At 44.6% G+C, this 144,179-nt stretch overlaps 1 protein-coding gene across 1 annotated transcript; it reads right to left on the minus strand.

Annotated features, from left to right (window-relative positions):
* Nucleotides 1-16,110: 16,110 nt before the first annotated feature.
* Nucleotides 16,111-84,767, minus strand: LMCD1 (LIM and cysteine rich domains 1). The gene is made up of 6 exons (XM_066351484.1): nt 84,612-84,767; nt 52,721-52,809; nt 40,798-41,053; nt 32,226-32,555; nt 17,650-17,865; nt 16,111-16,785 (listed from the first exon to the last, which is right to left on the minus strand). The coding sequence occupies exons 1-6, from the start codon at nt 84,651-84,653 to the stop codon at nt 16,627-16,629; spliced, it is 1,092 nt and encodes a 363-aa protein (XP_066207581.1). The 5' UTR covers nt 84,654-84,767; the 3' UTR covers nt 16,111-16,626.
* Between the last annotated feature and the right edge of the window lie 59,412 nt (nt 84,768-144,179).

Raw genomic sequence — 144,179 nt, forward strand, 5'->3', positions numbered from 1 at the left:
AACCAGAGACAGAAAAATCTATCCTTGGAGCATCTGGGAGTTCCACACACTGAAGACAAAGGAGCTGCTTTCACTTGGAACTGAGAGTCGGGAGGGAGCTGAGGGTGTGGAAGAAGCTAACTGCAGCACGGACGTTTGTTCAAGCCGAGGAGAGAGTGTACCTGTGGGCTATCAACAAGATCACCCTCAGATGCCATTAAGAAAAAGGAAATCGAATATCATGGGTACAAAAGATAGAGAAGTAACACAGATAGATGTGGAAAAATCTATGGAGAAAAAATTTAATATATTGGAAACCTTGGAGCTAAATGACAGAGAATTTAAAATAGAAATCCTAAAAATACTCAGAGATATACAAGAATACACAGAAAGGCAATTTAGGGAGCTCAGAAAACAACTCAACGAACACAAAGAATATATTACCAAAGAAATTGAAACTATAAAAACAAATCAAACAGAGATGAAAAACTCAATTCACGAGCTGAAAAATGAGGTAACAAACTTAGCTAATAGAACAGGCCAGATAGAAGGTAGGATTAGTGAAATAGAAGACAAGCAACTTGAGGCACAGCAGAGAGAAGAAGAAAGAGACTCAAAAAAAAAAAAAAAAAAAAGCGAAAGCCCTATAGGAATTGTCTGACTCCATCAAAAAGAATAACATAAGAATAATAGGTATATCAGAGGGAGAAAAGAGAGAAAATGGAATGGAGAATATATTCAAACAAATAATAGATGAGAACTTCCAGAGACTGTGGAAAGAACTAAAGCCTCAAACTCAAGAAGCAAACAGAACATTGAACTTTCTTAACCACAACAAACCTACTCCAAGGCACATTATAATGAAGATGGCACAAACCAACGGCAAAGAAAAAATTCTCAAGGCAGCCAGGGAAAAGAAGAATACAACATATAAAGGAAGGCCTATTAGATTATCATCAGATTTCCCAGCAGAAACTCTACAAGCTAGAAGAGAGTGGACCCCAATATTTAAAGCCCTGAAAGAGAGGAACTTTCAGCCAAGAATACTATACCCATCAAAGCTATCCTTCAAGTATGAAGGAGAAATAAAAACATTCACAAATACAGAAAAGATGAGGGAATTTATCATCAGAAAGCCCCCACTCCAGGAAATACTAAAGGGGGTTTTCCAACCAGATTCAAAGAACAAAACAAAACCAAACCACAAGTAACAGCTCCACCAAGAACACAATAAAACCAAATTTAAACTGTGACAACAAAAACAAAAAAAAGGGGAGAGGATGGAGATTAATAGTAGCAAAGGACAATGAAGCGCAGAAACACTCATAAGATATGGTACTACAATGAATATGGTAGGTACCCTTCTCATTACTTAATGGTAACCACACTTAGAAAAAAACCACCACAGAAGCACATAAATTTAAAAAGGTAGCAACAGAAGAAACAAGTATGGAATACAAACAAACAAAAACAAATGATAGAAAAACAAAAGAGAAGAATCAAACAAGATACAAAACTAACAGAAAGCAATTTATAAAATGGCAATAGGGAACCCACAAGTGTCAATAATTACACTAAATGTAAATGGATTAAACTTACCAATAAAAAGACACAGAGTAGCAGAATGGATTAAAAAAAAATCCAACTGTATGCTGCCTAAAAGAAACACATCTAAGCAACAAGGATAAAAACAAATTCAAAGTGAAAGGCTGGAAAACAATATTCAAAGCAAATACCATCCAAAAAAAAAGCAGGCGTAGCAATACTCATATCTAATAATGCTGACTACAAGACAGAAAAAGTACTCAGAGATAAAAATGGTCATTTCATAATGATTAAGGGGACACTGTATCAAGAAGACATAACAATCCTTAATATATATGCACCAAACCAAGGAGCACCAAAATATATAAGACAGCTACTTGTTGACCTAAAAACAAAAACTGACAAAAATACAATCATACTTGGAGACCTCAATACATTGCTGACGGCTCTAGATCGGTCATCCAAACAGAGAATCACTAAAGATATATTGGCCTTAAACGAAACACTGGAGCACCTGGATATGATAGACATTTACAGGACACTTCATCCCAAAGTGACAGAGTATACATTTTTCTCTAGTATACATGGAACATTTTCAAGAACTGACCATATGTTAGGCCACAAAGATAACATCAGCAAATTCAGAAAAATTGAAATTATACCAAGCATATTTTCTGATCATAAAGCCTTGAAACTAGAATTCAACTGCAAAATAAAGGAAAAAACCCCCACATAAATGTGGAAACTAAACAACAGACTTTTAAAAAATGAATGGGTCAAAGAAGAAATAAGCACAGAGATCAAAAGATATATAAAGACAAATGAAAATGACAATACGATATATCAGAATCTCTGGGATGCAGCAAAAGCAGTAATAAGAGGGAAATTCATATCACTACAGGCCTATATGAACAAACAAGAGAGAGCCCAAGTGAACCACTTAACTTCACACCTTAAGGAACTAGAAAAAGAAGAACAAAGACAACCCAAAACCAGCCGAAGAAAGGAAATAATAAAAATCAGAGCAGAAATAAATGAAATAGAGAACAGAAAAACTACAGAAAAAATTAATAAAACAAGGAGCTGGTTCTTTGAAAAGATCAACAAAATTGACAAACCCTTGGCAAGACTCACCAAGGAAAAAAGAGAAAGGACTCATATAAACAAAATCCAAAATAAAAGAGGAGAAATCACCACGGATATCATAGATATACAAAGAACTATTGTAGAATACTATAAAAAAACTATATGCCACCAAATTCAACAATCTAGAAGAAATGGATAAATTCCTAGAACAATACTAACTTCCTAGAATGAGTCATGAAGAAGCAGAAAGCCTAAACAGACCAATTAGCAGGGAGGAAATAGAAAAAACTATTAAAAACCTCCCCAAAAATAAAAGTCCAGGCCCAGACAGTTATACTAGTGAATTCTATCAAACATTCAAAGAAGACATGGTTCTTATTCTACTCAAAGTCTTCCTAAAAATTGAAGAAGAACTAATACTTCCAAACATATTTTATGAGGCCAACATAACCCTCATACCGAAACCTGGCAAGGACAGCACAAAAAAAAAGAAAACTACAGACTAATATCTCTAATGAATACAGATGCTAAAATACTAAACAAAATACTGGCAAATCAAATACAACAACATATTAAAAAAATAATACATCATGATCAAGTGGGATTCATCCCAGACTCTCAAGGATGGTTCAACATACACAAAATGGTTAACGTAATACACCATATCAACAAAACAAAGAACAAAAATCACATGATCTTATCAATAGATGCAGAAAAGGCATTCGATAAAATACAACACAACTTTATGTTTAAGACACTCAACAAAATGGGTATATAAGGAAAATATCTCAACATGATAAAGGCCATATATGATAAACCATTAGCCAACATCATATTAAATGGCATAAAACTGAGGACTTGCCTGACCTGTGGTGGCACAGTGGATAACGAATTGACCTGGAAATGCTGAGGTCGCCGGTTCGAAACCCTGGGCTTGCCTGGTCAAGGCACATATGGGAGTTGATGCTTCCAGCTCCCCCCCCCCCCTTCTCTCTCTCTGTCTCTCCCTCTCCTCTCTAAAATGAATAACAATAAAAAAAAATGAATAAAGAATAAAAGAAAAAAAAAAGATTAAAAAAAACCCCCAAAAAACCCTGAGGACTTTCCACCTTAAATCAGGAGCAAAACAGGGTTGTCCACTCTCTCCACTCTTATTTAACATGGTGCTAGAAGTTCTGGCCAGAGCAATCAGACAAGAGAAAGAAATAGAAGGCATCCATATCAGAAAAGAAGAAGTAAAGGTACCACTTTTTGCAGATGATATGATCCTATACATCGAAAACCCCAAAGACTCCACAAAAAGATTACTAGAAACAATAAGCCAATACAGTAAGGTCGCAGGATACAAAATTAACATACAAAAGTCCATAGCCTTTCTATATGCCAACAATGAAATATTAGAAAACAAACTCAAAAAAATAATCCCCTTCACAATTGCAACAAAAATAAAATAAAATACCTAGGAATAAACATAACAAAGAATGTAAAGGACCTATATAACGAAAACTACAAAGCATTGTTAAGAGAAATCGAAAAAGACACAATGAGATGGAAAAATATTTCTTGTTCTTGGATAGAAAGAATAAATATAATCAAAATGGCCATATTACCCAAAGCAATTTATAAATTTAATGCAATTCCCATCAAAATCCTATGACATTTCTTAAAGAAATGGAACAAAAAATCATCAGATTTATATGGAACTATAAAAAACCCTGAATAGCCAAAGCAATCCTAAGGAAAAAGAATGAAGCTGGGGGCATTACAATACCTGACTTCAAACTATATTATAGGGCCATGACAATCAAAACAGCATGGTATTGGCAGAAAATAGACACTCAGACCAATGGAACAGAATAGAAAGTCCAGAAATAAAACCACATATATATGGTCAAATAATTTTTGATAAAGGGGCCAACAACACACAACGGAGAAAAGAAAGCCTCTTCAACAAATGGTGCTGGGAAAACTGGAAAGCCACATGCAAAAGAATGAAACTCGACTACAGCTTGTCCCCGTGTACTAAAATTAATTCAAAATGGATCAAAGACCTAAATATAAGACCTGAAACAATTAAGTACATAGAAGAAGACATAGGTACTAAACTCATGGACCTGGGTTTTAAAGAGCATTTTATGCATTTGACTCCAAAGGCAAGAGAAGTGAAGGCAAAGATAAATGAATGGGACTACATCAGACTAAGAAGCTTTTGCTCAGCAAGAGAAACTGACAACAAAATAAACAGACAGCCAACTAAATGGGAAATGTTATTTTCAAACAACAGCTCAGATAAGGGCCTAATATCCAAAATTTACAAAGAACTCATAAAACTCAACAACAAACAAACAAACAATCCAATAAAAAGATGGGAAGAGGACATGAACAGACACTTCTCCCAGGAAGAAATACAAATGTCCAACAGATATATGAAAAGATGCTTATCTTCATTAGTTATTAGAGAAATGCAAATCAAAACTACAATGAGATACCACCTCACACCTGTTAGATTAGCTATTATCAACAAGACAGGTAATAGCAAGTGTTGGAGAGGCTGTGGAGAAAAAGGAACCCTCATTCACTGTTGGTGGGAATGTAAAGTAGTACAACTATTATGGAAGAAAGTATGGTGGTTCCTCAAAAAACTGAAAATAGAACTACCTTATGACCCTGCAATCCCTCTACTGGGTATATACCCCCAAACTCAGATACATTGATACGTAAAGACACATGTAGCCCCATGTTCATTGCAGCATTTTTCACAGTGGCCAAGACATGGAAACAACCAAAAAGCCCTTCAATAGAAGACTGGATAAAGAAGACGTGGCACATATACACTATGGAATACTACTCAGCCATAAGAAATGATGACATTGGATCATTTACAACAAAATGGTGGGATCTTGATAACATTATACGGAGTGAAATATGTAAATCAGAAAAAACCAAGAACTACATGATTCCATACATTGGTGGGACATAAAAATGAGACTAAGAGACATGGACAAGAGTGTGGTGGTTAAGGGGGGGGAAGAGGGGGGGGAGAGCATGGGAGGGAAGGAGGGAGAGGGGAAGGGGAGGGGGAGTGACACAAAGAAAACTAGATAGAGGGTTACGGAGGACAATCTGACTCTGGACGACGGATATGCAACATAATTGAATGACAAGATAACATGGACATGTTTTCCTTGAATATATGTACCCTGATTTATTGATGTCACCCCATTAACATTAATAAAAATTTATTTAAAAAAAAATAAAGATGTCTCCCTGACTGGTAGTAGGAAGAAGAGGACTCAATAACACTGATCTGTGAAGAAAGCTCAAACTTGAACTTACATAACAAATCTACTAAACAACCCTTGTTTACTTTACTTTTCCTGGTCAGCTTTCCATAACTTTGCCTCCAGGTCCAGAAGCCCCCAAACCCATTTTCCTGTGTTTAGACTAAGATGGTCTATAAGCCTCATTCACCTAGCTACCTCCTGGAGGTGAACTGCTTTGTGAACTGCCAATCACACAATAGGCATAAAATTACAACTGTTTTTCTCCCTCTTTTTAAATCCATCTTTTATCAGCAGGTGGGTGCAGTGTGCAGAACGTGATGCTGGTGTCCCGGTCTTCAGGACCTTCCAAAAGTGCTTCTCTCTAAGTGGTACCTGGGGTTGCCTCCTTTGATGGATCCCTGGTGCTGTCCTCCATTTCTAGAAACTCATAGACAGCATTACTGACCCAGAAAGACACAGTGGCAGTCTTAAAATATTATTTTATAAGTCACAGTTTGTACAAATAGAGACAATTTCTCCCCTCACACCCTGTAGTTTGTCTAATTAGCTAAGGCAAGAGTTGGCAAACTATGGCCCACTGGCTGGACCAGACCCATTTTCTAATTTTGTTAATAAAGTTTTATTGGAACCCAGGCATGCTTGTCTCTTTCTGTATTTTCTGTGGCTGCTTTCCCTCTACAACAGCAGAGCTGAGTAGTTGCAACCGAGGCATGTGGCCTGCAAAGCCTAAAATAGTTACTATCTGGCTCTTTACAGAAAATGTTTGCTGAATCCTAGTCTAGGCTATTAGAGATGCAGTCTGGCCACTGCAGACCATCAGAACTATAGGTACAGTTTGCTGATGTAGAAAGTGAAGAACAAGCAGACATACAGTCGGCTTGGCCCCTGCAGTTGGCACCTGGCTAGCTTCATCCATTGATCTCACTGCCTGGATCTTGGCAATGGAATTCCATCCCTGGTTAGCAGATCAGGAGGGATGTTGGCTTAGAAGTTGGGAGAGCTGGGTTGTGGTCTGGCTCTACCTTGAACTTGCTGTATGACCTTGATTAAGCTACTCTACTCTGACCTCAGTTTCCCTACTTCTCAGGCAAGGGGTTGAATGCCTGGGAAAGAGAGAGAGAAGGGAAGGGGGGTGGAGAAGCAGATGGTTATTTCTCCTGTGTGCTCTGACCAGTAATCAAACCTGGGACATTAACCTGCTGGGCTGACGCTCTACCACTGAGCCAGCTGACCAGGGCCACATGAGCTAGATGAACAGGACAAAATGACCAAATTTTTTATATATGTAGATATGGCGGTTCCCCAAGAATATGGGACCTGAGGATATGTTGAGCAGTTGAATCTTATATGTCATTGTGGACTTCAGGAGTTTGGGAATTCAAAGAGGAAGCAGGCAGTTCACAGGTAGGTGAGAAAAAGCAAACATGATGAATTAATTCTTGCTTGGCAACCCAGAAACAATGGGACACAGAGGGGAGTCTAACAGATGGACTTGCTTGGATCCTCCCTGTCTGTCACACTTAAACCACATATGCTAAGCTGAATATGTTAAGATTTCCTTCCTGAAGCAGGTTTTTCTATCGGAATTCCATTAGGCAGGTAAAGGTGAAGGTTAAAAAAAACAAAACAAAACAAACAAAAATACCTGTTTTGAATTTGTTAAATCTTGAAATAATCTGCATGCCAGTGGTTGCACATTTACAACTGTGTGTGTGAGAGAGAGTGTGTGTGTCTGTATCATATCAGAAAGTTGAAATGTCTCTCAGTGGGCAGGTCATATCTGAGCGTTTGTAAGAAAGTCTCAGAGATTAGAAATAAGGAAAGGAAATTCGCTGATGGACTTAAAAAAACACACAAATATTTTAAAACCACTGTTTCTAAGAGTAAAGAATATCGTGCCTGACCAGTGGTGGCACAGTGGATAGAGCAGTAACCTAGTACACTGAGGTCCCAGGTCTGAAACTCTAAGGTCACTGGCTTGAGCTTGGGCAAATCCAGTTTGAGTGCAAGCTCACCAGCTTGGCTTGAGCCCAAGGGGTCACTGGCTTGAGAAAGAGGTCACTGGCTTAGTTGTAGTATCCCCCCCCCCCCAGGTCAAGGCACATATAAGAAGCAATCAATGAACAACTAAAGTGATGCAACAATGAGTTGATGCTTCTTATCTCTCTCTCTCTCTCTTAAAAAAAAAGAGTAGAGGATATTGCAGTTGAGCCTTCTCCTTCCGTTGTCTACTGTTGGGTAATACAAACAACAACAATAATAATAAAGGCTGGTACTATTGAATGTTTACTATGTGCCAGGAGCTGTTCTAAATCTTCAAACATGCATAAACCCATTTAATCCTCAGAACAACCCTGTAAGGGAAATAGTATTACTATCCCCATTTTATAATGGAGAAACCTGGGGACGAAGTTAAAAGGCTCATCTGAGGTGACATAGTAGAGTCAGGATTAGAGTTGAGGCGTCTGGCTCCAAAGCCCACACTGTCCGTGGCAGGGCTGCACTGCTGGGCACGTGGATCTGTCTGGTGAGTGAGTGGGAAAGATCAGGACTGCTGGGAGCCTGACATGGAAGCACAGTCTTGTCTTCCATGAGACGTTCTCAGATTTGGAGGAGGCTGGGGGTGTCTTGGGAAGGAGCACAAGCTGTGATTCTGCTGGGATTCAGGCGGGTCTGAGTAGGTAGTCATCTGTTGTTTCTTGCTTTTCTCTGATAGGCTGTAACTCCTCTAGGACAGGGACCATGTTTCCTTTGTCCACTGTTGTATTTCCAATGCCCTGTACAGTACTTGAGCATCATATGTCCTGAGTAAATGCATGGTGAATGAATGAATAAAAGAATGAACTAGTGTGTGAGTGAGTTGCCTGTTGGTCAAAAAACAAACTACAGAGTCTGACATGGTACAGTCTGGTCAAGGACAAGTCAGTCATATAGTAAGTTGCAATTGAGCATCTGAAGAAATCAGCAGGGCTTCCTGGAGGAGGTGGCAGAAGAATGGACTTTTAGGTGGGAACATGTGCCAAAGGCTCATTGTTTGCAGCTCTGGCCCAAGTAATCACAGACACCTCCCCTGCAGAGGGGGACCACACAGGCAATGCACTGAGCTGACAAACACCTTCCTACTTGGCCTGGGACTTTGGCTGGAGCATGTTCTTCCATCCAGCTTTGGCACCACATGGTCCCTCGTGTCGGCCAAGGATGCCTGCCCGTCTGCTCCTGCTTCCTCTCCCCTTATCAGCTGAAGATGAACTCCACAGAGCTCCCTGTCAACCGAAGCACAAGCCATTCCCTTGTAGGGCAAAGGCTGGTGATCTTTTGCAACAATATTTCATAATTTATATATTTGATTAAAATGCAGAACCTGTGCCAGCAGCCTGCATAATCTAACATATTGGGATCATTTGCTGCTTGTGTCACTCTTCTATTTTAAAACTTTCCATATTTGAACTGGTGGAAGTACATACTTCACATTTATTAAACTTTTCCCATCAAAACAGTTTAGTAAGTCTCCATCATCTTCCATAGAATTAAACAGAAAAGGCCACAGTAGAACCTCTGAGACATTTCCTTTAGGGAATACCATTTTATTTAGGCCTTTGAAAACATTTGTGTTTTCATGCCAGTAATTAAAAAAATATCAAGACAAATGAGATATTTAGTGGCATGGTAATTACTTCAAGATGAGCTTTGCAACTTGGCTTCTAGCCTTGCTCTTCACAGCAGCTCTTTCCCGGCCTCTCAGGAGCCTCCAGCCCTCAGTCCTGGGATGGTCTTAGTCCCTTAGGCTCCCTGGTTAACTCTCTTCCAGTTTCTCTGATGCTGCCTTCTGTGCTTTGGTCCCATGTTTTATCCATTCCCCTCTTTGGAGAACTGAGCCAGCTCATCTTTGCCTTTCTTTGCCACCTCCAGCTCTAACCAGCCTCTCCTTTTCACAAGGGGCCTGTTTCATGTGAACTGGGGGTGGCTGTTTTTTGAATCCTTCCTCCATTGGCTGACTGGCATGGTGATCAAGGCCAATCACAGTACCCCAGCTGTCTATGCATAGTAATTGGTCCAAAGAGAGGCACATAATCCACATTGGGCCAATCAGAGTCATTTCCAGAAAGCCCAGATGGAGATCCTTCCTTTTCATTGTGTTCATTGGCTCCAAGGGCAAAAGTGACCCTAGCTGCTGCTGGCAGCATGTCTGCTACCACTTGGGTGAATCTGCCTAAGGGTGAGGCTGACATGGAGAAAAAGGCAAGAGATGGAGAAAGGAAATAGGTCCTTCCTTCCTTCCTTCCTTCCTTCCTTCCTTCCTTCCTTCCTTCCTTCCTTCCTTCCTTCCTTCCTCCCTCCCTCCCTCTCTCCCTTTCTTCCTTCCTTCCTTTTTCTTTTCTTTTTCTTTTTTTTTTTTTGACAGAGACAGAGAAAGAAACAGATAGGGACAGACAGAAAGGGAGAGAGACGAGAAGCATCAATTCTTCGTGCGGCTTCTTAGTTTCCTTAGTTGTTCATTGATTTCTTTCTCATATGTGCCTTGACTCCAGCTGAGCCCAGTGACCCCTTGCTCATGCCAGCAACCTTGAGCTTCAAGCCAGTGACCTTTGGGCTTAGGCCTATGATTTTGCACTCAAGCCAGCAACCTCGTGCTCAAACTGGATGAGCCAGCGCTCTAGCCAGTGACCCTGGGGTTTTGAACCTGAATCCTCTGTGTCCCAGTCTGACACTCTATCCACCGTGCCACCTCTTGGTCAGGCAGGAAACAGGTTCTTAACATCATAATTTAAACTACTGGATCTAGTTGTTCCTGAAGTTGGCCCTTCCTTTGAATTTTCTGACTAGAAACTAAATTCTAGAATGTAGATTCCCTCTAATTTGGAGGGGGTGTTGGGGAGTTTAAATAGTTTGAATTGGATTTCCCTCACTTGCAACAAGAGAGGCCTAGATAATATTTCTTCTGTCTGCAAGTCTACATCCTTTCTTTTATAAGAAAACAAAATTGTCCCAGGCTCAGAACAAAGAAACACTTTATGCTGAGGGCCTGCAGGTGTTGCTATCCTAGAATGGATGGACTCAAACAAGGAGCTCATTTTCCTGGATAGAACTTGACTGAATGCAAACCACAGGTGTAATGAAAGAGCAGGCACACAACTTCCTTCCACAGAACGTCTCCAGTCTGGGCTTTTCAAAGGCAGAGGCGTGGAATGGTACCCATGCCAATGCACAGTCTTGTCTTTCAATATTTGTCTTTTGCATATTTGAAGCCAAACATTTGGAGCCAAAGTCTGATAACCCAGTGAGTCAAGTACTCTTGTCACTATCATTCGAGTCCCCATGGGACAGATTCGATTAAAAACCCAAATGAACTAGGGAGAGTAAATGGCTTCAGAAATGTGTGAGTCACTCAAGCTGAAATGTGAAACTTCTGGGTATCAGTCACATAGGTTTTGACTACCATTAACAAGGTCCCCACTAAGGAGAAACCATCTGATGAGGATATATATTCTAGTTTGTGCAAATGCATCACCCTGCTTAAAGAATAAGGAAATAGTTGTCATTGTAACAACAAGCCGAGTGGTGACATAACCAAGGATTCAAGCTCTGTTTAACTCTCAGCTCCATAATCCTCAGTTATTGGCTTGGTTCACGCATCTCCTCAAGGTTCTAAGATGGCACCAGGAGTTTCAACTCAACAGCACCCAGCTTAAGAAGAGGCTGATTCCAAAATATAAAATTATATTTGTGAATCATAGGGGCATGTCAAAGGAACATAGCCAGTTTGAAGGGCTTTCTTTGGCCAAATCGGGAATAATTTTAGCATCAAAATAAATAATGATAGTAATAGATAATAAACAATTTGATAAAATAGAAATCTATAACTCCAAACTGATTAAGTAAATAGGGAGAAAATAGAGCTTTTCCTTATATTAGAATGCTAAGTAATAAACTTGAAGGAACGATTGAATTAAATAAATCAACATTTGGCAATTATCATGGTAATCATTAATTCAGTCAAAAAACACCAATGTATGTTTAAGAACCAATGGGTGGAATTTTCACGAGGAGTGAGGTATTTACATAGTCTCAAAGTACCTTCCCCAAAATGCTTATTAAATACAAAGAGAAAAAGAGTAACTTGACACTGGAAAAATCTAGCACAATCAGGTATTTAAAACTAATATCGATACTAATAAAATAAAAATAATCTTATTTTCTGATAGGGTGTAATGAAAACAGCACCACTTTTATGGCATTCCTGCCAAAAATGTATAACCTGAATCTAATTATGAGAGACTATCAGACAAACCCAATTTGATGGACATTCTACTCAATAAGTGTGGCCTTTAATATTCTAAGATGTCAAGATCATAAATGTCAAAGAAAGAATGAGGAGCAACTCCAAATTACAGGAGACTAAAGAGACAAGATAACTAAATGAAACATATAATCCTGGACTGGATCTTTTGGTTATAAAAACCTTATTGGACAATTGGTAAAACTTGAGTTATATCTGAGGACTAGATGATAGAATGTTAATTTTTTATTTTGTGTGTGGTATGTGGGAGAATGTTCTTGTTTGTAGGAATTGCACACTAAACTATTCAGGAGTGACTGGGCATTGTGTCAGACACACCCTCAAATGGTTCAAGAGGAAAAGTTCTTTGTTCTCGTAAGGTTTGGTAAGTTTAAAATATCAAAAGAAAAGGAAAGCAGAGCTGTTTCCTCCAGAGCATCTCTTTTCATTAAGGAAGAAAACTTTTTTAAGCAACTGCTGATGGAGAAGCCCCCATGGCCAGGATTGGGTTACATGTCCTTTCTCCAGCTGAAAAGGAGTCTGGGAAAGTGACTTTATATAATGGGAAGCAGACTCTTCCCACTGGGACAGGAAGTGGGGGTGGAGAATAGCAACATGTCAGCGGCCAACAGTGTCTGGCTTACTTTGAAGTTTTTATATTTGGTGAAGGCCACTTTGGAATACAGGGCGACACTGACTCATCCAAGAGCCCTAGGCTATTTGTTCTTTCATTTCGTTGCTAGGTGTTGTACTAAGGGCTGGAGAGGCAAAGATGTGCCTATATATTCTCAAGAAGTTCATAAGGGAGCCTTCCACGATCTAATAATTATAGCACAGTAGAATCAGCACAATGATCAGGGTAAGCCTGGGGTATTGTGACAGCACAGGTGAACCTAAAATACCTAGAGGGGAGGGTAAGGCCAGGGAAATGTTACTCGAGATGCAAGTGATGGGAATGATGACTGCTCCTCTTGCTGACAAAGAGGATGAATCAGGTACCAGTTAACACTGTAATGTTTTAAAGCACTTGTCTTCCCAACTCTAGTACAGAGTCCCACTCAGCTGTGGTGCAAGAGGCAGCAATTGAGCACAGTGTGGGGAGCTCCTAAGGAAACTGTGTGAGTGATGGTGCAGACAGGGAAGGCCTGGGGTGCATTCAGGGACCTGCAGGCTGTTCATTTACTTCCTAAGAGGGGAGCAGGAAGCAAGGTGGGTGGAGGCAGGAAATTTAAGAAACTTGATTACAAGGCTAAGAAATTTCATCTTGTGTGTGTGCGGTAGGGAGCCACTGAGTGTTCTGCAAATAAGTGGATGATTAGGCTGTTTCTGAGCAGTTCACCGGAGAGGTATGTGCGGAGGGTGAGTTTGTGGCAGGAAGACTCACTAGGAAACTGTTGTCAGGCTGGAAAGAAGATGTTCAAGGTGAAATATGACTTGGGGATGGAGGCAAAGAGATAGTGGGAAACAGAGGACTGTACCAAGTGGCCCATCAGGGGAGCAGAGGGTAGTGTGAGGACTCAGGTGTTCCAAATGCAAGGATGGGGTGTCATTAGTAGACATGGGAAGGCAGGACCATGCTCTGGGTGGGGTCCATGGGGTCTGTTGAGGGTCATCACTCCCACCCATAATGGTGTGACAAAATCAAGTAGGCATCATGCTGGGGTTTCAGCAGAGGAGAGATCATGTATTTGATAAACTTGTCTAGCTGTCACCAACCCCTGCTTAAAACTCTTAAGACTCCCCATTGCTTCTAGAACAGAGACCAGTCCTTTCTGTCCCTCACAAAACTGGAGTACTGCTAAGGCCTCAGTGCGAATCTAATGCCCACCACTATTTGTGCTCTTGCTATACCAGTCTTCTCTCAGTCCCATGCACAGGCCATGGTCACCATTGTATCTCTAACACCAGTATCAAATGAACTGGTGCTGCTTTAGCCCCAAGGCCTTGGCACATGCCATTCTCATATCTGTCTTTAACCACTGTCCTTTTCCTCTTTGCCTACTTAGGTATACTTACTCTTTTATATCAGTTCTAAATGTCACTTTCTTAGGAGCACAGCTTTGACATCCCCGACTAGGTCCAATATCTTTTGTGTGTGTGTGTGTGTGTGTGTGTGTGTGTGTGTGACAGAGACATAAAGACAGATAGAGACAGACAGGCTGGAAGGGAGAGAGATGAGAAGCATCAATTCTTCAATGTGGCTCTTTAGTCTCCTTGGTTGTTCATTGACTGCTTTCTCATATGTGCCTTGACTGGGAGGCTATAGCAGAGTGAGTGACCCCTTGCTCAAGACATTGACCTTGGGCTCAAGCCAGTGACCATGGGGTCATGTCTATGATCCCATGCTCAAGCCAGCAACCTCATGCTCAAGCTGGTGAGTCCCCACTCAAGCTGGATGAGCCCGCACTCAAGCCAGTGACTTTGGGGCTTTGAACCTGGGTCCTTTGTGCCCCAGTCCAATGCTCTATCCACTGTGCCACTGCCTGGTCAGGCTCTAATATCTTTTATATACTGTATTTTATAGCAACATGTGCCTCTATAGCATCCACAGTAGCTGTAACTTTATATTGACTATGGGAATATTTACCTAAGGCTCATCTCCCTCGGATTGTAAAATCTAGGGGGAAGTGTTCTTTTTTTGAGTGATATACTTCTGTAGTCAGCATGGGAATTTGAACTCCGTAGTATTCAGTGAAGATTTGCAGAATGAATGAATGAATGAGTGAATGAATGACTATTCCATTGATGTTTCTGGGAAGGGACCGAGAAGCAGTTTATGCTCGAGAAGCACTTTCTAGGACAGATAGAATTTTAACAGAAGAAGTTGGTCTTCAAGTAACTGGCTCAGAACTAGCAAAAGCATGGTGGAGTGTGCTTGATCAAAGGGAGTTTCTGAATATCTAGGAGAAATAGGCAAATAGAAATCGAGAGAAACTAGGGGTCATAAGACCAGAAAGGCAGTTAAGCCATTTTAGATGGATTTAAACATCAGGGTTAGAGCTTGGTTCTTAGCTAGAGAGACAATGGGGAGCCATGGAGGGTGGGTGAGGAGATGACACACTCACAGCTTCGCTTTGAGAAGGCAGACAGTACAGAGAATCTAAGTGTGGCTGCAGAGGAGGTGGAAGCAGAAAGCCACCCTAGAAGGGTACTGCAGTAGCTTTGGTCAAACTTGCAAAGCACATGGATGAGTCTATTGCAGATAAAAGATTTTGAGAGTGAAATTTGGGTGATAAAATTCAAGAGAGTTGGCAACAGAGAGTAAGTTTAAGAAAGAAACGAGACTGTGAGTCCCTAGGACTCATGTCTTTTTATTTTTATTTTTTTGGTCTTTATAGCTACAGTAGAAAAAGATGTCTTTCTTAGAAATTGTGAAAAGGAAATGAACTTGGGGCTGCAAATGCTCAGAGAGGCCGTAGAAAGAGAAAAAATCTTGCCCTAAGACCTATTCTAGTTGGCTCATTTGATGTTCAGTTGGCAACATTTAAAAATGGAGAGATATCTCATAAAAATTTAGTATTTTTTAAGGTCTGTTCAACCAAATCACCATGGCTCATGTGGCCCTGTTTGGCAGCTCCCCAACACTACCTGGAGAGGGGCTCACTTATTACCTGTTACCTGCTTGGGCTCTGAGGGCCGCTGAGTCCGGTCCCTTCTCTTTAAGTGGCACATCGGTTTCCAGGAGGCTGCTTTTTGGTATACCATAAAATACAACATGCACGTTTCCATCAGTGATTGGGGGGATCCTGAACTGGGGATGAGGATTCTGCTCCAAGCCCCTACATTCTCCAAAGAAATCTGACGAGATACATTGATGAAGGGGTGCACCAGCATTTACAGTGCCTTTTGCCAGTATCAGCATTCAGGGTGAAGGGGCCAAATGGATACTACAACATCACTTCATCAGTGTAAATATCAATAATTAGATGAGGGTGTACATGGACTGCATAAAATGTTTATTGATACTTATCATGCCAAAAAAAGAGTTTTTATTTAACATTCAAATTCCATTTGAAAGGAGGCAAGGCAACAAACGATCGTTAGGATCCCAGCCGGTTCCTGGAGGAGCTCCCAGGCTCACAAAAAAGCACGCACATTCTACAGCTATGTGATTAGATCACTCAGAACTGCATTCTGGGAAACTCCTCCTAGAGAGCCCTTGCAGGATGCCCACTGTGTCTTTAGTTGGTAGATGGGAAACAACAGCAACAAAAACAAAGTAACTCCATCCTCAGACTTCTTGGAACATTTCTGGCTTTGCAACTATTGACCCTCAAGGATCCACCACCACCCAACCTAGAATATATGTGCATATATATTCTCACTGAAAAAAAAAATCACTGATTTTGTTGCTTGCTGGCTGTCACATCAGACAGAGCCTTAGGATGGCCTCAGCGCACCTGGCTTTTCTTCTCAGTGGGCGCCTGTGGATTCTGGCCAAGGACAGGCAGCCCTTCAGGAGCGTTTGGACTTGCTGCAGGTTGGGCACAGAAGCTGACCCTTGGTGACAATGTACGCCCGGCCACTCAGCTGCTGCTCGCAGCCCTCACACACAAAGTGCTTCCGGTGCCACGCCAGGTCCTCCACACGCTGGTAGTCCTCCGAGAATATTATCTGGGGAGGAGAGCAGGAGACATGAGTGTAGTAGAGACTGTATAGAGGGCAACTTGCAGGATGCTGGTTTATCCTTTCCTATTCTTGTTTTGACCTTTAAGTGCCTCAGTGAAGAAATCTTACATCAATCTGTGGTATTTGGTGAAGATCACGGTTGCATCTTAGCTTCTTGATGGAAAGAAAAGTTCTTCACCATCAGGAGGCTTTACTTACCTAGGCTCTGGGATACTCTCTGGGTTCACTCCAAAGCCCAGCTGTGTTCAGAGACAATATTAAATACCTTGGTGAGTTTAACAATAGAGGTCAGTCTTAAGAGCAAGAGCACACAGGTTCACTAGAGCTCAGGATAAAGTAACACTTTGGAATACATCTATGGTGAGGAACCCTGAGGCTCAGAAAGAGCAAATAACATCCTGGTTAAATGTGCCTTTGGATGTTGGGGTCAAACAGGAACCAGGTGTAAAGTTTCACTTAAAACACTTCACTCTGTGATTTGAGGAAAATTCCCCGTGTCTCAGTTTCCACATCTGTAGAATGGGGATTTTATGAGAGCTGCATGGGCACACGAAGTGCCTGGAATCCTGAGGGTACAAAGTCAGTGCTGCGACGGTCACTGAGCTCTGTGAGCTGCACTTTTCTCACATGTAAAATGGAGATGAGATGAGAACTGTCTCTCCCTAAAGGTTGTAGCCACACATAAAGTATGTAGCCAATTACTGAGCCACTGTAAGCCCTTAACGAACGGTAGTGTTGTTACAGTGAATATACTATTGTCCCCACAAAAATGAGGCTGTGGTGTAGGTCTGCAGACAATCCTCTTCCCTTTTTAGGGTCGCCCCACTGCCCAGCCCCCCTGGCCCTCACCTCGTCGCAGCCGGAGCACCGGGGCCGGACGCTCTCGCAGTAATGACGGCCGCACCAGGGCGCCCCGTTCTTCCAGAAGTAGATGAGGTCCACCAGCGGCTCAGAGCACTTGACGCACACAAAGCAGGCAGGATGCCACTGCTTGCTGTAGCCGGCTCTGTCCGAGTAGACCACGGGGCTGTCGCCAGGGGCCACTCCCTTGCAGAGCTCACAGACCTAGAAGGGACAAGGCAATCAGGAGAGTGAGACACAGGCTAGAATTTCAACTCCGGTCTCTTTACTTCCTGGGTGACTTTGAGCAAGCTACTATATCTCTCTGTTCCTCAGTTTTCTCATCTGAGAAGTGGGATAACATTGCCTACCTATTGAAGACTAAAGTACTTGTTTAAAACAGTGATTCTCAAACTTTTTTTCTCAGGATGCTTTATACTCTAAAACACAATATAAAGACTTTTTTTTTTCATATGGGTAATCAAAATTTACCAGGAAAAAAATTAAAACTGAAAAAAAATTATATAATAATTCATTAAAAAAATAAACCAATATGTTACTATAAATATTTATAATTAAAAAATAATTCTATTTTCCCAAACAGAAAAATTTAGTGAGCAGAGTGGCACTGTTTTACATTTTTGCAAATCTCTTTAATGGCCGGCTCAACTGAGGACTTCTGGGTTCTTGTAACTGTTTTCACTTTTCATCTTTTGCATAATGTTGTTTTCTTTGAAATATATGAAGAAAATCTGGCCTCACACTGATATAAAGCTGGAAAAGGGAGGAGTATTTTCATTGACTCTCCAGAAAAATGTGTCTAGTTTTCTTTGATTCTATATCAAATTTCAAGTGGCAGTTTTCCAAAAGTTAGTTAATTTGAAATTTGAGACCACATCAATCAACCTTTCATCCTTGTTACTTGAAAACCCACTGGTCCACCTTGCACTTTGAATAGATTTTTTACCCATGTATGATTATTTTGAAATAAACTTTAAATTTTAGACCAGTTTAGACTTACAGAAAAATTGTGAAGATGGTAGAGAAAGCTATCATATACCCACACTCAGTTTTCTTTGTTCTTAACATCTTACGTTAATATGGTCACGTATATTGGTCACAGTAATAATGGTATATTATTATTAACTAAAGTCCAAACTTTATTCATATAATCTTAGTTTTTGCCTAATGCCCTTTTATTGTCCCAAGGCCCCATCCAGGAGCCATATTACATTTAGTTGTCATGTCTCCTTACGCTCTTCCTGGCTGTGACAGTTCGCTGACTTTCCTTGTTTGTAATGACCTCGACAGGTTAGAGGAGTACTTCTCAGACATTTTATAGAGTAAACCTCAACTGGGTTTTGTCTGAGGTTGTCATCATTAAATTTGGAGGAAAAGCACAGAGGTAAATAGTCAACCTCATCACATCCTACCCGGGTAATGGGTTCATTAAATCCTTTGAGTCATTTTGGAGTTATCACCTGCTCCTCAGAACTCTGATGATGGTGATGATGGCTATCATTTCCTTAGGGCAGGTCTGTATCCAGCACTGTGCTCAGAATCTTGCAGTCATTACTAATACCCCTTAGAGAAACCCAAGAGAGTTATTTCCCTTTCTAGAGTTCTCTCCCTTTTAGGGAGGTTATTATTTCCCCCCAGATATGGCAAAACTGAGGTTCAGAGAGACTCGGCCACTGTTTAGTAACATACAACTGATAGGAGGCGAAGCTGGGATTTGAACACTGCCCCCAAAGCTAAGGTTTATTCTGCTACCCTATATTGATCAGGTGTTGGCAAACCATGGCTGTGGCTAACCTGACCATGGCCTGTTCTTATAGGACCCACCAGAGAAGAATGGCTTTTATGTTTGAACGCCAATTCAGTGAAATGTTTTTTTGAAAACTAAGTGCATTTTTCTCATTAGCAGACCTGTGTTATGCACTAAATTATGTCTCCGCCAAATTTCCATGTTGAATTCATCTATTGAAGCCCTAACTCCAATGTGACTACATTTGGAAAAAGGACCTTTCAGGAAGTAACTAAGGTTAAATGAGGTCATAAACCTGAGACCCTAATCAGGACTGGTGTCCTTACAAGAGGAGAAACCAGAGATCAAGCTACTTCTCTCTTTTTCTTTCTCTTCCTGGATATTCACAGGAAAGGCGGAGTGAGGACACAATGAGAAGGCAGCCATCTGAAATCCAGGAAAAGAGGTCTCACCAGAAACCAACCCTGCCAGCATCTTGATCTTGAACTTTCAGCCTTCAGAACTGTGAGAAAATACATTTCTGTTGTTTAATGGTCCATGGGCCATTTGGTACCGGTCCGCAAAGAATAAATAACTTACATTATTTCCATTTTATTTATATTTAAGTCTGAACGATGTTTTATTTTTAAAAAATGACCAGATTCTCTCTGTTACATCTGTCTAAGACTCACTCTTGACGCTTGTCTCGGTCACGTGATACATTTATTCATCCCACCTTAAAGGCCGGTCCGTGAAAATATTTTCGGACATTAAACTGGTCTGTGGCCCAAAAAAGGTTGGGGGCCACAGCTTTAAGGTACCTGGTCTGTGGTATTCCCAGTTCCCAGTAATAATGCCCAAACTTACTAATACAACATGCACTACATAGACAAACTTGGGCTCAATTATATTATACAGTTGACCCTTGAATGACATGGGGGTTGAGGGCACCAATCCTCTGTGAAATAGAAAACTGGCATATAACTGAAAATGAGTCTCTGCATATTCAGATTCCCAACTGAGGACTGAAAATACAGTTGATCCTTGAATAACACAGGTTCAACTGCATGGTACCCAAATATTACACCTGTGTTGTTGAAGAGGCACCTGTATTTTAAATTTTAAAAAAACTGTGGAAATTTGTTTTCTCCCTTTTACATAAAGTACCTACATGATATCATAGATTTGGAGCTGGGCCAACAAGTCCTGAAATGTTTACTACTAGGCCTTTACAGAAGATATTTGCTGATCTTGGCTTTGGATGCAAACTGTGTGTTACTAAGCAGGAATTACATGTCAGCCCCCATCAAAGTAGTGATTGTTTTGCCATGTAATGATGAGTAGGCATATGTTCAGAGCCTAAACAGTTACTATGCTTAACTTAAATATTTTAATTATAGACTTAATATATTCCTGTATATGAAGAGGAAATAAAAATTGAAATGGCGAAAGCTGGGGAAAGAAAACCAAATGACCAGGAATGTCCATGTGCCTGCAGAGAGCGGTCCCTAGGCACAGTGCTTGTTGAATGAATGTCTGGAGAAGGAATATGTCTGGTTAACTGATCCTGCCTGCCTGCTGATGTTCCTTAGAACATGCTAGATTTGTGGTGTCAGTTGTGCCCACAAGAATGAACGGTGTGAAACCCTGTGCCTCTGCACACGACTGAGTCCTAGCCTGCCTGGAGCTCATCAGAGGGTTCAAACCAAAAGCAAGCGATGAATCAACATTCACTTATTATCACCATCTCTTCAGCATAGCGGGGAAATGTAAACTATTTGGCAAGGCTGCTTGAGTACCCAGTGAGTTTTCTGTCGACCTGGCTTTCTAAATTTCATGTAATGAAATTTACAGCCCTTCCCTCCCACACAGAGGGACTTACTGTCCGTCCACAACACTGTTTTGGGTATTACCGTGAAACATCAGTGGGGCTCCCAACTGCACATTTCCAGAAGTGGGGGAGGGGAGAGGGTCACAGATGCCCCTATGGGTCTAGGGGCATCAGCAGGCACCCGTGACCCAAAGCAGGAAGTGGGGACTATGAGGTCAAAGGCAGTGTGGAGGTGACCATGGTTGGTTATGAACCGAGCTTATGGGTTGGGATTCACTCTGGAGGCAACAGGGAGCCATTACTGGTTTGAGGAGAGGAGTGCTGGGTTCTGGTTTGTAGTAGAAGGAGGTAATTCTGGCAGCAGCATGGAGGCAGGAAGAGAGGTCTGTGTTCGTGAACTGGGCTCAGCTCCTCAGCATCTGAACTCCTTTGTCAAGGGCCCCTCAGGGGCGTGCCTCTCGCCCCATTGTTTCCCCAGCGTCCCTGGCTCTTGGCCTCATTACTACCAGCCCTTCTAAGTAAACAGCGGCACTGCCATTTTATGAAAGTAAGATGTCTGGATAATGAGCCCTGTCAACATGAGTCAGGAACCAATTTTCTCCTCCTGCCTGTGAGCTGTTTCCTATGCCCCTTTCCTTGTCATCTCAAAGAATGATAGATCTGACATTGTCCTGGCTCTATCACCAGGGGCAGACTAGCAATCAAGAGTCAGAATGCCTAGCTAGCTTGGGTCCTATGATCCCGACCCCACCTTTCTCTGTACAAACTTATGCTTCTACAATCTTTGGTACCAAGATTTACAATTTCTAAATGGCAGGAAATGGTTGAGAGAGAGACTAACTGTGTGACCTTGAACAAGTTACCCACCCTCTCTGTGCCTGAGTTTTTTCACTTGTCAAATGGGAATACTTATAATAATACTAACAACACCACAGGGTTGTTGCAATATATATATATTTTTGTATTTTTCTGAAGTGAAAAGTGGGAAGGCAGAGAGACAGACTCCCGCATGCACCCAACCAGGATCCACCCAGCAAGCCCACTAGGGGGCAATGCTATGCCCATCTGGGGCATTGTTCCATTGCAACAGAGACATTCTACCACCTGAGGCAGAGGCCATGGAGCCATCCTCAGCATCCGAGCCAACTTTGCTCCAATGGAGCCTTGGCTGTGGGAGGGGAAGAGAGAGACAGAGAGAAAGGAGAAGGGGAAGGGTGGAGAAGCAGATGGGTGCTTCTCCTGTGAGCCCTGGCCAGGAATAAAACCTGGGACTTCCACACGCCGGGCTGATGCTCTGCTGCTGAGCCAGATGGCCAGGGCTGGTTGTTGCAATTTTAATGAGATAAGAGAGATAATGGACTTTATAAGGGTTCAATAATAAGTAGCTAAAATCTCCAATTATTCTCTATCCCAGCCCTCTTTATAGATAAGAAAGCCGAGGCTCAGAGAGTTAAATCACTTTCCCAAGATGACAAAATCTGAAAAAGGCGGGATCTGCGTTTGGTTTGGAGGCGTGGGGCTCCTTCCCATAATGCTGCTAGCATGAGTTGCATGAGTTTCATTGTCTGGTCACTACTCCAGATTCCACTACAATCAGTGCCTGGCTTGGCAGGCTTGTTCTGATCCTTCTCCAACCTCTAAGATAGTAATTCTCAGACTGGAGTCTGCCCCAGCATCCCCCAGAGGGCTTGTTAAAACAGACTGCTGGGCCCCACCCCTGGGGTGTCTGATTCAGTAGGTCTGAGATGGGGCATAGGAATTTCCAAGTTCCCAGGGGACTCTAATGTGGTCAAGAGAGCTTACTTTGAGAACCACTGTCGTAGAGTGCTTAAAAATGACCTTATAAATAAACTCAGCAAAAATGACATCACCAATTCGATTCGGTTACAGCAAAAGCCAATTCAAATTCCTGGCATGCTTAAATTTTAGCTTATTTTAAAGAAAGCCCAATGCGGTCATTCTTAGGCTGCTTAGCTGGTGAAGGGGGTAGTGCAGTCAAGCAGAAGTCCTTTGGGACGATGTTAAAAGGCACAGAGAAGAATATTTGTCATTAGCACATCAGTTGGTTCTTACTCATACTCCCAACTATCTAAAATCAGAGCTCGCTCATGAGAATCTTTCCAACATCGCTTATTTTGCAGACTACCCTCCCCCACGCCATGACCCGGAGGGGATGTCGAGTGGCACAAACCTGTCACAGGTAGAATCAATATGACGTATCTCCCTGTGCCATTGAAGGTTTGCCTTGTCCCAGTTCAAGTGGCGAGATTCTTAACGAAAAGGGTCTACATGAAAGAATTCTCTGGGACTTTGTAATCTGTTAAGATACCTGCTTTGAGAAAGACGGGAACCTTTCGGATTTGGCTGCCTCAGATGGCAAGACTTGGCAGGGCTGAGGTACCCTCAGTGTGTGAAAATGAGGTTGCAAATTCTTGGACCCCCCTTCAACCAGTGGGCTAAGTCCCTTCCTTTGAATGTGGTCCTGCCTTCTTGGCTTGCTCCTGTCGAATGGAAGGGATGCTATAGATCCCAGAGGAAGGTCATAAAAGGCAACACCGCTTCCACAGGGCTCCCTCTCTCACTACACATACTCTGGCCCTGGGCAGGCAGAAAAGAAGTCTGGAGGCCTCCATGCTAGGGCGACCATGAGGAGAAGACACTGAAGTGACTGCTGGCCCAGCCCCAGCTATTTGGGTCTTCCCAGCATCCAGGCCAGACGTGTGAGTGAAGGAGCCCAGAAGACTCTGGCCCCCAGCCTGCGAGCTGCTCCAGATGACACCACATGGACAGAGACAAGACCCCCACTGAACCCTGTCCAAATTGCTGATTTGTGAGCAAGACTGAGGTTACTGTTTTAAGCCTCTATATCTTGGGGTGGTTTGATAGGCAGCATTAGGTGATGGGGACATCAAATGCGGGTACTTGGAATTTTTAAGACTTCGGCAATAGAAGTAATCAAGACACAAAGTGTTCTAGACAACAGCAGATTAAGAAAGACAGTGGCCAAGGGTTTCATGGCCAAAGAACTGTCTCCAAGGACTGAGCCATGTGGGCCTTCAGGAGGAATCAGTAGATACGGAGAACCCTCTAAACCAGCAATAATCTCTCTGTCATGGTTGCCAGAAGGTCTGTCCCGATCCTGCCGTCTCTTCTGGAAGGCGCTTATCCAAAGGCCTAACCAGTCTAAACCCAGAGTGCCTTGTGAAAATCTCACCATCACAATATAGTAAATATTAACACAAGGGCCTTGAATTCAGGCGCTGGGTCCTCTCCAATACAAACACTCAACAATTTATTTATAAACAGCATCTCTTCATTTCCTCTTATGGTGATTATTCACCATCTTTGTCTTGCAGCCTTACATACCCCAGAGTCGTTTTTTTCTTTTCTTTCTTTTCTGACTCAGGGACATTTCTGGCATCCTCAGCCTGTTGTGTTCTGTTCACCCAAAACTGTCATCTTCCTGAGGCTCTTGCGGTGCAGGCTGGGCAGGCTGGGGTGCCATGCTTAGGGTCATGGCTTTTGGAAGGAGGCTTCATCACTGGTCAGCCCTTGGACAAGTCACCCACCTTGCTGGGCCTCACTTGCCTCATCTGAAACATGTAGCAGCCCTGGCTTGTCGGAAATACTCTACACGTGGAGGTCACTGTGGCTGCCAACCGCTTTGCCTCCTGCCTCCCCGTGGAGCACGGTACCGAATACGGGGCTCTCTGTCACACAAGGTAAAACGTTAGGCCTGTCTATGTGAATCTCCCCCACTGGGGATCTGGAGAAGAGGGAAGGTGGAGCCAGGAAGGCTTCGAAATGCTACACTTGTAAAGGAGCCCGGGGGTTCTCGAACCCAGCTTCGTGTAGCGTGTGGACAACGGACACTGCCACGGGGCTGCCGGGTAGGGAAAAGCTTTCAACGCACACATCACAGGGCCACAGCCTCGCACGGTGCCTGCGGCTCAGGGCTCTGGCCACAGGCGTTCCTAGACTTTGGAGTCTGTGTTGGGCTTGGGGTGAGGCAGGCCCGAGCTCCAGCTCTGGTTGAACCGCTCACTAGCTAGGTGACTAGACGATTTCCTCAACCCTATGTTCTCTCCAGGGCCGGAAATATATTTTATGGCCTCGGGTAGTACAGAAACACAAGTACATGTATACACCCCTGAGACAAAAGGTTCCCAGAAAATTATTTGCTACTCAAAGCACTTAAAAAATAATTTAAAAAATATTCTGATTGAATTCACTGAACTGATTTACTGTCCACTGATAGGTTGTGATCTGAAGTTTAAAAGCACTGATGTAGCCTGACCTGTGGTGGTGCAGTGGATAAAGCGTCGACCTGGAAATGCTGAGGTTGCCGGTTCGAAATCCTGGGCTTGCCTGGTCAAGGCACATGTGGGAGTTGATGCTTCCAGCTCCTCCCCCCCTTCTCTTTCTCTGTCTCTCCTCTCTCTCTCTCTGTCTCTCCCTCTCTGCTCTAAAATGAATAAAAAAAAAAAAACCTAAAAAAACAAAACAAAAAACAAACAAATCTTAAAAAAAAATAAATAAAAACACTGATGAACTTGATGATAAACTTGTCTTAATGGTTTAGTCTTTGAAAGGGGGGGTAATATATCTTGTAGGATCATTCTTAGGGTTAAATATAGTGAGTGACACTGTGAAGCCTCTGGCTCAGTGCCTGGCACAACCTAGGTGGTCACTGAGTGTTAATCATCATCATTGCCATCATCCATTAACCCAGTGGTCCCCAACCTTTTTTGGGCCACGGACCGCTTTAATGTCAGAAAATATTTTCACAGACCAGCCTTTAGGGTGGGACGGATAAATGTATCACGTGACTGAGACAAGCGTCAAGAGTGAGTCTTAGACGGATGTAATAGAGGGAATCTGGTCATTTTAAAAAATAAAACATCGTTCAGACTTAAATATAAGTAAAATGGAAATAATGTAAGTTATTTATTCTTTCTCTGCGGACTGGTACCAAATGGCCCATGGAGTGGTACTGGTCCACAGTCCGGGGGTTGGGGACCACTGCATTAACCCATAATAACAAAATAAAATTGGATCAAACCAAAGTAATTCATAAAAACCTAAAAGTATTTTTTATGGTTCTTCTGGTTCCAGGGTCAGCAAACTACCTCCTCGGGCCAAATCCTGCCCACTGCCTGTGTCTGCAAATAAAGCTTTACTGGAACACAGCCACGGTCATCTGTTTAGATATTATCTATGGCTGCACGAGTGCTACAAGGACAGAGGCGAGCAACTGTGACCAAGACTGTGTGGCTGCAAAGTCTTAAAATATCCACTTTCTTCCTTTGACAGGAAAAGTTTGCCAACCCCTGCTTTAGTCAATGGAATATTATGTGGTCCACTTCAGGGAAAAAAAAAAAAGATGCCTGTGAGGCCTATGTGGCAACATGGAAAAGTATTTATAAGTATAAAAAGTGGGATAAAGGAACTTTCTGTGAAACAAACCTCCTTCAATGTTACTGAGACATTTCTGCCATAAAGGAGGGAGGCAGATGTGGAGAAGCCTGGTAACCATGGTGATTTTTAGGGGCTGCTTTTCTGGGCCCCTTACCCTCCTGTCCTCCAGCCCAGACGGGCACGGGATGGGGGGTGGGGTGGTGGTTTCAAATTCCCAGAGAGGGGCTGGCAGGCAAGCCAGCCAGCCAAGCCCACAAGCCAAACATCTGCTTGGACAAAGATTTGGAAGTCCCTTTGCCACAAATATGTCCCTTGTTGGGGCTGGAGTCTGCCAGCTTCTGAGTTCCTGTCTGAGAGGCAGACCTCGGTGGAAGGGCGGGGACCCGGGCCCCTAGTCCCTCCTCTGTGCATTCTTGTGAGAAGATTGGGGCGGGGCCACCCTGTCATTTGGACCAAATTAATAAATCTTCACAAGTTCAAGGATGGTCTTTACTTCTCTCAACCTATTCCTCACCCCTTAGTCACTTTCTCTGGCATGGCTTGGCCTGCAAGAGGGGTGGTGTCGGGGAGGGCGGGGGGCAGGGACAGTAAGAGCTAGAGGGTGGGGACTGCATTAATGTTATGTTCTGGCTTCCTTGCCCTTCTTCAGTTACATGTTTGAGGTGTAGGAAGGGCGGAAATGCCTGGGCAGAATGACCGTGCCCAGGAAATCTGTATATTCAATTTCTGAGAGGACATCCAGTAAGCATTCTGAACGCAGGGAAATGGTTGGGTGGAGATGCTGACAATCAGAGCAGTAAGGTCATTGCCTGCTGGGTGTGCAGGCACCCATAGGCTCCATCCAGGTGGGAGAGGTGGGGGGCGGGCAGGGAAGTGAGTCTGGGGCTTCACTGTTCTGGTATGAAAGGGTCCAGGTTGCTGGAATTGGCAGCTCTGTGGCCACGGAACCCTTTGAAGCCCCCATGACCCATGGTGGGTGGTAGTAGGATGGGGCAGGCAAGTCCTTCTGTTGTTCTTGGCATGCAGACAAGAGGCCCCCAAATTCTCCACTGGGCAGCTGTGAGTTACTCCAAACATGGCCATTCACCCCAGCAAACCTCAATGCATACTCCTCGTGTTGTACCCACACTGCTGGGCCCCGCCCAGTACTTCCCAGACTACACTGGTCTGTGATGCAGCAAGACTAAGGATGAAATCCCAGCCCCACCTCTTATCAGCAGGCTGGTATGCCTCAGGCTCCACATCTGTGAAATGGGTATAACAATCCCAACCTCTCTCGCTGGTTATTAAGGGATGCAAATCGTTTACTACACTGTGTAGTAAACGATTCCCTCCTGTCCACACACACACAGTGGGGCCAGTGAAGGCAAGAGAGGGAGGCTAAATATGATATTTCTGGGTTTTTAATTGGCCTCACTGATGTAAAGGGCATGCTTTGGGAGGGACAGGGGATGAGTTAGTATCTGGCATATTTCTGCCTTGGTGTGCCCTCATGAAGAGGAATACTCTGAAGGCATTGCCCATGGTGTCCCGCCTCTCCTAAACTCAGGGTAATAACAACACTCTCAGAGGACTGCTTAACAGTCCACGTGGGCAGCCACAGCCCTTGGGTTCATTCTCAGAGGGGCCACGGCTAATTTTAGGTTTCCCTGTCCTGTCAGGGGGCCCTGTCTGAAGGCCTGGGGGCTGAACGCTGGGGGTCGGGTGCAGATCTGCAAAATATGCTCAGATTCGTATAGCTGGACAGCTCTGGCCAGTGGGGAAGGTCGGGCTCAGATGGCATCGTCCCCGCCACCCGGCTACTCCTCCGTTACCTGGCTTCACTCAGAACTCAGCCTGCGGGTGGGATTCCACACAGGCGAGTTGGGAAAAGTTTTTGGCAATAGGGCCCCTCTGGGCTGGATAACCTTTTCCTCTGAGGACACTTTGGTGGACGGGCTGTGAGGAAGGACTCAACAGCTTGACCCTGCTCGCTGAAGTCTGAGTCCCTTCTAAGGTCTCTGAAGGTCATGACTGTGACAGGCGGAGCTGAAGCATGATGGAGCCAAGTGAGCTCACAGGAGAACTGGCCCCCAGGGCCAGCGCACACAGCAGAGAGAAAAGTGGGAGCTCATGGCCTCAGACTACAGTGTAGTGTATGATCAAAAACAAGGATACAAAGCAGTGTGTCAGATTCTGTGCCTGTGTTTCCAGATCTCCCCACGGACAACTCAAAGAACACGAGTGGTATATAGTGTTCTCCAAGCTGGACTCCCTGAGCTAGGAGGCCAAAGAAATCTGAAATATGCCAGGTTTTCATCTCCTGTACCCTCACCAGAGACCAAATTGCAGATATCATATTGCTGAGCTTATATATTAGGTCATTTTAACAGTGGTTTTCAAAGTGTGGCCCCCAGATCAGCGTCAGCATTGACCTGGGACTCATTACAAATGCAGATTCTCAGGCCATGCCTGTGCCTACTAAATAGGAAACTCTGGCATGGGTCCCAGCCCTCTGAATTTGAACAGACCTTCTTGGCAATTTTAGTTTGAGAACCACTGCTTTCGCCTGTAAAGACTCTGAGAAGTTCTGCTGTAAAGAAACCCATTTAGTTTTGTTCACTCCAATGTCTCCCAAACTTACAAGGCCAATGACCCTTTGATGGCACAATATCCATTAGCTTTCTGAGGACTAAGCCTTGGGAAGCAGGAAAGATGAACTTGGGGTCTGTCAGAGGTTGGTTTGAATCCCACAGCCTTTCTCACATCCCTGGGTGGTCAGGAGCTTTCAATCGGACCCTGCAGGGCTTAGCACTGCCCTTGGTTCATAGCAACACCCACTAAACTGAAGCTGCTAGCAACAGCAACAATGACCACGGTTAGGATGATAAACAGTGATATGTTACCAAGATAGTTCTAGTATAATAATTCCACACGTCCCTCTATTTTCCTCCATTGTTTTTCTCTGTAAAACTCTGTTTGGATTTGAGATGTCAGATTGAGTCCTAAAATTTTCTCCCCACACCCGGGTTCTTTAGTTGAATGCCCTGACCACTGCGAGTGAGGTTTGTGGCCCTCATCAGGGAAGCAAAAATCAGAACTTGTGCCTGATTCTTGGCTTTGGTAACTGTCCCACACTGCCCTTTCATGAGAAAGAAAAGGAGCACGGCACCCTGGATGGATGGATGGATGGTCACTTAATGTGACCACTCACTGGGATAAGGCAGAGCAGTTCAGGGAGTGCAGCCCACATCCACACCTACACGTGGCATTGCTGGGCACACACAGTCTACGGCCTCGCGGGCTATCTCGCTGCCTTTATCGGATTTGCTCCCTGGCTTCAAGGAGACAACGAGGAAGTTAAACAGTCTGGAACAGGTAACAAGCACGGTTACAACTTTAGAAATACTACTGGATCCTTGTTCTTCTGCTTAGTAACTAGACAACCTTGGAAAAGTTACCTATCCTCGCTGAATCTCTGATTCCTCATCTATAAAATGGGGTCGGTGACATTCACCCCACCAGGCAACTGTGCAAATTAAACAAAGACCCTGAAAGAGTGAGCATAGCATTTGGCACGGAGCAGGTGCTTAATAAATATGACCTTGAGAGCTCACCGTACTCCAGGACAAAATGGCCATCCAAATTGTCCCCACCTTCCCAGGCTCAATTTAGTTTGAATGTTCATTTATTCATTCATTTTTTTTATTCTTTCATGGATCACATTTTTACTGAGCACCTACTGTCTCTATTGAAGGCACTTGTTACAGATACAGTGATGAACAAGACAAGACCTTGACCTCTAGAGGCAGTGACAGACCTGAAGCCACTAATTACATAAGTAGTTACTGAAGTTAGATTAGGATTAGGGTAAAGAAGGAGAACCCTGTCTTCCCCAGTCAGCCCAGGTCAATCAATAATGGCTTCCTTTGGAGTCCCTGTCTTATTTTCTGACTGTGGAATCTGCCATTTATTTTCTGGTCTTGTTTAAATGCTTCCTAAGTGTCCAAACTGCTTCCTACAGTTGATTTAGGCAGGTACCTGGGATCTCAAGCCACCTTTGCCTCGCTTCCACACTGAACAAAATGTGGGGGCTGAGTCAAAGGTAAACTACATGTTTACATCAGCATCTCTCTCGGGAATGGCAACTGGGAAATGTCACAATGACTTAAAGTCTTCTTCCAACTTGGAATCGCACAGTATTTACTCTTAAGGACAAATGACTATTTGAGGGTGCACAGAAGGCAGAGTTGGGGAGGAGATTAGTTTATAAAACATGATCACTTAATCTAATTTTTAAAAAAGTCCCAGAACATGTATTCTTCCTGAGAAATGGGTCAACATCATGGCCAAAGGTGTGGTAGAGAAAATACATGTTGTTCTTTTGTCTTACACTTGTGAGATAAATAGTTAATCGGACAGTAATCCCAAATAAACGTGCCGACAACATGTGGGGTGGAGATGCAGGACTTGAGTGTGAGATGACAAGTTTGAGGCACCGCAGCAGGGAAGAAAGAGGCTAGCCCTCTCTGGATGTGGCATTGTCTGGGCTGGTGTTCCCCTGGGATGTCTGGCTCAGACAGGTCACTGCCATCCTGTTCCCAGCCAGTCGGGCAATTTACTTGAGGATCCTGTGTGCTTTTATCTCCAAATGTCAAACAGGAGTATGAAGCCCCTTGACTGATGAGGGGGTTGGGGGTGTGTGTGCAAAGGGAGCTGGCAGCAGTGAAGCCTAGCACACGGCAGCCCCAGTGACCACAGTCTCAAGCTGTCCTTTCATGTCTTGGGAAATAAAACAAGGCAAACCCACCCCTGAGGCTTTCACCGCCCAGGCCCTGGCTCCCCTTTGCGTGTTCTCAAACTGCCTCCCGCGGCTCCCCACACCCCAGCACAGCGCCCACACTCGAGGGAAACCTTTCCCTACCAGGGAAAACGGCTCAGATCCCATGGAACCTCCCCCGGGAAGCCGGCCACAGCTCCCATGGCCCTCAGAGTAAAGCCAGGAGACCACAGCTTTCTCCAGTGTGGGGACAGTGTCCTCTGCTCGTCTGACAGTACAGGCTGACCCGTACTTAGTGACGGATGGCTGGATGGCCCACTCTTCAGGAAGCGTGCCCCTGCTGACCTGGCCAGCCTTGTGTCCTGCCTCCCCCCAGCTCACCAAGCTTTCAGTCACATGGGACTTCACCCAATCTTCTCACTCCACTGCGCTCTCTGGAACTTTTGCGGCACATGCTCTCACCTCTTTAGGGACGCACAGGTATTCCCCTGAAAGCCCAAAGGCCTGGGTGGCTAACACGTCTTCTGAGACCAGCATGGGCCTCAGCTCCTAATCCAAACCAACCTTCACCCCAAGCAAGATCAGATGCCCTCTCTCTAGGCTGTGGCAGTTTGTGACTGCCACTGGACAGTGAGACCCTGGAGGGCAGTGACCTTGTATTATGTTCCACAGGACAGTGCCAGGCACAGGGTATGAGTGCTGAATAGCTGCTGGAGGCATGACTGTATGAATGAGGGCCCAAATGAGCAGAAGGAGCCGGGAGCTGGGCCTTGACCATGCAGTCCTGGCCCGGGCGGGTGCAGCAGCCCAGAGACCTGGGAGCAACTTACGTATTCTTTGGTTGGGTCACCGATGCTGCCGTTGGTGGTCGGGGCGGCGGGCTCTGTGCCCTCTGGCTTTTCCTGCTGCTTGCTCTCCTCCTTGGGCAAACCACCCTGCCCAGGGAGGGCCACTTCTCCCACGCCGAGGGCCTCGCTCTTATACTGCTTGACAAACTCTTCCATTAGTTTCAGCTCATTCTCCAAAAGTCCGCGGCAGCGAGAGGGGTCCTGGTCGTAGATGGGGAGCTGGTGCATGAGCTGGCGGCGGCGGTAGTAGGCACCCTCGGTGCCTGTCACTGGCTGCTTCTCCTTGGGGATGAGCTCCATGTACTGCAGGCCCTGGGCGGGGGGAGAGAAACCCACCGTCATCCTCACGCCCCCAGGCAGAGACCTGAGAACTGGCCACATCTGCAATTGGTGAGCAATTTCCAGCTTCTTCAGGTTTTCAGGGAACCCAGGGATTCTTTTTATTTTATTTAATTAATTTATTTCTTTACAGGGACAGAGAGAGAGTCAGAGAGAGGGACAGATAGGGACAGACAGACAGGAACGGAAATATGAGAAACATCAATCATCAGTTTTTTGTTGCGACACCTTAGTTGTTCATTGATTGCTTTCTCATATGTGCCTTGACCGCGGGCCTTCAGCAGACTGAGGAACCCCTTGCTGGAGCCAGCGACCTTGGGTCCAAGCTGGTGAGCTTTGCTCAAACCAGAGGAGACTGCGCTCAAGCTGGCGCGACCTCGGGGTCTCGAACCTGAGTCCTTCCGCATCCCAGTCCGACGCTCTATCCATTGCGCCACCGCCTGGTTAGGGGGAACCCAGGGATTCTTAAGGAAGGAATGTTGAGAATTTTGGTGACAATCATAAGAGGCCTAAATAAGCTTTCACTCTCCCCCATGTGGTAGCCTCAGGTCACTTTCTTGATGAGAATGATGTGATTTAAGTAGATGTTCATTTTGGATTTGCTGGCTGTGTAACAGGGATTTTGTTTCCTTCAAAATGGAATATTTTTACTTTACTTACCTCACATCGATGTTCCCAATTAAAAACAAAGTTTAAAATCGCTTTTCTTAGAAAAAGTATAACTAAATCATTATGGACATAAGGTTTTTCATGGTTTATTAATTAAAAAATATGCAAAAAGACACCTTTAATAGTAGAATCAACAAGGTCTCAAGTCAATAACATTTCCTCGTTGATAAGAATGGTAACCATCTGAATATTAATATGTTCAGAGATAACTGTCCAATTTGGCCTTTTAAACCCCCACCCCCTGAAATCTTTTAGTTGGGTGGGTCCCAGGGATAGGGAGATAGGAGGCAATAAAGGTCACGGTGATACAGCATGAGGAACTGTGAAGGGCAAAGTGTTTATCCTTGACGACTGTTCTCCCCTTCTGTGCCTGACCTTGACCACGACCTTGACACCCCCTACCATGTTGCCCGACTTCCACTGCTCAAGAGTCGGCTGCCCTATTGACTCCTTCAGATGGCGCATGAGCCATCTACGACCTCCCCATCTACGACCAGGACCCCTCTCGCTGCCTGCCTCCTACCACGCCACTGGGCTGGACTCCTCTTGGAACTGTGTGAATCAACTGGGAAACTCATCCTGCATTTATAATGAGCAGTCCAGTTGTTTGCTTTTAGGAAGCAGGGGGAAGGAACCTGGGGTGGGTACTAGTCTAGAGCCTGGTATTTGCTGAGTTTCATTGTACATAAATTCTGGATAAGAGTGTTTTTAGAAAAGGGAGAGTAGGTGACCCTGGATACTGTGGGACTCATCAATGGAAGGGCGCCGATGGACGTTCCCTCGGGACTCTGCCCTACATCCGGGATACCTGGCTGAGATGCCTTCCGGCACTGTGGACGCACAGCACACCCTGTTAATCCCTGATCATTGGTACAGTCCCTGATAATTTTGGGGGTGCTTTCCCAGATGTGGAAGATGGCCTGGCTTGTGAACAGAGCCCTGGGGTGTTAGGAAATTTGGGTTTCTAGCTCCAGCCCTCCCGCTGTTCTCCGTGTAAGACCGAGAGAGTACCCAACCCCTCTGGGCCTGTTTCCTCATCTGCAAAGTTCAGGGTAGACTGCATAGTCGTGTGCTCCTGACGATCATGAGAAGCCTCCCTTGATCTTCACTACAACTAAAAGAGAGATGAGCAGTAGCACTAACCTGGGCTTGCAACCCATGCAAGGGGCTGAGGTGGTAATGGATTTTTGTTGGCCAAAGAGGCCAAGATGCTTCACCTAACATGCAGAAGAACAAGAATCTCCATGGAGCCGCACAGCTGACTACACATCTAGAAAGTGCTTATTCTTGAACCTGTCTTGGGAAGGCCAGGCTGCCCTATGCCTTTTCTTTTGATCAGTGTGAAAGTGCAGGGGCTTCCAGCACAAACATGCCTGACCTGCTCGGCTGAGGACGCCAGTCTCCAACTTTATGCTGCATAAGAACCACTTGGAGACTTAGCGCAGTTTCCTGGGCCCACCCAAAGACTCTGACTTAGGAGTCTGGGGGGAGGGGGCTGGAAGTGAGACCTTTTACAGGTCTTCCTGGGGGGTCAGAAGCAGGACATCTGAGGGTCAGGGCCTCTCTGGGGACAGTGGATCGAGGGAGTGAATGTGACCATCTCGAGCACAGGGGAAGCATCAGTCCCATAACCAGTCGACAGAGGCAAGGTTTAGGGCCTTGGGGGATGGTTAGGGGACAGTCCCTGGGGGGAAAACACCCACACCAGCTCTTCCCATTTACTGCCTGGGGCCTGCCCTGCTCCCAGGATCTGAGGAAGGATTTTGGAGAAGTGGAAGTGGGGGTTTTGCTCACTCTGCGGGAATGTGTTGAACAGTCTGTCACACAGTGGACTCAGCCCAGGGGGAGAGTCACCTTTTTAATGAAGGATACCCACTGCCTAAGGGTAGTTTAAGAAATGATAGGATGACCTGTGATGGTGCAGTGGATAAAGTGTCAACCTGGAATCGCTGAGGTTACCGGTTCAAAACCCTGGGCTTGCCTGGTCAAGGCACATATGGGAGTTGATGCTTCTTGCTCCTCCCCCTTCTCTCTCTCTCTCTCTCTCTCTCTCCCCCCTTTCTCTCTCTCTCTCTCTCTCCCCTCTCGATAATAAATAAATTTAAAAAAAAATCTTAAAAAAAAAGAAATGATAGGAATAGCTAACATGTGGCACTTACCACATTCTAGAAATTCTCTAGGTGCTTTATATATGTGAACCCATTTAATTCTGACAATACCTCTAGGAGGAAGGTACTCATATGACCTCTTGGGAAACTGAGGCACAGAGAAGTTAAGTAAGTCCCCAGGGTCACACAGTTAGTATGTGGTAGAGACAGCTCTGAGCTTGGCAGCTTGGGTCTCAACCCCTTCTATAGAAGACAGATGATTTACGAAGAGAAAACTCTGTCCCCCGACCCCGGGGGGAGTTTCCCTTTGTCGCCATGTCAGGGTGGGGGGACTGGGTACATATTGCCTGGTACCGGGATTGCCCAGGGCAGAGTCATATGCCTGAGATATGCCTGTGGCTCTGGCCTTAAAGGGCCTGCACCCCTTCCTGCTCAGCTGTACAAATCCACTCTGTGGTTGAAGTCCCAGAGCAGCGGCCTTGCCGGCCAGCCTCTTATTGATCTCTGCGTTCACAGTGTCCTTTCATGGCTCTGTCCTGATTGTGTGTATCTGTGGCTTACAGAACTCATGGGTTCTTGGATGGGGCCCAGGAGACGGGCAGTTTCCCTTCTCAGGGATGCAATGATCCTGTTGCAGCTTCAAGCCCCAGCTGGGTACCAGCTCTTAGCCTTTCCACTGTTACGGGCATGACATCCAGCTGCCACTGTGTGTTTTGTGATGGCTGGCCTGGCCCGGCTGGCCTGACACTCTTGCCTACGCTTCCTAGTCACACACCCAGGACAGTCATTACTAATCACCCTGACGAGGGTCTCAGAGTCCGTCTCACCCAGCTCTTCAGGAAATCTCTGTAGACTGCACAGACCTGGGACAGGAATGATGGGGTGAGAGCACTGGGCCTGGGTCAGCTGCCTGTGCCACTCAGAGCCTGTAAGAGAACGTCCCAGGTCTCCAGGAAGCTGACCAAGGTCATGTGTCCAAAGTCTTTCGCAAGATGCCTTTTCTCAGCCCAGCTGGAAGGGCTGGTTTAGGTTTTAAGTTTTTCATGAGGATCTTTCTGAATCCCTTGGTGCTCTGTGTCTGGCTGGGATGTCGTGGGTGAAGAGATTCCCAGAATCAGGTTTAATCAGGAGAGAAATCAAAAGCACAGAGAAAAGTGGAAGGGCAGGGAGTTCTACCCTCAGGACTTGGCTGGAGTCAGTCCCCATGGATTCCGGGACTGGAAGACCCCGCCCTGACTCTGCCCATCCTGACTCTGCCTGTCCTGACTCTGCTCCAGCTCTCAAACAAGGACAGAAATGGGCTTCATTGTAGGAGGGGTCAGTTTTGGTCAATAGTGGTCACCTGGAGTGCTGCGTTGAGAAGGATTCTGAGGACGGTGAAGCTCAAGGGGAGACAGTGCTGACTCATCAGCACTGCTTGTCTTGGATGTGGGAGGGGAGGTGACGTATGAGTAAGTGCTGCCTCTGCGTAAACTGCTCACAAGCCTGTCCCTATAAAATGGGGCAGTAATGGCCCAGCACAGAGGGAGTGCTGAGGTGTGGATATCACAGGCAAGATGCTCACTAGATGCTGGTTCCCTTCATCTTCTCCATCTCGCCTCCTCCCAAATCCTGACTAGCTTTTAAAGACCCATTTGACCCCTCCCCCTGTTCTTGGAAGCCTTCCCTAGAAATGCTAATCCAAGATACCTGTCTCCCCTTCCACCTGCCCAGTTCACCTGGCCTGGCTGGTAGGGAGACAGCCCAAGCTTTGGACTCAGGACCTGACTCTAAGACCTGTCTCTGCCATTTAAATCAGCGGTGGGACATCTGGCTCGCAGTGCCTCCTCTCTGAGCCTCAGTTTCCCCTTCTGTAGATGAGGGTAGAAAGAGTACATCCCCAACACTGCTGGAAAATTAGGTGAGATGGTGCATGGATGGCTCTTAGCATAGTGTCTGGCTCATAATATAAATATACATACTTGATAAATATTATCAATTAGGTTTACTATGACCAGTTTTTAAAGGCTTAAGAATTTCTCCGGCTTTCACTTGGGTCAGAAAGATGACAGCAAGATTGAGCCCCATTTCCAAAATATAATCAGTCCTGATCACTTGGGAATTAAAAATAAGGCTGGGAAGGTGAGTAGGAATGGGGAGTTGTCCAATCTCAGAAATGTGGCTTGCTCGGCAGGCCAGACGCAGGGCAGACAGAGGGTGCTTTATATTGTGTGGTTTTATGAGCCAGCGTTAATCATGGCTGACGATGTCGTCCTCTGATTAGTTCGGGGGCCCAACATTTGGGGTTCTCACCAGCCAGGTCCTGATGGCCACAGCCAGCTCTTTTATGAGCTGCTTGCTTTAGTTTCCACTTACATCTCAGAGACCCACTTGATGGCTTCCCCAGACCTGTGCACTGGAGGCAGACCCGCCTTCGGAACCAGCCGGTACGTTACGGCACTGCTGTTGTTTGGTGCCACCCTCTGTGGCCTGGAATCTGCCCTTGCCTTGCCCCTCAAACTGGCCAAGGCCAATGAACCATTCCGAGCTTCCTGAAATGTAAAATAATTCCTACCTCACAGGGTGGCTGAGCTCACAATTGCTATTAGTGTTCTTTTAAAATATGCTTTTCTTTTCTTTTTTTCTTCTTTTTCCAAGTGAGAGGAAGGGAGATAGACAGACTCCTGCATACGCCCCTACTGGGATCCACCCAGCGACCTGCATCTGGGGCTGATGCTCTGCCTATCTGGGGCCATTTTCGCACCCAAGCTTATTTTAGTGCCTGAGGCAGATGCACTCAGACCAATTGAGCCATGGCTGCAGGAGAAGAAGAAAGAGAGAGAGAGAGAAGGGGGAGGGGAGGGGGAGGAAGGAGAAGCAGATGGTTGCTTCTCCTGTGTGCCCTGACCAGGAATTGAACCCGGGACATCCACAGGCTGGGCCAACAATCAACCACTGAGCCACTGGCCAGAGCTAAAATATGCTTTTCAAAAAGTACAGCTTTAAAAAAAAAAATCAATCTTTGCATCTGTTCTCTTTATCTAGAGGACATTTGCCCCCCTTACACTATGGATTGGAACTGTGCTGCTCCAACTCTCTATGGTGAAGCATAAAGGTTGTTGGGGCGGTTTTTCTTCCTATTGCAGAGGGACTTGCGGGCTCCCTGCATGGGATGAGGAGGTGGCACATGCCACGCGAGACCTTCACATGAGTCTGACCACAGGGAAAGAGGGTTCTCTGATCACACGTTTGATGTCAATTGCTACAAAAATTTCCCCACATTTTTACTCAGTTTCTGTACCTCTCGTTGTGGGCCAATCGCAAGGATTTTGTAAAATAGCAACAGACCACACGTGGTATGTCACTGGCCAGGAGGGTGACGTAGCACCGATCCTCAAGCCCACCACATGCCCTGCGCGGTAGAAGGGGCTGAAGAGATATGACAGTGCACAGGGCAGGATGGTGTCTGCCCTCATGGGCCTTGCTTCACTCACGAGACAACTATAGTTTGCTTCTAAAAGCTTCTAAATAAACAATGGAGAACCAAAAGAGAGAAAAAGAGCAGGAGGGTGGGTGGCACCTACTGTTGTTTGGATAGTTAGAGATTTTACTGTCCGAAGGACCCAGCCAGGAAAGAACAGGGAAAGGACATTTCAAGTAAGGGAACAGCAAGTACAAAGTCCCTGAGGAGGATGAGAGCTTAGAGCATTCTGTACAGGAAGGAGGAAGGTCAGTGTGCTGTAACATACTGAGTGACAGAGGTGTCGCAGGAGCCATGGGAGGAGCCTGTGGGGATGGAAACACACCTGACTCCAAAGGTTCTCCTTTTTCCCACAAGAAATGTCACTCAGTGTCAGGCTTGTGTCTCTAAAACTGTAGAACCTCTTTTAGCTTGTTAACTTGTAGAAATCATACAGGCCCTTGCTACGCCAGGTGTGGCCTGGGGACCAGCGGCATCAGCGTCGCCTGGGAGCTTGTCAGGAGTGTAGAATCTCAGGACCCGCCCACGCCTATCGGATGTATTTCAGCAAGCTCTCAGAGATTCATATATATGCTTATTAAAATCTGAGTGGTCCGCTGAGAATTGGGCAGTCCACTGGGTTTTAAAGATGGCTGCATGTGGCATTGCCTGGGGCATCATTTAAATGCTCACCTCTGCTAATTCTGATTCTATAGTGTGTCCATAAAGTCATGGTGCACTTTTGACCGGTCACAGGAAAGCAACAAAACACGACAGAAATGTGAAATCTGCACCAAATAAAAGGAAAACTCTCCCAGTTTCATACCTATTCAGTGCAGTTCGATGTGGACTCACGCATAGATTTTTTAGGGCTCCTTAGGTAGCTATCCCGTATTTCCCTCTACAGACTCGTCACTGACTAACAAATGGCCTACCAGAACGGGGTTTCTCCACCAAACTGCCGGTTTCCTTCAACTGCTTATCCCACCGAGTCATGTTATTCCTATGTGGTGGCACTTCGTTATAAATGCGCCGATATTCATGTTGCACTTTGGTCACGGATTTGAATTTAACAAGCCACAGAACACACTGAACTTTCCTCTGTACCGTCCACATCTCGACTGGCATGGCCGTGGGCTGCTCCGCTGTCTGTATACACGGTGTTACGTCATCATCTGCGCATGCCACATCATCCTACAGACACTGGGAGGGTTTTCCTTTTATTTGGTGCAGATTTCACATTTCTGTCATCTTTTGTTGCTTTCCTGTGACCGGTCAAAAGTGCACCACGACTTTACGGACATACTGTACAATCTGGAGCTTGTAAATTAATGGTCTGGGGCAGGGCTTGTGCTTGAGGACTTTTTACAGGTGCCCAGGAAATTCCAGCAGGTAGCCAGGGTGTGACTTTGTGCACATCACCTGTTCTCTGTGAGCCTTATTCTTTCTACCTTCCTCAGGGCTTCACCAACCATTCCCCCAGGCCTTCTCTGGGTGCCTCGTCCCTGCAGTAGTGGAAAGCCAGTATGGCTCTCCCTTCTAAGCCCACGAGACTTCAGCTGTTAGGAGACGCAAGGGCTGCTTCTCTGCTCTCCTGGTGCAAATGGCACATCCTAACCACTTGAAGGGGAAATGAACATTGCATGTAGATGAAGATAGCACGTAGAAAGTTCTAGATGATAAGCCATCCTCTGTTTAGAAGCGAGGAGCCCACCCACAGGGAGCTATGTTCAACCCGGTACTAGAGTAGGACAGGCCTTTAGAGTTCATATGGGCACCTCTACCCATTTAATGAATGAGGAAAACTGAAGCCCGGAGAGTCTTCACTTCAAGATTACATTGTGAAATAGGAACAGAATGAAACCATAGTCATTCCTACTATTTCTGTAAACTTCCCCTCTTCTTACCTTGTCCTTGAAACTCGGGAGCCTGTGGCAGGGCTAACATTTGCAAGGGCATGTGGCATGGCTAACCACTTGGATGGAGGAGGCTGTCTTACCAGTTTCTGGTTTACTCCGGGGGGAGCCCACTCATAGGTGATGGTGTCAAAGGTGGGATCTTTCCCAGTGGCAATGGGATTGGTCATGATCATCCGGTTCCTCTTGTAAATCCGGATGCCGTCCCCACCTTTCACCCGGGCCGTGAGGGTGGAATACTTGGAGTCCATCAGCAAGCGGCCAATCTTCCGATCATCTTCCAGGTCGGAGCTCAGGCAGTGGTCCTCTTGGCTGCATTTGCATGACTTGCATATTTTCCTGGTGCGGGCAGAGAAGGGGACAAGTCAGATCAGCCTCCAGAAAAGGGAGGCAGAGCCTCCCACTGGCAGGAGCTACCCTTTTGAAAGCAAGCACAAAGTTTAACTTGAATAACTTGGAAAGGTTAGCAGCAGGCACATGGTGCCCTGAGACCAATGGGCCTTTGTGGTTGGGTGCATCTGGGGGACTCTGTCTTTCTATCTGTCTGTCTGCCTGGGGGGATTGTGGAACATGACTGTTGCTGGAAAAACAGAAACACATTTTCCCTCATGGTGGTTGTCGTAGCAAATGCTGGTTCATTCATTAGAGATGCTTTAAAGCAGGAGTCTTCACAGTCATGGGCTGAGCCCAGCCCATAACCTATTCAATATAAATAAAGTTTTATTGGAACAACGTCATGAACATTCACTTGCATATCTTCTGTAGCTGGCTACAGTGCCAGACTTGTGTAGCTGCAGCAGAGACTATCTGGCCCTAAAGTCTAAAATATCTACTATCTGGCCCTTAATAAAAATAGTTGCGGAACGCTTGCTTTAAGGAATTTAAAATCGTCTCCCAGGGTTCGTAAGCCTCATAGCTTCAATGACTTTTAAACTTTTGAGCACTCATTCTAAAGTTAGAATAGAGCTGAATATTTTCTTTAAAGAAACTGATAGACAGGACTCAGTGGGAAGGGAATGAGCTTAGGAAGCCCCTTGGAGTGGAGAGATTGCCCTTTATGGGCAAGTCTTGGGTCTTGAGGCTAGGAGAAGGAAAACGCATCTTAGGGAAGCTTCCAATTCATGGGGAAGCTTGACACTTTTCTCTGACAAAAACAGAAGTGATTGGCTGCTTTGTGTCATACTGTTAAGGTTTAGAAATGCAGAGATCTATGGCCTGAGAGGAAAATTTTGCCCCTCCCTTTCTGGCCTGTCACCGTAGGCATGCTGTATCCCAGATGCTCTATGCATGCGATTTAAGAACTTGTTAAGTCAAGTGACCTCTATCAAGACCCACTGCAGTGATGGGGCAGCCTAAGCAAGAGCGATGTTACTGTAGCCGTATGAGCACTTCCCAGCCAGACATGTCTGAAGAAACCCTCCTGTGCTCGTCTAAACTCGGGAGTTTGATATGTTAATCCTAGACCACACATGTTGACTTGGGGCTAGCTGGAGCGTGCCTTGATAGTCTACATCAGTGGTTCCCAACCAAGGTCCATTCTGTCCCCCACGGAGATTTGGCAATTTCTGGAGACACATTTCATTGTCACAATGGGGTGCTGCTGGCTTCTGTAGGGTAGAGGCTAAGGAAGCTGCTAAACATGCCACAGTTCTCAACTTCCCCTTCACAGCAGTTGTCCGGTTCCAAAATGTCCATAGTGCTGGGGCTGAGAAACCCTTGCATAACGTCAAGAGGAGGTCCCCTCGCATAACGTCAAGAGGAGGTCCCCTCGCAACCTTCAAAGACCTTACAGTTGGGGTGGGAGAGGAGAGAATCAGATGTAAAGTAGAAGCAGGTTGGAGTATATGAGAGTTGCATGGTGCTGTGTGGTCATTCTGCTGGACTGAACCAGTACTCCAGGATGTTCATATGTGGCATGTGGACAAGGGCTCAGTGACGATGAGTTTGGAAAACAGAAGGTGAGATACATTTTTTAGTGTAAGGCTGCTTCTTGTCTTTAATGTGCCGATGTGCAACATGCTTTAAGTGGGGGACAAATGCAGCATGGCCAATATTATGTAAGGAGAAGTTTGCAGTCCAAGTTCTCATTCAGTGGGCTGCAATTTGAGAAAAGTTAAATTGACAATCTCATGGATAGTTCTAGCACTACAAAAGAGGATATGACCTTAAAGGTGATGCCGGGCAAAGAGAGGTCTTTTTGTTCTCATAAGAAGGGGTGGCTTGTTTTGTGGAATTGGGGCGTTTTATTCATGATGAATAATATTCTCTTGCCTCTCTCTTTTACAAGGCATGGAGGAGACTGCTTCTCCTGGAAGAGAGGTGACAGCACCACTGGTTTAACGTGGGCAGGGGCAGTAGGAAGTGGAAGGAGGATAAAGAGGATGAAGTGAAGGAAAGCCGGTCTCCCATCGGTCAGTCCTCCGACCCCTCCCATACTTTCTGTCCATGGAACTGGGTGAGGAGGCTGCCATTGCGTAGTTAACATAGACTCTCAGGGTGCTGGCAGAGATGCTGGGAATGCAAACGCTTTGAAATGAAAAATGTTGATGAATATGAGATGTTCTCTGAGGTTGTGTCCACATTATTTCTCTTTCATTCATGCTTTTCACGTTGCCAGGCACATGGGTGGGACTTTATAGAAGTCTACCCTACTCTTTCTAGGCACCCAGGTTGTAGAGGACACAGACACATTAGAAAGGTCCACAGTAATATTAAAAGGGCCATTTCTGCAATCTGTCAGAGGCAACCTTTAATTGTGAAAAAGGCACAGCCTTGGACTCTAATCCTTGTCTAAACATTATTAGCCCACCATAGGTCCCTGGTCAAGTTTCTTACCTATCAAATTAGAGGGCTGGTCTACACCAGGGTTTGCAAACCATAGCTTATAGGCCAAAATCTTATTTTTGCATGGCCCGTGAACTAAGAATAGTTTTTACATTTTTAAATGGGTTAACAACTTTGAATTTCCAGGTCCTTAAATAAACCAATGCTTTCATGCTAGCAGGACGAAGGTAAATAGGTGTGACAGAGACCACATGACCTGCAAAGCCTAAAATGACTGCTATCTGACTCTTTACAGAGAGTTTGCTGACCTCTGGTCTAGTTGATGACTTTCAAACTTTGCTGCATATCCAAGTCACCTGGGGAGCTGGGCAAACCTGGCCCCACCCTGCCGAGGACACCACTATTGAGGTTCATGGTCTGGAGTGGGATCCGGGCCTAGGCATTGTGATCCTGTTCCTGAGGTGATGCTGACGCACATCAAAATGTGACAGTCACTACTGAGTCCCTTTCAGGAATTTAAGCAGCTCAGGCTGACTTTCTCTAGACCGTCCCTCTAAAAGCAGAGGAAGCACATTTATTATGTTACTGCAGAATTACTTATGAAGATCCCCTGCACCTGTGAGAAGAGGCAGAATTAACACTACAATTCCCGGGGCAGATGCTGAAGCTGGCCTAGAGGCCAGAGCCGGGACCTCATGAGAAGGGGTGCCATCATGAGGAGTTTGGGAGAGTCTATTCAAAGTGACCCATATAGAACGCAAACTTTTGTAATTTGAAACCGGTGGTCTCTCTTCATTTTTCATATTGTGTCTCCTGTTTTCCTTAAATCAGGTTTTTTTTCCCTCTCTACCCACTGAAGTCAGTGTATATTGAAAAAAAAAAAGCTAATTAAAAGAACACTATAAAAAAAAGTCTTTGAATGCTGGGAAGAAACCTGGCTTTGGGCTCTTTGAACCATTAAGAGTCCTGAAGGTGTGTTCTCTGCCTCCTTGAGAAAATTCAGCATCCTGTGACATTTGCCAGATGGGCAAGGAGCCGGGTGGCTATGGGGAGAGAGGGAGGCTAAAGGCTGCTGGGGGACTTGTCCTTGTTTTTATAATACGTTTGTTCTGAAAGTCTGCTCTTGTACCCTCCTCTCTAAGTAATGCTATTCTTCTGTGCTTCTGATACAAAATCCATTCTAAGTCTGCTAACCATGTGAATCATTCCTTTGACTGTAACCAATTTGCCTTGCCTGAAACTATGGAATTATAAAGCCAAAACAGGACCCCAGAGCCCGTTGGCTCCAGCGTCCCTATTTCTCAGACAGAAGGTCAGGTTTAGAGAAGGGAAGTGTCTTGTTCGGGCAGTGTCAGCATATGTATTCTGTCCTGTGATTATTAGTGGAGGGCCTTTCCCACTAAACCAGGCGACCACTTGGATCTTTACATATGTTTCAAATATGGAGAGTATGGGAACGGGAGATGAGAGTGGTTGGTCATGGTTTCTCCACTAAGGGTGGGGCCTCACTGTTCCAGTATGGATGAATTAGCCCCTTGCCCCAATAACTCTAAAAAGGGGGCCTCCTAAGCTATCTTAAGGGTCCTAAGTTGATGATTCTAAACATTGTTCTATGACACCCTGGTGGCAAGATTCAGGACCAATGGGGTGGGTGACATGATAGGGAACCTAGCTCTCCTCTTGGCCAGATAGAGCTCAAGAGGCCAAAACAAGTGCATGGTAGTGGGGGTTCCCCCACTCCTGGGAGAGTTAATTTTTTTATATTTCTTTTTTTATCTTATTTTTATTAATTTTAATGCAGTGACATTGATAAATCAGGGTATATATGTTCCGAGAAAACATCTCCAGATTATTTTGATATTTGATTATGTTGCATACCCCTCACCCAAAGTCAAATTGTCTTCCATCACCTTCTATCTGGTTTCTTTGTGCCATCCCCTCCCCCCACCCCTCTCTCTCCTTCCTTCCCCTCTCCCACCCCCATCCTACCCCCTGTTACCATCACATTCTTGCCCATGTCTCTGAATCTCATTTTTATGTCTCATCTATGTATGGATTCATATAGTTCTTAGTTTTTTTCTGATTTACTTATTTCACTCCGTATAATGTTATCAAGGTCCATAAATGTTATTGTAAATGATCCAATATCATCATTTCTTATGGCTGAGTAGTATTCCATAATATATATGTACCAAAGCTTTTTAATCCACTCGTCCACAGATAGACACTTGGGCTGTTTCCAGATCTTCGCTATTGTGAACAATGCTGCCATAAACATGGGGGTGCATTTCTCTTTTGGAACAGTTCTATGGTGTTCTTAGGGTATATTCTTAAAAGTGGGATAGTAGGGTCAAAAGGCAGTTCGATTTTTAATTTTTTAAGGAATCTCCATACTGTTTTCCACAGAGGCTGCATCAGTCTGCATTCCCACCAGCAATGCAGGAGGGTTCCCTTTTCTCCACATCCTTGCCAGCACTTATTCTGTGTTGTTTTGTGACTGGTGTGAGGTGATATCTCATTGTGGTTTTAATTTGCATTTCTCTAATGATTAGTGATGTTGAGCATTTTTTCATATGCCTATTGGCCATCTGTATGTCCTCTTTGGAGAAATGTCTATTCATTTCTTTTTCCCATTTTTTGATTGGATTGTTTGTCTTCCTGGTGTTGAGATTTACAAGTTCTTTATAAATTTTGGTTATTAACCCCTTATCAGACGTATTGTCAAATATGTTTTCCCATTGTATAGTTTGTCTTTTTTTTCTGTTCTTGTTGTCTTTGGCTGTGCAAAAGCTTTTTAGTTTGATATAGTCCCATTTGTTTATCCTGTCTTTTATTTCACTTCCCCGTGGAGATAAATCATCCAATATATCGTTGCGAGAGATGTCGGAGAGCTTACTGCCTATGTTCTCTTCTAAGATGCTTATGGTTTCACGCCTTACATTTAAGTCTTTTATCCATTTTGAGTTTATTTTTGTGAATGGTGTAAGTTGGTGGTCTAGTTTCATTTTTTTACAGGTAGCTGTCCAATTTTCCCAACACCATTTATTAAAGAGGCTGTCTTTACTCCATTGTATGCCCTTACCTCCTTAGTCAAATATCAGTTGTCCATAGAGCTGTGGGTTTATTTCTGGGTTCTCTGTTCTGTTCCATTGATCTAAATGCCTGTTCTTATGCCAGAACCAGGCTGTTTTGAGTACAATGGCCTTGTAGTATAACTTGATATCAGGAAGTGTGATATCTCCCACTTTATTCTTCTTTTTTAAGATTGCTGAGGCTACTTGTGTTGGTTCCATATAAATTTTTGGAATATGTGATCTATATCTTTAAAGTATGTCATTGGTATTTTAATTGGTATTGCATTGAATTTATAAATTGCTTTGGGTAATATAGACATATTTATTTATGATGTTTATTCTTCCTAACCATGAGCACAGTATATGCTTCCACTTGTTTGTATCTTCCTTGATTTCTTTTATCAATGTTTTATAATTTTCCCAGTACAATTCTTTAGTCTCTTTGGTTAAATTTATTCCTAGATACTTTATTTTTTTGGTTGTAATAGTGAAGGGGATTGTTTCCTTAATTTCTCTTTCTGACTGTTCATTGTTGGTGTATAAAAATGCCTCTGATTTCTGAGTATTAATTTTATATCCTGCCACTTTGCTGAATTCATTTATCAGGGCCAGTAGTTTTTTGACTGAGATTTTAGGGTTTTCTATATACAATATCATATCATCTGCAAATAATGATAGTTTTACTTCTTTTCCAACTTGAATGCCTTTTATTTCTTCTTCTTGTCTGATTGCTGTGGCTAGGACTTCCAGGACTATGTTGAATAAGAGTGGTGAAAGGGGGCACTACTGCCTTGTTCCTGATCTTAAGGGGGTTGCTTTTCATTTTTGCCCATTGAGTATGATGTTGGCTGTGGGTTTGTCATAGATGGCTTTTATCATGTTGAGGTATGTTCCCTGTATTCCCACTTTGCTGAGAGTTTTGATAATGAATGGGTGCTGAATTTTATCAAATGCTTTTTCTGCATCTATTGAAATTATCATGTGGTTTTTCTACTTCCTTTTGTTTATGTGATGAATCATATTGATCGATTTGCAAATATTGTACCAGCCTTGCCTCCCCAGAATAAATCCCACTTGATCATGGTGTATGATTTTTTCCATATATTGTTAGATCTTGTTTGCTAATATTTTGTTGAGGATTTTAGCATCAATATTCATCAGGGATATTGGCCTATAATTTTCTTTCTTTGTGTTGTCTTTGCCTGGTTTTGGAATCAGAATTATGCTCGCCTCATAAAAGGAGCTTGGAAGTCTTTCTTCCGCTTGAATTTTTTGAAATAGCTTGAGGAGGATAGGAGTTAGTTCTTCTTTGAGCATTTGGTAGAATTCACTTGTGAAGCCATCAGGCCCAGGACTTTTCTTTGTTGGGAGTTTTTTGATAACTGTTTCGATCGCATTCGGTGTAATCAATCTGTTTAGGTTTTCTGATTCTTCCAGATTGGAAGATTGTATGTTTCAAGGAATTTGTCCATTTCATTTAGGTTGTCTAGTTTTTTTGGCATACAGTTCTTCATAGTATTTTCTTACAATATTTTGTATTTCTGTTGTGTCAGTTGTTATTTCTCCACTCTCATTTCTAATTTTATTTATTTGAGTCCTCTCTCTTTTTTCCTTGGTAAGTCTAGTTAAAGGTTCATCAATCTTGTTTACCTTTTCAAAGAACCAACTCCTAGTTTCATTGATCCCCTGTATTGTTTCTTTAGCCTCTATGTCATTTATTTCGGCCCTGATCTTTATTATTTCCTTCCTTCTACTACATTTGGGCTTTAATTGCTGTTCTTTTTCTAGTTCTTTTAGATGCAGGGTTAAATTGTTTATTTGAGCTTTTTCTAGCTTCTTAAAGTGTGCCTGTAGTGCTATGAACTTCCCTCTCAGTACTGCTTTTGCTGTGTCCCATAAATTTTGAGTTGTTGTATGCTCATTATCATTCGTTTCTAGGAATTTTTAAATTTCTTCTTTGATCTTATTCTTAATCCATTCTTTATTTAACAATCTGCTATTTAGTTTCCATGTGTTTGAGAATTTTTGAGTTTTTCTGTTGTGGTTCATTTCTAGTTTCATGCCATTGTGATCAGAGAAAGTGCTTGAGATGATTTCAATCTTCTTAAATTTGTTGAGACCACTTTTGTGCCCTAACATGTGGTCTATCCTAGAGAATGTACCATGAGCACTTGAAAAGAATGTATATTCTGCTGCTTTAGGATGAAAGGTTCTGAAGATATCTATTAAATCGAGTTGATCTAGTATGTCCTTTAAGTCTGCTGTTTCTTTGTTAATTTTCTTTCTTGAGGATCTATCTAGTGATGTTAGTGGGGTATTGAAATCTCCTACTATTATTGTATTGCTGTTGATCTCACCCTTTATATCTATCAAAGTCTGCTTTATATATTTAGGTGCTCCTATATTAGGTGCGTAGATATTTATAATAGTTATATCTTCCTGTTGGATTGCTCCCTTTATCATTATGTAGTGGCCTTCTTTATCTCTTACTGTATCCTTTGCTTTAAAGTCCATTTTGTCTGATATAAGTATTGCTACCCCAGCTTTTTTTATTTCCGTTTGCATGAAATGTTTTTTTGCATCCTTTTACCTTCAGTCTATGTGCATCTTTTGTTTTAAGCTGTGTCTCTTGTAGACAGCATATGTATGGGTTCTGTTTTCCTATCCATGTAGCTCTCTTATGTCTTTTGATTGGATCATTTAATCCATTTACATTTAAGGTTATTATTGATATGTAGTTGTTTATTGCCAGTTTATTCTTTAAAGCTGTATTCCTCTTTTGCTATATTTTTTTCCCACTTTGATCTGTTTACAACAGGCCCCTTAACATTTCTTGCAGCATTGGTTTGGTTGTAATGAATTCCTTGAATTGTTTTTTGTCTGGGAAGCTTTTTATTTCTCCTTCAATTTTAAATGATAGCCTTGCTGGATAAAGTAGTCTTGGTTGTAGGTTCTGCACTACTTTGAATATTTCTTGCCATTCCCTTCTGGCCTCAAGTGTTTCTGTTGAGAAGTCTGATGTCAACCTTATGGGGGCTCCTTTGTAGGTGATAGCCTTTTTTTCTCTGGCAGCTTTTAATATTTTCTCTTTATTACTTAGCTTTGTATTTTAATTATGATGTGTCTTGGTGTAGGTTTCTCTTTAATGGAGTTCTCTGTGCTTCTTGAACTTGTGAGAGTTTCTCCTGCATTAATTTAGGGACGTTTTCAGCTATGATATGATTGAACAAAGTCTCTATCCCTTGTTCTTTTTCTTCTTCAGGAACCCCCTATGAAGCAGATGTTATTTATCTTCATTTTGTCACAGAGCTCTCTGAGAGTTTCCTCAGACTTTTTGAGTCTCTTTTCTTTTTTCTTCTCTGCTTTCATGCCTTCATTCCACTTGTTTTCCAACTTGCTGATTCGATCCTCAGCTTCATCCATCCTGTTTTTAATTCCTGCCATTGTGGTCATTTCTGATATTGTATTTGAAATCTCTGACTATTCTTTTTTAATATTTCAATATCCTTTTTTATACTTGCTATTTCTTTATTTAGGTGTTTGTAATGACTATCCATTATTGTTCTAAGATCTCTAAGAATCCTTACAATCATTATTTTGGACTCCACATCCGGAAGTTTGGTTATTTCCATATCACTTAGTTCATTTCCTGGATGTTTATCTTGTGGTTTCATTAGGATTGCACTTCTCTGTCTTCTCATTATGTCTGTGTGTTTGGGTGTTTTGTTTGTAGACCTGGCTGAGTCTAGGCTTGGTGTTGTCTGCCTCCAGTTTTCAATTGTGTTATTTCTAGGTCTTCTTGTGTTGGCATCAGCTATTATTTGTAATTCACTTTCGGATTTGGGCCCCTTTGAAGTCTTGATTTGTTTGTTTTCTTAACAGGTGATAGTCTTGTTTACTGATCTCAGCAGGGGGCTTATTTGAAATTGAATCTAGGAATGCGGTGGCTATAACCTGAGACTCTGAAGGCCTCTTCTGCTAGTTACTCTCTCTGGGGGCAGGGTGTTCTCTCAGCTTCAGTAGGGGTAGGTGTATCTCAGATCTCCATGGAGACCTGAGTTACTGCCCCTCTTCCCCACTTCTTGTTTTCAGCTGTGTCTTTTTGCACTGATTGGAGCTGGAGAGGTGTTCAGAGATCTGTGACCTGGAAGCACTTTAGTCTTTTGTTTTGTGGAAGGATCAGCCCCTCCCCCAGCTATGGCCGCCTCCAGCACTGGATGAGTCAGCTTCTCAGGTTGTTCCCTGCAATCCTCTGCTCTTCTCCGTCTGTCTCTCTCTCTCTCTCCCCTTTCTTTTTGGAAGACAAGCTGGCCCTTTCAACACACCTCATTCCCTGGTCACCAGGCAAGTGGCTGTGAGCAGTATTTTCTGCTCTTTTCCTTGGAGTGAGAGCCCTTCTGGGCTCTCAGCCTCACCCCTCCTTTGTTCCTGTAAGCAGGGGAGATTCAGGTGCTCTCTACCAGGTTTGTTGTGGCTTCTTCTTTGCTCCTAGGTTTTTGAGAGCTGTTCTTGTAGTCCAGAGTTGGTTTTTCATGCTGATTGTTCATAAATTAGTTTGTAATCCAGTTTGGTGGTGTGAGCTGGGAGTCTGTGCATCTGCCTACTCCACTGCCATCTTTAGGTCTCTCTCCTGGGAGAGTTTTAGCCATGAGAAAAAGTTGTGCAGGGGATAGCAATTGGGACTAGATGACCTTGAAGGTCCAGAGGACTGTCAGGGAATGGAGTCAGAGGGAATGGAGTGCCCAGAAGCTCATGGCACACCATATGGCAAAACGGTCAAGAGCATGAGATAGGGTGCCCACAGGCCCAGGTTTGAACCCTGCCATGTTGTAGCCATCTCCTCATTACCTAGCCTCAGTTTCCTGATCTGCAAAAAATATACTAATACCTACTGCTCAGGGTATTTCAACATTTAAATATAAAAGATTTACCTCGGTTCAATAAATATTTTTGTAATTGCCTTCCAACAGTGGAAGTCAATATCTCTGAGGTGAACACCTCCCAAATTTTGCTACCCCACTGAGTGCTCAAGGCAATGCTTGCTAGGTATGCTGGGCAGTGGAGGCAAAAGCATCTTCTTTGTTATTGTGCCCCGCAGAGTCTCATAGGGCCTCAGGGACAGTCACGCAGCCTGTGCCCTACACAACACCTGGGGGAGCTGTCCACATAGATGCTGATGTGAATAGTGTCAGGATTGTGCCATGTGGCAGCCCTACCTCTAGTTTTCAGAGTTCTCTTTTTTGTGTGTGTCAGAGATAGAGAAAGGGACAGACAGGAAGGAGAGAGATGAGAAGCATCAATTCTTCGTTGCAGCTCCTTAGTCTCCTTAGCTCTTCATTGATTGCTTTCTCACATGTGCCTTGACTGGGGGGCTGCAGCAAAGCGAGTGGCCCCTTGCTCAAGCCAGCAACCTTGGGTTCAAGCCAGCGACCTTAGGCTTCAAGCCAGCAACCTTTGGGCTCAAGCCAGCAGCCATGGGGTCACGTCTATGATCCCACGCTCAAGCCAGTGACCCTACACTCAAGCTAGTGAGCCTGTGCTCAAGCCAGATGAGCCTGCGTTCAAGCCGTGGACCTCGGGGTTTTGAACCTGGGTCCTCTGCATCCCAGTCTGATGCTCTATCTATCCACTGTGCCACCACCTGGTAAGGCCAGAGTTCTTCATTTAAAAAAAGGAAAGAAAAGTCTGGCTTATCATATGGTCCTCCCACATGGATATGAATACGAGGTCTTAGCTTTTAAGTATATGCCTACAATGACTTATTTCTGTCCCAGGCGTATCCTCAGATTAGAACTCAGCATTGGGGATGATGGTGCAGTAGGAGAAAATCAAGCCCTACACCAGACCTCAGGACAGACAGCTCTACCCAGAGTGGACCAGGCACCAGCTAACAATGGCCCACACCTTCCCGGTACAGCCCTTGCTGGGCTGAGCCTCCACCCTGAAATGGCTAATGGAGCGCTGAACTCCTTCTTCATCTGGACTCCCCAAGGGTTTTTCTAACATTTCTGAGTTAGGCCAAGGGCTCCAGAGCCACTCCTCCCCACAACGTGCATCCTAAGCAGCCCCGCAGAGAAGGACCAGGGTTCCCTGAAAGGACAGCCAAGAAGTGAACGCAGGCAGAGCCTCCCCTGACAAACTCTGTTACCTCCACGGATGTGGCTCGAAGCCTGAACATGTCCCCTTGCATCTCAAACAAGGCACACCTCTTGCTGACTGCTGCTGGCCCAGGGACATCTGGAAAAGAAGCAGAAAAGAGGGTGTTTTCCTTCCAAACATCTTGGACCAGTGATACTTGACCTCTCAAAGACTTGGCATGCCAGCAAAGGAATTGTGCGGGGTTCAGAGGCCTTGAGATGAATAGCCGGCACTAACTGTTTACCGTCACTTACTGTTTACCAGAAGGCCAGCTGGGAAAGTGGCCGCAGGCCGGGCAAGTGGAAGGGTGGGGCACATCCCAGTAAAAATGCAATGAAGGCTCAATCCCAGCCTGCAGTGCTGTCATTAGCCATTAAGGCTGCTGCGAGGGGCCATCTGCTCTCTCTTCCACACTCCCTTACTCCCGTCATCCACTTGTCACTGGAATGCAGTCTTCCAGCAAATGTCCTCTCTCCCTCATTTATTGTTAATATATTGATAGGGTGTGATTAAACCAAATGCAAACCAATGTTCATGTTGCCTAATGTTTATGGCCCATAACTTAAATATTTTGTTAAAACAGAAAATCAGGAGCATTTGAAGTCTGGTCATACGTTGGTAGGTGAACCTGCAAGAGTTAGGTTTTATTTTTCGTTACCAGAAAAAGCTAACAGAATGCATGGCGGCTGCTGCTGATGTGTTTAGACCCAAATGGCTCTCAGGTGACGTCTTGAAGCCAGCAGCATCACTGGAAGCTTGCCAGAAAGGCAGACCCGCAGGCCCCACCCCAGCCCCTTTAAATTAGAATCTTTGATTGAACAAAATTTAGAAGACTCATCATATTAGAACTAGAGGAGCAGAGGGTTTGTATATGGACCTACTGGTCTAGAAACTTATCTGACTTTCCACTGGGAGTGGGGTGTGTATGGGTGATTTTGTACAGGTATGACATGTGTTACAGTTTTATCATGAGCCAGACTTCATCAGCTAGTAATATAAAGGGATAAGCTCATCATTCAACAAACTCTTGAAGCACTTAACCATTTATTTAGCATCTACTATGTGCCAGGCACAGGAATATATCAGTCATAAGGCTCAAGTGTGCCCCAGGGTAAGTCACAGTCTGGGGGGAGATGGAGAAGGAAAAACAGTTATCACCTGCTCCTGGAAGGGGTAATTTTGAGGCAAGGAAGCTGCCTGTTGTGTAGCAGAAGGCATGGGCTCTGAAGCCTGAGGGACTTGAATTCCAAGTCTAGTTTATCGGCCACGTTGACCTTGGATCAACTGAGCCAGGTTTTCTTACCTGTCAAATGAGTACAGACATAATGTATTTAAAATGTCTGACTGCATTAGGCACTAAAAATGGTAACCACTGTTATTTTCATGAAGACTTTAGAAGCACAGAATAAGGTCAATAAACCCCTATGGGAAATCTAGGGAGGCTTCCTAAAGTAGGTGACTGTGGATGGGGGCAGTGCAAAATGAGCTGGCAGGAAAGGAAAAAGAGATTCCTGGCAGAAGGAAGAGAATGTGTAAGGGCGAAAAGGTACAAAAGGGCTTGATGGGTAAGGTGTCTCCAACTGAGCATGCTCTTTGGGACACAACATTCTCAGTTCTAGGCACATTCACAGCTTTGGCGAGTACGGGGCATGCTGCACCTATTTGAAGGAAAGCATGTTCATATTTGTACCTGTTCAGTGTTACATCTGTGTTAAAATTGAAAAACAAGATGGTGCACACCACTACTTCCTCGTTCTAAGGTGGGAGCTTTCACTCACAGGCAGAACTTTGCTCCCTATAGCCACAGATGTATGAAACCTTGCAAACATCTGCCTCTTATTCTTGACACCTTGGATTCTACTAGTTGAAATACGGTGATCCTTTCACACTTCATAGTTGAGTGATTCAAAGGCTACTTTGGGAGGTATACAATTTATGAATAAGGCTTCATCGTTAGATTGTTTTAAATAGACCCAGCGGCGGTGAGGCCTGGAAACAGAAGGGCTGGGTGGAAGCATTTCATAAAGGGCCAAGCACCCTGCACGCTGAGCATTATTGTTCTTCTAATGAGTGCCTGGTTTAACAGACATCCTATAAGGGGATTAGTTCTGATGCTTGGCCCGGAGAGCTGAGCTGCTGGCTCCGGGTTTGGTTTAGAAACAGTGATGTGAGGCTACACAGCACAGCCGCGGCTGGCCTGCAGGGGGGTGGGTGGAGGTAGGTGGCTGGCCAGCAGTGCCAACTCTGACATTTATTAGCTGTGCAGCTAGAGGTGATTCATTTCCTCGCCCAGCCTAAATTGCTCCTCTGTAAAATGAGAAAACTGGCCGGACTTGGGGTTGCCCAAATCCTGTTCTACAGAATCCTTGTTCTGGGAGATGTTACAAAGCGGTTGAAGGCCCCAGCAGGAAGGCTTACATGATTACATTAAAATGGCAGACACAGGATGCGGAGCGGCTTCCAGAGCCTTTGAAGTGTGAGCCTTCCTTGGAAGTGAGGAGAGAGGCTGGGAACTGGCAGCTATTTCTGTTAGAGGTCCAGGCTTTGCAGTCAGACGGTTGGGTTTTAGTCCCAATTTTATGCCTTTCTTCTGCTGGACTTGAGCAAGAGACTGGACTTGTGGACTCCCAGTTTCTTTGTTGGTGGCATGGGGATGATAAGAACCAACCTGCCTCATGCAGTTACTGTGGGGTTAGATGGGCTGCCGCATGGGTAAGGCTTAGACTGTACCGAGTGTTTGCGGCTGTCATATCGTGTGTAAACAGTCTGAGAGACTCTGAATCTGATCTCCAAAAAAATTACCTGCCCAACAGCTGGAGAATTCTAGGGAACTTCAGAGGAACCACTTTTCTAACAGCACCCTCCAGATACTTTCTCATCCTTGCTTTGTTTCATGTATATGTGTTGCCTCTGACGTGTAGGAAGCAGAGGGTTGGCCCTAGTCTCTAGCCTGCTACTGGGACAGTCTCTAGGGCAACAGAATCAGGGAGAGAAAAATAAATGGCCTTCGAGAAAGAAATAGATTTGGGCCATCGGGCCACTCTCGCGGCCAGTTTCCTGGCAGATTGTTTAACACAATAAATGGCCACTGGGCCACTGCATTCTGTTTATCCAGGGGCCAGCCAGACCAGCTATCTCCGACCCAGAAAATGACCCTGCTTATTGGGGAGGGGACAATGTCAACCAGAAATAAATATGTTGCAAATGAGATATTCCGGATTATACACAGTGGATCTGTCTGACGTGGACAGTGTCCTTCATGAAAGATGGCACAGGGGCCCACAGTAGCTAAGAAGAGAAGAGCTTAAAAGGACCTGTCACTTAAAAAAGATGGGTTCTTGGAATCTTGGAATGAAGCATCTATTCTGTCCCCCCCTTTTTTTGAAGGGAGGATAAAATGTTTTAACAATTTTCTTTGGCTCAGGATATTAGGATATGGTTCATCCGACATTGTGGGCCCGAATTGTGTGAGGGGCTGTAAGGACCAGGAGTCCCCCAGGGATGAGAGATACAGGGGCAATAGGGACTTCTCCCTCCTTTGAGCATTTGGCTTCAGGTGAACCCCAAGGGGAGTTTTAATGGGAGAAACAGTCACCAAGGACAATGAAGAACTTGATGAAGAGGAGCCAAAAATGGGAAATGCAACACGGAATTTTGGGGTGAGCGTGGGTCCTGGGATTAGAAGTGGGGGTTCTCCGCCCAGCTCAGCATCTCTCTCCTTGTGCCACTCAATTTCCTCCTCTGATAATTGGGTTTTCCTTGCCCTTTCTGTCTCAACAAGGCTGTTGTAATGGTTGTTTGTAAAGTGAAATGATTATTTAGCATTATTAAAAAATTATCCAAAACTTAGAAATAAAGCAGAAAAAGGGGTGGCACATCCTTTCAATATCATGTGGTGGCAATATGACATTGCCCTCTGTGCCCAATCCCCCAAGGGTTATCTAAAGAAATTTATTTTGCTCTACTCCAAGACTTGGTGTTACATGTTAATTTGTAGCTTTTTCTCCAGTAGAGATACAAATGAATTTTTGTCCTTTTGAAAAATATAACCCAAAAGTTATGGTTTATTGTTTTATAGGACATGAATTTGTTATGTACCTAATCCATCAATTTTGTTCTAATATTAAATTGACTATAAATACCTAACTCCTTAAATGGTTTTTGAACTGATCTAAGTCTCTTACTGGGTCCTTCATTAATGAGTGAGTGGACTAAAATCTTTGCTAAGTTCTATTTTATATATCTAAGTTATATTTTATATAAGAGTCATGATGTTACCTTTTTGAAAATTATGTCTTAGCACCATCACATGCCCCCTGACTGTCCACGGGTTTGTTTCTGAGCTGGGGTGTTCTGAATTGACATTGCATTCTATTCCAGGTCCGCTACTCTGTGTGTCTTTTACAAGTCAACTCCATAAGCATTGGTGTTATTAAAGATTACTGGTCAACATGCTTTGTTACATAAAAACAAACCCTCCCTTAGGGCTTCCCAGGAGAGAGGGTGGAGATGGTTGTTGGGGTGGGGCGAAATTATGACAAGGTCCAGAAAAGAACTGAGATCATATACAGAAAAATGATCCCAGAAACTACCCTGCTACTGTCAACAACCCCAATGTAATGACATCTTGGCAGTCCACAGAGTGATTTTACTTAAGCATTCTCTTCTCTAGCAACTGTGACAACCCTGTGAGGTATAATCGTTATCCTCGTCAGCTGGTGATGCATGACAGTGAGTCAGAGAGGAGAAGCCACCTGACCATTCAGAATGGTCTGGACTGGAGTTCCTCTGGGCGAGAGTACCTTTTAAATCTGCACTTATCTGTACTGGCCTTTAAGCAAAAAGTCTTCTCTTCCCTAATGTTTAGCTAACATTTATTGAGTATGCCTTATGTGCGGGGGAACTGCCAAGCATTTTCATGATATTTAACTAAAGCTTCTTGATGAGCCTATGCTAGAGATGCTCTTACTAATCTCATTTTCAGATGAGGAAACAAGCCCAGAGAGGTTCAGATGCGATAGCTCATAAGTGAGGCAGGAAGTGAAATTAAGGAGGTCTTACTTCAGAGCTATGCTTTCGTCCAGTCTGCTATGGCCCTTTCCACCCAGGCCTTTCCATTTTGCAGACTCTATTCATATCAACCCTAGGCTGTAGGGAGGCTGCCTTTGGCTTATGAGGAAAACAAGCTCATAGGACTGAGGGGATTTGCTGCTCAGAACATGATTCACATTCATGTCTTTGGAATCCAGACCCTGTGACTTCCTACCACGCCACTAGTCTCCAGACCCCAGACAACCTCCTACGAGTTTGGCCTTGACTCTGGGCACCAGGCCAGCTGGATCGAAAGGGGTGGCAGACTGTGTCTGCAGGGGTGGGAAGGCCTGGAAGGGTTAGGGCTAGGGGCAGTAGGAAAGGTCATGATGACCTTGGTGCTGGGATTTCTACCATCCAACCCTGTTCTGCTAACTCAACTAAAATGTAGATAGATGTTCAAGGCCACGGATAGGCCTCAAGGGCGGCTGTCTAGACGGTGGCCAGTGGAGAAAGTGAATCAGTCCTAAGTGGCGCCTGTGGGAGAAAAGCTGGGGCACTGGCTTTACCTGGTTCCCTGGCCCCTTCCCAGAGGCCTGACACAACCAGTGGTCAGGCATGCACAGTGCCACCCCAGGGACAGGCATGCACACTGTGACCCCAGTTGTGAAGATGTCCGATTTGCTCCCTAGAGATTTATCACTTAAAAAAAAAAAAACGAACAAAAACCATAATAACCAACTTGCTAGTCATTTCTAGGTTTATTCTGCACTCTTAATTGTTTATATTGAGGATCCCAGTGCCCACCTTGCTTTGAAGTAATGCTGGGCCAGTTTTAGAGGAATAAGGGTGAGATGTCACGGGGCTCCCATGATGTGGCCCACCTCACCTGTCCACATTGACCCAATTCTATTCCAACATCATCGACCGCCTCTGCCAGGTTCTCTTCCCAGTCACCTGGGCTGCCTGCAGGTCTCGAAATACAAACTCGGAGTTTTTGCTGGTGGTTACCTAAAACTCAGAGGGCTCCAACCCCACCCACTCTTCAGGGACTGGCCTAATTCCCAGCTTTCTTTTTTTAATTTGTCAATGCAACTGACATTCAATATTACACTGCTCACAAAAATTAGGGGGTTGGGGAACGTGCAGATAGATACTCCAGTACCTTTAGCCATTTGTATAGTGCATTTTCACCAATGAAATAAAAGTTGGTTTTGTATCTAATTTGCATAATTGAACAACTTTGACTTGTCATTTGCTTTTCTGATGTTCTTGTTTAATAATAAAAAAATCAAATGCTTTTTTTATCTCTTCATTTTCATTTTGAAATATCCCCTAATTTTTGTGAGCAGTATATTTTGTATTAGTTTCAGGTGTACAACACAGTGGTTAGACATTTATATAACTTACAAAGCAATCCCCCGGTAAGTCTAGTACCCATCTGGCACTATACATAGTTATTACAGTAAGTTCCGTCTTTTCCATACTATAAAGAATTAATAATAGCTGTAACAGTACAAGGCTTGACGGTTTCCCCATCGTTGTACTAAGCCTGAGCTCATGCAAATCTTACAACACCTGTGTGAGATAGGTTATCTTGCCGGTGGTCCTCAGGGTGTGGTCTCCAAGCAGCACCTGGAAACTTGTTAGTTAGCCTTGCAGATTATCAGTCCTCACCCAGACCTAACGAATCAGGCACTTTGTGAACGGGGCCCAGCCATGACTGTTCAAGCACTCCAGGTGATCTGGATGCACAACTAATGCCTGAGAACCCCTATCTCTGCTGGTATCCCCAGGCTGCTTGTGAGTCCACTGAAGGGTAACTGACTGTGTTGGTCTGTCTGAGACTGATTGAGGGCCTGGATGGGACCTGTTCAGTGACAAACCCAGGAAACCTCCAGGAAGAGCTTGGCTCCCTAATTAAGAGGATTCAGAGGTCAAATTAAAGCACTAGAGCTTCGATTTGAACCCAGGTCTCTCTGAATCTCCATTTTTATTTAACACAATGCACTGCAGGTAGGTGATGCCAAGAAGCCTTTACCAGATATTTTGGGGCCCTTCCATTTTTTTTATTCTCAAATAACTCACAGAAGTGTAGAATTAGAAGTGTGATCAATGACAGGAAGGAGAAAAAGCAGCTCTTCTCAAATTAATCTACACAGACTAGCATGCAGCTCACCTGGGATCTAGCTAACATGCAGATTCTGGTCTCGCAAGTCTGGGCTGAGCCAACGCAGCAGGTCCGGGGACCACACTTTGAGTAGTGAGGGACTTGTCTGCACGTTAGGGTCACCTGAGGATCCTTTAACACTTCCAAAGCCCAGGCCACATCCCAGACCAATTTAGCCACTATCTCTGGGGACAGGACATAGGCTGTAGTAATTTTGGAAGTTTCCTGCGGGATTCCGATGTGCAGACAAGTTTGGAAATAACTGGGTCACACTGCTGTATTTTGACATCTGCTCCAACTTGGATTTTAACATTTTAACATCTTTAACATCATCACTGACTTAACATCCCCCCCCCCCCCACTCTACCTGAAGAGCACAATTCCTACAAGGTAAGTTTTTATGGCGTGTGTCTGACTTGTTATTGTCATCTCACTGTGGTCTCATCTGCCCTGGTGTAAGCAGTCTCATAGGCTTTTGTGCCAAATGCAGTAATTCTCTTAACAGCTGTATAGAGGGAAAGATACACCCCTTCCTCTTCCTTTAAGTTTTGCTGGCTGGCTGGCTGGCTCCTCTCAGGGGCTCTCTGGTATACTGAGACCCTCTGCAAGGCCTGAGGACAGGGGTGGTCCTCCCGCCCTCCAGGGCCACCAGAGGTGGGGGGGGGGGGTTGTTGGGAACTGAGATCCTATCAGACAGAGGAACCCAACCAGGGAACACCTAAGGTCCCAAATGGTTACAAGCTGCATCATGAAGAGTTGTTTTTTTTCCTTAAGAAGTTTGATACTTTTGGGGAATGGCCTGGCTGGGAGGTATATGGGGGACTTTGCACTTACTTTTCCTGCTCAAAAACCCTAGGATCTTAACTGGGGTGTGGATTTCTTCCGCTTCTTGAAGCTCCCCATCAATCAAAAACATGAGTTGCTAAGAAGCAGTTACAAACTCTTTCTTTCTTTAATTGTGTTGTGTGTTCACGCCCAAGTCAAGTCTCCTTCCATCACAAATGATGCCCCCCTGGTAGTCACTCACCCACCATGCTGTTGTCTGTGTCTGTGAAGTTGGTTTGTTGGTTTGTTATTTTATCCCTTCACCTTATTCACCCACCTACTAACAAAATCTTAACTGACTAATGAAATTAACGTACTCACCAGTATAATAACTGTCTCTCCATTGCTGCCCTTCCTGACTGTAAACCCTCACTGTGACACGTCCTGTCACCAGTGGTGGAGGGCGGGGACCAGAACCCCAGGGATGCTGGGGAAAGGCCAACAACAACGCTCTCTCCAGTCTGTTTGTGCTTCATTAAGATGACTTTGGCATGCGTCTCCATACCAGGTCTTTTTTCTGCTCGAAGGTACAGAGCACTCCCTGTCTTGCCCCCTCCAGCCTTAAGCAGAACTGTTGCTCTGCATTTCATTTGCTGCTGCCCTCTGGCTCCCTCTCCTCCCTCCTGGTGCTCCTCCCCTGGCTAGGGAGGTCTCAAGCGAGGGCTGCCCGTTGTGACCAAGAGAATCCTGCTTACCCCAACGTGACATGAAAGAGTGGGATTTGTAGCCCAGATCCTGGAGGGTTCTAGCTTTTATCCCACCAGGCTGAGAGTATGGTAGCAGCAGGCAGAAGATTGTGCAGAGCAGGCTGCTGGCCGTCTTTCCCGTTTGAATTTTCATTTTGCACCATCCGACCTGTGGTCTCTAGGATGATGCGCCAATCAGCCAGGGAAACATCTTTAGATCAAGTGCTTCCTAAAACCATAGCTACTCCCACACAGGCAGCAACAAAGTCCTCGTCTGCACTAGAGGGAATATCTGGCGACAGAAAGGTTCTTTAGGGGCCCCGTACATGTGCACACATGGCCATGTGTGGTTATGTGTCCTTTCTCCCCCAGGGTTACCCCTTGGCCATTTCTACTCCTCTGTCTGGACAAGCACAGATGTGAAGACAACTCTTCAATTTAGATGCCTTTTTCATGAATTGTGTAATGAGGATAAAAATGCGCAGACTAAACAAATTGAGATTAGCCCAAGTGATCTAGTACTTAGACTTCTATGGATGGAAGATTTTTTCCTTTTATTGCTTTTAAAGACCAATCCTATTTAAAGCAACAAAAGGGGAAAACACTCGGGAGGTGACGAGCTGACGGCAGAAGCGGGGTCCTCGGCCCTCACAGTACAGATTCAATTCTTTTTCTGCTACATGGTTTGTGTGTTAAATGTACCGTGTGGGCCGGCTGTGTTTGAGTTAGTCTGATGGATTTAGAGTAGGATGTTAGGAGTGTCTGATGTCACAAAGTTTTGTAAAGATGCCCAACAAACGGGTACTTTATACTCTACATAAGAGATGGTGTTATGTTTTGTTTAATTTTTGTCTGTTCAAGTTCAACTTCCAGAGGATTTGGGTTTGGGGCAAAATATAGTACGTCCTCTTTACTGTCCTCCCTCTCTCAACACATCATGTTTAACAGGCAAAATTAAGTTAAAGTCAAGGTGGAGAGGAGGGGGCGCTGAGTTCAGAGAAGACAGACATGCAGCTCTAGAAAGGTCAGCAGGATGTGCAGGGGTCCTGGACCCTCTGGGGTGGGGGAGGAGCCTGCTGCTCCCGTGTCTCCCACACCAGCTTCCTTGAGGTGGGGCCCAATCATCTGTTCAGGCTCCTTGATGACCATGCCCCTGGAAAGTTCTGGAGACACCACCTAATTCCTCCTGTCACCCCCTTGGGTTGGTCCTTGACTGTCCCAAGTTAGATACCCCTCTCCTCCCACAGAACCCTTAATGGAGCATTTCTATAGTTGTAATCACTTGTTTGGGTCTTCCTTCCCCTCCAGGGGAGGGAATGAGACGAGGTCCCTGAGGTTCACAGAGTCTGTGAACAAAAAGGGTTAATCCAGCTATGAAAACCGAGCAGAAAAGCAAATCCAGATGTGGACAGGGAAATATAAAATGAAAGGTTTCTCTGTTCAAGACCCTGCCTTTGCCTCCCGCTCCCCCCTCCGGTCAGCAAAGCTTCACTGATTCCAGCTGGTTCCAGGAAAGCAGGACTGCCCAGACCCCGGGCCATGACAGGAGTAAGCCCGGAACCTGCCTTGGGGAGACTGGCTCTAAAACCTCACCCCATCCCCACAGGAACCCCGCTCTTAACCGTCTGCCTCCTGGAAATCTCCTGATTAAAAGTGAATGACTGCAACCACAGTTCCCTCTGCTATCTGGCCTGGCCGGCCAAGGGAGTCGGACAGTCCTGTCCCCCTCGTCCCCCGCTATCACTTGGCACGATGGAGCAGACCCTGAGCATCCGCCAGCCAAGATAGGGGCTGTCTGCCCCCTTGTCTATTCCTTTGTTCTGTCTGCTTATTTGGTCATTTTACTTCTTTGTACTTTTATCACTTTCATGAAAAAATAGGCAAAGGGGTGATAAGACTCAAATCAGTCCATTTTTCAGGGTTCGCAACTCTTGGAAAGGCCTGCCTGAAGGACCTTTGGACAGAAGAGCTGCAGCAGTTCTAGGAACAATCTGCACGGCTGTGCTCCCGCTGCCAGTTGGAAGTGGGCAGCAGTGAGCATCTGCCTGATATCTCCTTTATCTTTCAACGGTGATGATGCTGGATGATCGGATGTGTGTGCGGGCCCAAGGAGAGTCCAGGGCTCGTGCTCCTTTGACATGTACTTGGCAGGGTCGAGGCAGAAAGGAAGCCAGCCTCTTCTCCGCCTGCCTTCTTGCTAAGAGCTGATGTTTACATGTGGCTGTATCCAAAACGTCCTCAAATCTGACATATCGGGGACCCTGCTGGACTGAACTGATAGGATTCTTAAGGCTCAAGCAATATTGTCTTTGACACCAGCTCACTTTGAAGGAGATGCAGCCCCTGACCAGGCCCACGTGGCCAGGAATCTGCTTAAATACAGGCCGACAAAACCAGCTGAGGGGGCAAACCTTTCTCTTCTGTTTCTGAGAACTTCCCAAGTTTTAGAAACGTCAGCCCATTATTTGAGTGGTTCCCCGCTTAACTGACATAGCCAGTGCCTCCCACACCTCCAGACTTTCTACAGATCTTTCCAAACCACTCAGATCCCCGCGGGTGGGTGTTGTTTTCTTTGACTATGAAAGGGATCCCTACAGGTCAAGAGCTGTCCTGGCATTTCTTGTCAAACTAAGTGTTTCCAGAGGCTCCAATGCAATCTTTTTTCTTGAAATGGTCTTTTTTCCTTTCTTGGACAGGCCCTGCCAGCTTTTTGGAAGATAGAAGTAAAGCTACCAGCCTCCCCCTGGGCCAGAAGTTAGCCAGACCCCCTAGGGACTCTTATCTAGAGATTTACCAAGTAGCTTGGGGGATGTCACGATAAAAGAAAATAAAGTCCAACTAGGGACTCTACTTCCCCCTCCCCATTTCCTAAATGAGAACAAGCTGTTGGTGTCCCCAGGCCCAATATCTTCATGTTGCACTTGGAAATTAAAATCTAATTGGCTTCGTGGTTCTTAGGTTTCGGCTCTTAATAGACTGACTCCTCAAGTAGAAAATTGTAAGCTTGAGGCCAGCAATACTTATTATACCTCCCACGGTTTATAAGACTCTTGATTTCAGCAGCCTGATGGCTTCCTATGAGGATGTACTTTGGCCTGCATGTGTGTGTGTGTGTGTGTACGGCATGTGTGTGTACATGCATGTGCATGTACACACGCACGCGTGTCTGATTTCTTAACTTGCAGCATTACTGATCTTCCCAAGGATAACACACTTTTATTGGAAAAATTTTGGAAATGGGAGAGACTTAGCAAACCATGGTGGAGAATTTTTCATCTTGCCTATTTGGATCTTAATATCTTAAAAGGAAATGTACTGTGTAAGTATACAGCACTGTTATTAAAAACTCTGCAGGCTTTGCTGATGCAAATGACTCCTGCTGGGAATCTCAGGCCCAAGCTCTTAGGTTAATTTATACAACAATGGAAGCATTCACACACACCCACCCACCGCACACACACACCCTCTTATCCAATATTGGTGCCTTGAAGTTATAAAAACACTTCTGTTTTAGTGCAATGCCCTTAGCAAGACTCCCACCCCCCCCCCCCCTTAAAACAAGTATCCTTCTCATAAATGGCTTCCCTCTTCTCTCTTTTTTGCTATCATATGTTTTTAAAACTAACATAGAGGTTCAAATATTTCCTCCTTTCCTTGAGTTTACCCCCACATAATGCAGTAGTTGTATATACTTTCCATAGTTCAATTCTGTGTTTAAGAAAAGCCAACCTAAGAAAATCACAGATGCTTAGTGTTGGGCAAATGAGTTTGTAAAATTTGTGTTTTTTGAGTTTGCTCATTTTTATTGTTAAAAATGGCACTGGTCTGTGAAATTGCTAATTACCTTCCTGCTTGGGAAGGGCCATTGTTATGCTAATGTTGCTGGAGGAGAGGTTTTTGATGCCGAAGAAGTTTTAAAAGGCGAGAAGAAAGGGGAAGAAAGGAAGCCATTTTTTTTTGCAGAGTGAGGAAGGAGAGAAGCCAAGATGGCAGGATGCTGATGGAGAAGCCAGTTTGTGCAGAGAGGAGAAGGGAGAAGGTGTGCAGATGGGGAACAAGAGGTGACTGACACTGGTGAGGCTCTTTGATTCTAGGAAAAACCGGACAAGATTCTCCTGGTTGTGGAACCGGAGAATGTGTCAGGGTTTTGGAGCCCTGTGTGTGTTTACTCGCCCACCAATGTGAGGCTAGAATAGAGGAATGGCCCACCATTTTTTGGCTCCACTGTTTCTTTACCATCTGCCTGAATCTAATGGGAACCTGCATGTGAATGACCATAAGGCCACGGCTACTGGCCTTACACTTAGAAATAAAAACAGCTTACAGATTATTTAGGTCAGGGTTTTCTAAGCCCAGTTTTATGAAACAGAAATTAGTACATAATTATTCACTTTGCAAATGATTCACTTTTAAGGTGTCACCTTTGGAGCTCATATCTACATTTAAAATGTAAAATCAAAACTACAGAAGCCAAGTTTCTTTCCAGAAAATGATCTCCTGAGTAAATGTAGAATTATTCATTTAAACATATGCCCCAGGAATAAGGCCAAATTCCTGTATGCCTCTGAGCCTGCCCACATGCAGTTCCCTCTGCTTGGACCGTTTCTCCCTTCACCTAAGAAACTCTTAATCCCCCTTCAGATACCTCTAACATATGGTCTTAGAAATCCTGTATCTTGTGTTTCTTAGTAGTCTCCCTCATGGTTGTAACTATATAATCGTGGCTATAACTCTTTAATGTCACTCTTTTCTGCCAAATTGTAAGTTCTGTGGGGCAGGGTACCTGCACATCTAGTTCACTGTTCTATCTCCAAGGCCTAAAATAATGCCTTGAATACAGTAGCACCTCAATAAATATCCGTTTGAATGGCTTCTTTTATAACCCTTTCATTTTTGCCTTTCATCAATGCGTCTTGGTGCATTAAAAGCTAACACAGCTGAGGCTGATGCCGCAGGAGGGGTTGGAAGAAAAAAGAACCACCCTGGTTTCCAGGATTCTAGCCTTTCCTGGAAGGGGAGGTGTCACCTAAACCCTCTGGCCAACCTGTCCCTGCCCCCTTCAGTGGCTCCCCTCTCCCTTCCAAGGCTTTAGCACTGGCTCTTGCCTTCTCATTCTCCACGTGCTTGTCTCTCATGCACGAATCTACTCAAATGGCTGCAACTGTTCTCTCTAGCTCTCAGCTTTATCTCCAGGAGTGTCTTTAGCTCCAGGAATCTCTTCAAGTAGAGACCGATGGAGCTGCCAACCCACCTTCTTTGCCACCCAAGCCCACTGGTTCTCCCATATTTACGGCATCCCTGCTCATGAGTCACTCGGACTTGTGGACTGACTGCCAGTCAACTGTTCAAGGCAAGTAGACTTTGAAAGAAAGCTCTTCTGATTGGGCAGACCCTGACTTTTTCTCATCAAAGAACCCATTTCTAGTTTGTATCATCCCTTCCATGGTGTATCCCAGAAGTTAGGTGATGTTCCCCTAATGGGAGAGCCAGTTTTGAACCTTCTGGAAGGTGACTCACCAGAGAAAGTCAGAATTCTTTGGAGACATCCAGCATGTAGCAACCACAGACTTTCCAGGAGGTAGAATATATACAAGCCCCGGGAAATGGTGAAAACCCAGGCCAATCCGTGAGAGGCACTTAGTGCTGCAGACTTTCCTGGCATTTCTTGTCTTAGCTCATTGCTTTGGAATATCCCCTTACCCACTCCTGCCCTGAAACGCTGCGTGTGTGGGAGCTTGAGGAGTTGAATCTGAGCTCTGGCTACTTTTTTCACTACCTGTGTGACCCCTGTGCAGAGTTCCTCTGTCTGCAACTATTTTTTCATCTTTCAAATGGATCATAATCCCTACCAGCTTCATGATGTCATTGTGAAAATCAACTATGATTTTATGCAATTTCAGATGCATACGAGATGCTCTGAAAACTGTAAAATGCTATAGAGATTAGGGATCATCAAATATGAGATATTTATGGGACTCCATGTTCTGCCTTCATTAATTTTGTCCTCAATATGCCATATGTGTGATTATTTACTTATATTTTTACTTTAAACAAATCACTTTTTCAAAAACTTATTTCTTGGAACTGCACCCCCCCACCAATACCCTAAAATGTATAAAAATAGAAGGTAACCATAAAAATACAGTAAATGTGAAACAACATTATTTCTCAAAGCTCTGAGCCTGAGGACCACTCTCCATCTGTGTAAAGTGGAGCTGGGTAAGTCTTGGAGGCCTTAGAGACATTCTAGCACAAGGCGGGGACTTGACATCATCCGAAGGAAGAGCCAAAGAGGGAGAAAGATTCGAATGTGGTTCCATTTGTGACCGCATGTCTGTGTGCCAGCTAATTCATCTCTGACCAGCATGTTCACGGCCCACCCTTCCGGGGCCCTGCAAGCATGCTGGGTATAGATGGGAAAGGTATGGAGGGAAGAGTGTGTGGCTGTGGACTGGATTTCCTAAATCTAATTCTCATCCATCACACCAGTTATAGCATCACAGATATTTGCTGAGCCCCTGAATCTTACCCCTGAATCTTAGTTTACTCATCTGCAAAACAGGATTGATGGAAACATTAGAAGAAAAACTATGGAGAACAATGCCTACACATGGCCCATGCCGGAGAGGTGCAGCTAGTATGTCTAGTACAGGAGCAAGTCTTCCATTTCTGTCCCTCATGTCAAGGGCAGAACATGGTTAAAGACTCTGGTGTTTTGGTTCTGGGGAGTATAAAATAATTAATAAAACTAAGGAGAAAATGTGGGGCCATTTCTCTGCTAGCAAAGTAAAGAGCAGAATTAAAATGAGTCATTGGACCATGATGGTTTTTAAAAGATGGGGAAAAATATGAAGTAAGAACGCACAGCCCCATCACCCCCGCCCAGCAAAACTTTGCGTAGACTGTCGCCCACTGTTTCAAAGAGTATCCGCAGTCAGCACGGTGTCAAGGGCTTGGCTAAAATTATAAAGCACCTAGAGGTGTTGATATTAAGCGTTTTTTTTAAAAGGGAGTGCCAACTCTAAGTCTTTAGGATAAGAAGAAATATGATGGGCCCAGGGCCTTCTCAGAATTTCCTGCACTTCAAAGAGCACGGACTTGGCAGTGATTCCGTTCCTTTCCTGAGTTTGGTCAACGTGGCGGAGGGAAGGCAAAACTTTTAAAATCTACCCAGATGGAACTTTTCCACTGGCCCTATTTGGGTATAAATATTCATCAAGGGCTAGAAACTTAAAGTAGATATTGGTTGGAGCTATGAGTGGTTTGGACTAAATTTCAGCCAAGTTTCAGTCGTCTTGCTGGCTCCTGTCTCTCAGGAGGGCCAGCTCTCCTGAGACACGGCTGCTGTGGTCTAGGGGTCTGAGCCAGCTGCCTCCCTGACCATGGAAACCATTGGAGTTTGTTCTCAGGAGACTTCCAGCCAGGAGCGGGGGCCTCAGCTTCAGATGAACTTCTGAGTTAGTGGTCTGAAGGAAGGAAATGCGGCAGGGCTGGGCTCCTCCCCCGTCCGAAAGCCAGTCCTTTTGTAGGCAAATTTGAAGGAAGATAATCAACTTGGAACCAGACATTTAAAAATTCAAGGTCTGGGCCCTGGCTGAGCGGTTCAGTGGATAGAGCACACCCCAGGGTGCTGAGGCTGTGGGTTTGATCCCCGGTCAGGGCCCATAAGAGAAACAGTCAGTAAGTGCATAACTAAATGGAGCAACTAAGTGGAACAAGTTGACGACTCTCTTTCTCCCTTTTACTCCCCCCTCCCCCCTTCCTCTCTCTCTCAAATCAATGGAAACTTTTTTTTTTTTAATTTCAGGGTCTGGTTAAGAATGGTGCTTCCCCAACCCTCCCACTTTCACTTCTTTTTCATCTTAGATTCTTCCTAAACACCACTGAGGAAGAGCCCTTCCCATGCCTCTGCCTCACCCCTACCTTACCAGTTCTGATCTCGGTCCATCAATCAGGAGGTTTTAGATGAAGCAGCAGGCACAGGGCACTGGAAGAGGTTAACGGCCTCACCTGCTCTATTCCCCATCTGTCTGGTAGCCTCTGCCCTCATGTGCTCTCTCTCCTCCTCGCTGTCCCTTGTCTGTCAGGAAGGAGGACTGAGTTGCTTTTTACTTCTCTCTTATATCCTTCATTCAATTTCCTTTTCTCTCCATTGACGTCGTTGAGCCCGCACTGTGTGCCTGGCTTTCTGGAGGCACACAAAGGAGGGTAGGGGATGGGCCCTGACTCAAGGAGCTTATAAATGAAGAATTTAGACACCAGTAGGATGTTAAGGTACGGGAGATAAGCAGACAGGGCTGATTGCACACGTTCCAGGGCCACTCAGAAAACAAACGTCCGTTCAGTAGGAGAGGAAATGCACACTGAGTTCAGGAGAGAGGGAACTTGGTCTGCACGACAGCTTCATGGAGGGAACTGGGGAATGGACAGGACTTTGTCCCATGGAGAAGGAGGCCTTCCTCATGTGTGTGAGGAAGAAGAACACATACAGTCAGGAAACGAGTGACAGATCAGTGTGGGGGAACAATGTGGTAGCCAGAGATGAGGCTGAAAAAGAACCCATCACACAGAAACTTTAGTTCTGGACTAAAGTCAGTGAAAAAATTGAAAAGAATCCTTAGGGCAGGTGCCCGGGACATAGGATAGATAGCTCCACACACGGGGCTGCGCCAGGAACCTGCCCTTCAGCCCCTTGTCCCCACGTCCTCTGCTGTTTGGATACACAACACTTTTCAATTACTTATCAAATATTGTCTTTTTTACTTCCTAACAGTATTTCAAGGAACATTTACATGTAGTAAAAATTCACAAATCTCAAGTACTCAATTATATGTAAATCCCCGGCCTCCGCCTTCCAGATAAAGACATAGAATACTTCCTGTGCCCTAAGTTCCCTTCTGCCCCTTTCTAGTCCATAAGAACCTCTCCTTATAAAGGTGCCCACTATTCTGACTTCTATCATCATGGATTGGTTTTGCCTGGTTCTGAATATCACATAAATGGAATCACACAGTAGGTAGGCTTTTGCATCTGATTTGTGTCCAATTATGTGTTTGTCCATTTTCCTACTGATGGAGATTTGAATTATTTCTAGTGTTTGGCTATTACGAGTAAAGTTGCTCCAAATATTCTTGTCCAAGCTTTTTGGTGGACGGCAGTGACCCTTTCTCTCGGCTATATACCTACAAGGGAAACTGCTGGGCCAGAGGCGAGGTATACATTTAACTTGGTTGGAAGCTACCAGTTTTTCCAAAGTGACTGTATCATTTTACATTCTCCCTGGCAATTTATGAGTTGCTCCACATCGTTGACAAAACTAGCTAATGCCATTATTTAATCTTGCCATTCTGTGCAGTGCATAATGCTACTCATTGTCCCTTTAATTTGTATTTCTCTGATGAGTAATATGGTTTGCTACTTTTTCCTACACCTATTAGTCATTTAGACATCTTCCTTCATGACATGCCTGTTTTCAAACTGTCACTTATTTTTTTAGTTGGATTATTATTATTTTTTAATTTATTTTAGAGAGGAGAGGGAGAGACAGAGGAGAGACAGAAGGGAGGGAGGAGCTAGAAGCATCAACTCCCATATGTGCCTTGACCAGGCAAGCCCAGGGTTTCGAACTGGCGACCTCAGCATTTCCAGGTCAACGCTTTATCCACTGCGCCACCACAGGTCTGGCTTACTTTTTAATAATTATTGATTTATCGGGGTTATTTATATATTCTGGATACAATCTTTTGCCATATATATGTATTATGTCAGATAAACATGTTGTGAATATAGTCTCTCTGGGAATTGTCTTTCACTTTCTTAGTGGCATCTTTTAGTGAAAGCAAGTTAATTTTGATGACCAGCTTTCATATTTATTTGAGCATTCTCTCCTGATGGAAAAATCACAAGGATATAAAACTTAGATTACTCTCTTACTCTTTTAGCATTCCATACAGTAGTAAGCTATGACAACTTTGCAAATAACTTTAAGAAACTTTTAAAAGGTACTTTTTATAGGGGTGATAAATGGTGATGGATGAAACTCCGAGTTGGCGGTGCCAGGGGCGGGGGTGGGGGGGTGTGGCGGTGAACACACAATATGGAGTGCGCGATGTGTTGTAGGAACCTGTATAATTATGGTAACCAGTGTCAGCCCCATTAACTCAATTTAAAAAAAAAAAGGTATTTCCTGTTTTTACCAAGGTTTTCATCTTTTCCTTCTTAGCTTTCTTTGATTTTAGATTACTCTTTCCTCCTTTTTATAAATTATGTACTTTGTATGTGGAGCAGTGCTAATTTTTCATGAGTATTTATGACATGGGTTGGGAGTACTCCAAATTTCTTTAAAATTTCCTATTTCCTCCTCTTGGCACATTTTTTTCACTTTAAAAACTCTCTTCTAAGAAACAGGACAGTTTGGTGGCGTGGGAGTGGCCTTACCCACTGGGCAGGGATGGGGTGAGAGGGAAATATCCCGCCCACCAGATGGAAGAGGTGCCACCAGTTGCAAAACTAGTGCTGAACAAAAATTGGGGGCTGTCTGTCGGCCATCTCACTCAGCTAAAAGTCACGTTAGGTTTCCCAGAAGGTAGGAAGTAACCCCCAAATACACGCTCTGACCCTAATTCTGATTGATAAGTAGGAGTTGGTTGGTGAGCAGGAACAAAAATGTTTTAAAATCATGTCCATTGCATCTTGAACTGAGAAAACAGAGAGAACCAGTGGGGAGACGTTAGAGAGTTTAGCTCGAAGAGCTATCTAATAATTAGAGGGTTAAGAAAAAACATCTCCTTAGGAGGTATCTACCATTGCTCATCAGAGGTATCTTACAGCATCTGGCTGCCCGGTTTATCTCATGTTTAAGGCTTTGGATGAAGTACTTGGATAAAAATAGTGTTTTTAAGTCTTTCTGGACTTGAAATACTATGACACCCTAAATTCTAACCCTCGCTCTTCCCCTAACAAGCTCTGTGACCTTGAGTAAGTCCCTACCCTGCTAGATCTGTTTCCTGGTCTGTTAAATGAGGAAGTTGACCTAGAGAATCTCGAAAGCCCATCCACCTCTTAAAAATTAATTCTAATTACTGGAAATATACGGTTCAAGAATTATTCAAATAGGTATACGATTATTTCCCTTGTGATGGTCCCAGCCTGAGCTGGGTCTACAGAAAGGTACAGAGCGGGTGACAGTAGATGTTGTAATCAGTGGCTCTTCCAGCATGTGTTCTCTCGATGGGTTGTTTGAGCAGAAGACAGATATGAGAAAACACAGCTTTTCCAGCAAAAGTCTCTTCTTCAGGTCCTTACAAACATAGCAATTAGTCCCATAATTTTATTTTTCAAGTTAATTGGGAATCACTGGGGATCTTTTTTCCTTCGTTTAACATATCACATGCAACCGACAGAAATCAACAACAATCATCCCAGTGGCATTTCGATATCCAAACCAGGTGTTTTTCATTTCGGTGCATCTTATGCTCGAAAACAGGGCCAGGAGGAACCCACAATTACAGACCAAGTCAGAAATTTGAAATCAGACCGTGCAAAAGAAATTGTTCTGCTGCAAGATCCTTGGATCTTGTCAATCAAGTTCCCCTATTTCAAAGGCTGATTTTCTTCCTCACAGTTCACTGAGGAATCCTTCTTGGGATTTCTGTTCCTCTAATAATCATTTAAATGGCATCAGAGTTTACTGGTAAAGGTGCTTTGAAATGTTTTCATACATTCAGTGTGCTAAATCTTCTAGGTGTGTGTGTGTGTGTGTGTGTGTGTGTGTGTGTGTGTGTGTGTGTGTGTTATCCCTTGCTTTCCATATATATTGCCCATCCTCAACTTTCTTTCATTTTCTTTTGTCACAACATGAATCTACATCTTCTTCCAAAATATTCAGATTCATTCAGGCTGGGTTTGCTATCACCCCACTGCTGGGCTTAGACGAGTCTCAAGCCACCGCCATTAGAACTTTTCTGCATGCCAGCTTGGCAGGTCCTGCCATCCTACCGCCCCAGAGGGTTTCAGTAGACAGGCAAGAGGGACAAGTTCTCAGATGAGAAAATAGCAGATGCGCATCATGGATGGATACAGAGGAGTATTTCTCCAGTGTAAGATGGATGACACTCTTCAAATTAGAAGTTAAGTAGGGTGGAATACATTGGGTGTCAGACTTGGAAGGCATAAAACTGGACTGTGACTCGATCTTAATAGCTCATTCATCCTCATCTTTCAACACTTGGCTCAAATGTCGCCTCTCCGGTAAGCCTTGCCTGACCTCACCAGGTAAGGTTAAGCACTTCCTATTCTGATCTCCCTGAATCCCACGTTCATACCTCTGATCAAGGTCTTTAAACACTGATGTAATCTTTGATGGCTGAACTGGCTGTTCCCTTTCTGAAAACATCAGCCTTTGGGATTCCTTTTACTTCCCCGCTTCCTAGCTTAGTACCTAGCATATAATAATTGTATAATATGTGTTTACACAAAATATATTTTTTTAAGTGAGAGGAGGGGAAACACACATGTGCATCGACCAGGATCCACCCAGCAACCCCCGTCTGGGGCTGATGCTCAAGTTCCGAGCTATCCTCAGCACCAGGGGACCAACTAAGCCACTGGCTGCAAGAGGGGAAGAGAGAGAGAAGTAGGAGAAGGAGGGGGAGAGAAGCAGATGGTCACTTTTCATGTGTGCCCTGACCTGCGATCGAACCTGAGATGTCCACACGCTGAGCCAATGCTCTACTGCTGAGCCAACTGGCCAGGGCCCACAAAATAAAACGTTAAAGTTGGCCAAATCAGAGGTAGGTGATAAGTTTCATCAAAATAATGCTTTTGTTCTCTTTACCTCTTCACTCTCATTAGTTCTTTTAATAATGATGATGACACATGTTTAATACACTCACTATTTGACAAGTACTGTGTTAAGAACTTAGTGGAGGCCCTGGCCGGTTGGCTCAGTGGTAGAGCATTGGCCTGGCGTGCAGGAGTCCCTGGTTCGATTCCTGGCCAGGGCACACAGGAGAAGCGCCCATCTGCTTCTCTACCCCTCCCCCTCTCCTTCCTCTCTGTCTCTCTCTTCCCCTCCCACAGCCAAGGCTCCACTGGAGCAAAGTTGGCCCGGGCACTGAGGATGGCTCCATGGCCTCTGCCTCAGGTGCTAGAATGGCTCTGGTTGCAACAGAGTGATGCCCCAGAGGGGCAGAGCATCGCCCCCTGGTGGGCATGCCGGGTGGATCCCGGTTGGACGCATGCGGAAGTCTGACTGCCTCCCCATTTCCAACTTCATAAAAAAAAAAAAAAAAAAAAAAAAGAACTTAGTGGATTATTGTTTTGAGTACAACAATTTTAGGCCCATTTTATTCATGAAGAAACTGAGGCTCAGAGCTAATGTGACTTTTCTAAGGTAATGGGAAGCATGTAGCAGAGCCAGGATTTGAACCCAGTCTTTTCTGCTCCAGTTATCTCAGATCTCAATGTACTACGGGTGCGTATGTGTGTTTATATCTGTACATGTGTGTCTATTTGTGTGTGTTTGTGTTTCAATAGAGGTCTTAATACAGTTGGGTTCTTTCCAGTGATTTTCAACCTTTTTTGAGCCGCGGCACATTTTTTACATTTACAAAATCCTGGGGCACACCACCTACCAAAATGACACAAAATGACACTCTAACACAGTACATATTATACATATAGTTAATAATATAGTTTCTAAATGTATTTATACTCACACCTGACCATGTCTCGCGGCACACTGGTTGAAAAACACTGCAGACTGTCTGACATGAAAGCGTCCCTTCTCAGAACAATGTTTTCATGCATATAATAAAATATTTATTTACAGGATTACAAAGAAAACTGATGTTACTAAAATAGTATCAATATATAAAAACAAATCTGTAGTTTAGTAACATATGTGCCTTTATTAAATTAGGTAGCCAGATCTACCAGTAGATCTGGGGACAAGTACACGTGGTCCATTGGGCATATGCAACTGATGGACCAGGTTAGGAAAATACCAGTTTTCCATCACTATCATGGGCATAGGGCCTGCATCTAGCTATCTTTCTCTAATGTAAATCTCATGTACAACAGCTTTATTTGATTTAAAAATTAAAAAAAAGCACAGGGGTTGCTAAACTGCTAGGGCTTTTGTCTTTATTCACAAATGAAAGAAATTTATTTGGCCAAATTTCAGTTAGAGGTTGGGGGTATAAGGATGTAACATTCTTCTTCATTTACATTTCTTGGTAGCCTCAATTCTATCCATAGAGCCCTGGTTTTTAACATCTCCTTTACCTACTAACAGGATTTAAAAAAAAAAATCTCCCTTCTAGACTTCCTCTAAAATAAGAAGCCCCAAGTGCTGCCCCCTCACCACATTAGAGCCAGATTGCCTTAAGGACACTGGGCCACAGGGCCAGGGCTGGGGTGGGGTGCACAGGTGGGGGCAGGTGGGTTGGTAGCTTTCCTCCAGAATGAGGACAGGGCTGAACTCTATTTTCCCTCCGCTTCTTCCAGCCAACGGATGCACCAGGTCAGTCACCTCAGTGCTCAGCCTCATGAATCAGTACCTGGATATGCCGAATAGATGCTGTCTTCTTAAGGTAGGTATATTATGGGGGAGGTAGTCAGCCAAAATTGATTTTCCCATGCTCCTGCCCTCTGGTGTCCCAACAATAACACCATGAAGGACAGAGCCTCTGAAGATATAGATTGAGCACAGACAACTTGTCTACCACCACAGGTCTGCAAGAAGGCGGAAGTGGTCACTGGTTACCAGTGGCACCTAAGGACTGTCAGTGGTGGTCAGTCCCCCTTGCTTCAGACTTCTCTTTACTCAGTGCTCTGTTTAAAAATGCAACAACTGGGAGAAGAATGATCATGCTCCTTCCACTGTTACACTGTAGAGATGACCAGGGATGGGATGTGGCTCAGATGTGTGCAGAAATCTAAGGGTGGGTAGCAACGGAGGAGAAAGAGGGGTGTGTGTGTGGTGGTGAAGGCCAAGGGACACAAAGAAACAATCATGCCACACTGGCATTATTTGGCCTTTCTCCCATCTTTACGAGAAACGAATTCCACCGGATTCAAGTTTACATGGCTGGCAACAAAACTTTCTTACTCACTGTCTTGTATTCAGCACTCAGCACAGCATCTGACACATCATAAGTACTGAATAAATATTTTCTAAATGAAGAAATGCATGACTATTACTTTGTCTTATAAGTAAGACATTCAGAGCTTGGAGAGGTTAAGTGCCTGTGTAAGATCACACATCTGGGGCCAATGACTGGTTGCCTCTCCAGGCAAGGAAAGGGCTGCTTTTCGGAAGTGTAGCAACCAGACACTCAGGGCAAATTGTTGTCATTGTCATGATTTTGCATATGATGAGGACTGAGTATATTTATGGCTAGGTCTAAGTTTAGCTACAAAGAGAAGGTCCTGTAATCTGATATCTTAGAAGCCATATGTGACGTAGGTAAGCTGGTCTTGGTCTTCCAAGTTCCAGCGCTTAATACTGATGGGATTTCTGCACTGTGCTGATGAGGAGGATACCAATAACAGCAGAAGAAATATTTTTTTGAGCATTTACTACACACCTAGGTACTTTACATGCTTTATCTCAGTAACTCTTGTTTAAATGTAGAACTATTGTTAACTCTTTTTTATCAAACGAGGAACCAGAAAGGAAGAAAGAACTTTGGCAAAGGTTACAGAGCTAGCAAATGGCAGAATACAAATTGCATCTAGATGTCCATGCTTATAAAAATCATGTAGTTAAACCACTCCTCAAAATGGCCTCTAAACCTTGTGGTCAAAGCTAAATTCATAGCCAAAATGTTCACTTCACCTTCTGAAGGGTGAGGGTACAAAGCTGACATGAAATCAAAGTATTCTGAGCCTGGAAGTGATGGACTAAAGAGGATACCCTTTTCTCCTCCACTGATCAAAGATGCTGTGCGTCAATGTGGCCCTCAGGATGTCACGTGGACATTTAGGATACACCATGTCTACCCCACATCCCATGTGCAACATTAAGGGATTGACCGAGCAGATCACTAGGTTCTGCTCAGCACTTTTATCTAATGATTCACTTGCATTTTGTCCCAAGATTGATTTCACAAGGGAGCTGATGTTTTAAAACAGGAGGAGGAAAAGAAAATTCATAAAGGAATCATGCGGATTTGAAACAGCCACCATGGCTGGACCTTGGTGCTCCCTTGCCTTTAAGAGTGAGTTACCAAATGGGGCCTTTGGTTTCTGCCCCCTCAGCAATCTTATTTCCTTTTAAAGCACGTCCTGGTGGGGCTCTGGGCCATGTTGTGCTTGGTCTTGGTTCACGTGCTATTGGGTAGATCGTGGCTTATCCCTAGGCTAGATTTTTCTTGAAGCTCTGGGCTGGTGATCTCTAGGATTTTTTTTTCCCTTTTTGTCAAGTGTTACTGCTTCTTCAGTGATTTCTGGATAATATTGTATGATTCCTTAGGTTGTTTCTCTACCAGCCTATTATTCCTCCCTAGGGAATTCTACCAGCCTCCTAGAAAAGCAGGAACCAGGAAAAAATCTAGAAAGACCTTGCTCTATACCTGGGAAATGGCTTTGACTTGGGGTGCATGGCAGTACACATCATCTGGTAGTGACCAAGAGGTCTCAGAGAGGTACAGATGCCTAGTAACATTTAGCAAATGCTTGGGCAATGCCTGAATCAGACTTTTGCTGTGTAGGAAGGTCTTGATCTGTGATGGTTATAGTAATAATCATAGTCCCTCTCCACCAGACATCTGCTTCTGATGAGAACCTTCTTGTTTCTTCGTATAGTGGAAAGAGCTTAAGTTTTGGAATCAGAGAAGACTGGGTTTGTGTTCCTAACCTGCTATCATATGATCTTAGGCAAATCATTTAAATCTTTAGTCTTAATTTATTCATGTGCAAAAAGTACATTAATATTTTTGCATGGTAATCCTTAAGGCTAAATAAGGTTAAACGAGATGAGATGTGAGAAAACGTCAAGTGCCTTGTGTGCATTCAAGACATGTCTTTCCTCAAACTTGTCTATCTTAACGCAGAACAGATGAATCTGTCTTCCTGCAGAGTCCTTAGGGGGCAAGAGCCCAAATAAAGGGTAAAAGTAAGACCAGACATGTCCCTTCTGAGCAAAAAAATGTAAGAGGGTTTTCTTCTCATCTCAAAGAGCAGACAATGAGCCAAAGAGTTGATCTGGGAGTTTCACAAGGCTTTGTAATTGCATTGTTATTTCTGTTTTTGTGAAAACAATTGAATTTCCACATCAGATATTTGGGCTTAGATACCAAATGTAAGTTTCAGCCAGTAAAAAAGTCTCGTATGGGCACATACAAGGCCCAACTTCTTGCTTAACTCTTTCTATAAAAGCTTTAGAGAGAACATTTCTTGAGCTTCTGTAGATCGGTGCCACTGATATGTGCAAAGCTCCGAGATGGGTTTGGGACACCCCAAATGGTCCATGTGAAGTTAAGAAAATGTCACAATCTTGAGGGGTTCCTATAGAAGTGACTGGTGACTCTGCATCTGGTGAGCTCCTGGCAGCTTCCAGGCAAATAAAAGGGGAGGGAGGCTATATGTCCTGACAAAGGCACTTAAAGAGCAACAGCTGTCTCCTCATCTGGGTGTCCTGAAAAGCTGTTCCACAGTTCTGCTTTCAGTGAAACAGAATTTTAGGCCTATTTTTCCAATAATTATTTGTTATTTGGGGGACAGTCTGGTGTACGAGGTCAATGTACTAGAAAGTTTCCATCCACGCTCTGCCACTTCCTAGGAAAAGTGAACCGTCCAAACTCACCCAGTGTGTAAATGCCTACAGTTATTATACTGACTCAACCTCTTGCCAGAAAACTTTTCTTATAATAAATATTTAAACGATGTTGTATGAACACTAGAGATATAAGAACTCCCAAGGTCTGTACTTAACATGACAGATTTTCACTTTAGTATACACACTATATTTTGAATATGCAAGTTCGAGAAAAAGAATGATTTTCCTTTTTAGAGTCAAGTCAAATACCTCTTCTGAAGTGGATTCTAGTGGGTTGCAGGAGGAACTAGTCCCTCACACCTCTGCTCCTCACCTTATCCTCACCGGAAGTGGCCGGAACAAGGGTGGAAAGACACACACGTTAGCTTGTGCATCTGTCCCTCCTTCCTGGTCCCCAGCCTTAGCTGAATCCAGCCTATTCTTTTTCTTCCTTGTCACCTTTGATCAATTAATGAAGGGAGATTAAACTATAGGATCTTCAAAGGGGAACAGCCAAGTCATTTTCCACTGTCCTACTTGTAGGACTGTTGTAAGCCCTGGCTGAGAAGAAGGTCTTACAGCTGAGATGGCTTAGATTAAAGCCTAGAGATGCCCTTTCCCCGCCTCCCATCATCACAGGTGGTGGATGCATTGGTGAAAGTCAATCACCAGCTCCCACCCCTACATATTCAGACACATCTGCACAATATGACAAGCATCTGCAATTTACGAAGTAATGGCTTCAGCATCTGTTTTTGGACATCGTTTAAGAAGGTCTTAGATAATTTCTTTTTTCTTTTAATAAGGCTCTCTTTTGGGCCAAGTTGCTTATACACCTATGGGCATGTCTCCAGTGCCTTGGCTATTAAGTTCTTTAAGTGACAGTTTAATATATTTTTAAGATTGAGGGAGCCAACGACAATTCTCGAGGAGCTGTGTTTACATTGGATGGGCTCACCCGGGCGACGTGCCAGCAGTTTTGCACGCAGCAGGAACTGGAGGTGAAAGCAGGAAGGGCTGAGTACAGAGGGGAGGAGAAAGCTGAGGGACGGGAAAGACAAGAGGGATGTGATGTAGACAGGGTTGAGGGAAACGCCTAGTTGAACCTGGCAATGCACTTAGAAGAGCCATCATTGAATGCTCACTCCTCCAACATTGTGCTAAGGGGTGAAAAATAGAACCTTTGGAGCCAGTCCATTGGCACACCCTCAGTCAACAGTGAACATGCTCTTAGATCTCTTTGTTCTAGTCCTTTCTAAATTCCTGCATTTTCCTTGGCAGCCCAAGAGCCTGTATTCTTGCAGAGCCTAATGGGCTTCAGCACACCTTCTCAGCAGTCTCAGATAAGGATCTTGACCCCTCTGGACCTCAGTTTTCTTATCTAAAAAGTGAAAAGAGTTCCATGTCCCTTTCCAGTCCTACAATTCTATGACTCCAGAGTGAAATGCTCAATGACTGGCAATCCCTGTTCTGTGTAAGCAGATTTTATATCTGTTGGGCTAGAATGAAGACAACATCATTGGTCCTTGTCCTCGCTTATCAAGGCTGAGTAATGGGCTTTGGTTCAGCTTAATGAAAATCTAGTTGCTCTGGACACTTAACAAAGAAAAGCATGTCCTATACACTATGGAATACTACTCAGCCATAAGAAATGATGACATCGGATCATTTACAGCAAAATGGTGGGATCTTGATAACATTATACGAAGTGAAATAAGTAAATCAGAAAAAACCAGGAACTGCATTATTCCATACGTAGGTGGGACATAAAAGTGAGACTAAGAGACATTGATAAGAGTGTGGTGGTTATGGGGGGAGGGGGGAGAGGGAAAGGGAAAGGGGAGGGGGAGGGGCACAAAGAAAACTAGATAGAAGGTGACAGAGGACAATCTGACTTTGGGTGATGGGTATGCAACATAATTGAACGACAAGATAACCTGGACATGTTATCTTTGAATATATGTATCCTGATTTATTGATGTCACCCCATTAAAAAAATAAAATTATAACCCCCCCCCCCCAAAAAAAAAAGAAAAGAAAAGCATGTCCTTCATTCACCAAAAGACTCCTTTCAGCATTTACACACCATGGATTGATACCACTGCCATCAACAATAATAATGGCTAACTCTCTTCAAGTGTTCATGGGCTTTATATATATCATCTCATTTAATCATCACAATCATCTTGGGAGGTAGATGTTGCTGCTGCCTCCACAATTTTCAGATGAGGACACAGACTCAGATGTTAATCAGCTTGACCAAGAACACACAGCTAGTAAGTGGTAGAGATGGAATTTGAACACAGACCTGGTTACAACAATACTAGTACCAAAAATTCTTAAATATACTTAACAACAGAAAAACACATCCACAATAATTGTTGATTCAACCAAGAGAAATGGCATTTAGCCTTCAACGCCCTTCGTTACCAAGGAATGTTGGGTAGTTCATCATTCTCAGGGAATTCTCTGTGCTATAAAACCTCTCTTTACCAGCAGAAAAACAAATAACTCAAGAGCATCTATCCAATGGGGGCATTCGACTTAGCACAGATAATTAAGAGGAGAGAGGGAACTGTTTCTAAGCTCTGCCACTCTGTGAACCATGTTGAGTCCCTCTGTCTGGGATTGGTTAGATGACCTCTAAGACTACTCCAGTTTTTGGATTGTATTTTCTCTCTTGAAGACCTTTTTATGACTTTCCAGCTGCTGAGGATTCCCCGCACCCATCTCCCCTTGGAGGCAGGGCAGAGGAGACAGCTTGTATGCCATTTAAAACCATTTTTCATTTTGTAAATAAGGTCCCTTGCAGCTCTAAGAGTCTATGAAATCGTTTTAGAAATGCTTAAGTGTGATTATGAACCCTGAAGCCAAATGTTATAAAACCCCCCACTGTTGCAGATTTAAAAAGTAAATATGCAATAAAAGCTTTTCAGCATGCTGTTGATATGACACAATGTTTAATCACTGCTGCACCGCTCACCAAGGAGAGCTTTTCCCCCACTCGCTTCCCTGGACTTTTTGAGTTGAAGACATTGGTTATGCTACCAAGTGGCGATCTTCCTACTGATTGTCACAGTACCAAGAGGTGAAAAATATCTGCCCTTTCATCTCTACCCATCACATTCTTTCTCTAAGCCTGTAATTGAATCTAAATGAAAAATAAACCCCTTTCAGGCCAAGGAGGTTGGCACCAGAGGGGACAAGAAGGAGAACATGTTCCGCCTTCAACCTAGATAATCACACTCTCCCATGCAAAGAAAAACAAAAACAAGACAGGGAATATAGCCAAGAATATCATAAGAACTTTGCGCAGTGACAGACGGTTACTAGTTTTACCATGGAGATCACATCATAAGGTAGAGACAGCATAGGATGGGCAAAAATAGGCTTATAGTTGCTCATGTGGAAAATAATATAATAAATAAATTATAATATAAAAATAAACTTTCACATACAACTGTAAACCTACTTTTGCCCCACCTTGTAAATGTTATACACCTGAAACTAATATAGTATTGTATATCAACTGTATGAGAATAAAAAAATTACAAAAGCAAAACAAGGCTTCCTCCAAGTGTGGCCTTGGCTTCAGAGAAGAGGGGGGCTCCCGTGTGCCCCATCTCATGTCATACATTACAGCCAGCTTGTGCTAAAGCCACCTGAAATCATCTGACTTCCCAGAGGACAGTGGGACTCTGTCTCTTTAACCCTGAACTCTTTATCCTTTGAATAAATTTGGGGAGGCAGCTCAGATTCAAATATCCTGGTGCTACAAGGTAAAAAAAACAATGCACAAAATGTACTGTTTGTGAACATTCTGGTCTTAGCTGAATGGATGTGCAAAGGTTCACTCATGGTTTATTGAGTCCCGCCGTGTATGGCATGCTTTGTTGGAACAGAGATGAGCAAGTAAACTTTGCCCTTAAGGAGTTTTGAAAGATGGGTAGAGAAATAAGAGTAGTGCACGCCTGACTCACTACTAGGTAGAAATTAATAGGTATCTTACCATGGTCTAAAGTGTTATGAGAATTCCATAGAAGGAGAGATGACTTGATTCTGAAAATAGTCTGGCAAATGCAAGGGGACATGGTACATTCCAGAGAAATGGCCTGATGGAGTCTGACTTGGTGTACGCATTCACAATGGTCCACCAGACTCTGTGTGGGAGTCTGGCGCAGGTGCCTGGTGCAGGGCCACAGCTATAAGTCAGATGTGCGAATGCTGCGCCTCTAAGTGGCTGGCTTTTATTTTGATTCTTACAGTTTCTTATTTTTCTTTTCTCTTGTTGTTCTACCTCACAGGTAATGGCAGATGTCTAAGGAGGACTTTGCCCTACAAGACCAAGTCCTCTGAAATTAGAGTTTAAAAATAACTGATTTGGAACTTCTTGGAGCACCTCTCTATTTAGTACATATGATACTGCCCCGATTCATAAATCCTCAGTAAAGCCAATTAGATCTTTTAAAAAAGAGAGGGGGACTGCTTTGGGAGATTAATCCACAGTGTACCATTACTGTTACTGCTGCAGTGAGGGAGGTGGGGACTAGGCTCTGGCATTGGAAACAGGGAAAGTGGGCTCAGAAAGTGACTTGGTCGATATGGTGCAGCTATGTGGCAGGGCCAGGGTTTCCATGCTGAGCCTTTCCTTGTTCTCTGCTGCCTGCTAGAACCAATGCCCTCTGACCCCGGGCCTCAGTTTCTCCAGTGGCCTAGGCTGTCTGTCTGTTCCAGCTCATGTCCTGTAGGCCTCCTGCCTGTGCCCTCTCCCAAATGCATTCAGGTAAGTAACCGGTGGGCGTTGGAGCTACTGGCAAAGCTGCAGGCCCCCCACCTCCTCTGCAGTAATTCACCCGTGACCTTCTGGGCTCCTGGCCAGCCCTTCTTGAAAGGGAAACCTGCAGACCCTGGGGACAGAAATTAGTTCCCCTCTGCTGGAACTGCTGCCATGGCTAACTAACGAAACGTGTGTGAAAAACACAAAACACTAGGGTGACAGCAAAAGGGGGGAATTCCTTGTGAATAAATAGTACACACTACTCCTCCGTCCCCCAGCCTTTACTCACCTCAATCGCTGGAGGGGGAAGGGAGAGGGAAAGGGAAGGCAGGGTTCCCCTACCCCTCCAAGACAAACCATTGGATTACCATGTGAAAAAAGGTTTTTTACCTCATTTAAGTTTTAATTAGCATCACCAAAGAACTAAGATCCATTGCAAATACTTTACACAGCGGCTTAAAAAAAAATTTTTTTTAAGAGGAGGGTGTTGACTATTAGTTCAAACAAGTATTCCCCACTATCTTGTTTTCTGTGAAGTCTTGTAATTTAATGAGTTTCCTTCTTACTTCTAGCTAAGTCTCCACAAACACATGGGAGAGGGAAACGGGGGAAAGAAAGTTTCTGGGTAGGTACAGACATATCGCAGCTCACCTTCTGAACTCCAGGGTTGAGGTCCTTGGCGACCTTTGCCATCTTCTTCTGGGCTGGAGAAACAGCGCCTGACTTCTCACGCTCAGGCGCGAGGACGCTCAGCGGGGACAGCGGGGACTGAATGGCCAAGTTCGCGGGCCCAGGAGGAGCTCTGCGCGCAGCGGGGTGCGGCGGGCCCTTTAATTGGAGAGTGGGACTCCCTCTAAAACCTCGCCAGCCAATCCGCGCGGGCGCTCACCCTTGGCCAGCCAATCCCAGCGCGCAGCTTCCCCCCTCCCTTTGGGCGGCCAGGGTCTGGCCAGAGGCTACAGCCCAGCGAGCTCAGCCCTGACGTCAGTGTGGAGGACCCTGTCTGCCCTGGCGGCTCACATCTGTCCCCCCGATCGGCAGGAATCCGTCCCCACGCCCTTCTCCTTTAAAGGACAACGTGCAGAGGGTGGGGCGGGTCGCCGCCCCGCGATTCATTCAGGTCAAAACGGAGAGTGATCAAACTGGAAGGCGGAGATATTTTTAGTGAGCTGCGTCCAAAAATAAATGCTGAGCTACGCTTGCCTCCCACCCTTTCCGCCTGGTCGGAGGGGTCGAGCAGAGGGGGAGGCAGGTGGTGTGCAGGGCATTGCCTTGGCCAGCTAACGTTCCCCAGACCTGGACAAACTCTCCAATCACAAGAGAGGAGGTGAGAGTCCAGTGAGTTAGGGATTTTTTAATTTAATGTTTGTAAAGCATTAATCTGCCACTCTTAACTCGCTCTGGTGTAAGTCCTCCTGATGCAGCGAGGAAGAGAAGTTGGTCCTGGTTTTATAAATGCCAGGATGAACATCTCCACTCCTGTCAGCATGTTTCCTTATTGTGTCCTTGTAGTCATCTCATTATTACCATGACGACGGTCACTCCTCTTTGACAGATGAAATATGATCAGAGAGTGTAATTGGTCTAAAAAGTTGAACTCTTCAGCAAGGCTTTAACCTGAGACTGTGAGTGAGAACTAACCTGGAGAGGAGGGGGCCCAGGATTACAAAGCCAGAACCTACGAAATGCGTACTGCAGCATCTAACATACAGTTCCTATAAGATGAAGCTGGCCAGGTGTTCCCTCTTGATGCCATGTTGTCTGCCTATCAATCCACAGTCCTCTATTGAGCCAGTTCCACAGACCTGGGTTGCCAGAGGCATTTCCCCTGCCCGGACAGAGAACTAAACATAAGCCCTTTTTCATCCTGGGGAGAAAACAGCTCTGTCATGTGGGTTTCATCCTCCTGTAACCCATGTCGGTGGTGCCAACTGCCAGAAACTGGGGCTCAAATGGGCTAAAATAAAACCAGGTTGCAGGGAGACTGAAGGGTGGTTTTGTCAAAGGACAGCCCGAGGGACTTACTTGGGGGGCAGGGAGAACTGCAGGTCGCATTCTTTGACTTTCTTATTGGAGGCACAGTTCCTTAAAGCCTCCTTCATTTGGGTCTCAAGATCTCCTCATCTCCAGCAATCCCAAATCTTGACCAGTGATCCCAAATTATGATTTCTTTCTCACATTCCTGGAAAGGGCTTTGTTTGCGATTCCCTTTTTCCAAGACAAGGGATGCCCTTTTCTTCTTTCATGGATTTCTGCTCTCATGGCTGTCGTCTTGCTTGTGTCCCAGATGTAGCCCCAACACCGCACGATAGATGTTCAGAATGCATTTGTTGAATGAATGGAGTTTGGATTCTGGCTTTTAATCAGCAGTGAGCAGGCAAGATGGGACTAGGGAGAGATAGTGCAATGCTACACCTGGTCTAGTTTGTCCAAACTTCCAAGGTGGGCTGCATGTTAAACCAGTGTGTAAATGATCCGTAGCCAACAGAAGCCTGGTCTGAGAGAGGTTTCCACGTGAATAGCCCTTTTAGCAGCAAATCCTAGGAACAATGGGACTGTACTGAGATGTCATGCCTGAAGCCTTTATATTTCAGAGGTGTTGGAACAGCAGCCAGGAGAATAACAAAGACAAGCTTTATTCCTTGCAAACTAGGCAGAAGCCTTCACAGTGAAGTCATTTCCCACTCCCTTCCCGGGCACCTTTTTGCCCCATCATGAGAAATCATTGTTCCATGGAATAATTCTGATTTTATTAACTTTAACATTCTTAGCTTCAAATACACGACCTCCTTCCTCTCTCCTTATTTTTACCCTTGGCCCCAGTTTCAGTTAAGGAGGCAGATATTGTGGCTGTTTCTCAGAGTATGAGAATCAGGAGTTACTGCTTAGAGTGGCCCGATCTCTCCCTTCTGGACAAGAACCTGTTGTGGCAGACAGGTGATGCTGCTTCCTGCTAGAGCTTGCTCTCTCCCCAGCTGAGGATGCTGACTCTGACACTCTAAGCCTTACACTTGAGCCAGATGTTCCAGGAGACCTACAGTCAGTCTTGGCTGGGCACCTGGACAGACTACTGTAATTTGGGACTGTTTTGGAAAATGGAGGTGGTGCGGCCATTACACATTAGCCTCACTCCAACTTGGAGTTCCATTTGCTTCTCTTTAGGGTGTCTTTTTCAGCCTGAAACAGTAGAGAGATCTTCTCCCCTGAGGTTCATTATTTTATGGTGCTGGGGGTTATTAGAAGCTACATTCATCCATTTAGCAGTTTTGGGGCATCTGCCTTAAACCAAACCTTGTGCTAGGTACTGGGGGCACCTAGGTAAATGAAAGAATCTCTCCCCTTTAAGAACATCTTGGTCTAATAAATATCACTAAAACGTTCTGGTTGACAAAGCTCTCTCTTACTAGAACTTCAAGACAACCACTCTGAGAGAAAACAGAGATTGGGGATAGTCAAGGGCTCTATCCAAGGTCACCCAGTTAGTAAGTGGAAGAACTGAAATTTGAACTCAGCTTCTAAGTCCAGACTGTATCCTTTCAATTACACCCCACTGCCTCCTACAATGACTGTTGAGGATTGATTACAGAGAAAAGAGTAGGCACCTGGAATAAGATGGCAGTGGTGTCCTCATCATTATCACTGGATTTGTCATTCATTCATTCATTCATTTATTCAAGAAACATTGAGATGAGAACTACAATGGGTGAGGCCCTGAGCTGCAGATACAAAAGACAGTGAATAGGACAGGAAAGGTTCCTGCCCTCACACAACTTCTATTCTAGTGTAGGAGACAGGCATCAAGCAGGTGAACAGATAATTAGATAAGGTTACTAAGAACAGCAACAAGGGCCTCTGAGGAAACAATAGAGAAGAAATTCATTGGATGTGTGATTCCTTCAGATCAGGTGGTCCAGGAAGGCCTGACAGAGGTAACATGTGAGCTGAGACCTGAAGAAGGGGAATGAGTCAGCTATGAGTTGAGCTGCCATGGAAAGAACATTCCAGAAGATTGAATCATGAGTACAAAGACCCTAAGGTGGACATGAGCTTGCTATGTCAGGGGGATCATAAGGTCAGTGTGGATGGAGGGTTCGAGAAGACCCGAGACAGATGGGCAGGGATTAGATAGTGTTGGTCCCTGGAGGTCACACTATGGGGGTTTAAATTTTTATCTGAGAACAGTGAGAAACTATAGATTGCTTTCCAACTGAGACATACTGTATTGTACGTCATTTTACAATTTCTAATAGCCACATTAAAAAAGTAAAAATAGACAAGTGAACTATTCATATTTTATTTAACCCAATATATCTAAAATGTTGTAATTTCCATCTGTGACTGATATGATTGAGACGTTTTACATTCTTTCATGCTACATCTTTGAAATTTTGTGTCTTCTTTTTACAGGCAACTCAGTTGAGATCATCCACATTGCTAATGGTCAATAGCGACATGTGATCAGTGGCTACTATGTTGGACAGAGAAGTTATAGAGAGTTTTAAGCAGGGTTGTGGCAATATCTGATTACTATTTAATACAGCAAGGACACCTGAGTGGTACTAATATAAACTTGGCTAGTAACTATCAACCCCTTATCAGATGGTGAGACCAAGAGGCTGGGCACCCACAGCTGATTGTGTCTGGTCTACTCTGTGTTTCAAGCACTGTGCCAGGAGGGAGAGTCATTTGCCCAAAATCACAAAGCTAGAAAGAGGCCAAGCAAAACTTTGAACCCAGATCTTTTGGTTTGATGTCAACCACTTTAGAAAATCCCCAATAATTCTAGCTCACAATGATAGTGTTTTTATTGTTATAATATAGCAAATTTGGCTTAGTTAAGTGATGGCTTCTCTTTGGTTCTGATTTTTTTAAAAATATTGTGTTCATTAAAAACATTCTACACTTAGAGTAAGTAGATATGAATAATCTATGAACCACATAGTATATTTTAATGAGTATTAATTGATATAAATACAGGGGGCAAAATTTGGTTTATAGTTCTGAGTACGTGAAACACAGAGTTTATTGTTGTATTATTTTTTATATGAACAACTGTAAACCTACTTTTGCCCCACCCTGTATACCTGTATAACATGAATCACATAAAATATTTTAATTTGTATCAATTTGTACCATAATTTGTACCATATATATATGAATTGTTCACAACTTAAAATTTTTGGTTTCTTTCTTGCCATACTTGCAGTCACTTTACTTTTAGAATAACTATTTAATCTTCTCCAGATTTTTGGATGCCCTCCTAAATCAAGAAAGGCTTTGCCTTTAAGGCAGAAACATCTGGATAAAAACAAAACATGATTGTTGAACCTAAGTATTCTCCTGCCTTACATTCTGTCTTTGACAGGGACATTGAGAGACACAAGGAGACTCACCCATCACTAAGGAGCACTGGACCAGGAGTCCAGAGCCCTGCATTTTGATCCTAGCTTTGCTAAAAATATGTGGCTGGGCACTGGCCGGTTGGCTAAGTGGTAGAGCGTCAATCTGGCATGTGGAAGTCTGGGATTCGATTCCTGGTCAGGGCACAGAGGAGAAGCAACCATCTGCTTCTCCCCACCTTCCGTTCCCGCAGCCATGGCTCAATTGATTAAAGCACATTGGCCCCAGGTGCTGAGGATGGCACTGTGGAGCCTCTGCCTCAGGTGCTAAAAATAGCTTGGTTGCAAGTGGCTTCAAATGGGCAGAGCATCAGCCCTAGACAGGGTTGCTGGGTGAATCCTGGTCAGGATATATGTGGGAGTCTCTCTCTATCTCTCCTCCTCTCACTTAAAAAACAAACAAGAAAATGTGTGGCTGACCATCACCTGCAAGGCCATTTATAGCTCAAATTTGTTATTATTTACTGGGAGCAAGTAATCCATTTGCTGTGAGGATCAGATACATATCCCACCCATTGGTGCAATGGAGCTTATCTGTTCTTTGCCAGGTAGACGAGGGAGTGAAATGTGCCCAAGATTTACACCCAGAAAATCTGTGTTTCAACTCTATCACAGGGGCAAGCTCAGTGATCTGGGCAATATATTTAAGAGTCTGTGAGTTTCTGAAAAATAAGGATAATGATCTTTACTCCTCCTGTATTACAAAGTGTGTTCACATGTTCATCTGTAACTATCTGCAATAAGCAGAATTCTAAGATGCAGAATTCCATTGGCTCAGGCCCTTGTGTGATCCCCTCACCGTGAGTGTGGGTAGTACAGATAACTTCCTTCTAACCAATAGCATGAGGCAAAGGTGGTGGATGTCACTCCCATGAGTATATAGTATCTTATGGCAAAGTGAAGAGATTTAGTAGATTTAAGTCAAGTTCCTAATAGGTTAATCAAAAGGGAGATATATTCTGAATGAGCCTGACTTAACATGGAAGCCCTTTAAAAGACAGTCTGCATTGGAGACAGAAGAAATCCCTACTTAGATCCCACTGGCCATAAAGAAACTGCCATGACTTCTACATTTGTAAGGAGATGAATTCTGTCAAAAACCACATGAACTTGAAAGAGGACCCTGAGCCTCGGAGGAGACCCCAACCGTGGCTAACACCTGGATTGTAGCTGTGTGAGACCCTGAGCCGAGGACCCCACTAAGCTCCTCTTAATTCTTAAAGCTTCCTGGAGCAATAAATTATGTGAGTTGAGCATTTACTCTTATTTTATTTTATTTAGAAAATTAAATTTAACAGGGTGATATTGATCAGTAAGAAAACTTTACTCTTATCAAGGCGAGGGTTCTAGTTCTGGGCCTGGAGGAATGAACCATATTGCATATTTAATTTCAATAGCTATAATATTTAATGTTATACTCCAGCCGTGTGTGTGTGTGTGTGTGTGTGTGTGCGCGCGCGCGCGCACGCACTTGAGCAATCTCTGTCACCTGGATCCCTGCAGCAGCCCCTGTCTGAGTAGCAGGAAGGAAATGAATGGGTGAAGTGAACACATGCCTGATTATTTTCTATGGGCCATCAGTATTTTGTGGTTAAATTATTTAAAATTTGATTTAATAAACTTTTACTTTTTCAAAATGTACAGCTGGTGGGACCTGTTGTTCATGCGTCTTCACCAGCATCTGGGGCATCCCACCTGTGGTGTCTCTGCTGTAAATTAATTGAGCTCTGTGTTTTGAAACTAGTTTAATAAGTCCTTTACTAAGGAGCTCCTGCAGGGCTGTCCTGGCCAGGAACTGAGGATCGCTAGTCCCAGTGACAGCAGCTGGGGTTATAAGCCTATAGTTGGGAACTTCCTCAGATTGTCATGTGTTGCTTTGTCAAATGAGACTTAAGTAGTTGAGCTTGTCCTGAACTTTGCCTTTGGACCACTTCAGCAGTGGGATTCAAATAATTTAACAACTGGTTTTCTGCCTTAATGACCATTTTAAGTGTAAAATAAAGATATACTTAGGGGTAGTTTATTATTTCATGCATTTAATACTTAAGAACAATAAAAGAGGTACACAAAACTAGATTGTTATAAGAAAGAGTTTTAGAATGTTTTGTTTTGTTTTGTTTTTAGCGAGAGAGACAGAGAGAGAGAAAGAGGGGGTGGGAGAGGGACAGACAGACAGGAAGGGAGAGAGATGAGAAGCATCAATTCTTTGTTGTGGCCCCTTATTGTTCATTGATTGCTTTCTCATATGTGCCTTGACTGGAGGACTCTAGCCGAGCCAGTGACCCCTTGCTCAAGCCAGCGGCCTTAGGCTCAAGCTAGTAACTTTGGGCTTTAAGCCAGTGACCTTTGAACTCAAGCTAGGGACCATGGAGTCATGTCTATGATCCCACACTCAAGCCAGTGACCTGGCACTCAAGCTGGTGAGCCTGCGTTCAAGCCAGCCAGTGACCTCAAGGTTTTGAACGTAGGTGCTCTGTGTCCCAGTCCAACACTCTATCCATTGTGCTACCACCTGGTCAAGCAATAGTTTTAAAGTATTAATGAAAAATGTTATATAATACATGACAAAAACAATAAAATTGTTATTTAAGATATTTCTATATTGCTTCTTGAGTGGCATTCTCACTTGCAATTTTTCTCACCTATGGACAGAATGAACATTACTATGGGCACTTAGAATACGCTGTTGTGCAGATGAACATTAAAAAAGAGTAAGGAATGTAAATTTGTGATTTCCACATTGGGTGGCTGCCCAGGGGCCCACCTTAGAGAGAACCCTAATTACAAATGCCATTTTAAGAACTGGTTCGCCAAACTCAACAAAAAATTAGGTATCGGTTCTGCTAAACCAGTGTGAGCCGGCTGAATCCCATCACTGGACCACTCCTTTTTGGCTTTGCCCCCAAATTGGTTCACTGGGTCCTTGCTTTTCTCGCCGACTCTGGCCTCTTGTTGTCTTGGGGCAGCTGAGCGAACTCAGAGAGCCACTGCTACCGCTGCAGCCTCGCTAGGATGTAGGACAAAAAGGAAGCACTGCTTATGAGCGGGCCCAGAAACTGCCACTGTGGTGAGTGCTTCTGGGCAGAGGTTAAATCGTTTTCATCTATTAAACAAAAAACAAACAAAACTCCAAAAACCCAGGTGATAGCTGTTGTGATTACTATTTACAGGTGAGAAACTGAAGCTCTGTTCATGGCCTCAGTGCAAGTTGGGACCCAAACCCAGCTGAGATCACTGAGGAGACGCTGGGCTTCGGAGAGGGCGTAGCCTGGACGAAGGTGAAGAGACCGGACTCCAGCCTTTGGGGACCACTCTGCATGTCCTCCGTGTCCCTCCAGATCCACTCCTGCCCCTCCTCCTCCGCTCTGCCTGGGAGGCTGGCTCGCGGCTCCAGCAGCAGGCTTCTTCTTCCACGGGGTTCAGTGAGCTGGAGGCCCCGCGGCAGATCAGAGGTGGGTGTTCTTAATCTCTCCACTCCCCTGTGGGCCTGGGTTTAGAAGGTGGTGATGCTTTTCTACCTACAGCCACAGCTTCTGGTGGCCTGGGACAGCTCTCTCTCTTGCCCCTTCAGCCTGGGGTGGTCCCTGCTATCTGCTGTCACTGGCCCCAGGGGCTTCCTCCTCCATAGTGAAGTCATTAAACCATATTTTCTCTGTCATTAGTAGCCCCCCCGTTAAAGTCCCTTCAGCCTCCCCTTCGAGTGTTTCCGTCAAGGACCCGGCCCCACCTGGAAACAGAAGTGGGTTTTAGGTGATGCCTGTACAGCCTTCACTAGGTTGCTGAGATATAGGTTTCCCTGCGTGTTTCTTATATAGTCTTTTTGGCTATTGGCATGTGAATTTGATAAAAGGCTTTGGGATTTGGCAATTAATTAGAATAGGAAAACCAGTTAGAGGTGCTCGGAGAGGCAAGACAGAAATTTGTGGGGGACCTTCTCCTGGGCAGCTCTTCTGGCTGCTCTTGTGTCACCAGAAGATTGTGGAGTCCCTCTCCTTTGGCCTCTGACAGAGACTGGAGGTATTTAACTCCTTGTGCTTCAGTCTCCTCATTTATCAAGACGGGGCTTATTGTGAAGAGTGAGTGTTGGCTGTATGCGAAAGCATGGTCTAAGCCCTGATAGCCTTTCCAAACCTAGAGTGTCCTGTGCCAGGGGTCCAGCTAACATGCATCTAGTCTTGAGTCTTTGGGGTGAGGCTGGACTGCGAGACACAGGGCAATGAGGAGCAATTTGCTGAGCTGGCCATGGAGTTTCTCTTTCTAAGCTTGGATTGCTGTAATTTGCTAACCTGCATGGAGTTTGCTGCTGAAATATAGCAAAATACTTGTGTTCTATGTGTTAGTGTGACTCACTACATAGGATTAGGGGTTAGTACTACAGCGCCAAGTTCCTAGTCTAAGAATGGATTTTATATTTAGAGGAGGGGGCTCTTGGGAAGAGTGGATGAGGTTGGAGGGGGCTGGATGGTGGGTTTACAGTGACCCATTAAAGGGAGAATCTTCCAGCTTCAAGAGGCATGCCCAGGATAATTAGTACCAAGTGCCACTTCTGAGCTACCATCAACATGACTTTGCCAGTATCTATTCACTCTATCCTCCCAACACCTTCCTGAGGCAGGTGATCTTATCCGCATTTTACAGAAGAGCAAACTGAGCCCTGGTGACATTATGTAATTTCACCAAGGTCACAATTTAGGTTGCAGAGCCTGAGTTTGGACCCACATGTACCAACTCCAAAGTTGGTAACGGGCAAAACCTACAAAACAGCTAAAGCACCAGCAACCATTTCTTGGGGTGTCTACCACATGCCATGCTATGCTAATCACATGTAATCCCTACACTATAGGGTCTGCATTCTTAGTGTGGAAGTAAAAATTTTTTCATCTCTCCCTGCCACACATACATACTTAACACCTATGCTCTAATTGTAGGTAAACCTTAACAACCTAATTATGGGGACTATTTAGAATAAGATTCTACTCATCAGATAATGGGGAAAATCAGGCCTTCTCAACCCATCAGAAAATCTTTAATTAGTGAGGGGTAAGAGGAGAATCTTGGCACCCCTGTTTCTCAGGAGAAGTTGGAGGAGATAAAAATCAGTATTGCTAAAGTCGTCATTAACATCTTTTCTCACCATCACATTTTCCATTCTGTTTGCCATGTTGGCATTTTAATTTTCCAAAGCCTTGTGAACCTGTGTTACTTAGTAACATCTCCCCATGGGATATTGAAATTATCCTATACTCTGGAAAATACAGGGGTCCTCAGGTTACAACAAGTTCGACATATAACATTTCAAGTTTACGATGCTGACTCCCAAGAAGAGATAGAAACCCCAGAACACAAGAGATTTACTACTAGGGTTTGGCAGCAGGTTTTTCTACGGTAGAGGATGGGTTGACAAAATTTCAGGCTGAGGACCCCAAGCAATGACAGACTCAGTAAGGTCTACAGAGCTGTTTTGGATGCCTTGCAATGCTATAGGCAGATTTTGGAAGAGAAGTTATCAACCTTCCAGATTAGCCTGGAACAATTCTTTAAGAAGGAAGAGAGGCCTGCAACAGATCCTGTCCCCTCTACATCAGCTGCTTCTTCTGATGAAGCACCTGTGGTACAGGTAGAATCACCTCCAGCATCTCCTGCATGTTCCTTAGGCAATCCTGACTCACCTGACCCAGTGTCTCCAGCACCTTTTGCAGGTTCTCCTGCCTCTCCAGCTTCCTCTTCCCAATAGGTTACTCTCTCCCACCTTGCAATGCCCCTTCCAGTGTGCAAACCAACCACAGGAATAAAGGTAAGACATTTTTTTTACTAATTTTTTGTCATTTTTTTTTCTGTTACAGTGCAGTAGAGTATATTTATGTCCTTTTCCTTTTTCTGTGGCTTAGTTGTGTTTTTATGTTCTAGATTATGATTTTACAACTGTGTGAGGATAGGTAAGTGACTTAGGCTAGGGTATGTTTTGACTTACATCAAAATTTAGGTTATGTCACTGTGATAGGAATGGAACTGTGTTGTAACCTGAGGATCCTCTGTAATGGTGAAGATGTTTCTGGATGCTATAGGAAAAAGTTGACCTATGTGGATTTTGTTCAGATTAAAATAGCTGAGATCCTGTTTATGAACCTGCATCATTTGTGATTTGGGGCCAGTTCTGTGCTTGGGCTCAAGGCTGAAATCAAACTAAATTGTGAAGGAGATGATGTTTGTCTTGATTCATACCCTCTCCATCTCTTGCTTGTTCTCAATGATAAATTGACCTCTCTGAGCATCTCATTCTGATCTTCTTTCTTGTGTCTTACCCTCTTCTGCAGCCTTATTATTCCTTTTTCCACCCATCAAAATCTACCTGTCATTAATAACAAGTGTTGGAGAGGCAGTGGAGAAAAGAAACCCCTCATTCACTGCTGGTGGAAATGCAAAATAGTACAATCATTATGGAAGAAAGTATGGTGGTTCCTCAGAAATTTAAGAATAGAACTACCATATAACCCAGCAATCCCTCTACTGAGTATTTATCCCCCAAACTCAAAAACATTGGTACATAAAGACACGTGCATCCCCACGTTCATCGCAGCCTTATTCACAGTGGCCAAGACATGGAAACAACCAAAGTGTCCCTCAATAGAGAATTGGATAAAGAAGATGTGGTACATTTATACAATGGAATACTACTCAGCAATAATAAATGATGACATAGTGTCATTTACGATAACATGATGGACCTTGAGAACATTATAAGTAAATAAGTAAATCAGAAAACACTAAAAACTGTATGATTTCACACATAGGTGGGATACAAAACTGAGACTTAAGGACATAGATAAGGTTCAGTGGTTACCTGGGGGAGGGGGATGTAAGGGAGAGTTGGGGGGGTGGGGGAAGGGTATAAACAGAAACAAATATAAGGGGACGAACAATGACTTGATTTTGGGTGATGGATGTACAACATAATCGACTATTCAAATGATGTAGTGATGTTTACCTGAAATCTATGTGCACTTGTTGATCACTGTCACCCTGTTAAATTTAATTTTCTAAAAAACAAAACAAACCAAAGAAACTACCTGTCATCAGCACCATTCTCTCAGCGCCTCTCCCAGTATCCAGCCCACTGGGTTTGGCAGCAGACTGTTGAGAAAAGAGTGAAGATTTTGAAGTCCAGCATATCTGAGTTTAAACCCTGGTTTCAGCACATATTAGCTATGCAGTCATGGGAAAGATAACCTCTCTCTTAGATTGTTCTGTCAAATGGAAATGATCAGTCCTCCCTCAAGATGGTGGTAGCCAGCGTTAGGAAGGGAACCTGTATAAACCATCCAACCTGTTTCCTGGTGCACAGTAAAACCCACGGTTTCTTTCCTCTCCTAAGATTCCTCTTCCTTCTAATGTCGACTCAATTCTTCCTTGTTCATCTCAGTTTCAGAATGACAGCTCCTGATTATACTTTCCTCTCTCTTCAAGAAGATGAAATTGTCACGTTGGACTGGTTCTGCATCAATCTTTTACGTGCATGGCAGTGACAGATGATGGTGGAAATGCAGGTGATGAGTGCAGGCAAGGACGAGCTTTCTTAGATGATTAGTGAGCATTTACCCAAAGCAAACAGAGGAACTGGGAGTAGGGCAGGACCTCAAAGCTATCCCATCCTCACCTCTGTGTCACCCAACAGGATGTTTCTACATTCTGCTTGGATGCTTCCAATGAGCATCTCTTGGATGTCCAAGAGCTCATTCTGTCACCAGTCAGTGCCCTCAGTCTTGGACAGCTCTCATTGTTACAAGGTGCTTCATTCCCTTGGGCCGACATCTGTCTTCCTAGAGCTGTGACCTTTCCGGCCTTTGGAACTTCTTAGAGGAGCTCTCCCTTTCTTACATGACAACAGTGTAACTATTAGAAAACTGTAATCCTGTGTTCACACAGTCTTCTCTCCATTCTTTCCTCCAGATTTCAGGCATTGTTTTACCCTACCTAAGTTATATTTCACCATTCTATTTTACCTCATTAGCAGTCATCCTTTCTTGTCTTGGTGGGTGTGGTACAACCTATGGGAGTGGGGGTGGGAGCACAGCTTTGATGTCAGACAGATTTGCTTCAAATCTTTGCTTGGGCACCTGCTGGAAACGGCAGTTTACCTCTTCATAACATGGAAGCAATAATACCAGCCTCATAGTACTGCCATGCAGATAAGATGTTCTGATATATTAAAAACATGTGGTCTAGTGCCTGGCATGGAGAAGGTGTTTGATACCTGGCAACTGTGTAATAATTATTTACTGATTGCCAGGTAGGTAGTCATCATGTTTGATTCTCTTAGAAAATCTTCCCAATGACCTTTAAGGTTTTAATGAGCCTGGATTTGGGAGTTTTCTCCTCCCTTTTACCAGGAAAATGACAATAAGTATGTGTTTCACTTATTCATTACAAGCACTGATTGTTTGGAGGGTGATAGGATAGTCAAAATACTGTTCAACAGTTGTTTTAAATATGTTTGTTTGAAGCAAGTTTTAATAAAAACAATTTGGATTTTCTATGGCTTAACCATGTACATCCTAAGAGTCCCTCTGGGAATGCACAGAATGTCCAGACGTCCGTGGGCAGAATTCCAGAGCTTCTGAAAGATGAGTGTGTCCTGTGTCTGATGAACAAGGCATGAAGACACCAAATCCTTTTGATGAAGTCCAGTGATGCCTTGCCACTGACCAGCTTTCGGGAAGGACTGAATGAACTCACCTAGAAGAAAAGGGTGGGTGGGAGGTGTCAGGAAAGAGTCTCAGTTATCAGAAGTCAGGCAGTGGAAGCTCTGGGGCTTCCTGTTGATTCCCCCGTTGTTCCCACAGCCCAAGACACATGCTTTGGCTATGATGTCATCTGACATGGATAGACACGCTGAGGCCAGAGCCGTCAAGCAGATCCTAGATTATGATGAAGGTTGGGGGGGGGGGTGCAATTTCAGGGCTACATGAGTGTGCAGTGAGTAATGTTTTCCAGCAGGGTATTATCATCTATCCTATCATTGATGAGGGGGAGGAAAGAATTGAACTCTAAATATTCAAGAATAGTTATTATATATACCCTTAAAGATTCCATCTTTTCAAGTTAAAATCCTATATTTAATAGTCTCATCTCTTGTGCTAGGAATATATTTTTGTTCATACAGTTGAATTTAGGTGACCAGTTCAATCATTTACTCAGGCAGTCACTCAGTCATGTGGTCTGTGGTTCCGTCATCCAATCTGTTATTCTGTTGATCCATTGGCCATTCAGCCTTTCAGTAATTCCACAAATTGCTATTGCTTATCTCTTTCAAGAGCTCTGCTGGGTATTGGGGATTCACAGAATGTACTCTCTTTGGGAAGACAGATCTTAAACAAGCAGTTACAATAAAAGGTGATGAATGGAGAGTGTTGTGATAGGAAAAGTGTGGGCCCTGAAGCGAAAGTTTAGTTTGGCTGGAGATTACAGTTTTTTTTATTACCTAAAACATCAGATTCAAGTAACTTAACTTCTGGGGTGTATAAATAAATAACACCAAATACCCCTCCATTAGAAAGATTAAAAGCTAACATTTGTGGAGCTCTTGCCATGTAGCCAGGCACTGAGCCAAGTCCTTTACAAGTATCATCACACTTAATCCTCCCAACAATCCTCAGCTAGGGACTCTAAGTATCCCCATTTCACAGATGAGGCAGCTGAGGCTCCAAGAGGATAAGCCACTAGTCTTTAGTCATGTAGAGAGAAGCGGCAGAGCCAGGAGCTGAATGCTGATCTGCCTTGATCCCAGAGTTCGGGATAATAACCATAAATGTCCCCCCCCCCCCCCCCCCCCCGCCCCACCGCTGCTGCCAAAACCCTGGAACTGGAAAACCTGTAACAAAAGTCACTGAGCAGTCAGGGTAAAGAGAGCCTCTGGACCTCCCTAGTGAAATCCCAGAGAGCTGAGAGCTCTGTAGTGAGGCTGGCAGCCCATGGGAACAAGAGCAGAAACTTAAGGTAACCAGGTCAGAGAGCTTTAGGGGGGAGCTATGTTCCTGCATCCCAGAAGCCATGAGAAAGCTTTGCGGGAAGCTATTTGTAATAGTAGAAAGACCTTAGGCAATCCAACTGACAAGTGAATTAATCTCATGCTTGCATGTGCATTTTAAATGTAGCTAGAATAATGTAAACTGAATTAGAAAGCCTAACGTCCACATGACATCTTTATTTGGTTGTAAAGCAATCCATTACACATACTCTTTCCTTTTCAATGATCAGAAACTTAAAGTGAGTCAGTCATTTTTGTAAAAATAGACCCAATATTTCAAAAGAAAATAGTTTTCTTAGAGAACATAGCCTTCTGTCTATTTTTTCTCCCTCCTTCTGTTCCTTGCTCCAATTCAGTAATATGTATCTCTTATCCAGATGTTAGATCATTTTGAGCTAATTTGAAAATCTTTGTGCTTAATTTAGCAATGATTCATCTACAAATTGAATAGTACCTAAGTTTGGCCACGGATGGGGAGAGTAGCTCGTGATGGTAGTGATTCAGGCTTCCCCGTGAGTGAGCCGTCTTCTGTCGCTGGATCCCGCTGAATTGCTAAGATGACTCAGCTCGAGCCTGTACAGCTGTGAGCACCACAGTGCACTCCCTCAGGAGCCTCTGTTGTTGTCCCTCATGTGGTCTGAGGTGATCCTGTGCTCCTGGGCTCTGCAGAGTTTGTGCCGCGTTTTCTCAGGGAAGGCTGAGTGAGTCCTGTTCCCTGTGTCTCCTGGTCAGTTCTGTTTGGTATTCTGCAGTTACCACAGGATTAGTTTACACATTATCTCCTCGCCCAAAGGGATTCTTTTACTCAATTTCTCAACATCGATAAAGATGTCACCTTTCTTTCCAGACTCAAGAACAGTGAGCCTCAGAATCCAACTAATCTGCCTAAACCCCAGTAGCATACGGCTAGTGTGCTACTGCCTCTTCTTGACAATAGCTCATACTACTCTACTAGTGCAAAGCTACAGTTACTGCCATCACATTCACTGCCACCATCACCACCACCGCCATCACCACCGCCACCACCTCTTCTCTTACCACTAGCAGACAATGTTTGGGAAACACTTACAATGCTAGAGACCCTGGTTCAGTTCTTTATACATTGCATCTAAATTAATCCTTGTACCAGTCACATAAGATAGGGTGCTATTTGGACCCTGATTTTGCTCGGGAAGAAAAACCAAGGCTCATATCAGCAGAGTATCTCACCTGATGTCTTCCCATTAGCAAACGGCAGAGGCCTTATCTAAATCCAGCATATCTGAGAGTATGCCTGTAACCATGACATTGGTGTTTTCTGCCTTAGAGCATATCACCTCCGCACTGTTACAATATTTACATAGTACTGTTAGCATTCACTGCTCTCCTGTGTACAAAGCTGTAAGAGCAGACCAGTCATTTTTGGCCTGCAGTGCTTTTAACCTCCTGATACTTTGACCACAACCCGCACCATCCATCAAAGTATATAAATCCTACGAAGGAGACAGAAGTCCTGCATTAGCGCGGACCCAGAGGATGGGTTTTAAGCTCTGGTCTCCTCTCTGTGTGGCAGACACTTTTCTTATCAATCTCCAGGCAAGAGGATCATTTTCTAAGTAGTTCCTTCTCTTTGCTACATGACTTCTTTTTCCCTCTTATACTATACTAGGATTTAGAGGACCTTAGTTATTTCTAGAAATAGTCTGAGTGTATCTATAAGGCTTTGTACAAACTTTATTTCTCTGGGTTAAACAATTCTAATCTTTGGCCAGGAGCATCTGGTATTATGTTTGGTAATTGAAAATTATCTCATGGTTTCTAACTTCAAAAAGCCTCCAGAGAATGGTGGGTGACTCCTAGTATTGCCTTTAGGCTCAGGCACGATTGGCTTCTGGCCTGGGCCCCCACTCTGGCCCTCTGGTCATCCACCCCTTCCAGGCCAGGTTAGGTTCCCTGGACCCCAGAACATGCTGCTTGAAGAGCCCTAATCCCACTTCCAGAGAGGAGTGTGCTTCTTCCCTATGGCCATTCTCCTCCAACAATGAACCTATCACAGCTACCCTTAGACCCTGGAGGAGGGAACCAATGAATGCTATGTGAGCAAGACCCCTTGGGGGTATACAGAGTTTGCAGTAGAAGAGAAGATAGGCAGGGGGCATGTCCTGGAGCTCAGAACTCAAACCTGGCCTTCTGGGTTGTTTTGAAGCCATTTATCACAGTAGGAGGATGGAACACATTTTTATTTAGCAGTGTGTTAGCTTGACTTATAACATCTATAAATCTTTGTATATATTTAGATGTATACAAAGAAACCTCTACTTATACCCTTTTGCCCTGGGTCCCTCAAGTGTTAGGGGCAGGCCTGCCTGTTAGCTACCCCTAGAGTGACCAGTCATCCCAGTTTACCTGAAAATAAGGGATTTCTTGGGATGCAGGATTCAAAGTGCTAATGGAGAGAAACCCAGGCAAACTGGGAAAAGGTGGGTGGATGACTCTAGACCAGTGGTAGTCAGCCTGGCTCCTACCGCCCATTTGTGGTTGTTCCAGCTTTCATGGTGGGTGGTAGCAGAGCAACCAAAGTATAAATAAAAAGATAGATTTAACTATAGTAAGTTGTTTTGGGGTTTTTAAAAAAATTTATTTATTTATTTATTTTTTACAGAGACAGAGAGTGAGTCAGAGAGAGGGATAGACAGGCACAGACAGACAGGAACAGAGAGAGATGAGAAGCATCAATCATTAATTTTTCATTGCACGTTGCAACACCCTAGTTGTTCACTGACTGCTCTATCCTATGTGCCTTGACCGCAGGCCTTCAGCAGACCGAGCAACCCCTTGCTGGAGCCAGTGACCTTGGGTTCAAGTTGGTGGGCCTTTGCTCAAACCAGAAGAGCCCACGCTCAAGCTGGCGACCTCAGGGTCTCGAACCTGGATCCTCTGCATCCCAGTCTGACGCTCTATCCACTGCGCCACCGCCTGGTCAGGCAGTAAGTTGTTTTATGAAGATTTATTCTGCCAAACTTAGTGAAAATCTAACATAAAGTACTTGGTAAGTAATTATTATTATATGCTTTAACTTGCTATCACTCTGCTTTATAAATTTTATAAAGTAAAGTTACTTCCTTACTTTATAAATCACCATTACTGTGGAACCAGTGGGCAGTTAGAAAATTTTACTACTAACAGAGATACAAAAGTGGGTGGTAGGTATAAAAAGGTTGACTACCCCTGCTCTAGACTATCCAGTGTCTATAATACTGTGACTGCTGTTGATTTGGATAACTATACAGAGCTCAGTCCTCATTTTGGGGCAAGAAAGAACTTCTATGTACTTTTCATCATAATAGCACACTAGGAATTCCATTTAATACTCTCAGAATCAGAAGGTAATTATAGGTCATATAACCACAGGCAGGGCTCCCGTCTGCAGGGCAGGATGCACCCATTAGCGGTGGCCTTTGTAAAATTGCCACCAAAATCAACACTAAGCATTCACTGACCACTAGAAGAAATTATTGTTGGAAGTCAAAATAGCTTTCCATACCTAAGACTGTCTTATTTTTCCAAGAATAAGGAGTCTGAGGATGATGCCATGTGACATTTTCCTATCAATATCCAGTTCTAGCTTGGCTACTACTATCTTGGCAACTCCTTCCCAGGGAGCCTGCAAGGAACTCGGAGCTGTGGATATTCTGAAGTATTTGGCAACTGAAAAAAGAGTAGATGCAAGCACCGTTAGGCAAACAATTCCTAGGCAAAATTGAGAGGTAGGTGAAGTTAATCTCTACCCATGTTGCTGCTTCTATTTTTTTCTACTATCTTGTTTTCTGAGTTCTTGGGAATATCACATTCACTCACTCATTTATTTGGCAAATAAGGCCAAGAGTAGTAGCATTCTAAGAGAAAGGAACTGCCAGAGAAAGGCCCTGCAGCAGGCACATACTTGAAGATCTAAAAGCAGACCGAGGCCTGGGCTGTGAGAGGATAAAAGTGGAGCAAGTGGTGTCTAAGAGGTGGTGAGGGTCCAGGTCACACAGGACCTTGGGGCTACAGTCAAGACTTTTGATTTTATCAAGGGCGATGGAAAGGCAATGTGGTAGGCTGAATAATGAGCCCCAAAGATATCCACATCCTAGTCCCTGGAACCAACCTGTAAATGTTAATCTGCTAGAACAAAAAACAGACTTTGCAGGTATGATTAAGTTAAGAATCTTGAGATGGGGGAGATTATCCTGGATTTTGCAGGTGGGCCCTAAATGCCATCACCTTTAACCCTATAAAGAGGGAGACAGAGGGAGAGTTGACACAGACAGAATAGGCGGCAATGTGACTACACAATCAGAGATTGGACTCATGTGGCCACAAGCCAAGGAATGCTGGCTGCATCCAGAAGCTGGAGGGGGCAAAGAACAAATTCTTCTCTAGAACCTCCAGAGGGAGGATGGCCCTGTTGACATGCTGATTTCAACCCAGTGATACTGATGTTGGACTTCTGGCCTCAGACGTGTGAGACAATAAGGCTTTAAATCATATGTTTGTGATAATCTGTTATAGCCAAAGAAATGGATACAGGCAGTTCTTAACTTTTGACTATAGCATGACATGATGCGAATTACATCTGTCAGTGACCACTTTGAGTGCCGCATGGGTCAGAGATCGGAGAGGGGCAGGAATAGGAGTGGAGAGACCAGTTGGGACATTCTTGGCGGGCACACAATTGAGACAATGCAGCAGTGGGGGTGGAGGGAAGTGGAGCATTCAAGATTTTCTTTGGAGGCAGAATGAAAGACTTGTTGACAGATAGCCACTGGGAAAAGCAGGCTCTGAAAAGTCATCAACAACTTAGTCTGAATGTAAATGTGCTTTTTCTTCCTAGGACATCTTGTACTTTTAAAAAGAAGCATAGGGGTAATCCAGGGGTGGGATTTTAGGCTCTATAACACCCCAAATGTGGAGAAAGGTGTTTACTGGGTCGTGGGCTTGTTGACTTTCACCATCATCCATTCTCCCTAGCTGCCCACTTGCTCTGTTATGATCTGCCACACCTCCTTTTTTAGAGGTAGATGCGCTAAAATCTACAAATCCACTGATGGTATTTTTCTATGCTGTTCCAAAGGGAATTTTTGTGGCACTCCTGAATGGGGGAGGCATCTGAAAGATGCAGTTTAAATGTCACCATATTGATGTCCTTATGACATTTCACGGGTTTCTCATAATCAGTTCTTAAAATTCAGCATGTATCCAGTTCACCTGGGAAGCTTAGTATGTCAAGCTGATTTGAGAAATGTAGCTCCAGGTATTCTGATCCTAGGTCGGGGCTCTGACTGTAAAGAATGTGACTCAGCTGCTTGGGTGACACCTAGATTCTGCATTTCTGACCACCCCGTACATGTGTGAGGCTGATGCTGCTGGTCTCTGGACCATACTTTGGATAGCAAAGTTCACAGGGCTCATTTTCATGTGCGCTCTGATGAGACTGACTTGGTTTGGATGTAACACCATGTGTGTCAGAAACAAAGGTAGTTCAGACTCTCTGCCCAGCCCTTCTATGTGATGGCCCCGCTGTGGTCTCGGGTAGCGGATCCTTTCTCCTCTGAACCGGGGACACTGCATTCTCTCCTGCTGAGCTCATGAATGCCTCCTTGCCAGATCCAACAGAGGCCCGCTTCCCAGACTGGGTTACAAGGCTGAGGCTGGCCAATCTTGCCCCTTCTGAGAGTGTCTGGGCCAGATGACTTCCTCAGCCTGGCAGTTTTTGTCTTGCTTGGGGCCCCATAAGGGTAGGCACACCACAGTCAGCATGCTGTTTCTAACACACAGTCCTGGCCACTTTCCTTGCCCGCTTCAAACCCTGTCCTGGTCCTGGTCAAGCTCACTGGCTTACCCACAAAGCTCACTTTCATCTCCAGCCTTTACAATCTACCACCCACACACATAGACTAGTTCCTTGTTTCATATGCTCGCTTTCTCTTCTTCCAGACCTCAGGAGTCACACTTGAACTCAGAATCCTTCCCAGACGATGCGGAAGGATGCATGTGGAGAAGAGGGAGGAGCAGGGTTGGGGCATGAAGACAGGCAGTGCAGACCAGTGTAAAACCTGTGGTTAAGAGCATAGGCTTTAGCATTGGTCCAGCTTGGCTGCACCTCAGCTGTGTGATGTTGGACACATCTCTGGGCCTCAGATTTCTCATCTATTAAATGGGGAACGTAAAATCTTTCTCCCAGGCTGTTGAAGGTTCAACGAGGAAGGGAACTTAAGAGGCTTAATTTTGCACCAGGCTCATCCTAAGGGTGGAGACCAGTAGTTCAGATCAGCTGGTGCTGCCCGGCCCCCTTTTCTCTCCTGACCGCCCTTCTTCTCCCTTCTCTCTTTGCTTTACTCTCAGGATCTTGGAGCCTTCTTGGACGTACCATTTTTGGTATTTCCTCTAGGTGAAATTCCACAGGGGCGGAACATACTGATCGTATTTCAGAGACTGTTTTTGATAAATGACCAATAGGAATGGTTTGGGGCTGTCCATTTAGCTCCATTATCAGCAGCACTTTAAAAGGAAATAAATGGAAATGTTCATTATTCCAGCCATTAGTCCAAACTTGGAGCAAACAGGAACCTCAAGGTCTAAACATTTTCCCTGTAAAGCTTTGTTTACCTTGGAGACCAATGTCAACACAACTAGGTTTCAATGTCAACAACATGGGAAGGTTTGAAGTCCAGGACAGCAGAAGTCTTTCATACATCTGGTGTCCAGGGCCACAGTTAACACCGTCCTTTCTAGTCTCGAAGTAGGGGGGCATTTCAGGGTTGCTCCAACAAATGCCATCATCAGGAACTGACATTAGATTCCAGGTGTGGTTATGGTGAGAACTATGGGGGAAGGGGAACTATTTGAATCTGTGCAGAGAAGGTCCAAAGATGAGCGTTCGCTGAGCCCAGCCTCTTCCACGAGCAGCCAGATGAGACATCATTTATTCTTGGATCACCTACAGGTTCCTTCCTCCACATTCACCAACAAACGTTTCACCAGGATTTAGTGGCAGCCACTCTTGTAGACACTGGTGGTGTAGCAGTGAAGCAGACACACAGAAATCTTTCCCTCTGTGGAGCCCATGTTCCAGTTAGGGTACAGCTTTAAGTCCTTATACGAGAGCTACTTGCCCTGGTCTGAATTCAGAGACACAAAGATTTCAAGGCCTGGGGTTTGGTGGGGGTGGGGGAGAAACTTTACAGATCATCTAGTCTCTTGGTTCCTTATTTTTCTTAGGGTCATGTGCTTCTTGGAGACTATCACAGGAGCTGTGAACCTGCACCTGAGTTATGTAGACGTCAGCCTTCAGTTTCACAGGGCTTCAGCCTCGTGCCCCTTCTCTATCTTCCAGCTTCTGATCTGGTTCTGTCTTCTTGAGAGCATGCCTCAGCAGGCTCCAATAGGGTGTGGACGTAACAGGGGCCACAGCTGAACCTGACAAGCTCAGCAAAAGCCTGTGTGGTAGCCTTGCAAACACAGAGACCTAAAGTAACCACACAGGATGATGGTCTAAAATTAAAACTTTCTAACGGAAAGCAGTTCACGGTGGGTAGTCATGTCCTAGGGAGGTATTTTTCTCTAACAAAGGTCAGTGCTCACCTTAATCCAGCCTGTCAGTTGTCTTCCGCATCTATACTAACATGCCTGATGATACGCCTCGTAATCTTCTTTTCCTGCCTCCCCCCACCCAGTGCAGGCTTCCCACCAGAGCAGGAACCAGCAGACCCCTTCACTGTCACTGTTACCATGTTAATTGCTAACTGTTAGCACCCTTATTTCTGCCTGTGTAAAGGCAGGTTCAGTATATACATTTTTACTTTTTACCCAATCCCAGCGATTCCCCCCACTTCGCTTTCTCTCACCTCCCTAATCTGTCACTAATCAATTTCATGTAACTACCTTACCTCTTTCCCTTTTCTTCTGATGTGTAAAATAAGTGGTGAAGCTGCCATTTTCTGGAGTACTGTTGCAGTAATATAATGTTATAGTATTTAAATATATAGAAATATAAAAAAACAAAAGTATGGAAGATATATAAAAGTAATTAAGATATAATATTAAAAATAAGGAAATTAAATAAAGTTATGCCATCTGTACAGGAATTAATATAGTGGGTGCAGATGTGATAAACAGACTGACTTTCAAGCGCAGGGCCCAGTTAGTGTGTGTGTGAAGTTATACATAGACAAGAAGGGGCTTGGTGTCATAACTTTGTAAGTTAATGTAAATGAAAACATCTTAAAAAGTAGTTTGATGTAACATTTCAGTAGATTAATTTAAAAGGGGTTCCCTGCGAGGAACTCCCAAAAAGGTGGTTTGAGGTGATAATCCTGTAGATTGACACTTGTTAGAAGGCATAGGTCAGAAAAGGTACTAAAGCTGAGGGCCCCCCCTGCTGCGGTAGTCGCCCAGACTCCAACGTGAACATGAACTGTCTCCCCGCTGCTCTGAGCTCTGATCAAAGACAGCCGAACAGAGCATGGTGATGGGGCCCCTTAAGCTGTACCGAGGCACGCCAAAAGGATTTGTGAGTAATAAATTGCCTGTGTGATTCTTGCAACTAACCTGTGTGTCGGTTGTGTCTTTCCTCCGGTGGCAGTTAGTGTTAGCACTGATTAATAGCATCCTCATAGCCACCTCAAGAGTAGTCCTGAAGAGGCTGCCAGCCTGCTGATAAGCAGGAGTGTCCCACTGCCCGGGGAAGTCGAATCAGGGATGCCTGATCGGCGTAGAGCTTGGGCTCTACTGGGACAAGTACTTTCTCAATCCATTGAGACTTTGCTTCCTGGCATTTGTCAACAGTTTGGCTCATGTAAACTCATAAAAAATTCTTACAGGTTTGGAAATTTCTTATGTTGACAAGGGGCTTACGACAAGGTAGGGATTTTTATTTTGTAAAGGAGCTGGGGCATTGTCTACCTCTCCAGGCTGCGCATGCCGTACCAGAGCACTCTAGACTGCAGACTTGACCAATCCCCCCCACCCAACACGTTCCCTGCCTCTAAGCCCAGAGACAGGGATCTGGTGCAAATAGGTCTGGCACCCTGTGGGCAAAATGGCAGTGTTAGGCTTGCTCACAGGTTTACCAGCTGCAGGATCTTTGTGCAAATAGTGCAGGAGCACATGACAGCATTATTGTAAGGATGTAAATGCTTCCGCTCAGGGTGGACAAAGAAGATCACGCCCTGCCACTGAGAGATTCAATTGGTTTTTCCTGATCCCTTGCCCTCTACTGCAAAAAGCAGGATTTTCCTTTCCCCTTTTCTTTCTTCCTTTTGCTTGCCTGTCTTGGTGAGCCTCCAGTAAATTGGGATGGCCCACCATCCTCCAGCTCCACAATTTCTTTACCGTCTGCCTGAATTCAATGCGAATCTGCATGGCCATGGTGGTGGCCACTGGCCCTACCTCTGGTGTAGTTAGCAGGATTCGAATCAAATTGGCATGGAGCCACAGGCACCCTTGAGGAGTGGGGTAGAGGACTGGTCATAGCTCCCCAGTGTATGGTTCCCCAGGGCACTCCTTTTGGGGACCGTGGGCTGGCTGTTTTTTATAGCCCTGCAAGAAGAAACTGAGAGCTCTGTGCAAGAGGCTGCTCAAGGTCTGCAAATTGAGCAGCAGCAATGGCATGAGCTGGAATGGTCAAGAGAGAAAGAGCTGCAGATCTGAGAACAGCAGGTACGGCGCCTGGAACTGGAACAGCCTCTGGAGAAGGAGGCCCATTGGGTTCGTGAGTTGCACTTTGCCCGGGAAGTTGAACGTTGGCAGCAGCAGTTGTTGGAGGAACAGCTGTGGGTTCAGCTTCAGGCTGAGAGCTGGCAGCTGCAGGAGCCGAAGATGGAGCTATGCTGGCAGAATGCTCTGAGTCCGCAGGAGCGGGTGTTTCCAGCTCCTCTTCTGAGGATGAGGAGGCTCGGGCTGAAGCTGTTTTCTGCACACTCAGAACTTGGCCAGTGGTCTTCAGAAGGTAAAAACTCAGCAGCAGAGCCCCTCACGGGCAGCCACAGCCTCCTCCACAGGTACTGGAACACTCTGTGGTCTGGCCCTATACCCAGGCAGAGCTGATGGAGTTGGGGGTGCAATTTAGGCAAAATCCTATTGAGCCCCTGTTAGTCTGGTTGTTGAGATTGTGGGACATAGGGGCTGGATGGCATCATGCGCTCCAAAAAAGAGATGGAAAAGTTGGCCACCATTACCACACACTCCTTAAGTCAGCGTCGTCAGAGCTGCCGTGATGGCAGGAATGAGGGGAAGGCCTGAGGGCCTATGTGAACCTAGTTGCCTATAGTGGCCCTTTACCTTGGTGATTTGCATGTATAGCTGGGCTGTCTATCGTGAACTGATCATGGAATGGTGTAATGGATTCTTGAACTGCAACAGGAGGTAGGCACCAGCTCCCTTACTGGATGGACACACCACTTATGGATGGTACTCCGGATTTTGAATGAGAGACCTTGATGGGGTGGGGGTGGGGGGCAGCTCCAGGGGAAGCCCTCCTGCATCAGGCAGCTGCTCCCATTCAGTTGCAGATAATGCACTAAAAACATTTTACTTAAGCCAGGCTTTGGACGGCAGGGCAGCATGCTCCTGCCTGCCCCAATAGCCCTCCTTAAAGGCCAACAGCTTCAATGTTGGCACCGTGGGGTGGGGGCTAGAGGTGGACCTCCTGTTAACTCCCTGGGCAACCAGCACCTGGCCACCTAAGATAGAAGATATCCCTTGAGTGCTCAGGGGGACAGCATTGCGAAGGGCACCTTTGTAATTTCTTTATGACCAATAATGAGTTCTCTCATTTTATTATACATGGAACCAGCAGATCCTGGTGTACAGGCCAACAAGATTTCATATGACCGCCTGGATGGCCTCTGGTACCTGCTATTGTGCTGTCTGCAGACAGAACTCTGGCTTGTATTCTGCCAGAAGGGAAAGATTTGCCTCTCTTGGTGCCGCTGACAACTCTCTTGTTTCACCCGTAGCTTGTACTTTGGTAATTCTGTTGCTGTAGTCTGTACTGTTTCTGTATATGAAATGTACCTCACTGCTCACACAGGGACCATTGAGGAATAAACCTGTCATGTAGATTGTGAGGCAAGCAACCCTACAGGGGTGGAATGTGGGGAAAATGGCAGTGTTAGGCTTGCTCACAGGTTTACCAGCTGCAAGCACTTTGTGCAACTGGTGCAGGAGCACGTGAATGCATTATTGTAAGGATATAAGTGCTTCACCTGGGGGTGGGGGGTGAGGAAGGAGATTGCACTCTGCCACTCAGCTGGTTTTTCCTGGTCCCTTGCCCTTCACTGCGAAAGCAGGTTTTTCCTTTCCCTTTGTATTCCCCCCCTTTTTTCTCTCTTCTTTTGGCTTGCCTGTCTTGGTGAGCCTCCAGTAAGTTGGAATGGCCCACCATCGTCCGGCTCCACAGCTCCTTTATCGTCTGCCCAATTCAGTGTGAATCTGCACGGCCAGGCAGTGGTCACTGGCCCTACACATGCTTCACTGGTGTTCCGATTTTTTCTTGAAGGTGCAGAGAGAAACACCCACGCCTGTTACCCTCTGGTTTTGGGATGTGATGAGCTTGGCTACTATTCTTTTCCCTGAAAGGGAAAGATTCCAGTAACATTTCTCCTCTGCGTTTCTCTGTAAAGATGCAGGCCTAAGATAGGCCTCCCTCCTCCTCTCCACCCTTTGTGTACCTTCTTATCTGAAAATATGACTGGATTTGCAAATTAGCCAAAGGAAACAGGGACATGTTTTTAAGGCTGGCGACTTGCTTTTGGAACTTGCCAGTATTTGTGAGGCTTAAATGACTTCTCTGTTCCTTGTGTTGTGTGGGAGGAAAAAGAAAATTCACCTACAACCCTGGGAGGGCCGTGTCAACAAGGTGCTCCCTCTCTTCCTGCTGAAAGCAGCTTTTCTTTCAACCCAGAGTCTAGGCCGGGTGAACTCCTTGAAAAGGACAGGGCCAGAGACCCGACCGTGAGGGTTCCTGCTGAAGGGAAGGTAGTGCAGACGTCACAGGACTTTATAGAGCGTACTGCTCAGAAAAGGTCATTTTTAAATAAAATATGTATTTCCAATGGTGTTGGGCGGATAAAATGTATTATGCTCACTTTGTTAAAGATGGTGCCGCTGGAGTGACGTCACGGAAATGGCGCCGTGAGCAGCACGTCCGACAGACCTCCCCAAAATCTCAACAAATTTGTCAACTAGAAGCAGAAAAATTTATCCTCGGAGCATCCACACTGAAAGCAGAGGGACTGTTGCCCAGGAGGGAATACGCCTGGGGTGAGTAAACCCACACGTGCAGCTGCCCCCGCCGCGTCCCGGGGAGTGCCGGCAACCACCGGCGTGCTCTGAAAAGCCCGGCGCGCGCGCGCGCCCCGAGCCGCGTCCCAGCGCCCCGAGCCGCGTCCCAGCGCCCCGAGCCACGTCCCAGGGAGTGCCGGCAACCACCGGCGTGCTCTGTGCTCTGAGGAGCCACAGGCGCGCCCCATCCACGTCCCAGGGAGTGCCGGCAACCACCGGCGTGCTCTGTGCTCTGAGAAGCCGCGCGCCCGCGCCCCGCGTCCCGGGGAGTGCCCGCAACCACCGGCGTGCTCTGAGAAACCGCGTGCGCGCCCCGACCCACGTCCCAGGGAGTGCCAGCAACCAACGGCGTGCTCTGAGAAGCCGCGCGCCCGCGCGCCCCGGGGAGTGCCAGCAACCACCGGCGTGCTCGGAGAAGCCGCGTGCTCGCGCCCCGAGCCGCATCCCGGGGAGTGCCGGCCACCACCGGCGTGCTCTGGGAAGCCGCGCGCCCGCGCGCCCCGGGGAGTGCCAGCAACCACCGGCGTGCTCGGAGAAGCCGCGTGCTCGCGCCCCAAGCCGCATCCCGGGGAGTGCAGGCCACCACCGGCGTGCTCTGGGAAGCCGCGCGCCCGCTCCCCGAGCCCCGTCCCGTCCCGGGGAGTAGCGGCCACCACCGGCGTGCTCTGAGAAGCCGCGTGCGCGAGCCCCGCGTCCCCGGGAGTGCCGGCCACCACTGGCGTGTTCTGAGAAGCCGTGCACGCGCGCGCCCCGTGACGCAGTCCAGGAGGGGCGTCAAACCTGTCTTTCCTAGTCAGGAGATTCTCTCCGTGGACGGGGCACCTCACCCAGCCATTCGAGCTAACAATCAAGCGTTGGGATAGGGGCGCGCAGGCAGCCTGAAATACTCTCTGGAGCACAGCTGCGGATCCAATCACTGAAATTAGCTAAACCCACAAAATCTACGCACCCACAGGGCTCTAATTGATAAGATCTCTCCCAGTTCAGCGATCCAAGACAAGAGGCATAATATTTTTCACTGCCTTTCGCTAAAGGGGCGGGGGCAACTTCTGATTGACAGAGCCTCTATATTCAGGGATATACCTAACAAGAGGGACTTGGCAGATATTAAGATCTATATAGCAAGCAGCGAATAGTGCATCTTCTTCTACAAACGCCAACAAGCCTTGACTACCAGTGAGACTAAAGCCAATTATATGACATTGCCATAGAATCCCATCAACTGCAAATCCCTACCTAAGCGTGACACAGGGGCAGAACCTGGGGTACAGAGTAACCGACCAGGAAGAGGGAGAGAAAAGAAAAAGGAAGAAGTTAACCTCTCAAAATCAAGAAAAATCCACAGACTTTATAACTTGTTCCACTAATTCTTTGTTGTTGTGTTTCTCTCTTCTTTCTTATTGTCTTTATTTGTATTTCCTCCACCTCGGTCCATTTATTCTCTGCCCATCTTATGCTACCCTTTTCTTGAACTACACTACCCATAAGTGTTACATTTTATTTCTTTTCTTCATCCTTACTCTCCCTTAGGGTTACACTCCAAAACCCTTAACTCTCACTCTCTCCCCTTTTGTTTTCTTTTTGTTTTTTCTCCCTTTCCTTTTTTTCTTCCTTTGTTTCTCTCTTTTTCTTATTTTTTCCTTTCTATTCGTTCCTTCTTTTCTCCTTTTACTTTTCCTCTCATTTAATCCTCAATTACGAACAAATTATTTAATTTGGGACTAAAGTTTTTTTTGTTTTTGTTGTTTGTTCTTTTTTTTTTTTTTTTTCTTTTCTGCTTTTGTTCTTGGTTTTCCTTTATTTGTTTGTTTTTGTGGCATTTTGGGTACTTTTTACATTGCTTTTTAACTCACTAGCATTCCTCCCAACCCAAAGCCTCCATTGTATTTAGTCTTCACTCCACTTAATACAACAAATTTTTACTTATTTTTATTTTTTTTCTTCTTTAAATATTATTTTTTCTCTCCTTTTTTCTGTTTCCCTCTTATCCCTCTCATTATATCTTTTAGTCGACCATCACTTACAAGCAAATCATTTGATGCTTGTCTAAGATATCCTCCTTTTTTTTTTTTTTTTTTTTTTTTTTTTTTTTTGCATTTAGTAGGTCCCTACTCCCTTTTTTGCACCTTGAACTCTTCACCCCAAATCAGGCCCTCCATTATAGGCAATTTTTGTTCCATTTAGCATAATATAATTCATAGGTCATCACGATATTTACCTAAAGAGGTGAGAGGAGGGAAGGAGAAGAAAGAAAAAAGGGGGAAATAATACATCATTACTTTTTGTGTGTGTGGAGTGTTTTTTGTTTTTTTGTTTTTTATTTTTTTATTATTTTTTTTTCTTTTTTTTCCCTTTTTATTCTTTATTAATTTTAATTAAGAATATCAACAAGACCACCTTCAGATGCCAATAAGAAAAAGGAAATCGAATATTATGGATACAAAAGATAGAGAGGTAACACAAATAGATGTGGAAAAATCTATGGAGAAAAGATTTAGCTTACTGGAAGCCTTGGAGCCAAATGACAGAGAATTTAAAATAGAAATCTTAAAAATACTCAGAGATATACAAGAAAACACAGAAAGGCAATTTAGGGAAATCAGAAAACAACTCAGCGATCACAAAGAATATATTACCAAGGAAATTGAAACTATAAAAACAAATCAAACAGAAATGAAAAACTCAATTCACGAACTGAAAAACGAGATAACAAGCTTAGCTAATAGAACAGCCCAGATAGAAGATAGGATTAGTGAAATAGAAGACAAGCAACTTGAGGCACAACAGAGAGAAGAAGAAAGAGACTCAAAAATAATAAAAAACGAGAAAACCCTACAGGAATTGTCTGACTCCATCAGAAAGAATAACATAAGAATAATAGGTATATCAGAGGGAGAAGAGAGAGAAAATGGAATGGAGAATATACTTAAACAAATAATAGATGAGAACTTCCCAAGCCTGTGGAAAGAACTAAAGCCTCAAATTCAAGAAGCAAACAGAACACCGAGTTTTCTTAACCCCAACAAACCCACTCCAAGGCACATCATAATGAAGATGACACAAACCAATGACAAAGAAAAAATTCTCAAGGCAGCCAGGGAAAAGAAGAATACAACATATAAAGGAAGACCTATTAGATTATCATCAGACTTCTCAGCAGAAACTCTACAAGCTAGAAGAGAGTGGACCCCAATATTCAAAGCCCTGAAAGAGAGGAACTTTCAGCCAAGAATACTATACCCATCAAAGCTATCCTTCAAGTACGAAGGAGATATAAAAACATTCACAAATACAGAAAAGATGAGAGAATTTATCAGCAGAAAGCCCCCACTCCAGGAAATACTAAAGGGGGTTTTCCAACCAGATTCAAAGAACAAAAGAAAACAGAACCCCAAGTAACAGCTCCACCAAGAAAACAATAAAACCAAACTTAAACTGTGACAACAAAAGAAAAAAAAGGGGAGAAAGGATGAAGATTAACAGTAGCAAAGGACGATGAAGCGCAGAAATACTCATAAGAAAGGGTACTACAATGAATATGGTAGGTACCCTTTTCATTACTTAATGGTAACCACCCTTGAAAAAACCACCACAAAAACACTTGACTTAAAAAAGGTAGCAACAGAGGAAAGAAGTATGGAATACAAACAAACAAAAACAAATGATAGAAAAACAAAAGAGAAGAATCAAACAAGATACAAAACTAACAGAAAGCAATTTATAAAATGGCAATAGGGAACCCACAAGTGTCAATAATTACACTAAATGTAAATGGATTAAACTTACCAATAAAAAGACACAGAGTAGCAGAATGGATTAAAAAAAGAAAATCCAACTGTATGCTGCCTACAAGAAACTCATCTAAGCAACAAGGATAAAAACAAATTCAAAGTGAAAGGCTGGAAAACAATACTCCAAGCAAACAACACCCAAAAAAAAGCAGGTGTAGCAATACTCATATCTGATAATGCTGACTACAAGACAGAAAAAGTACTCAGAGACAAAAATGGTCATTTCATAATGATTAAGGGGACACTGAATCAAGAAGACATAACAATCCTTAATATATATGCACCAAACCAAGGAGCACCAAAATATATAAGACAGCTACTTATTGACCTTAAAACAAAAACTGACAAAAATACAATCATACTTGGAGACCTCAATACACCGCTGACGGCTCTAGATCGGTCATCCAAACAGAGAATCAATAAAGATATAGTGGCCTTAAACGAAATATTACAACACCTGGATATGATAGACATCTACAGGACACTTCATCCCAAAGCGACAGAGTATACATTTTTCTCTAGTGTACATGGAACATTCTCAAGAATTGACCATATGTTGGGCCATAAAGACAATATCAGCAAATTTAGAAAAATTGAAATTGTACCAAGCATATTCTCTGATCATAAAGCCTTGAAACTAGAATTCAACTGTAAAAAAGAGGGGGAAAAACCCACAAAATTATGGAAACTAAACAACATACTTCTAAAAAATGAATGGGTCAAAGAAGAAATAAGTGCAGAGATCAAAAGATATATACAGACAAATGAAAATGAAAATACGACATATCAGAATCTCTGGGATGCAGCAAAAGCAGTAATAAGAGGAAAGTTCATATCACTTCAGGCCTATATGAACAAACAAGAGAGAGCCGAAGTAAGCCACTTAACTTCACACCTTAAGGAACTAGAAAAAGAAGAACAAAGACAACCCAAAACCAGCCGAAGAAAGGAGATAATAAAAATCAGAGCAGAAATAAATGAAATAGAGAACAGAAAAACTATAGAAAAAATCAATAAAACAAGGAGCTGGTTCTTTGAAAAGATCAACAAAATTGACAAACCCTTGGCAAGACTCACTAAGGAAAAAAGACGCAGGACTCAAATAAATAAAATCCAAAATGAAAGAGGAGAAATCACCACAGACATCATAGATATACAAAGAATTATTGTAGAATACTATGAAAAACTATATGCCACCAAATACAACAATCTAGAAGAAATGGATAAATTCCTAGAACAATACAACCTTCCTAAACTGAGTCATGAAGAAGCAGAAAGCCTAAACAGACCAATCAGCAGGGAGGAAATAGAAAAAACTATTAAAAACCTCCCCAAAAATAAAAGTCCAGGCCCAGACGGTTATACTAGTGAATTCTATCAAACATTCAAAGAAGACTTGGTTCCTATTCTACTCAAAGTCTTCCAAAAAATTGAAGAAGAAGCAATACTTCCAAACACATTTTATGAGGCCAACATAACCCTCATACCAAAACCAGGCAAGGATGGCACAAAGAAAGAAAACTACAGACCAATATCTCTAATGAATACAGATGCTAAAATACTAAACAAAATACTGGCAAATCGAATACAACAACATATAAAAAAAATAATACATCATGATCAAGTGGGATTCATCCCAGAATCTCAAGGATGGTTCAACATACGTAAAACGGTTAACGTAATACACCATATCAACAAAACAAAGAACAAAAACCACATGATCTTATCAATAGACGCAGAAAAGGCTTTCGATAAAATACAACACAATTTTATGTTTAAGACTCTCAACAAAATGGGTATAGAAGGAAAATATCTCAACATGATAAAGGCCATATATGATAAACCATCAGCCAACATCATATTAAATGGCGTAAAACTGAGGACTTTCCACCTTAAATCAGGAACAAGACAGGGTTGTCCACTCTCTCCACTCTTATTTAACGTGGTGCTAGAAGTTCTGGCCAGAGCAATCAGACAAGACAAAGAAATAAAAGGCATCCACATCGGAAAAGAAGAAGTAAAGGTATCACTTTTTGCTGATGATATGATCCTATACATCGAAAACCCAAAGGACTCCACAAAAAGATTACTCGAAACAATAAACCAATACAGTAAGGTCGCAGGATACAAAATCAACATACAAAAGTCCATAGCCTTTCTATATGCCAACAATGAAATATTAGAAAACGAACTCAAAAAAATAATCCCCTTCACGATTGCAACAAAAAAAATAAAATACCTAGGAATAAACATAACAAAGAATGTAAAGGACCTATATAATGAAAACTACAAGGCATTGCTAAGAGAAATAGAAAAAGACACAATGAGATGGAAAAATATTCCTTGTTCTTGGATAGGAAGAATAAATATAATTAAAATGGCCATATTACCCAAAGTAATATATAAATTTAATGCAATTCCCATCAAAATTCCTATGACATTTTTTAAAGAAATGGAACAAAAAATCATAAGATTTATATGGAACTATAAAAAACCCCGAATAGCTAAAGCAATCCTAAGGAAAAAGAATGAAGCTGGGGGCATTACAATACCTGACTTTAAACTATATTATAGAGCCACAATAATCAAAACTGTATGGTATTGGCAGAAAAATAGACACTCAGACCAATGGAACAGAATAGAAAGCCCAGAAATAAAACCACATATATATGGTCAAATAATCTTTGATAAGGGGGCCAACAACACAAAATGGAGAAAAGAAAGCCTCTTCAACAAATGGTGTTGGGAAAACTGGAAAGCCACATGCAAAAGAATGAAACTCGACTACAGCCTGTCCCCGTGTACTAAAATTAATTCAAAATGGATCAAAGACCTAAATATAAGATCTGAAACAATAAAGTACATAGAAGAAGACATAGGTACTCAACTCATGGACCTGGGTTTTAAAGAACATTTTATGAACTTGACTCCAATGGCAAGAGAAGTGAAGGCAAAGATAAATGAATGGGACTACATCAGAATAAAAAGTTTTTGCTCAGCAAGAGAAACTGATATCAAAATAAACAGAAAGCCAACTAAATGGGAACTGATATATTCAAACAATAGCTCAGATAAGGGCCTAATATCCAAAATTTACAAAGAACTCATAAAACTCAACAACAAACAAACAAACAATCCAATAAAAAAATGGGAAGAAGACATGAACAGACACTTCTCCCAGGAAGAAATACAAATGGCCAACAGATATATGAAAAGATGCTCAGCTTCATTAGTTATTAGAGAAATGCAAATCAAAACTACAATGAGATACCACCTCACCCCTGTTAGATTAGCTATTATCAACAAGACGGACAATAGCAAATGTTGGAGAGGCTGTGGAGAAAAAGGAACCCTCATACACTGTTGGTGGGACTGTAAAGTAGTACAACCATTATGGAGGAAAGTATGGTGGTTCCTCAAAAAACTGCAAATAGAACTACCTTATGACCCAGCAATCCCTCTACTGGGTATATACCCCAAAACCTCAGAATCATTGATACGTAAAGACACATGTAGCCCCATGTTCATTGCAGCACTGTTCACAGTGGCCAAGACATGGAAACAACCAAAAAGCCCTTCAATAGAAGACTGGATAAAGAAGATGTGGCACATATACACTATGGAATACTACTCAGCCATAAGAAATGATGACATCAGATCATTTACAGCAAAATGGTGGGATCTTGATAACATTATACGGAGTGAAATAAGTAAATCAGAAAAAAACAAGAACTACATGATTCCATACATTGGTGGAACATAAAAACGAGACTAAGAGACATGGACAAGAGAGTGGTGGTTACCAGGGGTGGGGGGAGGGAGGACGCAGGAGGGAGGGAGGGAGAGTTAGGGGGAGGGGGAGGGGCACAGAGAAAACTAGACAGAGGATGACGGAGGACAATCTGACTCTGGGTGAGGGGTATGCAACATAATTTAATGACAAAATAACCTAGACATGTTTTCTTTGAATATATGTACCCTGAATTATTAATGTCATCCCATTAACATCAATAAAAATTTATTAAAAAAAAAAAAAAAAAAAAAAAAAAAAAAGATGGTGCCGCTGCCCACGTAGAGGCCGTTGCCCAGGTGGTATTAATGTGTGTTGGGGTGGGCTAAAGGCAGGCAGAATCCTTGTAGCCTGGGGCTTGGTTTTGGGATTAAGCCTTTCCTACCCTTTTTGGTGTAAGGTGGTACAATCCTATCATGCCTCAGAGAAGTGACTTTGTATTAGAGACTTCCCTATTATGTATATTGGATTAAGGGTTTGGATTTCTACACTATAAAATGGGGATGGAACGAGAGTTTGCTCTCTTGGTTCCTGGGATTAGCATGAGAGAGCAGAGAGAGTAGAGCCAGCAGCAGGGGGAGGCCACGTGGAGGAGGCCAGGAAAAGCAGCCAAGATGGCGGAGTGCTGAGTGAGATGCCAGTTTGTGTAGAGTTTGTATCTGGGAGAAGGAAGAAGATGGGGAACTGAGGAGAATAAGTCTGGTGAGCTAGAAACCTTTGATTCTAGGAAACTCGGATAAATCAGTAGCTTTGTGAGCACTGAATGTGATTGGGTTTTGGAGCCCAGTGTGTATTTTTACTTGCCTGCCGAATGCAAACTAGGATTAAAGACTATGGCCCACCAGCTTTTGGCTCCACTGTTTCTTTACCGACTGTCCGAATCCAATGCGAACCTGCATGGGCCGGGCTGCTGTGTTAGTGGCCCTGGCCACGGCTGCTGGCTTTACATTTGGCGTAGTCTGTGGCAGGATTCGATACAGATTGGCAAGGAGCCTTTGAGTGGTGGAGTAGAGGACTGGCTAGTGTTAGGGTTCCCCATGGCTGTCCTCTTGGGGATCGTAGGCTGGCTGACTTTTACAGCCATGGGTGAGGAAACCGAGAGCTCTGTGGAAGAGGCTGCCTGGGACCTGAAAACCGAGCAGCAGAAGGAGCTGGAGCAAACGCAGGAGAAACCGATCCTCACCCTGGAGCTGAAGGAAGCGCTGGAGGAGGAGGCCGACCAGGCTTGCGAGATTCGCCTGGAAATGGAGCAAACATTGGAGGAGGATTCAGAGGTTCGTGAGTTGCCGATTGCCCTGGAGGTTGTGGAGAGCCAGCAGCGGCGGGAGGCCAGGGATGAGGCTGAGGCTGAGGCTAAGGCTGAAGCTGAGGCCAGGTCCGGAGCTGCAAGGTCTGCAGAGCAGAAGGCGGCAGTGGCCCGGGGTTCGAGCCCGGCAGTGGGAGCTGGTGTTTTCAGTTCCTCTTTGGAGGATGAAGAGAATTGGGCTGGAGTTGCAATCCGCAGTCTCCGGAAGGTGAAAGCGCAGCTGGAAGGAGCACCTACTTCGGCCCTGGTAGGTCCGCGATTTTGGGAAATAGGGCTGGACATGCTTTCCAGAGCAGAGATGGAAATGCTGACTGCCATTGCCACGTGCCCCTCTTTGGGACAGTGTAAAACCTGCCAGGACGGCAGGAATGAGGGGGGTGGCTGATGACCCACGTGCGTGGACTGATTCCTGGACTACGACCGGAGTGGGCTTGGCTCCTTTGTTGGATGGACTTACGGATTACGGATTTTGGACAATGTAAAATACCCTGATGGGGGTGGGGGGTGGCTTTGCTGGAAGCGCTCCCCTACCCCGGGAAGCTTTTCCCGTGGCTAGAAAGAAGACCGAGGACATTTTGCGCTTTGGGCTAAGTGCTCAGAGACTGGTGAAATGTACCTTTGTAATTGTTGAAACTGTATGATTTTTGCTGTTGTAATCTGTGTAATGTTCAAATTTCCTTGCACAGGAATGCTGGTGATGTAAATTGTGGGTAGTAAAGTGAGCATAGGGGTGGATTGTTGGGCGGATAAAATGTATTATGCTCACTTTGTTAAAGATGGTGCCGCTGCCCACGTAGAGGCCGTTGCCCAGGTGGTATTAATGTGTGTTGGGATGGGCTAAAGGCAGGCAGAATCCTTGTAGCCTGGGGCTTGGTTTTGGGATTAAGCCTTTCCTACCCTTTTTGGTGTAAGGTGGTACAATCCTATCATGCCTCAGAGAAGTGACTTTGTATTAGAGACTTCCCTATTATGTATATTGGATTAAGGGTTTGGATTTCTACACTATAAAATGGGGATGGAACGAGAGTTTGCTCTCTTGGTTCCTGGGATTAGCATGAGAGAGCAGAGAGAGTAGAGCCAGCAGCAGGGGGAGGCCACGTGGAGGAGGCCAGGAAAAGCAGCCAAGATGGCGGAGTGCTGAGTGAGATGCCAGTTTGTGTAGAGTTTGTATCTGGGAGAAGGAAGAAGATGGGGAACTGAGGAGAATAAGTCTGGTGAGCTAGAAACCTTTGATTCTAGGAAACTCGGATAAATCAGTAGCTTTGTGAGCACTGAATGTGATTGGGTTTTGGAGCCCAGTGTGTATTTTTACTTGCCTGCCGAATGCAAACTAGGATTAAAGACTATGGCCCACCAGCTTTTGGCTCCACTGTTTCTTTACCGACTGTCCGAATCCAATGCGAACCTGCATGGGCCGGGCTGCTGTGTTAGTGGCCCTGGCCACGGCTGCTGGCTTTACATTTGGCGTAGTCTGTGGCAGGATTCGATACAGATTGGCAAGGAGCCTTTGAGTGGTGGAGTAGAGGACTGGCTAGTGTTAGGGTTCCCCATGGCTGTCCTCTTGGGGATCGTAGGCTGGCTGACTTTTACAGCCATGGGTGAGGAAACCGAGAGCTCTGTGGAAGAGGCTGCCTGGGACCTGAAAACCGAGCAGCAGAAGGAGCTGGAGCAAACGCAGGAGAAACCGATCCTCACCCTGGAGCTGAAGGAAGCGCTGGAGGAGGAGGCCGACCAGGCTTGCGAGATTCGCCTGGAAATGGAGCAAACATTGGAGGAGGATTCAGAGGTTCGTGAGTTGCCGATTGCCCTGGAGGTTGTGGAGAGCCAGCAGCGGCGGGAGGCCAGGGATGAGGCTGAGGCTGAGGCTAAGGCTGAAGCTGAGGCCAGGTCCGGAGCTGCAAGGTCTGCAGAGCAGAAGGCGGCAGTGGCCCGGGGTTCGAGCCCGGCAGTGGGAGCTGGTGTTTTCAGTTCCTCTTTGGAGGATGAAGAGAATTGGGCTGGAGTTGCAATCCGCAGTCTCCGGAAGGTGAAAGCGCAGCTGGAAGGAGCACCTACTTCGGCCCTGGTAGGTCCGCGATTTTGGGAAATAGGGCTGGACATGCTTTCCAGAGCAGAGATGGAAATGCTGACTGCCATTGCCACGTGCCCCTCTTTGGGACAGTGTAAAACCTGCCAGGACGGCAGGAATGAGGGGGGTGGCTGATGACCCACGTGCGTGGACTGATTCCTGGACTACGACCGGAGTGGGCTTGGCTCCTTTGTTGGATGGACTTACGGATTACGGATTTTGGACAATGTAAAATACCCTGATGGGGGTGGGGGGTGGCTTTGCTGGAAGCGCTCCCCTACCCCGGGAAGCTTTTCCCGTGGCTAGAAAGAAGACCGAGGACATTTTGCGCTTTGGGCTAAGTGCTCAGAGACTGGTGAAATGTACCTTTGTAATTGTTGAAACTGTATGATTTTTGCTGTTGTAATCTGTGTAATGTTCAAATTTCCTTGCACAGGAATGCTGGTGATGTAAATTGTGGGTAGTAAAGTGAGCATAGGGGTGGATTGTTGGGCGGATAAAATGTATTATGCTCACTTTGTTAAAGATGGTGCCGCTGCCCACGTAGAGGCCGTTGCCCAGGTGGTATTAATGTGTGTTGGGATGGGCTAAAGGCAGGCAGAATCCTTGTAGCCTGGGGCTTGGTTTTGGGATTAAGCCTTTCCTACCCTTTTTGGTGTAAGGTGGTACAATCCTATCATGCCTCAGAGAAGTGACTTTGTATTAGAGACTTCCCTATTATGTATATTGGATTAAGGGTTTGGATTTCTACACTATAAAATGGGGATGGAACGAGAGTTTGCTCTCTTGGTTCCTGGGATTAGCATGAGAGAGCAGAGAGAGTAGAGCCAGCAGCAGGGGGAGGCCACGTGGAGGAGGCCAGGAAAAGCAGCCAAGATGGCGGAGTGCTGAGTGAGATGCCAGTTTGTGTAGAGTTTGTATCTGGGAGAAGGAAGAAGATGGGGAACTGAGGAGAATAAGTCTGGTGAGCTAGAAACCTTTGATTCTAGGAAACTCGGATAAATCAGTAGCTTTGTGAGCACTGAATGTGATTGGGTTTTGGAGCCCAGTGTGTATTTTTACTTGCCTGCCGAATGCAAACTAGGATTAAAGACTATGGCCCACCAGCTTTTGGCTCCACTGTTTCTTTACCGACTGTCCGAATCCAATGCGAACCTGCATGGGCCGGGCTGCTGTGTTAGTGGCCCTGGCCATGGCTGCTGGCTTTACAAATGGCTTTAGGCGACCCCTGGGTTTTGGTCATTCGACCCCCCCAGCCCCGCCGGGGTCGCGACCCACAGGTTGAGAACCGCTGTTCTAGAGTTTGTATTGATTCACAAAATCAGCTGAGCCCCAGGCGGGGGGGGGGGGGGTAGTGAAAGGATTTTGTATTTTCCTGAGCTCCCTTCGAGCTGGTTCCATGTCACAGACACAGGGGACAGCCACCACCACAGAGCTGGCTGCTGTTATGGAGGCGCCTAGGAGCTGAGCCACTCCTGAATCTTCACGACATTCCAGCCAGGTGGGATCTTTGTCTGCATCGTCATTGGTCCTCAGCCTCACAGAATTAAACTAATAATGGCTCTGGGTTCATGACACACACTAAAAATTACATATTTTAACAAGGTAATAAATACTCGTGACCTGGTCTTAAAAACAAAACCTCAGACATTGACACTAACTCACATCTAAGGGTGTGGTGCCTTCCTCCACCCCATCAGTGGTGACCATGGTCCCCACCTCTGCCCATCACGCTCCGCTTTCCTCTCTGGACAAGAGTATGCATCTATGTACATTCATAAATATACATGTGTATGTTGTATGTGAACTCTTTACCTAGTTTTAGGGACACGTTTTTTCCACGTATTATTTTGCTGAGGTCCATCCATATGGTGTGTTTCTCTGTAGTGTATCCACAGTGACGGCTGTAGTTACCCCACTGCTCTGTCCCACAGTTTATTCATTGTCTTTGACTGAGGAGTTTTGGGTGATTGCCTGACTCTGGCACTTGTTAGCAGTGAGGCCTTCGAACATTCCTGTGTCTTGGTTTTTCAAGGTGGTTGCCCCGATTTCCACACTTACCGGCAGCGTAGCAGAGAGCCCCAGACCACAGCCGATGCAGTGTTTGGGATGGCTGCATTTGAAAATGTTTTCCAAGCTAACAGACATAAACATGTGGTCTATCATTGTACTTGGGATTTGCATTTCCTTGAGCACTGAGGACAGTGTACATTAATTCACATACATATATATTTTTTGGGTCCTGTGTTTCCTCTTTTGTGATTTTGGTTTATTTTGCCCACTTTTCCTTTTACCTTGGTTATATTTTATTTACTGATTTTTTGAGGGTGTTCATATGATCTTGTTACTAGTTGGAATGAAAGAATTAATATCTGCATTTTATCAGAGGAGAAACTGAGTGTCCTATTTGCTCAAGATCACGTAGCTATCCACACGGGCCTGACTGACCTGGTGTGGATCCAGGACACCTGTGCCACGCTCTCTTCCTCCTGAAAGTCCGTGGGCCTGGGCTGTGGGGTCTGGTTCTCGGGCTGTGGGTGGAGGGCATTGGATTGGTCCCCTGTGTCTCTGGTCAGTTTCCTCGTCTACACAATGATAGCTTTTCTTCCAGCAAAACTCTGAGGACCTTGCTCTAATTTTTTTGATTCTTGCGGCTGCTGCTCTGAGGAAGGAATGTCCCCTTGCCACCTCCCACTTCACCTTGATCAGTGCACAGTGTGTGGTGTGCCTGGTCTTGGAAAGGCACCTCATGAGTTAACTCATCCTCGGTCACAGACTAGTAAATGTTTGGGCCAGGTTCGGAATCCAGGCCCAACGGCCCACGATATAATTGCAAGGTGAGTGAAGCCAAATTCCTATCCGGGAAGAGTCCGCATGTCCTGGGCAGACAGACATTTCAGTGTAACGCTATCGAAAGAATCTGGATGGATTCACACTGGTGTTGATGATGTTGACTTTGGAGAGAGACACTAGGTTGAAAGGGAGCATTTATCTCACATTCTGTCCCATTTCTTTATGTTTTGTTAGGACTTTTTTTTTATGTTGACTATCTCATACTTTGTTAATAGAAAGATCAATGTATGTCATATATGAAACAAGGAAGTGTGACAGAAGTGGCAACCGAGTGTGGGCCGGTGTGGCAACCGAGTGTGGGCCGGTGCTGTGAGAGCCCAGATGAGGCTCATATATGAAACAAGGAAGTGTGACAGAAGTGGTAACCGAGTGTGGGCCGGTGCTGTGAGAGCCCAGATGAGGCAGCACCTAACTCTGGGGGGGAGGTGATGGAGGGTTTTGCAGGATGAGTAGGAGTGCCCTGGATAGCAACGAGCAGAGAGACTAATCCAGTAAGAACGACCTCTTGGGTGGAAGCAAGTAAAAAAAAGCTGTTGGCCCAGGGTGGGAGACACAGGAGGTGCTCCAGTAATATCAGATTTCTAGTCTAGCAGCCCCAGATATAGGGGGTGGTTGTTTGTGAATCTCTCCTGGATTCGACTCATTAATATTAAGATTTTTTAGTAGCCATCAGTCGAGGACAGTACAAATTTCTCAGTACAAGTCTGGCCACTCAGGGAAAGAAAGGTTACTCCTGCTTATTTGGCCAAAGGGGCTGTAACAGTCAGGGTCAGTCTCCACCTCCGTCTCTCAGTTTGCCCCACAGGCAGGTCCCGCTGACAATCTCCCTGCTCCCTCGCCCCCCAGGCAGCTGTAGGCACAGGCTGGGCGGGAGGGCTGCTCTGGCTGGTGCTCCCCCAGAAGCCTCAGGCTCCCTCTGAGAGACTTAGATGAAACTGAGACCCAGTCCAGAACCATTCCCTGTGGTCAGGCCAGGACCTGTGCCAGTGTGAGACCTGGTACATCAGGTGCCCTTGGCTGCGGCAGTGGGATCCTCCTTCCCCCAACGCGCCAAACACAGATGGGAAATGGATTTCCCCTGGGAAAAGTAGGGTGATGCCCCCGGAAGCAGAGAGAATACATGCTAGGCTGGTAAAACCAAGCCAAACAAAACAAAACAAAAAAGCAGGTTTTTAGAAATTAAAAAATGGTTTTACTTCTTATGATACAAGCTTAGGTAGAGAGCCCCTGATGTGTCCGCATGGAAACTCCTGTGTGTCTCCCTGAGCTCATGAAGATTTGGGATTAACTAGGGGAAACTATCATAGAACATGGCTCTTTCTGTTTCTTCCAATTTATCTCTCTTATCTCCATTTTTGGATATTTTCAGGCTGGGGAAATGTGACCCTTTGGAATACATTTTTAATAATGTTTCTCATCCAAAAAGTGACTTACTTTTATAAACGCACATTCAAATCCACTGTTGTCATTGTTTTCATTCTTTGTGTTTCCAAAGGTGAGCTCCAAAGGTTGGGTCAGGGCAACCGTGTGGGGGGATAGAGTTCATTCCCAAAGTATTTTTGAAGCTTCAAGTTTGCTGTAGATACAGACATTAGCCAGGTCACACGCCTCTAAGAGGTCTACGATGTCTATTGTGGCTTTGAGAAAGCTGTGTTCTTTAGAGAGTTCTTTTCCTGACTGGTAACCACTTCTCAACTGGCAAAATTGGTTTATAATGTATAGATACTCACAACCTGAGGAATAGCACCTGATTAGGGATACAGATTCTAGAGTCAGACTTGTGTTCAAATCTTGGCTGTACCACTCAGTAGCTGTGTGATCTTAGGCAAGTTACTTAACCTCTCCGAACTTTACTTTTTTCATCTATAAAATGAGATAACACCAGTGTTAGGAAGACTAGAGGTGACAATTAAAAATTTTTGCTCAGGGAGAGAGTAGACTCTGTTTTTCTCAAGGAGTTAATATTAAAATGACTATTAATAAAACAGACAAGTTCTGACTGACCTGTGGTGGCGCAGTGGATAAAGTGTCGACCTAGAACGCTGAGATCATCAGTTTGAAACCCTGGGCTTGCCTGGTCAAGGCACATATGGGAGTTGATGCTTCCTGCTCCTCCCACCATTTTTATCTATCTTATCTCTCAATTCAATACATAAAATCTTTAAAAAAAGTGAACAAGCTGGCCCTGGCCTGTTGGCTCAGTAGTTGAGTTTGACCGCGTGTGTGGAAGTCCCGGGTTCGATTCCTGGCCAGGGCACACAGGAGAAGCACACATCTGCTTCTCTATACTTTCCCTTTTCCTTTCTCTCTGTCTTTCTCTTCCCCTCCTGCAGCCAAGGCTCCATTGGAGCAAAGTTGGCCTGGCGCTGAGGATGGCTCCGTGGCCTCCGCCTCAGGCACTAGAATGGCTCTGGTTGCAGCAGAACAATACCCCAGATGGGCCTAGTGTTTCCCCCTGGTGGGCATGCCAGGTGGATTCCAGGCAGGCGCATGCAGGAGTCTGTCTGTCTGCCTCCCCCGCTTCCCACTTCTAAAAAGAAAAAAAGGTGGACAAGCTGCTATAGTAACATTATAGTAAGAATTCAAATGTTGGCTTCTAGCTGTCTGGATTCCAACCCTGGCTGTACATGAACACCTGTGCGGATTTACTATTCTTTTTTTTTTTTTTTTTTTTTTTTAATTTTTTTTTTATTTATTCATTTTAGAGAGGAGAGAGAGAGAGAGAGAGAGAGAAGAGGGGAAGAGCTGGAAGCATCAACTCCCATATGTGCCTTGACCAGGCAAACCCAGGGTTTCGAACCGGCAACCTCAGCATTTCCAGGTCGACGCTTTATCCACTGCGCCACCACAGGTCAGGCGGATTTACTATTCTTATCTGCTTACCTGTAAAATGGGGATAAGTACATCACCTTGCAGAGTTGGGAGATGAATTAAGACACAGTGTCTGGTAAAAAACAAGTGCTCAGCCAATGGGACTACCCTTCACCTCTTTCTTCCTGAGAAGCTGGGTGAGCCCATGTCCCTGTGCTGCAGACGGGCTGCTGATACTAGTATGGCACAAACTGGTTGAATTCATTGAGGTTAAGTAAGAAGACAGGGCATTTCACAACATGTCTCAGACATTGTCATTGCAGTACCGAAAGCTGCCAAAGTCCTTACCCCTGAGTACCCAGAGTGCTTATTAAACTGTTTTCTCTTAGAACAGGATTTGACTTATAGTACAGTGCTTCTGTTATGCTCATAGCAGGCATCATTTGCCACACAAGGAAGCCACATGCTGATGACCAGGGGTGACCTCAGCTTTCCCGACATGGCCAGGTTGTTCTGTGGTGGCTAGCATGCCTCTCTGACATCTAAGTTCCTAGGTAGCCCTGAGTGGCATTATCCTGCCCTGACCCAACTTGAGAGGACTCCAGCAACAATCCATTGCAGTATAGGAATCTGAGTGGGGTGGGTGGCTTCCAGAGTGAATGAGTCACAAGGCGTTCGGTCCCCAGCCATCTGCCATGGAGGGGCTGCTGCTTTTCACCCTGCTGCTGCAGCCCAGGCTGTCCAGGTAAGAGGCAGGGGATGTTACAGGGTGGCGCATCCCGGGAACGGGAGTACATGAAGACGGGTTGCCCAGAGCTGAGACACCTGCACATTCCCTCTGAGGGCTGCCTGCACTGGGAGATGATGAGCACACATGACACTCTTGCTGGTCACTTTTTTCTCATCTTAATCTGTTGTCCCTTTCTGTTTAAACTCTTTCTTGCCTCTCCTTCCTCTCTTCTTTCCCACTAAATCCCCTGTGTCTTTCTCATTGTCTGACTCAATGTGTTTATGGGGCAGCCCTGCTCCCAGTGGGCTTGAGAGAAGTGGAGAGCTTCCTGTCTGACCCCCTTCAATGTATTCCTCATTGTCTCCTTGCAAGGGCCTGAAGGTCTGTTCTGCCCTAAGACACTGGGGTTTCAGCAGTCTGATATCATGGGGAAATAAATCACTCAGGAGACTAGCACCCAGATCCACGATGCCCAATGTACTGGTCAGCTAGCATTGGGTAACAAGTCAACCCAGGAACTTGTGATGTACAATTTTGCTTTTAGGTCTGTACATTGGTTTATGTGATGGCATGGACTCTGCTATACGTGTGTTCATTCTGGGTCCAGGCTGAAGGGTGGTGAATCCCTGGGGAAGCCCATCTTATGGGGACAGCAGAAGTGTCAAAGGGTAAGCTGAAATGCACTCAAACCCCTGCTTGCATTATGTCTAACATCCTGTTGGCCAAAGCAAGTCACATGACCAAGCCCAAAGGAAAGTGATGGGGTCATAAAATCCGCCTTCTGTGGAGGGGCTGCATGGCTTCATGACAAAGGTACCAGTTATGGGGGGGGGGGGTGAAAAATTGGGGCTGATAATTCAATCTATGAGAGGCATTAACACCTGAGTGTGAATTAGGCGGCTTAGACAAGAGAGGGTAGACAGTAGCGATGAGAAGGCCTGGCAGAGCGGACTCACACACTTCCATGAGGGCAGGTGAGAAGAACACAGACAGAGCCCAGTAGATCAGTGCCTTTCAACTGCCTGTCCGCCAGAAATTTTGTGCTGGCGCGAGGGTGGTTGACTCTTGCAGCAGACCAGCATGAAGTTTCTGGAGGACTGGCACCAATCTGCGAACCGACGGTTGAAAAACACTCGATGGAGCAACCATTTGGACACCTGGGAGACAGTGTGAGGGCACTGGGTGCCCAAGAGCTGAGGTTCTCAAACTTGAGCATGTGTTAAAACTCCCCGGAGGGCTTGTTTCTGATGCAGTAGGTCTGAGATGAGGCCGGAGAATTTGTACTTTCACCCAATTTCTAAGTAATGCTGATACTGTTTATACAGGGACTACACATTGAGAACCACGTCTTAGGGGAAATGGTCGTTTCTGAAGGCAAACTGCCATCCATTCACGCTGATCCAGCCCAAGCCTGGCCTCGCCTGCTCCCCTCTGACTCGATGCCAGTCCCGTTCCAATACATTTTGTCCCTCCATCCCATCCCTCTTTTTCATCCTATAGCCCTGTTTTCCTCCCAGAGATCTCCTCTCCCCTCTCCTCCTCTCTAGGCCCTCAACGTGTGTTCTCCTTGCCCCTAGAAGGTGACGGAACCCAGGTCTAGCTGGAGTCTACCCAATGGGCGCCCCGGTCATTGCCAGGCAGCTGAGTCAGAATCTCCAGGAGAAACACGCGCCCTGTTTTGGATGGAGATTGCCAGTCGATGTGAAGATAATGTTCTGGGAAGTAGGTGGGCCCTTTGGCTCTATTAATGATGCTTTATTTTATTTTTTTGCATCTGTGCTACATCTTTGTACTTTCACTTCCGAAATCTGTTTGGTGCCTGGTGGCAGCCATCACAAGGCACTGACTTTAATGACCTGCGAGGGATGAAGACGGTCCCCATGGGATCATAACAAGTGTGTTATGAAACTTACCCAGGAGTTTGGGAAGTGGTTGGACTTAAAACCTAACTCATGCTCAGGATGCAACCTGGGGCTGGTGCTGTCCAACAGCGTCACGTAGCTCTGGGGCGTCCAGCTCAGCTGGCGAGCCAGAGTGCCAGGAAGACGATCACATGGGCTGTGGCACACCCACAGGCTCCTGCTCAGGCAGCCAGTGACCTGACGATGTTTATAGCTATTCCCAGGAGCAGACAAAAGAGAGGGTAGCTACCACACTGGGGCCCATCAGTGATCCTTTCTTGCTAAGCCCCCTTTATATTTGGGGCCCCTGGGTGCACAAGAAAATGTTCTCTCCCTTCCTTTACTCACAGGCCCCAGGGTCTCAGTCTGCTCTGTTCTCAGTATAAACACTATTCCTTGGGACTCTCTCCCCCGAGGCCTGGCTGGGGAGGAAGGAGAGGAGCAAGTCTCCCCAACTCTCTCTTTCCTGTTGCTCCAGAGGACAAACTCATAGGGACATTTTGCTTAATTTAATGCAAACTACGAGGGGGCATCACAGCCATACTGGCCATTGGTTAGCAAAGTTTGTCTTTGGAATGGTGAAGGAGAGCATCACGGTCTTCATTTTCTTGATTCCAGGCTCTGTAAATTCTGACGGCTCCTGCCTGGACCTTTGTGCAGACCTCTTCAGTGAAGGTGTCTTGCTTTCTGTAAATGAACGAATGACTAGAACCTCCTCTGTGTTAGTTTTCTACTTCTGTATTACAATTTACTACACAGTTAGTGGCTTAAAAAAACATAAATGGTAATTACCTCATGGCTTCTGTGGGTTAGGAGTCTGGGCACAGCTTAGCTGGGTCCTCTGCTCAGAGTCTTCGCAGCCAGCAACCCAGGCGTCAGCCAGGGCTGTGGTCTCATCAGAGCTTTGACTCGGGAAAGACCCACTCTGAGATTACTCAGGTTGTGGACAGAGTCCATCTGCTGTGGTTATAAGACTGAGGTCCCTGTCTGTCTGTCTGTCTCTGGTTGTCACCTGGAGGTCACTCAGCTTCTAGAGGCCACCAGCAGCTCTTTGCCATGTGGCCCCATCACAGCACAGCAGCCAGCAGTGGAGGGAACTTCTCTTTCATTCCGGTCTGCTGAGATGAAGTCTTATTTAATGCAGCGCCATCACCTTTGCCATATTCATTCAGTTAGAAGCAAGTCACAGCTCCTGCCACACTTATACAAAGGTCTGATTAGCGGGAGGGTCTGTCTGTCACCTCTTCTTTCCAATCTGAAGACGTAGTGCAGGCAAAAGGCAGGTACCTCTTAGTCCCACAAATCACTTTGCTTCCCTGAGAACTTCTGGCTGGATGTCACTCAGTTCTAGAGACTTCTTCCTCTATTCATAAATGATACCACAGGGCATTTCCACAACAAGTCTGCTATTTGGGAAAATAACTCTGAGACTGTCGGACACTGGGTGGGGGTCATCACCACTGCAGATTTTGTTTTCATCACTTATTCATTCATCCAAAAAATATTGATTACACACCTATCAGGTAATGGGTACTTTTTCAGGCAATGGGGAGACAGTTGTGAACTTGACAAACTCCTGCAGTCATGTAATTTATACTCTGCCTGGGGAAGAGGTAGAGTGTAACAACTAGACCAAGAAATGCAGGAGCAAGTAACAAGTGATCTGAAGAAAATAAAGTGTGGATAGATAGAACATGCTAGAAGAGTGCTTTAAATGGGGCGATCAAGAAAGGTGTTCTGAGAAAGCTGAACCTTGAATGATGACAAAGAACCAGCCATATCACCATTTGGGGGAAAATTAAGGTAGGAAAATAGCAAGTGCAAAGGCCCTGAGGTTAAAAGGAATCTGGCCTGTTAGAGGAACTGAAAGAAAGCCCATTGGCTGGAGATGAAAAAATAAAGGGGGATGGTAGGAGATAAGATTGAGAATATTTGCTGACAGCTGATCTCTGGGGTTCTTACGGACCATGGCAAAAGTCTGGATTTGATTCTTGCATGATGGGAAGCCACTGGAGGGCTTTGGTAGAGATGTTATTTAATGTAGTCTGTACTTTCTGAGTCTCACTGTGTTTGCTTTATGGAGAACAGAATTTAGGGCATCAGGAATGGAGGCCTGGAGACCCATCTAAGGTTGACCATGGTGTTCCAGGCAGTGATACCATCACCCGGGACCAAGGTCACAGCAGTGGACCTGGGGTGAAGTGACTGGAGTTGGATTCTATTTAAACTTGCCTCATTTACTTCCTAAACATGTGAGTTGAACATTGTTCATTAAGTAAAGAAATCAGTTCTCAGATTGAAAATGATCAATTTCTTTAGTTTTGTGACTGCTTGGAAGTTTCTAGAATAAAAGGTTCAAAAGGCAAAATAGATCTTCCCCATGCAAGACCCAGGCTGCCATCTCAGAGCTCCAGCTGTCAACCCTCAGAAACACGAGGCCTTGCTCCAAAGGGGCGGCTCGTGAGATAATTAGAATTTCACTGACAGAGGAAGTCCACATGCTAGGTCCTTGTGCAAACTGACTTCTGCCCCCATGGTGCAATCGTGGGGCATCCACAGATATTTTCTCTGTGATTCAAGGAGTGAAAAAATAGTGCCACTGAGTTCCTGGGGCAGATTTTGTGCCAGAACTTGAAGCAAGTGCTCCTTGTTAACACATGCGTGCCTAGTGTTATGGCTGAGAGCCCGGTTCTGGCGATACTGGTTCTGGGTTGCCTTTCTGTTCGGCTGCATGACCCTGAACAAATCACTTAGCTTCTCTCTGCCTCAGTCCCCTCATCTAGAAAGCAGGATGACAATGAAAAGGACCTCATAGCTCATTACTAGGATTTGATGAATTAATACATGTGAAGCACTGTTAGAGAGTAAAAGTAAATGCTAGTAAGGTGTTTGGTAAATTAAAAATAGTAGGTCAGATATTTTGATTCTCTTTAAGACCCTCATGATATATATGAAGCCTATTAAGAATATACGTTGCTTCCTTTTCCTTTACTTTAAACATCAAACGTCTATTGTGGAAAAAAATAAAAAATTTGATGTAAAACAGACTTGATTTAACCGCCAACTCTGTCATTTACTGGCTGTGTGACCCTGGGTAAGTCACATAACCTCTCCAGAAGCAGCATTTTCTTCATGGGTAAAAGAGAAAGAATAATTAGAGTGGTAAATACCAGTAGTTGATAACACTCTCTCAGGAAATAGAAAAGTCCTTATTTGTAGTGTTTTCTGATTTGTGTGGTATAAATACCACTATAGCTGATTTCAAACTATGGGAAGTCACTGAGCACCCAGGTGGGAAGAAGTACCATCCAGCATGCTCAAGGATGAAAGTGCATCTATCATTTACAGAACACTTACTATGCATGCAGTCCTAAGCTAGTCTAAGTGAAATAGAACATTTCACTTACTCTTCAAAGCAGCTCTGTGAAGATGTCATTGGTATCTTTATTCTACAGTAGATGCCATCGAGGCACAGCTGGGTGATTTGTCCAAGGTCACACGGCTGGCAGAACTTCAGATCCCTCAGTTCAGGGCCTGTACCTCAGAGGCACTCAAGAAAAGATAGACATTGATATTATTGCTTCTGCAACAGGAGGAACGACACTGCCTAACATTCTGTCATTTCTCTAATGTTCTTATAAGTTCACTCTCAATTGTCATACTTCTAAGGGAATTAAAAACATTTTGTCTTTTCCATTAAAGTAAGAGTGAGAGTATGAGGTTTAAAGATCACTCTTTTAGCTATTTCGGTAAAAGATGAGAATTCGACTCTGCTACAGACTTGAAAGAAGAATTAGGGAAGGAGAGAAGATGTAGATGTTTAGTGAGCACCTACTATATGTTAGGCGCTTTGTATGCATTTAATCCTCCCAGAGGTACAAAGAATTATCCTTATCCGGCTCCGCATTCAACAGATGAAGGTACTAGGGCTCAGAAATGCAGTGACTTGCCTGATTTTATACCACTGATAGTATGCTGGCTATGCTGGGATTAGAACCCAGGCACGGGCAAAGTTTGGTTCTTTTCATTGTACCATGCTGCTCCCACTTGGACTTCACTGTGAACCTGTTTGGACTTCACTGTCCTGTGAATTTCAACAAGGCTGCTTTCTGGAACTCAGGTTGGAACTCTGTGAAATAAACAGCCTTGCCGATCACAGAGCATCTGCTGGCAGCGGTCCCAGCCATCCTTCCTCTGACCACTCTCAGTAACAGCAGTGGCACAGCCAATGTCACGATCGGTGGCCTAGAAAAACACAGGGGCCTTGCTGTGAACCTCTGGTACTGTTTATATGAAACTGCTCAGACCATGCCCCTGGGATACCCAAATCCCTGGCTGGTGGTTGAGGAAAAATATCAGCCAGTGCTCCATTTCTGGTCACCATCTGCACACATTCCAAAAGACAAACAGTCCATTTTAGCTCATGACCAAGTTAACTTGGAGACTGCTGGGATCCAGCCCTTCTTGTCAGTACTCACGTTCATCTCATTGGCCTTTGGTCCAGGGCCAGTGTCCAAAGCAGTCCTGTTTCACTTATCACTTATCTGCGTGGCCAGAGGGCCTGAGTAGATGAGATTACCTGCAAAAGGACCTTTAGAAACACCGACAAAATATTACTCCTGTGGTGTCTGGGGTTTTCTGACCCAATAGATTGAATGGGGAGGGTGGTCTTTTTCCTGCTTAAGAGGGATAACAAGTGGGTCTGTTTCTTTAAGCATGACAAGGAGCCCTAGAATATTGGAAGGAAAGGGTCCTTGTTTCACTTGTTTCTTCACCAGATATCTGAGTATCTTCCATGTCAGAAACTGTTGGGTATCCACATTAAAAGATAAATTTGGCGTGATTCTCATTAACACGAAACTTATGGTCTAGTTGGGAAGGCAGCTTCATAAAACAATCCTATAAATGCATCTAAAATTGCAACTCTAAAAAATATTAGGAAAGGGGAGGACATGGCTCAAGGAAAGACTTAATAAAGGGGGAAGCCCCAGTACTGTGAGGTACTAGAGGGTTCCCCAAAAAAGTGACACTTGAGTAGTGAAATGGGGAATGACAGTGGGTAGTGGAGAGAGAAGCCCGGGCAGAAGGAACAGTATAGGCAAGGCTTGGAGGTAGAAGAATATGTGTTTAAGAGTGGAAGAAGGTCCGAGTGGCTGGGGTAAGACGAGACTGGGGAGGTGGGCAGGAGACAGGTCATGGAGGGACAATGGCCCAGTCTCCCGACAACAACAGGAAGGCATTGAAGATTTCTGAGCACCAGGATAACATGATTAATGCTGTCCTTAAGGCATCTGTGGAGGACGGTATGGAGAGAGGCAGAGGTGGGGGAGTGTGGGACTATGGAGTTCAGATACAACATTTCAGCAATCAAGGGGAGAGATGATAGTGGCCTGACCTAAGGAGGTGGTATTGTAGATGAACAAAATGGGGACATTCCAGTCCAGGGAGATTTAGAAAGTGCACTGACAGGATTTGGATATTTTTTTTTGGGGGGGGGGGAGGTGTAGGGAAAAAAGACACCAGAGGTAAATTTCAGATTCCCGGCTTCTGCAGTGGTTAGATGGTTTTTAATCCCATTCATTGAAAAAAAGACCAGGTTTGTGGAGTTCATTTGTCAGTTTAAGCTAAATTATGCTGAGATAACAAATGACCCCCCAAATCTCAGTCAAAACAAAGACTTATGTTTTGCCATGTTATCTGACCACAGGGATCAGCTTCATTTCTATGCCATGTCATCTCTATTCTGGGACCCTGGGTGATGGAGCAGAGGCTGTTCATAGGGCAGGGGAGAAAGAGATGTGCTGATTCTCACAGCTTTGGAAATGACATACATTATTTCTTACTCTTCATAGGTTGAAGAAAGTCCATATCCATGCCTGAGCGTATAATCCTCCTATAGGGAGAGACACCCCACAGTGGGTGACAAGTATTTTGAATAATAATAAAAAAGTCTATGGAAGGGAAATTTGAATTTCAACTCCACCATCTGTAAAATATGGATGATAATAACACTCACTTCATAGGATTATTGTGATGTTTAAATGAGTTAATGCTTGAACAGTGCTTATAGAGTGCATACAATATACCCATGGCTCAGAAAGGAAAAGGAATTTGCCCAGTAATTTCTATTCATAATATACCCCCACTCCACCTGACCCTTCGGTGTGCAGTAAAAGTAAAATTATATCTGACAAACATCTACTGGTACACTTATACTCTCACCAGGCACTGTGCTAAGCTGAGATTCAGGTAGAAAGATTTCCCCTTTAAGGAATTTATGGTATAATAGGGCTAAAGGATGTGCCAACAAGCATGAAACTCAGGAGTCATGTAACAGTGTTAAGTTAGTGGTCAGTTCTTGATTTCCATATTTTCCCTTTGGATGAAGAAACATCTGAAATCCTCATGGTTTCTCAGAAGTAGTGATTCTTGACCTGGGTCTTAAAGCCTTAAATGATTCCACAGATTGGCAATGTGAGAAGGGTAGGAAGAAGGAACTGCATGTGTACTCATGGAGTCAGAGCTGCCTGATGCATTTGTGAACTCTACACAGTGAGTTGAGCATCAGCACCCACTTCTCTCCCAACCTGGGACTTACCAGGAATGCTATCACCAGGGTCTGCTTAATGATCTGGTTTGACTGAAATCTGTCAGCTCCCTTCCTGGCTCTCATTTTATTCAGGGGTAGTCTGAGCTGAGAGTAGGGTGAATCGAAAGAATTAACTTTTGAAGAACAATTTTTACATAAAGAGGAGAGAGATATACTTGACAGTTATCATAGGGAAGGTACTCTGAGTAAATATTTTTAAAGGAATTATTAAAAAATTGGGCCAAATGATACACAATCTAATACCTTTCCCTCCACAGAACTTCAGTAAAATTCTACTTCATTGGCTAAATGTTATAGGGAGTATATTTGAGTGTCTATGTATTTGTGTTTATGTGTTTGTAAGCATGTGCACATTTGGCAGGAGGTGATATGTTGAACTTGACTGTATGGCAATGATGTGCTGGCTATGAAGTCCAAGCACATTTGAGTCCCAGATAAACAGCTTGGCATTGTTTGCATGCCAAATAAAATGCAGGCAGTGTTAGGACATGGGCATTTACGAGCAGGCTGGATCAATTGTGAAAATGGCCTAGAACATCAAGCTAAGAACTTGGGCTTGAGAACTCAAAGTTAAAAACTGTTTACAGGTACACAGGATTAATATCATATGCAGGACTAGGGAAAGAACTATATAACCCCTTGGTAAAGATGGCTAAGGTGTCCTCACATGCCCCCAAGAGAGCTGCCAACACTGGTGTGATTGAAGAGTCAGGGAAAAAGAGAGAGAATTCCGTTCAGTTTCAAGATAAACAGTATTTCTTTAAAAAGAAACCAAAACCTGCCATATCTCTATGTGGTGTTGCTATGGAAAGAGCTATTTTCATCAGATGTGAGAGCAGGAAGCCACATAAAACAGAGAGAAATGGCCAGAAATGCAGGCTTGAAATATCCCTGGGCTGCCCTAACTTAGCAACATTTTTGAGAGAGGGCAGTTTCTTCATGTTTATATGACAGGAATGAGAAAAATGAAAGGTCTCAATGACCTATTCCTTCCATTTTCCCATTGAACAAGAAAATATGCCTAAAATCCATGGAACGGAAGAGATAGTCCAAGTAAATGACAACTTGCTGAATGAAGAATGGTCCCCGGATGGCACGTCTGTGACCTCGTGCCCATCACTGCCTTCCCTTCCCTTCCCTTCCCTTCCCTTCCCTTCCCTTCCCTTCCCTTCCCTTCCCTTCCCTTCCCTTCCCTTCCCTGCCCTGCCCTTCCCCTGCCCTTCCCCTGCCCTCCCCTTCCAACTCCACTACCATCTTTGAAGGAAGCAGCAGATCCCATTGCCTTCCTGTTGAATATATGCACTGAAGCCATTTGATCAGTTGTAGTTGACTTTTTAAGGGGTGTACTATGCTCCAGTGAAGTCTGAAAGACTTGTAATGAGGACATACAAATCTTTCCAAGAAAAATATGTTTTAAAAAGAAGCACATTCATAATGTTGGAGAAAAGAAAGCATAGTGAACACTTGGAATGAAGCGCTGGAGCCACCCTAGGTGTCTGAGAAAATGCCTGGTGCTCTGGTGAGTGGTGAAGTTATGGGTTGAAGTAGGAATTTACAGAATCTCAGGACTCCGGGAGCTGAAGGCTCCTGTAGAATGCACTAGAAACCAGGGAAGCAAATAATATTTTGTTAGCTTGTCTGGCTCCTCTGTGACCCTGCAGTTAGGATCTGACAGTTGACACAGCTCCTGAGGCCAAAGAAGGGAAAGGTTGGCGATTGTAGGCAAAAAAGAGCTTGCATTTTCTCAACGATTTTTGTTTTGGATTGGGGGAACAAACCTCTGCTTGAGAAGCGAACATGAAGATGCTTCCATAGAGTGGGATGAGAGGCTCAGATACCCATCAAATGTCATTATCTGCTCACGCTGTGCAATTTCTCTTAGTAATCTCTTGATTGCTCACATTAACAAACATGGGTCAGAAGGGCAGAGAACAGAGTAGACACTTGATTGAAAACAATTCTGTTTGGTGTGGGAACACAGGACATGGTCATTTTCTCATGGCTGCTAACATTTCTTAAAGTTTTGCTTAAGACATAAGCCATATGTATTTGCTTTCTTTAAACAACTGCATGTCAAGGAGAAGGAACACTGAAGGCACTCAAATGCCTGGGTCATATTTGAGTGGCATCCAATTTAACTTTTTAAAATTTTATTTATTGATTTTAGAGAGAGTAAGGGAAGAGAAGAGAGAGAGAGAGCAAAAGAAACATTGACTTGTTTTTCCACAAGAAGCATTCACTAGTTGCTTCTTGTGGTGATTGAACCTGCAACCTTGGTGTATCAGGACAATGCTGTGACCAATTGAGCTACCCACGCAGGGCCACATCTAATTTAATTTGACAAGCATTTATTGAGTACCTACTATGTTTGAGGCACAAGAATGCAAAGAACATCAGCATGCTGTCCCTGCCTTGAAGAATTCACAACCTGTTAGTACACACACATCTCAAAGAGCTGTGATTAATGCTGGAATTTTAAAACAATGCTGTGTGGTGCTGGACTGGACATGCTCTATGTAGTTGATCTCATTTGGTCCTCCATGAAGTTCTGTTAGTTAATGCAATTATGATCTCTATTTTTCAGATGAGGAAACCGAGGCCCAGAAAAGCTACACATTTTCCTGAGCAGCCATAGCTAGTGAACACCAGAGCCAAGATGCAGATGTGGGGCTGATTCTTCTCTGAGCTGTTTGCATTGTGCTCTACCCTTCCCCTTCCTGGGTGATATCAGAGAGAGGCAGGAGCATGGACTGAGGCAGGGAGGGTGGGACTGGCACTGTCATGGGCTGATGTGGGGGTTGAGGCAAGCTACAGAAGAAAGGTGACATTGGCCTAGGCCCTGAAGAATGAATGGGGTTCATTAGGTTGTCCCAGTGGGGTAGAATGTGCCCTCCCCAGACAGGGAGCAGCCTATGCAAGTGTTTAGCAGCACAAGGGTACAGGAGCAAGGAGTCTGTTATGGTTCCTTCCCAGGCTAAGTATCAGGGGAATGGGCCAGGATTATCAGTCATTTTTCAACAAACATTTGAGTGCCAGTGCTATGCCGAGTGCTGGAGGAGGCACTGGCCCTATATTGGAGACTAAGAATGGACCAGGGGGCCTGACCAGGCGGTGGCGCAGTGGAGAGAGCGTTGGACTGGGATGCGGAGAACCCAGGTTCGAGACCCCAAGGTCGCCGGCTTGAGCGCGGGCTCATCTGGTTTGAGCAAAAGCTCACCAGCTTGGACCCAGGGTTGCTGGCTCAAGCAAGGGGTCACTCTGTCTGCTGAAGGCCCCCAGTCAAGGCACATATGAGAAAGCAATCAATGAACAACTAAGGAGTCGCAATGAAAAACTGATGATTGATGCTTCTCATCTCTCTCCATTTCTGTCTGTCTGTCCCTATCTATCCCTCTCTCTGTCTCTAATAAATAAATAAATAAATAAAATCTTAAAAAAAAAAAAAAAAAGAAGAAGAATGGACCAGGGCTCTGCCCATATGGGACCATCTGTGAGCCAGAAAGTAAATGAGTCTACAATCATGCCACCAAACCACACACACATCAGTGGTGAGATGCCAAGACTTCACAAAGTGCCCTGTGACAGAGATTGTGTGCTCGGGCCTCTCCAAAGAGGCAATATGTGAGATCTGAAGACCACGCATGAGTCAGTCACAGAGATTACAGGGAGGGGCAGAACAGCAGGAGCAAAGGCCTTAAGGTAGGAAAACAGGGCCACAGAATTGTCCTACTAAACCTACATCACAGTGCCTTCTTAGGTTTGTCATGTGATCACCCCAGGGGGATGTGATGTTTGATGCCTCCTACAGGCTCTTGCAGGAGGGCCCCATCCTGGAAATCCTGAAAATAGTGCATTTGTTGTCAGTTCCAAATGACATAAAACCCACTCATGTGTTCAACCCAACTCCTTTTCCAATTGTACAAGCATCTTGGAATGTAACCTAGGCTGAGTTAGAACGTGCCTGCTGTGTTTTCTTGGCTCTGGCCCTGCCCCTCCCTTCCCAGCCAAACAAAATGACCAGTGATTAAATTGCCACCTTTTAACCAAATGGCACTAATTATGTTTCCCCCTGTATTTTAACTGTGGCCATGAAAAACACAACTTTATTAATAATCTCTTGTGTTCCCTTTCTAAACCTAGGTGAATGAGGTTTTTTGCACTGAGATCACTTAAAGACTGTCAGATTCCATTCATGTAAATTGAACTTCTTTCCGCATCCACCCACTCCACTCTTGGTGTGGAGTGATTCTTGGAAGTGCTTTTGGTTGTTTAGCAGGGAGAGTAGATTACTGAAATGCACAGACTGTTCAATTGTTTCCTACCTGCCAGAGAAGAACCAGGTGGGGCTGTGAGGGAACACTGCGAAGTGCCACAGGGGCCAAGTCACATCCTTTGCCGAGCCTCTGCCCTCTTCCTTACCCTGTGCCTGCTCTGCCTCCATGTCACCTTCCACTCCTTAACTCTGAGTACCCCCACCCCCTGCCCATGGTGAAGTCATGTGACCAGTCAGCCCCTCATGGCCGAAGGGACTGGGGCAGGGATGGGTCCATAACCTGAGCCAGGCCCTTGGGCGTCAGATCAGGAACTTCTGCTGGAAGGTGGGGCAGAGAGCCTCTTTTCTCTTGGGGTTGGTGAGTTGCGAGCACTTGAGCCTGCAGCTGTTGTTACCTATCTTATGAAAAGCAGGGTCCAGATACAAATTGAAGATAATTCTTGAATACTATTTGACTACCTGGATCCAGCCATGTCCTGAAGCCAGCACAGTCTCAGACTTATCAATTCTATGAACCAGTAAATGCAATTTATTTTTCTCTGAAACAAATTTTGAACTGGGTGTTTATTTTTCTGCAGCTCAAAGGATTATGTTGAATACATGGCCATAGCCCCTATGGTTTGCCACTGCTTATAGCCATCCCAACTTGCTTGTTCCTTTTCCTCATTCAGGAAGTCTGTATGAAGCCTCTACTCTATGCCAGGCACATGGCCACAGCAACAGACAATGGCCCATATCCATTTTTCAACCACCCCCAGGTTTTGGTGGCTTGTAGAGCCCCTAAGAGTTTACCTTTGTCCCTCTGCATAGAGCTGTGGGCCAAGGACTTGCTCCATTGCCCACTGTGGATCTAGTCTAAGCAGTTGTCTCTCTCTTTTTATTCTTATTTCTTTTAAGCCAATTTTTGTCTTAATTAGACAAGATTGGGAGTGTTCAGTGTGGTATGGCTGTAGATGACAATTTTTCGCTTAATTATAAAAACCATGTGACCAATTTCTGGCCCACGAAATGTGACAGGAAATCTGGTAAGGGTGCACTTTGGGTAGTAACAATAGGGCAGGAAAAGTCCCTTTTTTTCTGATAGATATTATTTCTGTGTAAAGCACCAAGAGCTGTAGCAAGACAATGGCAGAATAAAAACGGGGGGGGGGGGGGGGATTTGGTATGAGATGACATCACTGAGCTACTGAATTAAGTGATTCTGGGTCCTGTGAACTTCCTGATAGGTGAACTAGTATGTTCCCTTATTGTCTAAGACTTTGGATGGGGCTTTCTGTTGTTCACAATCAAAGGGTTCCTAACAGATGCTGATGCCCGGTAAACACTACTGCATGGACTGGCAGCAGTGTGCCTCCTGGAGAAGCCGTCTAGCCCAACCAGATGGGTTCATGTAGAGTGAGGGCACCATGTTCTCTGTTATTTTTGTGGGTTTGGACACTGGGGTGACTGGATTCCAGGCAACTGACTTACTGGCAATGATCAGATTCACTTGAGAATGACAGAATTGGAAAGTCAATTTATTAATTTGCCCTTGAATTTTAACTCCTGTCTGGGCATCTCTCTCTCTGTAGACAAACCTTCGTGGGACGCTAGTGATAACTAGAGAATAGCTGGGGGAGCTTGGAGCCGCAGCCAGAACTAGGAGACAGCTGAGTGATTGTATCACCAGCCATGGACTGAGGCCTCTGTCCTCATACATCCAGGCACTCTGCATGTCCCTGTTCTTGCCGTGCTCCCTCTTTCCTCTAGGTCTTCGTGTGTGCCACTCTCTCTACCCAGAGCACTGTTTCCTATATAGCCTTATGCTCCTGGCTGACTTTTGTTAGTTCTTTAAATAGCAGTTTAGTGTCACTACCTCCAGGAAGCCTTCCTTGATTGTATTCTCTCCTCCTCAGCTATACCAGATCCCCTTACAGATTGCTATAGTCTTTTGTGTTAAGCTAAGTGTTTTATTTCTCTCACTGAATTATAATTGTCTATTGACTTACTGTTTCCTCCTCAACTGTGAGCACCCAGGAGAGCAGGGACTGTATATGTCTTGGTTCCCATAACATTCTGGTGGCAATGCCTTATTTCATAAGGTTATGGAGATAATTAAATGAAAAAGAAACATGTGCAGTGCTTTATACAGTACCTGAAATACACTAAGTGCTCAATTAATGTTCTTGATTATTATTCTGAAGTGTTCTGCCAGTTCTTAGGGCTGGGGCCGTTGAGGGGTGTGACTCTCCTAGAATTGTGGGGGGCTGACATTTCATGCCCTTCATCACAGAGGAAGAGAACTCGGGGCTCCCACCTAGTATTTCCAATGATTATGTTTTTCCATAAATAGTTTTTTTTTTAACAAAAAAACAAAA

The sequence above is a fragment of the Saccopteryx leptura genome, chromosome 10 (genome assembly GCF_036850995.1).
Source record: "Saccopteryx leptura isolate mSacLep1 chromosome 10, mSacLep1_pri_phased_curated, whole genome shotgun sequence".
Taxonomy (NCBI): domain Eukaryota; kingdom Metazoa; phylum Chordata; class Mammalia; order Chiroptera; family Emballonuridae; genus Saccopteryx; species Saccopteryx leptura.

What these genes read in the sequence shown, in the direction of transcription:
- LMCD1 (XM_066351484.1), bottom strand. Translation starts at nt 84,653, where the DNA reads ATGGCAAAGGTCGCCAAGGACCTCAACCCTGGAGTTCAGAAG. An exon ending in GTGACCCAACCAAAGAATAC is followed by an intron (nt 17,866 to 32,225) that starts GTAAGTTGCTCC and finishes TGTCCCTTCTAG; the next exon opens with GTCTGTGAGCTCTGCAAGGG. An exon ending in GGTGCTCCGGCTGCGACGAG is followed by an intron (nt 16,786 to 17,649) that starts GTGAGGGCCAGG and finishes TCTCCTCCCCAG; the next exon opens with ATAATATTCTCGGAGGACTA.